The sequence below is a fragment of the Convolutriloba macropyga genome, chromosome 2 (genome assembly GCF_964194025.1).
Source record: "Convolutriloba macropyga chromosome 2, txConMacr16.3, whole genome shotgun sequence".
NCBI lineage: Eukaryota > Metazoa > Xenacoelomorpha > Acoela > Convolutidae > Convolutriloba > Convolutriloba macropyga.
The window spans coordinates 37,367,789-37,507,053 of NC_134469.1; the positions used below are offsets into that span (position 1 = coordinate 37,367,789).

Here is a 139,265-nt window from a genome sequence, read left to right on the forward strand (position 1 = left end):
GAAGATCTGAACAAAATTATCGGGTGATGAATCTCAAGCTATCCAGGTGCAGAGGCCAAGAAAATTGGATGCAACATTCAGCTCTGCTTTGGGCCGACTACAGGAATCGAACACGCAATCCACACTCCTTGTGGAGAATTCGACAAAAAGAACTGTGAAGTTGTTTTACTATTAGATGCAACCAATGCCTTCAATCTGCTAAGCGGAAAAACCGCCCTCAAAAATATTCGCAGAATTCGCCCTTTCTCCACATACCTCTTACAATCCTCTAACAGACACCAAGTCAACTTTTTCTCGACAAAAAGCCATCTTGTCTAGCGAAAGTTTTACTCAAGGAGACCCACTAGCCATGCTAATGTAGGGGATTGCAATAAAACATCTAATCTTGAAATTGCAGCCGCCAATTACCGTACAAAAATGGTACGCTAAAGACGGCAACGCAGCCGGGTAAAACCAGCAACTACACGTACTCTTTGAGAATCTTTCCAATCAGGGAACTAGCTTTGGCTATCACAAAAACGCGCAAAAAAGTCAGGTAATTGTCAAACACTCGACATTATTAAAGGCCAAAAATCCTTTTGCGAACACCAAAGTCAAAATTCTCAACGGTGCGAGAGTTATTGGATCAGTTATTGGCAGTGACGTGGGTATGTAGAATTTTTTGAAACACAAAACCGACAACTACACGAAATTAATTTAAAAACTATCTTGCCCAAAACGACACAAAAGCCCCCCTCCTGACGACAACAGACAAAGCCCAAAATTCAGGAACAACATCCCACCCTCCGCTCGTGACAAGACCTCCAATATCTATCTCGAAGATTACCACTGGAAACCGAAATTCATGAGGCTCAATAAGTGCAAAAGCAGCAAAGCCTTTCCCAAACAGCGCGATGAAATTCTGTGACCATTAGCCGGCAAAACATCTCACACCAGTTGCGTAATGACAGCAGCCAAGTTCTTGCCACACCTGACTCTGGCCTGAACAAAGAAGGGCACTGACTCTGTCACCAAAATCATTCTTCGAAGACCTCAGTTCTGGAATCAGGGCACACTAGATGAACACCTTACTGAAGCAAAAGCACTCCAAGCTCGGAAAAACAGTGGAGCAGAACGCCCGTCGCAAACCCTCAAGAGCTGTACCGAGTTCATGAAAGACGGAAAAACTAGCAGTGCCATCAGAACAACAATCGACAGTGATGCAAAGATGAAAATTCTATCACTAAAGGACAAAATTGTAGACAAAATTTTTGCAGAAACTCCACCCGAGAAACATCTCGAAGGCCAGCCGATAAACACTTTATGCCTTGTCAGCCACGAGAAAGCTCACCCCTTGCCTCTTCACAACTTAATCTTTGACAAAATTGATAATAACGCAAATCAAAGAGCAGCTCAAAAAACGAAAGGGTGAAATGGACCCTCCGGTCTGGACTCTTGTCAAATGAGAAGACTTCCGACTCAGTCGACAATGCCCCAATCAACCTCTGGAAAACAGCAGCAAAACCTGCCCACAATAAAGGGACTGAAATTTTGCCCTGTATTTCATTCGAAGCGTACCACAACAGCAGACTGATCATAGTTGACAATAGACCATGGTTACGACGATTGGGACAAGGAAGATTTGAACAAAAATATCGGGTGATGAATCTCAAGCTATCCAGGTGCAGAGGCCAAGAAAATTGGATGCAACATTCAGCTCTGCTATGGGCCGACTACAGGAATCGAACACGCAATTCACACTCCTCGTGGAGAATTCGACAAAAAGAACTGTGAAGTTGTTTTACTAATAGATGCAACCAATGCCTTCAATCTGCTAAGCGGAAAAACCGCCCTCAAAAATATTCGCAGAATGTGCCCTTTTCTCCACATACCTCTTACAATCCTCTACCAGACACCAAGTCACCTTTTTCTTGACAAAAAAGCCATCTTGTCTAGCGAAAGTTTTACTCAAGGAGACCCACTAGCCATGCTAATGCAGGGGATTGCAATAAAACCTCTAATCTTGAAATTGCAGCCGCCAATTACCGTACAAAAACGGTACGCTAAAGACGGCAACGCAGTCGGGTAAAACCAGCAACTACACGTACTCTTCGAGAATCTTTCCAACCAGGGAACTAGCTTTGGCTATCACAAAAACGCGCAAAAAAGTCAAGTAATTGTCAAACACTCGACATTACTAAAAACCAAAAATCCTTTTGCGAACATCAAAGTCAAAATTCTCAACGGTGCGAGAGTTATTGGATCAGTTATTGGCAGTGACGAGGGTATTTAGAATTTTTTGAAACACAAAACCGACAACTACACGAAATTAATTTAAAAACTTTCAAACTTTGGCAAGTCATCACCTCACGCAGCCTACCAACTGCCTTTCCCAAAACGACACAGAAACCCCCCTCCTCATGACGTTAGACAAAGCCCCAAACTCTGGAACAACATTCCACCCTCCGCTCGTGACAAGACCTCCAATATCTATCTCGAAGTTGTCCACTGGAAACCGAAGTTCATGAGACTCAATAAGTGCAAAAGCAGCAACGCCGTTCCCAAACCGCTTGAAGAAGTTCTGCGAAAGGCAAATTTCTATCATTAATGGACAAAATCAATGGCAAAACTGTTGCAGAAACTCTAACCGAGAAACACCCCGAAGGCCAGCCGATAAATACTTAATGCCTTGTCAGCCACGAGAAAGCTCACCCCTTGCCCCTTCACAACTTAATCTTTGACAAAATTGATAATGACGCAATTCAAAGAGCAGCTCAAAAAACGAAAGGGTGACATGTACCCTCCGGTCTGGACTCTTGTCAAATGAGAAGACTTCCGACTCAGTCAACAATGCCCCAATCAACCTCTGGAAAACAGCGGCAAAACCTGCCTACAGAAAAGCGACTGAAATTTTGCCCTGTATTTCATTCGAAACTTACCACAACAGCAGACTGTTCATAGTTGACAATAGACCATGATTACGACGATTGGGACAGGGAAGATCTGAACAAAATTATCGGGTGATGAATCTCAAGCTATCCAGGTGCAGAGGCCAAGAAAATTGGATGCAACATTCAGCTCTGCTTTGGGCCGACTACAGGAATCGAACACGCAATCCACACTCCTTGTGGAGAATTCGACAAAAAGAACTGTGAAGTTGTTTTACTATTAGATGCAACCAATGCCTTCAATCTGCTAAGCGGAAAAACCGCCCTCAAAAATATTCGCAGAATTCGCCCTTTCTGCACATACCTCTTACAATCTTCTACCAGACACCAAGTGATTTATTTGTTGACAAAAAGCCATCTTATCTCGCGAAGTTTGCACTCTAGGAGACCCACTAGCCATGCTATTGTACGTGATAGCAATAAAGCCTCTAATCCTAAAAGTGTAGAAGCCAATACCCTACAAAATTGGTACGCTGAAGACGGCAACGCATCCGGGTAAAACGAGCAAATACAGAAACTCTTTGAGAATGTTTCCAATCAGGGGACTAGCTTTGGCTATCACGTAAACGCGCAAAAATGCCAGCCAATTGTCAAACCATCCACAATAGTAAAGGCCGAAAAACTTTTTGCGAACACCAAAGTCCAAGTTCTCAATGGTGCGAGAGTTCTCGGATCAGTTACTGGCAGTGACGAGGGTGTGGAGATTTTTTTGAAACACAAAACCGACGACTACACGAAATTAATTAAAAAACTTTCAAACTTTGGCAAGTCATCACCGCACGCAACCTACCACTGCTACGTCAAAGGACATTAGAATGAAAAGAAGTTTCAGTCCAAAACCACATCCAAAACATCAGACTATCTTCACCACTCTAAAAAAATTATCAGCAAAACAAGCTCCTGCAATTCTTCACGAAAAGAGATGGTCCAGACGGGATAACGAGACGAGTATTCTCTCTCTATCACCCATAAGAAACGGTGAGCTGGCAATCAACCAACCTGATGACTACAGCAGTAGCTATTCAGACTTCCAGAATCGTTCAGCACAACTCAACGACCAATTGACAGACCTCATATTTCTGGAACAAGACCGAATGACGAAAGGGATCCACAAAGACCGCTTGAATACAGCAATGCAGCAGCAAAACCAAAAAAAACTACGACGAATCCCGACCTCTTAGACGCCTTGATATTTGCAAGGGAGAAAAGAGCCGTCTCCTGGCTAAACGCTTTGCCAATCGGAAAGCACGGTTGCTGGCACACAAAATCGGAATTCCGCGACGACCTCTGTATCCGACACGGATCGTATATTGAAAATGTGAGATCAATATGTGGCTGTTGATCACCTTTTTCTACTGTCCCACGCCCTACTCTGCCCCCAAAGGAGAATACCCGAATATCAGGCACAATGAAATACGTGATCTCTTCACTAATTTGATTAGGAAATTTGGCCACGACGTCGAAGTCGAACCACATCTGCCGCCTCTCGACGACCTTTTGTACAATTTCTACCGGCACCGAAGATACGGCAAGTTTCGACATCTCCGCCAATGGAATCTGGGGCAGTCATTTTGAGCGCTCCTTCTATGATGTAACAATTATGCTCCCTTATGCTCACACAAACAGAATGAAAAACACCAAAGATGCATTTTTACTACATGAAAACTTAAAACGCCTTAAATATAAAGACAGCACTGTGGATGTTGAACATGGATCCTTTTTGTCCGTTTGTTTTTAGGACCACAGGTCAGGTGTAGCCAGGCCCATCACACACAAACTCATCAGATGCATTTCTTCTCACCGTAGCCCAAAAACTAAACGAATGACACCCAGAAGCCATTAATTTCATCCGTACGCGTGTCAGTTTTAGTCTTCCAAAGAAAACTATTTTATGCATTCGTGGACGTAGAGGTCAAAATTCCAAAACGCCTGACGACATCAGCATAGAAACTTTCTACACAGAAGTCAGATCACAATTATCTCACATTTTTAATTAATTGCAACAATTTGACCTCTAATGACAGACACAATCTTCGCTTTCAATGCCAAAACGACATCTAAATAACCTCATGTTGATCTCCAAAGACGAAAGCCAAGCTGCCTTTTCTCAAACCATTTGATCTTGGCTGGTGCTGCTGCGAGCACATTAAAATTCTGTACATTTGCTTTCGCTCTTCGCTTCAACCGTCTCGCATTCATTGTCATTCAATTTGCTCTTTTTGTTTAATTTCTGTTGTTTTGAGTTTTGTTTAAGACATGTATAATTCAAGTCTTTTCTTAACAAATTCTTATATCGAAAGATGATATTACTAACACCTTCTGTTATCTAGGAGTAATTTTTTCAACCTTGTTATCCCCCAGTCATCATTTGAAGCATCTAATAAGTAAAGCTTATCAGTTAGCAGCTTCAATAAACCAAAAAATAAATCTGCAAAAAGTCAATATCAACTCAGCTCAACAAGTTTTCCATTCAATTGTTTTTCCAGCCTCAGCCTATGGACAAAAGACTTACGTCAATGAAACTTTTGGAAAGGTTGATAAAGAGTGAACAAGTACACCTCAACCACAACGCTATGAATTATATTATTGTTTCAAGATAAGCAGGGATTAAAAGGCTGACCGCCAAAACACAGTAGATTTATTGCCTAGATCCATGCCAATGGACTGCACAAAAGTTTTCTCAAATGGAAGATTGTTTCAAATCGAGGAAAACCTATGTATGTGTAGATTTTGCGAAAAAACTCTAATATCAACCCATCATATTGATTTTTGCAGTCATTTTTTTAAATTTGACAACTTTGCAAAAATTCTATAATCTCTTGAAAGGTTAAAGTTAAAAATGGTTTTTTATAACTGTAAATAATTTTCGACAATTTGTCAGAGTGATTTGATGATTAACTCAATCTTCGTCTTGGTCTTCATTTACAATAATTGCTTCAAATTTTGTTGAGAGCAATAAATGAATACAAATTTTTATATAAAATTAATTATTTCAATTAATTATTATATATCTAGTATAATAATCCAAATGAGTCTGTTTGTAAATATTTTTATACAAAATACCCATGGATAATGATTTAAATTTGGGACTAAAAACCTAAAATGTTTTAATTTCCGCTCACGTGTTTATTGTGAGTTTAATTTTCAATGCGAAATCGCAGTTAGATCTTTGTGAGAAGAGAGTTGTGTAGTGCTGAATTTTTCTTCGTGTTATATGTGTACTTCTTTGACTCAGGCAGGGCGCTTGGAACACTGCCTGTGAATTTTCCTAGACGGTTCATCTCTTCCAAAAGATCTGTCTCTGTGCTAGGTCATAGCGTTGGAAAACGCCACCGCTCACTGAACCCCCGAAATTGTTTGTGTCTTCTATTAATTCTATTGTCACCCCAAAATCCACTTTCTATTTTTATCTCTCTTTAATTATAATTCAAATTTAAAATTTTGATTTCCCATTTATTCATGATCTTAAGTTCACTATATTCATCCTGAGTTATGTTTAGTTTTTTAGCATGTAAAAACAAACATTTTGCCGTCTCATCAATACTGACTGTCCCACCTAGGCTCTTGTAGGGTTTGCGGTATTTCAAAATATACTTCAGTTTCGTTCTCTAATTTTTAGTTTAATTGCTTCGTCCAATTTCCAATCTTTACTTTTTGTTTCAACTGGCAAAAAAAAATTAAGACTCGATGTTTTAATTCTCTGTTATTGTTTTCTGATCTTCTCTCCTATTTTGAACTTTCAGTTTGTGATAGTTTAACCGCGAGTCAGTTTTCAAATTTATTTTGGTTTTGAGAAAAAAAAATTATCTTTCCATATCAAATTTAAATTGCATTTTTAACATGAAACGGAAGACAAATTTTCTCATTGAGAATCAAATTTAACTAACAAACGTCAGGAGCTGAGCTGGTCCCAGTATTCAACAACACTAGCTGAATTCCGTTATTTTTACTTTGATATTTTTGATTGTTTCTGTTTTCTGCTTGAGTGTTGCACTGTACTTCTGGTTCCGCCACAAACACAATCTAGCATCAGAGAAGTACCTTCTCAGAACGGTTTAACTGGGATGAAAATTCGCAATGAAAACTAAAGTCGCAAGGGAAATGTGGGCAAAAAGTGAGACGTTTTAGGTTTGTCATACCAAAATCCTAATCTTTATCCCAAATTTGCCGGGTTCTCGAGCATTTTGAAAAATGCTTTGTGTTATTTATCCGTTTCACTATTAACTTTTTGACCTCACGTGTTTAAACCTCACCGTCACGAGTGTAATATCCGTGGACTGTATAGTGTTAGGAATTGATTTATAAAGCGCTTTATTTCTCTAATTTTTACAGACGGAAAGTACGCAGTCAAAGACTCTATTGTGTTTTTAGAAAGATAATTTTAAAATGACTACAAACTTTTAATTCAGTCAAAACAGGAAAAAAAAATTCGGAGAAACGAAATAGGAAAGAGAATTTATTGCTCAATGAAACAGCCAGCTGAATCTGTGAGTAAAAGTTTGCTATAATGGCTGATGATTTTGGCCACATCAGTGGTTGTGTTTATCGGTGATTTTTTTATGAAAAATTTGTAATCAGTTAGGGGTTTTCTCATATCCTTTACTAATTCATAGTTCCCGTTGATTAAACTATTAGATAATAGGTTTACCGTCAAGGCCAGCATTCTTTGATGATATTCATCTCTGAAAAGAGTGTTCCTTTCTATGTTAAAGTTGAGTTTACTCTTGATAACGAACTCTTTTAATTCACACATTTAAATTAAAATTTCATTTTGTGAAATGTATTTGTTCTTTACAAGCATGCCATACTTCCTTCCTGATGATTACTAAAAATCTTGCTTCCCCTGTTGTTTAGGAACACTACCTCCTTTCTAAGGCTCTTATGAGGCCTCCCGAGAGCTTTCAGTGATACCAATAATTCAATCGAATTGGATCTTTTTGTTATCATTATTACTATTTTGTTTAAAGCTCTTCAGTATAAATTTACTGCGTTTGTACAACACACTTTAATGACATTACAGTACTCAAAAGGTTCTTGCATGAGAGGCCACTTTCTTTTCAATAGGGAATTTCCACAAAGGAAACAATGTTGGCTATTTGTTTACAAGTAAAGTTTTTTTCCACAGGTACAGCACTTAGAATCCTGGCTATGGATTTCCCTACACCAAGGTCACCTCATCCAGTAGACATGTCTCAGTAGTTCGGACGTGGCGTCGGAGAATGCCATCGCTCACTGAACCCCCGATCCTGTTGTTGTCCTCTATTACTTCTATTGTCAAACAACATTTCCCTTCCTCTTTTTTTTTTCTCGTTATTTAATATGCAAAATTAAAACCTTGATTTTCGACTTATCCGTAACAATAGTTTCGTTATACTTATTCTGAGTCATATTTTGTTTTATAGTTTGTAAAAACAAACATTTGGCAGTCTTATTATCACTGGCTGTCCCAACTAGGCTCCTGTAAGAGTTTCGGTTTTTCAAAATATCCTGCACTTGTGTTCTCCAATTTGCCAATATCAATTGCTGCTTCCAAATTTCAATGTTTAATTTTTGTTTCTAGTTAAGAAAAACTAACTGGGATAAAAATTTGCAAAGAAAACTGAATTTGCAAAGAAAACGTGGACAAATAGTGCGACGCATTAGCTTTGTATTCCCAAATCTAAATCTTTATCCCAAATTTTCCATGGAACTGAAAAGCTTTTGTGTTATATATCCGTTTCAATCTTAGTTTCTTGAGCTCTGTCGCAAATATAATATCCGTGCACTGTATATTTTTAGTATTTGATTTGGGGATTTATAAAGCACTGCAATTCTTCAGTTTTTACAAATGGAAAGTACGCAGTCAAAGACCCTTTAGTATTTATAGAAAGATATTTTTAAGGTGGCCGCAAATTTTTGATTCAGTCAAAACGGGAAGAAAATTGTTAGGAAAAACGAAATACGAAAGAGAATTTTTTGCTTCAAGAGAGGGGCAGCTGAATTTGTGAGTTTAGGTTTCATGAAGAGGCATCAGAGGGCACTTTCGTTTCAAGCATGAAGGGGCACTTTCGTTTCAAGGGTTGGGAATTTCCACAAAGAACCGATTTTATTGGTGTCCGCTATTACATCTATTGCCGCCCCACATTACCCTTTCGGTTTTTATTTCATATTATTTTTTAAGCAAATTAAAATTTTGACTTTTAACTTATCCCTAATTTAAAATTCGTTGTATTTATTGTGAGTCATGCTTAGTTTTACAGCATTTAAAAACAAACATTTTGCCGTCTTACTATTACTGACTGTCCCACATAGCCTCTTGCAGGTTTTGCGGTATTTCAAAAAATACTTAAGTTGTCTTCTCTAATTTGACAATTTTATTGCTCCCTCCAATTTCCAATCTTTGCTTTTTGTTTCAACATTAAAAGAAAATTAAGGTGTTTTATTTCTTTATTTTTTTTTTACTTTCGTTCCTGTCTAAAATTTTCAATTATTGATTTTTTCACCGTTAATCAGTTTCCAACTTAATTTTGATTTAAAAATTAGAAATTTTTTTTCCTCGACAAAATTAATCTGATTTTTTCAATATGAAACGAAAAGAAAAGGTTCTCTTTGAAATTTACAGTTATTTAACAAAAGTATGGAGCGGAGAGTGGTTTCAGTAATCATTAGCACTAGTTGAATTATGTTATTTTTACTCACTTCATAGGTTATTTTTGCCTCGACAAAAAACTAGCACCGTGCAAGTACCTTCTCAAATAAATATAACTGGGATTTCGCAATGAAAACTAATCTTCCATGGAAAACGTGGGCAAATAGGAGGACGTTTAAGGTTTCTGATCCCATATCCGGATCTTTATCCCAAATTTGATGGGTTCTCAAGCTTTTTGAAAAAAATGCTTTGAGTTACTTTTCATTTATATATGTTTAACTCATAGTTGTTGAACCTCTGTTAACTATATAATAACCGAGCAGTGTTTATTTTTAGTATTTGATTCATAAAACACTTCAATTCTCTAGTTTTTACTGATGGAAAGTAAGCAGTCAAAGACCCTATTGTGTTTATGGTAAGATAATTTAAAAACGGCTAAAAGTTTTTAATTCAGTCAAAACAGGAAAACAGTTATTAGGAGAAGCGAAAACAGAACAAGAGTTCATTGCTTAGTGGGAAAGACAGCTAAATTTGCAAGTAAAGTTAAGTATTATGGCTGATGGTTTTGGGCACATCAATGATTGTTTTGTGTTTACCCTTTTTTGTAATCAGTTGGGAAAATTCTAATGTCATTTGATAACTCATAGGTTCCATTAGCTAATCTAACTGATGTTTGGTTTATATGCTTAACGAATCCCGTTTTGAAAAAACTTTCCTCGACGCATCCTTGAAAGTCAGCTTTCCGTGAATAATGCCATCATTAATATTGATGCTTTCTGTTTTGTCAAAATTGGGTTTACTCTTGCCAACAGCTAGTTTTAGTTCACTCAATTATTTTCGAAATTGCGAAATTGATTTGTTTTTACACGCATGTCATACTTCTTTCTTACGAATTACTACACTTCTTGCTTCTTCTTGTCTCTTAGGAACGCTACGTTCTTTCTATAGCTCTTATCTGGCGTCCTGCGAGATTTTAGTGATTTTGATAATTCAAAAAAATCAATATTTGATTAATCATTTTTGTTATTTTTACTTTGTGTTTTAACATACTGTGTTTGTAGAATACACTCAAATGACATTACGATACTCAGCAAGTTGTGGCATCAAAGGCACTTTCCATTAAAATGATGGAAATTTCCACGAAGGAAATAATTTCGACATCTTGTTCACATGTGTACATTTTTTCCACTGGCACAAGAATTGAAACCATGTCTATGCCTTTTCCTAAACGGGCCATCTCTTAAAGAATATCTGTCTCTGTGACTAGGTCCCGGCGTCGGAAAAAGTCAAAAATAGCTGCACCCCCGATCTTGTTGATGTCATCTATCCCTTCCTTTGTCATTCCAAAGCCTGCTGACAAAAGTCCGGAAAACGCTAGATCTGCTTTGTTCAATAGAATGATTACAACGGTTTTCCTGCTGCTGGTCTTCCACTGAAAATTGCTTAATGAGCATCGTGACAGATTTCTTTAAATCTGTCGTTTGATCCGGTCTAATTTCTGCAGCTTTTGGTGTTTATTCCTACTCTTTTATGTTGGTAACAGCTTCCAGGTGCAACGCTCTTTCCAAAACTGCTTCATATCTTTCTGGCTATTTTGCCTTTGTCGACATTTTTGTCGCCATATCTTTGTCGCCATTTTCATATCCTTGTCGCCATTTTTTCCTCATATCTTTGTCGCCATTTTCAAATCTTTGTCGCCTTTTTGCCTCCTAGGATGTAACCTCATCTCACTATGATTGATTCATTCCAGATATCTTCTCAATACCAGATGATCTCTATTGTCTTGCGGCTCCGTTGTATCAGCTTTTAAAGCTAACTCTTTTGAGTTTTTCTTTGTAGTGTTCTCGAAGACTCTTTATTTACTCATGATTTTTTTTCTGGAAGCTTGCGGTAAAATGCGAATGGGCCGGACCCCTTTTTGTTCTTTTCCACATTTAAAACATGATCTAAATTTTTCAATTATGAATAGTTCGACCGTTAATCAGTTTCCAACTTGAGTTTGATTTAAAAAATGGAAACGTCTTTTTCTTCGACAAAATTAATCCGAACAATTCCAACACGAAACGAAAGGTTGAAATTTACAGTAATTTAACTGAATTAAGGAGCGGAGAGTGGTTTCAGTAATCAATAGCACTAGTTGAATTCTGTTGTTTTTGCTCACTTGATATGCTGCATTTTTTTCCGTTTTCTGCTCGAGTGTTGCACTGGACTTCTGTTACCGCTTCGACAAAAAAGCTAGCAACATGCAAATACCGTCTAGCCAAAATTTAACTGGGATTTTGCAATGAAAACTAATCTTCCAAGAAAAACGGGCAAATAGTCAGACTTGTTAGGTTTGTGGTCCCAAATCCGAATCCTTATCCCAAATTTGATGGATTCTCAAGTTTTTTTGAAAAAAAACTTTGTGTTGCTTATCCGTTTCACTCATAGTTTTTTGAACTTCTGTCATTATATAATATCCGAGCAGTGTTTATTTCTAGTATTTGATTTACGGAGCTTTTCAATATTCTAATTTTAGCTGATGGAAAGTACGCCGTCAAAGACCCTATCGTGTTTATGGAAAGATAATTTAAAAGCGGCTACAAGTTTTCCATTCTGTCAAAACAGGAAGAAAGTTATTAGGAGAACCGAAAACAGAAACAGAGTTCATTGCTTAGTGGGAGAGACAGCTAAATTTGCGAGTAAAGTTATGTATTGTGGCTGAAGATTTTAGGCATATCAATAATTGTTTTGTCTTTACTCTTTTCTGTAATCAGTTGGGAAAAAAAACTTTCCTCGACGCATCCTTGAAAGTCAGCATTCCGTGAATAATGCCATCATTAATATTGATGCTTTCTGTTTTGTCAAAATTGGGTTTATTCTTGCCAACAGCTAGTTTTAGTTCACTCAATTATTTTCGAAATTGCGAAATTGATTTGTTTTTACACGCATGTCATACTTCTTTCTTACGAATTACTACACTTCTTGCTTCTTCTTGTCTCTTAGGAACGCTACGTTCTTTCTATAGCTCTTATCTGGCGTCCTGTGAGATTTTAGTGATTTTGATAATTCAAAAAAATCAATATTTGATTAATCATTTTTGTTATTTTTACTTTGTGTTTTAACTTACTGTGTTTGTAGAATACACTCAAATGACATTACGATACTCAGCAAATTGTGGCATCAAAAGCACTTTCCATTAAAATGATGGAAATTTCCACAAAGGAAATAATTTCGGCATCTTGTTCACATGTGTACATTTTTTCCACTGGCACAAGAATTGAAACCATGTCTATGCCTTTTCCTAAACGGGCCATCTCTTGCAGAATATCTGTCTCTGTGACTAGGTCCGGGCGTCGGAAAAAGTCAAAAATAGCTGCAACCCCGATCTTGTTGATGTCATCTATCCCTTCCTTTGTCATTCCAAAGCCTGCTGACAAAAGTCTGGAAAACGCTAGATCTGCTTCGTTCAATAGAATGATTACAACGTTTTTCCTGCTGCTGGTCTTCCACTGAAAATTGCTTAATGAGCATCGTGACAGCTTTCTTTAAATCTCTCGTTTGATCCGGTCTAATTTCTGCAGCTTTTGGTGTATATTCCTAGTCTTTTGTTTTGGTAACAGCTTCCAGGTGCAACGCTCTTTCCAAAACTGCTTCATATCTTTCTGGCTATTTTGCCTTTGTCAACATTTTTGTCGCCATATCTTTGTCGCCATTTTCATATCCTTGTCGCCATTTTTTCCTCATATCTTTGTCGCCATTTTCAAATCTTTGTCGCCTTTTTGCCTCCTAGGATGTAACCTCATCTCACTATGATTGATTCATTCCAGATATCTTCTTAATACCAGATGATCTCTATTGTCTTGCGGCTCCATTGTATCAGCTTTTAAAGCTAACTCTTTTGAGTTTTTCTTTGTAGTGTTCTCGAAGATTTTTTATTTACTCATGATTTTTTTTCTGGTAGCTTGCGGTAAAATGCGAATGGGCCGGACCTCTTTTTGTTCTTTTCCACATTTAAAACATGATCTAAAATTTTCAATTATGAATAGTTCAACCGTTAATCAGTTTCCAACTTGAGTTTGATTTAAAAAATAGAAACGTCTTTTTCTTCGACAAAATTAATCCGAACAATTCCAACACGAAACGAAAGGTTGAAATTTACAGTTATTTATTTGAATTAAGGAGCGGAGAGTGGTTTCAGTAATCAATAGCACTAGTTGAATTCTGTTGTTTTTGCTCACTTGATATGCTGCACTTTTTTCCGTTTTCTGCTCGAGTGTTGCACTGTACTTCTGTTACCGCTCCGACAAAAAAAGCTAGCAACATGCAAATACCGTCTCGCTAAAATTTAACTGGGATTTTGCAATGAAAACTAATCTTCCAAGGAAAACGGGCAAATAGTCGGACATTTTAGGTTTGTGGTCTCAAATCCGAATCCTTATCCCAAATTTGATGGATTTTCAAGCTTTTTGAAAAAAAGCTTTGTGTTGCTTAGCCGTTTCACTCATAGTATTTGAACTACTAACAACTGTATAACATTCGAGCAGTGTATATTTTTAGTATTTGATTTATAAAACACTTCAATTCTCTAGTTTTTACTGATGGAAAGTACGCAGTCAAAGACACTTTCGTGTTTATGGAAAGATATTTTTGAAACGGCTACCAGTTTTTCATTCAGTCAAAACAGGAAAAAAGTTATTAGGAGAACCGAAAACAGAAACAGAGTTCATTGCTTAGTGGGAGAGACAGCTAAATTTGCGAGTAAAGCAATGTATTACGGCTGATGGTTTTAGGCACATCAATGATTGTTTTGTCTTTACCCTTTTTTTGGAATCAGTTGGGAAATTTCTCATGTCATTTGATAATTCATCGGTTCCCTGAGCTAATCTAACAGATGTTTGTTTTATATGCTTAACGAATCCCGTCTTGAACAAAATTTCCCCGACGCATCCTTCAAAGTCAGCGTTCCGTGAATAATGCCATCATCAATATTAATGCTTTCTGTTTTGTCAAAATTGGGTTTACTCTTGACAACAGCTTCTTTTAGTTCACTCAACTATTTTCAAATTGTGAAATTGATTTGTTTTTACACGCATGTCATACTTTTTTCTTACGACACTACAATTATTGCTTCTTCGTGTCTCTTAGGAACGCTACGTCATTTCTATAGCTCTTATGTGGCGTCCTGTGGGATTTTAGTGATTTCGATTATTCAAAAGATCAATATTTGATTAATGATTTTTGTATTTTGTTTAAAGATCTTCAATATGAGCTTACTGTGTTTGTGGAACACACTCAAATGACATTACAATACTCAGAAGGTTGTTGCATCAAGGGTACTTTCCTTTAAAATGAAGAGAACTTCCACAAAGGAATTAATTTGGTTATCTTGTTCACATATGTACTTTTTTCCACAGGCGCAAGTATTGGAACCATGCCTATGCTTTTACCTAAACGGGACTTCTGTTGCAGAATATCTGTCTCTGTGACTAGGTCCCGGCGTCGCAAAATGCCAAATATTGCTGAACCCCGATTGCTGTCCTAAACGGGTCATCTGTTGCAGATTATCTGTCTCTGTGACTAGGTCCCGGCGTCGCAAAATGCCAAATATCGCTGGACCCCGCGTTGATGTCATCTATCCCTTCTTTTGTCATCCCGCAGTCCCGAATACGACTAGATCCGCTTCGTTCACTAGATCGATTACAACAGCTTTGCCTGCTGCTGGTCTTCCACTGTAAATTGCTTAATGAGCATCGTGACAGCTTTCTTTAAATCTTTCGTTTGACCCTATCTAATTTCTGCAGCTTTTGGTGTTTATTCCTCTTCTTTTATCTTGGTTGCAGCTTCCAGGTGCAACGCTCCTTCCAAAACTGCTTCATACATTTTGTTGCCATTTTGCCTTTGTCGAAATTTTTGTCGCTATATCTTTGTCGCCATTTTCATATCTTTGTCGCCATTTTTTTGTCATGTCTTTGTCGCCATTTTCATATCTTTGTCGCTATTTTGCCTTCTAGGATGTAACTTAATCTCACTATGATTGATTAATTCTAGAAATCTTCTCATTACCAGATGATCTCTATTGTCTTGCGGCTCCGATGTATCAGCTTTTAAAGCTAACTCTTTTGAGTTTTTCTTTGTAGTGTTCTCGAAGAATTTTTGTTTAAACCTTAATTTTTTTTTGGTAATTTGCGGTAAAATGCGAATGAGCCGGACCTCCTTTTGTTTTTTTCCACCTTTAAAACACTATCTCAAATTTTTATGGATAGTTCAATCGTTAATGAGTTTCCAACTTAAGTTTGTTTAAAAAAATAGAAATTTCTTTTTCTTCGAAAAATTTAATCCGAACAATTCCAACACGAAAAGAAAAGAAAACGTTCTGGTTGAAATCTACAGTTATTTAACTGAATTAGGGAGCGGAGAGGGTTTTCAGTAACCAATAGCACTAGTTGAATTCTGTTGTTTTTACTCACTTGATATGCTGCACTATTTTCCGTTTTCTGGTCGAGTGTTGCACTGTACTTCTGTTATCGCCTCGACAAAAAACTGTAGGACCATGCAAATACCGTCTCGCTAAAGTTCAACTGAGATTTTGCAATGAAAACTAATCTTCGGGAAACGGGCAAATAGTCAGACTTTTTAGGTTTGAGGTCCCAAATCAGAATCCTTATCCCAAATTTGATGAAATCTCAAGCTTTTTGAAAAAAAAAGCTTTGTGTTGCTTAGCCGTTTCACTAATAGTATTTGAACTTCTGACAACTGTAAGATATCTGAGCAGTGTGTTTTTTTAGTATTTGATTTATAAAACACTTCAATTCTCTAGTTTTTACTGATGGAAAGTACGCAGTCAAAGACACTATCGTGTTTATGGAAAGATATTTTTGAAACGGCTACCAGTTTTTCATTCAGTCAAAACAGGAAAAAAGTTATTAGGAGAACCGAAAACAGAAACAGAGTTCATTGCTTAGTGGGAGAGACAGCTAAATTTGCGAGTAAAGTTATGTATTGTGGCTGAAGGTTTTAGGCACATCAATGATTGTTTTGTCTTTACTCTTTTCTGTAATCAGTTGGGAAAAAAAACTTTCCTCGACGCATCCTTGAAAGTCAGCATTCCGCGAATAATGCCATCATTAATATTGATGCCTTCTGTTTTGTCAGAATTGGGTTTACTCTTGCCAACAGCTAGTTTTTTCGAAAATGCGAAATTGATTTGTTTTTACACGCATGTCATTCTTTTTTCTTACGACACTACAATTATTGCTTCTTCGTGTCTCTTAGGAACGCTACATCATTTCTATAGCTCTTATGTGGCGTCCTGCGACGTTTTAGTGATTTCGATTATTCAAAAGATCAATATTTGATTAATCATTTTTGTTATTTGGTTTAAAGATCTTCAGTATGAGATTACTGTGTTTGTAGAACACAATCAAATGACATTACAATACTCAGAAAGTTGTTGCATCAAGGGCACTTTCCTTTAAAATGATAGGAATTTTCACAAAGGAATTAATTTCGGAAAGAATTAATGTAGTGTTCTCGAAGAGTTTTTGTTTATACCTTAAATTTTTTTTCTGGTAGCTTGCGATAAAATGCGAATAAGCCGGACCTCCTTCTGTTCTTCTCCACATTTAAAACATCATCTAAAATTTTCAATTATGGATAGTTCAATCGTTAATGAGTTTCCAACTTGAGTTCGACAAAATTAATCTTAACAATTCCAACACGAATCGAAAAGAAAAGGTTATCGTTGAAACTTACAGTTATTAAACAAAATTATGGAGCGGAGAGAGGTTTCAGTAATCAATAGCACCAGTTGAATTCTGTTGTTTTTGCTCAATTATTATGTTGTACTTTTTTCCCTTTTCTGCTCGAGTGTTGCTCTGTACTTCTGTTACCACCTCGACAAAAGAAAGCTAGCACCGTGCAAGTACCGTCTCACAAAAATCTAACTGGGATTTCGCAATCAAAAATAATCTTCCATGGAAAACGTGGGCAAATAGTCGGACTTTTTATGTTTGTGGTCCCAAATCCGAATCCCAAATTTGAAGGGTTCTCAAGCTTTTTGAAAAAAAGCTTTGTGTTGCTTATCCGTTTCACTCATAGTTTTTTGAACTTCTGTCAACATATAATATCCGAGCAGTGTTTATTTCTAGTATTTGATTTATGGAGCTTTTAAATATTCTAATTTTAGCTGATGGAAAGTACGCCGTCAAAGACCCTATCGTGTTTATGGAAAGATAATTTAAAAGCGGCTACAAGTTTTCCATTCTGTCAAAACAGGAAGAAAGTTATTAGGAGAACCGAAACCAGCAACAGAGTACATTGCTTAATGGGAGATACAGCTAAATTTGCGAGTAAACCTATGTATTGTGGCTGATGGTTCTAGGTACATCAATGATTGTTTTGTTTTTACTAATTTTTTTTAATCAGTTGGGAAATTTCGCAAGTCATTTGATAACTCATAGATCCCCTTAGCTAAACTAACAGATGTTTGGTTTATATGCTTAACCAATCCTGTCATGAACGAAATTTCCTCGACGCATCCTTCAAAGTCAGCATTCCGTGAATAATATTAATATTATTATTCCGTGTTGTTCATTCGCATTTTACAGCAAGCTACCAGAAAAAAATTTAAGGTATAAACAAAAACTCTTCGAGAACACTACAAAGAAAAACTCAAAAGAGCTAGCTTTAAAAGCTGATATAACGGAGTCGCAAGACAATGGAGATCATCTGGTATGGAGAAGATTTCTGGAATTAATCAATCATAGTGAGATTAGGTTACATCCTAGGAGGCAAAATGGCGACAAAGATATGAAAATGGCAACAAAGATATGAGGAAAAATGGAGACAAAGATATGAAAATGGCGATAAAGATATGAAAATGGCGACAAAGATATGGCGACAAAAATGTCGACAAAGGCAAAATGGCAACAAAAGGTATGAAGCAGTTTTGGGAAGAGCGTTGCACTTCTGGAAGTTGTTACCAAAATAAAAATTGGAGGAATAAACAACAAAAGCTGCAGAAATTAGACCGGGTCAAACGAAAGATTTAAAAAAAGTTGTCACAATGCTCATTAAGCAATTTTCAGTGGAAGACCAGCTGCAGGCAAAACCGTTGTAATCGATCTAGTGAACGAAGCAGATCTAGTGGTTTTCGGGACTGCGGATGACAAAAGAAGGGATAGATGACATCAACAAGATCGGGGGTTCAGCGATGTTTGGCATTTTGCGACGCCGGAACCTAGTTACAGAGACAGATATTCTGCAAGAGATGATACGTTTAGGAAAAAGCATAGGCATGGTTCCAATTCTTGCGCCTGTGGAAAAAATGTACACATGTGAACAAGACGCCGAAATTATTTCCTTTGTGGAAATTCCCATCACTTTAAAGGAAAGTGCCCTTGATGCAACAACCTTCTGAGTATAATAATGTCATTTGAGTGTGTTCCACAAACACAGTAAGTTCATACTGAAGATCTTTAAACAAAATAACAAAATTGATTAGTCAAATATTGATTTTTTGAATAATCGAAATCACTAAAATCTCGCAGGACGCCACATAAGAGCTATAGAAAAGACGTAGCTTTCCTAAGAGACAAAAAAAGCAAGAAGTGTAGTAATTCTTAAGAAAGAAGTATACGTAGCAACACAATCTAGCAGCAGCCTATTATTAAATAGAGGCCGCTCGACCAAATCTCATTACATTGAGGCTGCTATACCTAATTTTAACACATTGCGGTGGCTATATCTAATCTCTTCACTCTTTTCTGTAATCAGTTGGGAAAAAAAACTTTCCTCGACGCATCCTTGAAAGTCAGCATTCCGTGAATAATGCCATCATTAATATTGATGCTTTCTGTTTTGTCAGAATTGGGTTTACTCTTGCCAACAGCTAGTTTTAGTTCACTCAATTATTTTCGAAATTGCGAAATTGATTTGTTTTTACACGCATGTCATTCTTTTTTCTTACGACACTACAATTATTGCTTCTTCGTGTCTCTTAGGAACGCTACGTCATTTCTATAGCTCTTATGTGGCGTCCTGCAACGTTTTAGTGATTTCGATTATTCAAAAGATCAATATTTGATTAATCATTTTTGTTATTTGGTTTAAAGATCTTCAGTATGAGATTACTGTGTTTGTAGAACACAATCAAATGACATTACAATTTTCAGAAGGTTGTTGCATCAAGGGCACTTTCCTTTAAAATGATGGGAATTTCCACAAAGGAATTAATTTCGGAATCTTGTTAACATGTGTACATTTTTTCCACAGGCGCAAGAATTGGAACCAAGCCCATGCTTTTTCCTAAACGGGTCATCTCTGGCAGAATATTTGTCTCTGTGACTAGGTCCCGTTGTCGCAAAACGCCAAAAATCGCTGAATCCCCGATCTTGTAGATGTCATCTCTTCCTTCTTTTGTCATCCCGCAGTCCTGAAAACCACTAGATCTGCTTCGTTCACTAGATCGATTACAACGGTTTTGCCTGCTGCTGGTCTTCCACTGAAAATTGCTTAATGAAAATTGTGACATCTTTCTTTAAATCTTTCGTTTGACCTGGTCTAAATTCTGCAGCTTTTGGTGTTTATTCCTCCACTTTTATTTTGGTAACAGCTTCCAGGTGCAACGCTCTTTCCAAAACTGCTTCATAACTTTTGTTGCCATTTTGCTTTTGTCGAAACTTTTGTCGCCATATTTTTGTCGCCATTTTTATATCTTTGTCGCCATTTTTTTGTCATGTCTTTGTCGCCATTTTCATATCTTTGTCGCCATTTTCATATCTTTGTCGCCATTTTCTCGTCATGTCTTTTTCGCCATTTTCATATCTTTGTCGCCATTTTGCCTACTAGGATGCAACCTAATCTCACTATGATTGATTAATTTCAGAAATCTTCTCATTACCAGATGATCTGTTTTGTCTTGCGGCTCCATTGTATCAGCTTTTAAAGCTAACTCTTTTGAATTTTTCTTTGTAGTGTTCTCGAAGAGTTTTTGTTTATACCTTAAATTTTTTTTCTGGTAGCTTGCGATAAAATGCGAATCAGCCGGACCTCCTTCTGTTCTTCTCCACATTTAAAACATCATCTAAAATTTTCAATTATGGATAGTTCAATCGTTAATGAGTTTCCAACTTGAGTTCGACAAAATTAATCTTAACAATTCCAACACGAATCGAAAAGAAAAGGTTATCGTTGAAACTTACAGTTATTAAACAAAATTATGGAGCGGAGAGAGGTTTCAGTAATCAATAGCACCAGTTGAATTCTGTTGTTTTTGCTCAATTGTTATGTTGTACTTTTTTCCGTTTTCTGCTCGAGTGTTGCTATGTACTTCTGTTACCACCTCGACAAAAGAAAGCTAGCACCGTGCAAGTACCGTCTCACAAAAATCTAACTAGGATTTCGCAATCAAAACTAATCTTCCATGGAAAACGTGGGCAAATAGTCGGACTTTTTATGTTTGTGGTCCCAAACCCGATTCCCAAATTTGAAGGTTTCTCAAGCTTTTTGAAAAAAAGCTTTGTGTTGCTTATCCGTTTTACTCATAATTTTTTGAACTTCTGTCAACATATAATCTCCGAGCAGTGTTTATTTCTAGTATTTGATTTATGGAGTTTTTCAATATTCTAATTTTAGCTAATGGAAAGTACGCCGTCAAAGACCCTATCGTGTTTATGGAAAGATAATTTAAAAGCGGCTACAAGTTTTCCATTCTGTCAAAACAGGAAGAAAGTTATTAGGAGAACCGAAACCAGCAACAGAGTACATTGCTTAGTGGGAGATACAGCTAAATTTGCGAGTAAACCTATGTATTGTGGCTGATGGTTCTAGGTACATCAATGATTGTTTTGTTTTTACTAATTTTTTTTAATCAGTTGGGAAATTTCGCAAGTCAATTGATAACTCATAGATCCCCTTAGCTAAACTAACAGATGTTTGGTTTATATGCTTAACCAATCCTGTCATGAACAAAATTTCCTCGACGCATCCTTCAAAGTCAGCATTCCGTGAATAATATTAATATTATTATTCCGTGTTGTTCATTCGCATTTTACAGCAAGCTACCAGAAAAAAATTTAAGGTATAAACAAAAACTCTTCGAGAACACTACAAAGAAAAACTCGAAAGAGCTAGCTTTAAAAGCTGATACAACGGAGCCGCAAGACAATGGAGATCATCTGGTATGGAGAAGATTTCTGGAATTAATCAATCATAGTGAGATTAGGTTACATCCTAGGAGGCAAAATGGCGACAAAGATATGAAAATGGCAACAAAGATATGAGGAAAAATGGAGACAAAGATATGAAAATGGCGATAAAGATATGAAAATGGCGACAAGGATATGGCGACAAAAATATCGACAAAGGCAAAATGGCAACAAAAGGTATGAAGCAGTTTTGGGAAGAGCGTTGCACTTCTGGAAGCTGCTACCAAAATAAAAATTGGAGGAATAAACGCCAAAAGCTGCAGAAATTAGACCGGGTCAAACGAAAGATTTAGAAAAAGTTGTCACAATGCTCATTAAGCAATTTTCAGTGGAAGACCAGCTGCAGGCAAAACCGTTGTAATCGATCTAGTGAACGAAGCAGATCTAGTGGTTTTCGGGACTGCGGATGACAAAAGAAGGGATAGATGACATCAACAAGATCGGGGGTTCAGCGATGTTTGGCATTTTGCGACGCCGGAACCTAGTTACAGAGACAGATATTCTGCAAGAGATGATACGTTTAGGAAAAAGCATAGGCATGGTTCCAATTCTTGCGCCTGTGGAAAAAATGTACACATGTGAACAAGATGCCGAAATTATTTCCTTTGTGGAAATTCCCATCACTTTAAAGGAAAGTGCCCTTGATGCAACAACCTTCTGAGTATAATAATGTCATTTGAGTGTGTTCCACAAACACAGTAAGTTCATACTGAAGATCTTTAAACAAAATAACAAAAATAATTAGTCAAATATTGATTTTTTGAATAATCGAAATCACTAAAATCTCGCAGGACGCCACATAAGAGCTATAGAAAAGACGTAGCTTTCCTAAGAGACAAAAAAAGCAAGAAGTGTAGTAATTCTTAAGAAAGAAGTATACGTAGCAACACAATCTAGCAGCAGCCTATTATTAAATAGAGGCCGCTCGACCAAATCTCATTACATTGAGGCTGCTATACCTAATTTTAACACATTGCGGTGGCTATATCTAATTCTAATACCTTGCGGTGGCTATATCTAATCTTGCTTTCAAGTGAAACGAAAATTGGGTCACAGTCATTGGGGTAAGCTGACCGCAATTTTTCAATTGCACCATTGAGTCAAGAAAGAGGTGCAGAATATCATTCTGATACGTGTGGGCATCTCCAGGCCTCTTTTCAAAAGGATTCTTTTCAAAATGTGCTCCCTAGATATCGTTGTTCTAAACACGATGGGAAGCACAAAAAAGTGGAATAAGGTGTCTTTAAAGAATTCAGATGTCAGAAAATATTTGTCTTAGTAGGAAAACTAATTGTCGCTACGAGGAGTAGCCTGACAAATACAAGTTAAGTAAAAAAGGTCTCAACAAAAGAACAATTTTATAGAACGGAGATGGACTAACCAAGAAATATCGGCGTGTGACTGATGAAAATATCAAGCTTACTTCAACAAACAGAGGCTTCAAAACAAAAAACAATTTTGTTGCTACAAATAAGCAGACAAAAGAGGAATGTCTCATTTCTACTCTAAACCTGTTTTTTCTTCTGACGGTATCAATAGAGCAACAATCAATATTTAATTGTTATACTTATTTCACGCATTCAATTATTTCTTGAGCTTATGTCATACTGCAATTTTTCTGTAAAATTTGTGTTTCAATTTTTCCTACTAATTGAAATTTTTTTCCCGTTAATGATCGATCAAAGGAGCGGCCAGTTTAACTGAATACATTGCGATAAGCACCGCAATGTATTTTGAAATTTAACTGGTCGGTTCCTTACTCAATAATTAATTGGAAAAATGTCAATTAATAGGAAGATTGAAATACCAAAACTACAGACACAGTATAAAATAAGCTCAAGAAATAATAGAATGCGTGACATAAGTGTTATACCAACTAAATGTTGATTGTTGCTGTATTAATAAGCTCAGATTACAATTGTAACTTTTTTGTGCTCTCCCTAAAAACTATTTGAAATAATTATTTGCAAACTCAACTCTGAAACTAAAGTAACTTAGGTGCCTGGGTTTCTTTACGAAATGTGGACTCAGATGAGTACCGATACTTCTATGCCAACAATTTTGATACGCATTTCCAAAAATCTGATCTGCTCAGTTCAGAGAAAATTACGGACACAGTATAAAATAAGCTAAAAAATATAAGTTGTGTCACATAAGTGTTATACAAATTAACAAATTAATTGTTGAATGTTGCTGAATTAATACCGCCAGACCAAAAAACAGGTTTAGAGTAGAAATGAGACATTCCCATTTTGTCTGCTTATATTTAGCAACGCAATGGTATTCTGTTTTGAAGCCTCCTCTATTTGTTGATTGATAATTTCTTCCGTCACACGCCGTTAGTTCTTGATTGTTCAAAATCCGTTCCCTTGAATTGTTCTTTTGTTGAGATCTTTACTACTCAACTTGTATTTTTCGGACTGTTCCTCGTAGCAGCAAATAGTTTTTTTACTAAAACAAATAATTTTTTACTTCTGAATTCTTTAAATACACTTGATTCCAGTTAATTGTGCTTTTCAGGTTTAGAACAACACGTTCTGGGGAAAAATTTTGAATAGAATCCGCGTTAGAAGAGGGTTGGAGTTGCCTGTACATATCAGAATAATGTTCCAAACCGCTTTCTTGACTGTCAATGCTGCATTGGAAAAAGGGAAGTTAACTTGTCCCGAGTGACGTGACCCATTTTTCTTTTCATTTGAAGACAAGATTAGGTATAGCCACCACAATGTGTTAAGATTAGGCATAGCAGCCTCAATGTATTAAACTTCGGTGGAGTGGCCGCAATTTTTCAAGATTAGGCTGCTGCTAGATTGTGTTGCTAGGTATGGGCAGACAAAAAGGGAAAACCTCATTTCTACACTAGACATTTTTTTCTCTGACGGTATTAATGCAGCAACAATCATCATGTAATACTTATGTCACACATTTTTTTTTATTTCTTGATCTTATTTTATAGGGTATTTGTACTTTTGTCGGTAAAATTTGTACCTCAATTTTGCCTATTATTTGACATTTTTTCTCATTAATGATCGAGTAATGGAGCGGCCAGGTTAACTTAATCCATTTCGATAAGCACCGCAATGTATTAAGTTTGACTGGCCGCTTCTTTACTCAATAATTAATTGAAAAAAATGTCCAGTAATAGAAAAGATTGATATACAAATTTTACAAACAAAACTATAGACCCAGTATGAAATAAGCTCAAGACAAATAAGAATGCGTGACATATGTATATCAATTAAATGTTGATTGTAGCTGTATTAATACCGCCAGATGAAAAAACATGTTTAGAGTAGAAATGAGACATTCCCGTTTTGTCTGCTTATCCGTAGCAACAAAATCGTGTTCTGTTTTGAAGCCTCTATTTGTTGAAGTAAGCTTGATAATTTCATCCGTCACACGCCGATAATTCTTGACTGTTCCATATCCGTTCTCGTGAAGTGTTCATTTTTTCAGGCCTTTACTACTTAACTTGTATTAGTCAGGCTATTCCTCATAGCGACAATTAGTTTTCCTACTAAGACATAATTTCTTACATCTGAATTCTTTAAAGACAATTGATTTCACTTCATTGTGCTTCTCATCGTGATTAAAACACCGAATTCCAGGAAACAAATTTTGAAAAGAATCCTTTTTAAAAGAATTTTGCAGTTGCTTGCACATAGCAGGATGACACTCTGCACCGCTTTCTGGACAGTCAATGGTGCATTTGATAAATTGCGGTGAACTTGCCCCAAGGAATGTGACCCAATTATCTTTTCATTTGAAGACAGGATTAGGTATAGCAACAACCATGTGTTAAGATTAACCATAGCAGACTGAAGGTTTTAAGTTGTGGTAGAGCGGCCGCAACTTTTAGGATTAGGCCGCTGCTAGATTGTGTTGCTACGTATGGGCAGACAAAAAGGGATAATCTCATTTCTACCTAAAACTTTTTATTTTTTATCTGACGGTATAACAGCAACAATCAACATTTAACCCTTTTGTCACACAATTTATTTCTTGAGCTCATTTTATACTGTGTTTGTAATTTCGTCCGTAAAATTTGTATTTCAATTCTTCTCTTAATTGACATATTTGTCAAATAGTAATCAAGTAAAGGACCAATCAGTTGAAGATAAACATTGCGATAGGCACCGCAATATGATAAGTTCAACTTGCCACTCCTTTACTTGATCATTAATCGCAAAAAATGTCAATTAATAGGAAAAATTGAAGCACCAATTTTACAGACAAATTTACAGACGCAGTTTAAATAAAGCTCAAAAAAGTAAATTTCATCACATAGGTATTATATCAAACAAATGTTGATTGGTGCTGCATTAATACCGTCAGTCGAAAAAAAAAGTTTAGAGTAGGAATGAGACATTTTCGTTCTCCCTTTGGAAATTTCTGTGGATCTGCATCAGTTTCCAGGTAATTTATTATCAAATCGTTTGCCGACCAGCTTTTTTAATCTCTATAATTTCTTCTGGAAGGCATTGCTCGTCTTTGCATTTCTTCAGCAGAATTGGAAGCGATGGATCTTTTTTATCAATCAAAACTACGAAAACACACTTCCACTCTTAAAAAACCTTTTTTCTGCTAACAGTGGTTTAAAAAATCAAGTGCGGATTTGGACTAGTAACCAGTAGAGTTGTATCAGCCGATTAAATTGTATTCAAAATATTTTAAAATTCGCTCAAATTCGTCGGATCAAGCTCACCGTAGTTTTTCAAAGGCAGTCTTTACTGGCAGGAAGGCGGTACAGAGCAATACCCTGATATTTTCGTGTAATTCCAAGTCATTGTTGTTTTCAGGCGCTTTGGCGGTTGACTGCGCATTGTATCTACACCTTTTGTCCAAATGGAAAAATTAAAACGTTATTGTTAACAGTTTTGTTGTTTCCCGAACTAAAGTGAATTGTTTTTCACAGTTCTATTTTTTTTCAAAACGAAGAATGACATAAGCAAGACACAAGTTTACACTGCCATCCGGAGAACGAACTGTTTAAATCTGATTAAAAGACGTTTAGAGCTGTTGAGAGGGTCTTGACACAGAACCAATCATCTGATTTCTTGAGAAAGCAATGGCATGCAAAAACCCAAAAACAATAAAATCTCTCATCTCAAGGCCCGTAATCATAACACATAAAATTCTCATATTTATGTCATTTGTAAAATCTGTAGAACAAAAACCTCTCACTGATAAGGTCTCATTCATTTATTATCTTGTTGAGGTCTTCAGTTTAATGTCCTATCGTTTGATTTTTTCGCTGGAAAGTCTGTCGCTGTCTTTTTAAATTATTTCTTCTTCCATAACAAAAATATTGTTTGTCATCGTGTCATTGGCCGTATCTGTTATCTTTTTATATACTAAGCCACATATTCTCTCCACAATAACTTTGAAGTCTGGTTTACGGCTATCAACTGTAATAACATTGATTAATCCCTTTCGTAGTATGACTCTTCCATTGCATTTAGTAAAAAAAAAAAACAGCAGCACGAAGACTAGCCATCTGTAAGTTGGTGGCGCGCAATATATTTTTTGCCCTCAGAAAGAAGCCTGAAATGTTTTATTTTTTGTCTGAATGATTTCCGTCGTGACAATTTGAGTCAATTTTTAATGCCAATCACAAATCGTACTCTTTATAAGCTCACCCATTAAAACAGAATATGTTGTTTTTAGCTTCTGGTTTTGTACCCATTCTTGAAGTTCTGACAAATATGTTTGTTTTAATTTATTGCGAGATTTTTTCCCAATCAATGATTTATCAATATCTCTGTCAAATACTAGTCCACATCCGAATTTCGTTGGAACTCTTTGTCAGTTAACGTCTTAACCGTTTTTTGGACTGTTTTTTCTCTTAGACTGTTTTCTCTGTGAAAATTTTTCAATTCAGGAATATTTTTAGGGACTGCTTTGTCAAGATAACTCTATGGGCACATTAATTGATGGTCGCGCCTATTTATTTGCATAGATGCTATGTACGTAATGTTGTAGACATTCTCAATGTTGACATCTTATGCGTTTTGAAGTAAATGTCAATGGGATAACTATAATTGAAGCAAATTGTTCTAGAAACACAATTCAATTAATACACTATAAAAGGTATTTAGTTATCATACAAGGGGTAGAAAAAAAATTTTCATCAGTTTTTCCTGTCTAAAGTCATTTTCGTTCTACTTTTGGAAGTTTCTGTGGATCTGCATCAGTTTCCAGGTAATTTATTATCACTTTGTTTGCTGACCAGCTATTATAATCTCCATCACTTCTTCTGGAAGGCTTTGCTCGTCTTCGCGTTTCTTCAGCAGTTTTGGTAGCAACGTGTTTTTTGTAATCGAGGCTACAAAAAATGCAGATTTGGTAGTAATGGTTTTTTTATTAAAGTTTTACGAAATCACTCCTCCAGTAGTTGGCGGAACTGATGAAGTTTTTCTTAAAAACCGTTTTTTCTGTGCTAACAGCGGTTTAAACAAACCAATACAAATAATGATTTTGAACTGTGACTAGTAGAAGTGTATCAACCAAATAAATTGTCTTCAAAGTATTAGCAAATTCGCTATCAATCCTCGGGGCAAGTTGACCACTATTTTTCAAATTTAGTGTTGACTGCGCTGTATATGTACGTTTTGAGCAAATTGGAAAAGCAAACATGATTGTTAAACGTTTTGTTGTTTGCCGATTTGAAATGAATTGTTTTTGACAATTCTATTTTTTTTTAATCAAGGAAGAAATACCCAGGATTCACGCAGAGCCAACCATCTTATTGCTCAAGTGCTCAGTGGCTGGCAAAATGCCAAAAACTATAGAATTTTTCATCTTTAGTGGCGTAACCTTAATATAAAAATACCTCATCACTATGTCATTTGTAGTGTCTCTAGAATCAAATCTTTTCAGTGATGAGGGCTCAATCAGTTACGATCTTGCTGAAATGCTCTGTTTAATCTGCTTCGCTTGATGTTTTTCGCTGGAAAGGCTGCCGCTATATTTTTAATTTATTTCCCGTTCCATAAAAAAAAATATTTTTTGCCATTGTGCCAACGGCCATTTCTGTTCTCTTCTGACACCAATCCGACTTTTCTCTCTAAAAGACCTATACCATCTGGTATATGGTTATGAACTGTAATAACTTTGATTTGTCCGTTGCTTAGTAAGAGTCTGCCACTGCATTTTGTAAAATAATAGTACCAAGAAGACGTGCCATTGGTACGTTGGTGATGCTTAAATTTGTTATAGCCGTCAAAAACAAAAAATTCTGATTTTTTGTCTGAATGATTTCCGTGGTAACAATTTGGTTCAAGTTTTTTGTGATACCCGATGGTATATTTATTCATTTTATTTAATCATTGCAGTAAAATTTATTTGATGCCTTAAACTAGTTCAATTACTTTCACCTTCATTAATTTGTTCAATTTGTTTACCTTATCATTTCACTCCGTTGTCCGATAGTTTCCCGCTTCGTGATCAGACATGTCTGATCACGTATTCATGCTGTGCCCAAGTGGCTCCAATCTGTTTAATTCATTCCTCTCAATTTATGCAATTCAATTCAGTTTGCAAAACTGCTTCTTGTTCTCCCGCTCCGCAAGTAAGCGAAACAAAAGTTAAAGTAGATTTCGCTCCGCGAATCGATCATAAACATTCCGTCTGCATACTCGCAACGCGAATCACCACAGCAAAATAATAAAGTACGACATGGCGCAGTCAGCAACGAAAAGAACACCTCTTGGAATCGACCCCTTCTGGGACAAACCGACACCGGACCCACCACTTCGCTGGGAGAAGTGGAAAGTTCAATACAAATTAGCGCTCTTAGCCAAAGAGAATATCATCTTGGACACGCTACTCGGCCCGAAGCCTGAAATGGTGGAGCTACCCTTGGAACCCATCTATGAAGAGACGATTGTGGGTGCATCTGCACAATCAGAAAGAGAAAGGAACGCGCGCAACGCGCAACAAAAAATGAATTGGCAAAACAAATGCCAAAGACTCATCGAGATAGGCATAATGTGTGGCGATAAACCGTGGTCGTTGGCGGATCGAAAATCAGTATCTCTCCTCTACTTGAGTATTGGCATAGAGGGACGCCGTATCTTGAATTGTAAGAACCCACATATTATGATAGATACACTATCAACTCTTAATTTCTGGAAAATCGTAGAAGAAGCATTCATCCGCCCGCGTAACATAACATTTGATAGACACGTCTTTCTGATCACAAAACAACTCAGGGGGGAAACTGTTGAACACTTCTACGGCAAATTAAAAGAACTGGCAGAAAACTGCGACTCGAGAACAAAGAAGAAACTCTGATACGCGATGTGTTCATCACAAACCTGATCGACCCTGAGATCCAAAAAGAGCCACTAAAACAAACTGTGGAACCGCGTCAAGCATTGGATTTGGCAATCAATATGGAACTCGGGATCCGAAATCAACACCAAATTCAACAACATAATAAAATTGTTGTCCCGGCGAACGTAAATGCCGTACAGTTCAATAACAATTCACGAAGGCCGTATTGGCAGAACAACAACAACAATGCTGCAAGACAGAATAATAGATCAACACTCAACTGTTCCAATTGTGGTGGAGTTTGGCTCCCAAATCATCGCGAAAAATGCATCGCAAAAGGAAAGACGTGCAATAATTGCGGATTATTAAACCACTTTGCGAAAGTCTGCCGCAAACAACAAAAGATCATCAACTCAAAACCACAAGATCCCACGAAAAAGATGGTTCGGGTGGTGGAAGATGACCCACACCCAGAGGACTCAGTAAACTTTGTTCAACCGCCAAAACTCTATGAATCTGATTACAGCAGCGGCGAAGAAGACAACACAGTTGCCATGATTGACTCCATAGTAGAGAAAGTTGAACCCCTCAATATGCCACTCAAGATTGGAAACATTAATACAACTCTACTCGTGGACTCCGGGAGTGCTTGCAGTATATTGCATCATTCACTCGCGTCGCAAGTAGTTCAGAACAGCCCCCGCGCTTTCCGGATCCACGAATCATCACCAACACAACTACGAAACTTCTCCAACGAGCCAATACAGGTACTGGGAAAAATCCAAGCTCCGATTACAAGCAAAGGATGGGTATGCAACACAGCAATCTTCACTGTTGTTGCTGACGGCTTAAAGTCCTTAATTGGTCGTGATTTGTTCGACCAACTTGGACTTGCAGTAACGCAATCAACACTTCAAAAAGGTAATTCTGTCAATAACATTGCGTCATCGGAATTGAAAGAGCAAATAGCCACAAAATTTCCTGGGTTGGTATCACGTATCGGACGATCAAAAAGTCATGTAGCAAAATCTAAATTTCACAAGAATTTCCAAGCTAGACACCAAAAAGGTAGACGAATTCCTATCAATCTCCAAGACAAAGTTAATACAGAACTTCGAAAATTACTAGCCGAAAAACATGTCATAAAATTGTCGAGCTGCCCAGATAATTATTTCATTTCACCTATTGTGGTAACTGTTAAAAAAGACCAAACGATAAAGCTTGCATTGGATTCAAAAAGTTTGAATAAAGCTATCCACAAAAACAAATATCAAATGCCGAATATTGATACGCTCATTGAATCAATCTCTCAACAAATAAGCGCTCCCGCCTCGCAAAACACAACTTATTTCTCTAAGATCGATCTGAAATATGCTTACAGTCAATTGAATTTAGATGTTAATACAGCTAATCATTGCAACTTTAATATAATTAGTGGTAATATGACTGGCACGTATAGATTTCAAACAGGATTTTACGGACTTACAGACATGCCAGCAGAATTTCAAAAAGCTATGGATTATACTTTAATTGGATTGGAAAATACATATTGCTTTTTGGATGATATCTTAATTGTTAGCAAAGGTTCTCTGAATAATCACAAAAATTACGTCATGAAATGCTTACAACGTTTAGATGATGAAAACCTTAGGATAAATTTACCTAAATGTCACTTTGGAAAACTGGAAATTGACTGGCTTGGGTATCATATATCACAAGAGGGTATCTCGCCTCTCGAATCTAAGACTGCGGCAAATTTGGCTCTTGATGCACCGAAAACATTAAAGAAACTCCGTTCATTTCTGGGATCCGTTCATTATATTGGTAAATTCATCCCAAAATTAGCCCAAATAAGCCACCCCCTTCGTCCGCTATTCAGAAAGTCTTCCAAATTCATTTGGACGACTGAACATGAAAATTGTTTTCAAGAAATAAAAACCCGCATAGCGAACGCTACGGCTAATAGTCACTACAACCCGCAACTCGAAACACGCGTGAAATGCGACGCATCTCGGTCAGGTCTCGGTGCGGCACTCGAACAACTAACTGTAGATGGGTGGAAACCGATTGCGTTCGCGTCTAGATTTTTAAACTCATGTGAGGAGCGCTATAGCGTAAACGAACTTGAACTTTTGGGTGTAGTCTGGTCCACAGAATATTTCAAAAATTATCTGTATGGAAAACAATTTAAAGTAATCACTGATCACAGAGCACTTCTCTCAATTATGAAAGAACACCGATCTAATAAATCCTACAACAGTAGATTATCACGATGGGTAGATCGTCTTCTTCCTTTTCAATTTGATATTGAACACCTTCCGGGGGCAAAAATGGGTTTAGTAGATTATATTTCTCGCAATCCATCTCAAAAAGCTAAAAAGGTCTCCACATATGATGAGGAATTTATAGTCGCAAAGTTGAAACTAATCTCGAATTCAATTAACACATTAGAATTAAAAACTGAACACCCCACATCACGTTTACACCAGTTACTAACAAATCATTCACTCGACCCGCAAAACACACCTAAAATTGAGACACATATCTCCGCACACAAATTTACACCTAAATTTGAGTCCCTTAATAGATCAATAAATTCAATCAGCACACGCGCTATGCAAGTATGCGAACATGTATTTAGCCATTCACTCGCCCCGCGAGATCATACCTTAAATAGTAGTTACCAATTAAACAATTTAAAATATGCACCACTCGCGTCTCAAAATCCACTTAGCACTCCTCTCGCTCTGCAAAACACCAGTAATAACAAACAATTAATCCAAATTAGGAATAAAGTGGCATACGCGCAGCACAAGCATCAAATTACTCAATTACAAATCCCGCCAATCGAATCACATTCCGAAAATAACTCAAAAAGTCACCACCCAGAATTCAAATCAGTGCTTTTTGCCCCTCGTCGATCTAGAATTCAGTTGCATTCTTCTACTCTCAAAAACTCAACTAAAACATCATCAATAATTAAAGATATCAATTTAATAGCTAACAGTATGCCGTCAAAGAAAAGGATAACCAGAGTGCGATTCAATGATACATCCCGCGCAGCGGATCAACCATCAACTAGTGAAAACGTCACGCGCACCGCGAGTACGCGATCAAATTTAACAACATAACCCCAACATCCCCTACCCATTCTTCAAACGCTAGTACACCGTTAACGCCGAGCCCGCACGTCCCCACGTTTGATTATATAGTATCAAAGATATTCAGTAAAACGCTCATCGCTTCCCTCACTAGTAAAGATGCCGTCCTAAAAGAAGTCAGGGATTGTATACTGACAAATAACGAAGCCCGATTAAAAGCCATCAACCCGTACATACATTCGTACTGGAGGGACCTTCACGTGCGCTCGGGGTGCGTATGCATAGACGAGAAGGTAGCTATCCCCAACGTACTTCGCGAGGCACTTACAGATGATATTCATGCCAGTCATCCAGGTACATGGGGCATGATTTGTATGGCAACACATTGCTGGTGGCCTTACATGCATCGGGAGCTAATAGTCAAGGCCACTGAGTGCAAACCGTGCACAGCAATCGGTAAGAATCTAAAATCCGTAATTCCCGCTAAGCAATTTACTCCTCATATACCATGTGTTGAACCTAATCAAGAAATTCAAATTGATTTTGGGGGACCAATTTTTGATGAAAAGAACAATGAAGTATATTTTTTGGCAGCAATTGATCGTTTTTCTAAATATCCAACTGCATATGTGTATGAAAAAGCTAATGGACACAATGTTCTAAATTTTTTGGATATGTACATCGAAACTCACGGAATACCAAGATCTATTCGTTTAGACCAAGCTAAATGCTTAATTGGACATCAAGTAAAGACTTTTTGCAATAAAAACAACATTGAAATTATTGAAGCGCCTGTAAATGATCACCGTGCTATTGGGTCGGTGGAACGATTAATTCAAACAATTAAGAATAGACTTGCATGTATCAAAGAAGAGAAATTAGCTGCACACGCCTTTCATGTAAAGCATGCATTAAAGATAATCATTCACCAATTGCGAATATGTAAACAAAGAACAACAAAGATCTCGCCCTTCGAAGCACATTTTGGGAGAAAACCTAATACCCCGCTAAGCGTGATTGCAACTAAACCGAATTTAATGAATTTGTCGTATAAGGGTGTTATAAACCACTATTTAGACGAAGATACAGTGATGCCGGAGGAAATATTGCCCGATGACAAATGGATAAGTGGATAAAGAAGCGACATAGAAGTTGAAAAGGGCATGAAACGCGCCACAACGGAAGCAAACGCAAGAGAGAGAGCGAGTACGGATGGCGAATCCCGATTTCTGAAAACGAAAGCAATCCGCCCCATTCCCCTAAAAGAACGATCGGTAGAGCTAAACTTGGCTCGCAAAATCCACGGCAAAAGACGATCCAAGAAGAAACTTGAAGGCCTCTACGAAGTTCTCGCCCCAGGATCGCACATCTTAAAAGTAAGCCCGACTACATCGACCATCAAGGAGCCGGGCAAACAAATTGTTACCGTCCGAAATAGCGATATTGCCAAATTCGGCACCCATCAGGAGAGACAGACTCCATTAAAAGTATATGCCGACAGACGCGGGCCACGTGCTGGGGAGAAGATCGTTGAAGAGCTGATCCACAGCCACATTAAGGAGTTCACCCGAAAGCAAAAGGGTGATAAAAAGATGAAGCATAGGAAGAGAGAGCCGGGCAGCGGCGTATCTTCACAACGCTCCAACATTTCTCGCGCAATGCGGGGGCGCGTCCCAAAATTGCCAAACTTCGCTGCAATCCGAAACGCTCAACCTCCACTCGAAATCAGCGAACCAACTACAAATGCGCCCACTGATCCACCCGCAACAGCATCTTCCAAACGGTCTTCTGACCGTAATAGGCGAAGCCCGTCATATTACGGTTTTGAAACGTCACCCCCAGGATCAGACATTCTCCCACCGCCTAAACAACCCCGACGAGCGGGTGATGTCGAAAATTTTGCACCACCTGTCACCGTTATCGAATCGGTGCAACAAATTTTGGAAACACAACCCGAAGAGCGAAACGTGTCACCACAAATTGGTTCTGTCTCGCCTCCCGCGGTACGAAATGTACCTTTGCTAGAAACGGACACCCCGACAATGGCTAGATCTATGACTGCTCTTGATGCAGAAGAACAAGATCAGGAAAACGACGATTGGACCATGTAAAACTCAAAAAACTGAAAAGACACTTTATATTGTATTAATCACCGTATTTTCAGTTATGATAACCAGCAAATATATTGATATTATCTATTTAACCGGGGACCTTGTATTAATTTGTAAATATTGTTATTATTAAATATATTTGAAAAATTGTATATTACAATTTTTCTTCTTGCTGCGAAGGGTATGTGATACCTGATGGTATATTTATTCATTTTATTTAATCATTGCAGAAAAATTTATTTGATGCCTTAAACTAGTTCAATTACTTTCACCTTCATTAATTTGTTCAATTTGTTTACCTTATCATTTCATTCCGTTGTCTGATAGTTTCCCGCTTCGTGATCAGACATGTCTGATCACGTATTCATGCTGTGCCCAAGTGGCTCCAATCTGTTTAATTCATTCCTCTCAATTTATGCAATTCAATTCAGTTTGCAAAACTGCTTCTTGTTCTCCCGCTCCGCAAGTAAGCGAAACAAAAGTTAAAGTAGATTTCGCTCCGCGAATCGATCATAAACATTCCGTCTGCATACTCGCAACGCGAATCACCACAGCAAAATAATAAAGTACGACATTTTTATTGCCGAGCATCGTATGTTACTCTTTCTTAATCTTGTCGATTAAAACGAAAACTCTTGTGTTCAGCAGTAAGTATGTAAGTGTTCAGCAGTAAGTCGTGTACTCTTGAAGTTTTGTTTAATTGATTTGGTTTAACTTTATTGCAAGAATTACTTTTGGTATGCAGCTTTTGATGAGGAAATCAATGAGGAAATACCCAGGATTGACGCAGAACCAATCATCTGACTTTTTTGAGCGCTCAATGGCTGGCAAAGTCCCAAATACGATAAATTTTTAATCTCTAGGCGCGTAATCATAACACATTAATACCTAAACACTATGTCATTTGTAATGTCTCCGGAATCAAAGCTTTTCCCTGGTGACGGCTCATTCAATTACGATCTTGTCGAAATGCTCTGTTTAATCTGCTTTCGTTTGATTTTTGTCAGTGGAAAGCCTGTGGCTATATTTTTAAATTGATTTCCCTTCCATAGAAACAATAGTGTTTGCCATTGTGTCACCGGCCAGTTCTTTTCTCTTTCTTACACCAATCCGAATTTTCTCTCTAAAAGACCCGTGCGATCTGTTATATGGTTATGAACTGTAATAACTTTGATTTTTCCGTTGCGTAGTTTGAGTTTCCCACTGCATTTTGTAAAACAATAGTAGCAAGACGTGCCATCGCTAAGCTGGTGGTGCTTAATATTGTTATAGCCTTCAAAAACAGAAAATTCTTATTCTTTGTCTGAAAGATTGCAATCGTAACAGTTTGGGTCAAATATTTTTTGCCGTGCGTCGTATGCCACTCTTTTATAATCGTGTACATTAAAATATACACTCTTGTGTTCAGTATTAAGTTGTACGTGCACTTTTGAAGTTTTGGTAAGTTGATTTGGTTTAACTTTATTGCGAGAATAACTTTTGATACTTGATGCGTTGTCAAAATCTCTGCCATTATCTAATCAATATTCCAAGTTCTTGGTAACCCTTTGTCGGGGTTAATATTTTGTTTAATCTCCTTTCGTTTGATTTTTTTTGCCGGAAAAACTGCCGCTATATTATTAAATTATTTCCCGTTGCATATTAAAATACTGTTTGTCATTGTGTCATTGGTCATTTCTGTTTTCTTTTCCTATGCAAAACCAAAATTTCCCTTTACAAAAACTTTGGGATCTAGTATACGGCTGTGAACCATTGATTTGTCCTTTGCGTAGTTTGACTCTTCAATTGCATTTTGTAAAACTACAGCACCAAGAAGAGGAGCCATCGGTAAGTTGGTGGCGCGTAATAGAATTTTAGCCCTCAGAAGGAAACATAAAGTATTCTTTTTTGTCTCAATGATTTCCGTCGTAACATTGTGAGTCAAGATTTAATGTCAATCACACATTGTCTGGCACTCTTTATAAGCTCGCCCATTAAAAAAGAACCTGTTGTTTTTAGCTGCTAGTTCTGTATCGACTCTTGAAGTTTTGGCAAATTGGTTTGTTTTATTTATTTTTTCCTAATCAAAGCTTTATGAATATCTCTGTGAAAGTCTAGTCAATATCTGAATTTCGTTGGACTTCTTTGTCAGGGACCAACTTGTCCGTTCTTGGGACTGTTTTCTTTTGGACTGTTTTGTCTGTGAAAATTTTTTGTGGATTTTTTTATTAAACAGTTCTACGAAATCTTTCCTCCAGTAGTTGGCGGAACTGATGGAGTTTCTCTTGAAAACCTTTTTTCTGTGCTAACAGCGGTTTAAACAAACCAATTCAAATAATGATTTTGAACTGTGACTAGTAGAAATGTGTCAACCGAATAAATTGTCTTCAAAGTATTAGCAATTTCGCTATCAATCCTCGGGGCAAGTTGACCACCATTTTTCAAATTTAGTGTTGACTGCGCTGTATATGTACGTTTTGAGCAAATTGAAAAAGCAAACATGATTGTTAAACGTTTTGTTGTTTGCCGATTTGAAATGAATTGTTTTTGACAGTTCTATTCTTTTTAATCAAGGAAGAAATACCCAGGATTGACGCAGAGCCAACCATCTTATTGCTCAAGCGCTCAGTGGCTGGCAAAATGCCAAAAACTATAAAATTTTTCATCTTTAGTTGCGTAATCATAACACAAAAATACCTCATCACTATATCATTTGTAGTGTCTCTAGAATCAAATCTTTTCAGTGATGAGGGCTCATTCACTTAGGATCTTGTTGAAATGTTCTGTTTAATCTGTTTTCGTTTGATTTTTTTCGCTGGAAGGACTGCAGCTATACTTTTATTTTATTTCCCCTTCCATAGAAAAAATTTATGTTTTGCAATTGTGTGATCGGCCATTTCTGTTCACTTTTTTGACACCAATCCGAACTTTCTCTCCAAAAGACCTGTACCATCTGGTATATGGTTGTCAACTGTAAAAACTTTGATTTGTCCCTTGCTGAGTGTGAGTCTGCTACTGTTATTTAGTAAATGTTACAAAAACATGGATGATAATTCTATGGACACCATAATTGATTGGTGCGCCTATTGAATTTCCTGGATGATATCCATTTAGTTTTTGTAAACATGCTCGACGTGCTATGTTTCCTACTGAACACATGTTGGCATCTTTATACGTTTTGAAGTCAACATCGATGGGATAACTATAATTGAATCACATTTTTCTGGTAAAAAAAAATTCAGTTAAAAAACTTGAAATAAAAATTTAGTTTAGCAATCAAATGTGGAAAATTTTTTTTCATTAACTTTTCTTAGCCAAATTCATTTTCGTTATTTTTTTCAAATTCCTATTAAATGACATGTTTTCAGGTAATTTTTTACCTCTTTATTTGGTGACCAGCCTTTTGTTTTCTCTCTCATTATTTCTGGAAGGCTTTGCTCGCCTCTTCAATTCTCAAGCAGATTTGGTGATGATGGATGTTTTTTTAAAAAAAGTTCTGCGAAAACACTCTTCCAGTTGTTGGCGGAACTGATGGAGTTGCTCTTAAAAGCCCTTCTTTCTGTGCTAACAGCAGTTTAAACAAACAAATTGAAACAAGGATTTTGAACAGTGACTAGTAGAATTGTATCAACCAATTAAATTGCCTTAAATTGTGATTAAATTGTCTTAACTGATTAATTTTGCAAATTCGCTGATTCCTCGGGGCAACTTTACCGCAATTTTTTAAATGCAGTGTTGACTGGCAGGAAAGCAGTGCAGAGCATTATTCTAATAGGTTCTTCTATCTCAAGACTTATTCTGATAAGCCATTGTTGCATTCGGGCGTTTTGGCGGTTGACTGAGAAAGCAAACATGATTTAACCGTTTTGTTGTTTAAAGAACAGAAGTGAATTGTTTTTTGCTGTTCTATTCTGTTTGTCGAAAAAAGGACAAACGAATGACGCAAATTTACACTGCGAACCGGAGAAATAAATGTTTCAATCTAATGAAAAGACGTTTGAAGCTGTTTAGAGGGTTCCGACACAGAACCAATCATATGATTTCTCGAGCGCTCAATGGATTGCAAAGTCCCAAAACAACGAAACTTCTCATCTCGAGGTCCGTAAACGTAAAATATGATTATCTCACCAATGATTATGTCAATTGTAATATCTCTGGAATCAAATCATTGCAGTGACGAGGGGTGATTCATTTACGATCTTGTTGAAGCGTTCTGTCGTTTTCGCTTGATTGTTTTTGCGCTGGAAAGGCTGCCGCTTTTTTTCAAATTATTTCCCCTTCCATAACAAAATATTGTTTTTCATTGTGCCTTTGACCATTTCTTTTCTCCTATCCTACACCACTCCGAATTTTCTCTCTTCAATATCTGTGGGATCTGGTATATGGCTATGAACTGTAATAACCTTTATTTGACAGTAATGGCTTAGTGTGACTCTGTTGTTTATTTGTCCGTAACGGAGTAGTGTTACTCTGCCATTGTATTTTGTAAAACAACAGCACCAAGAAGACGTGCCATCGGTAAGTTGGCGGTGCCTAATATTGTTATAGCCTTCAAAAACAAGGAATTCTGATTTTTTGTCTGAATGATTTCCGCAGTAGCAACTTGAGCCTATTTTATGACAAGCGTCGTGTGGCACTCCTTTATAATCTTGCCGGTTAAAACAAAACCTGAAGTTTTTGTAAATTGATTTGGTTTAATTTTATTGCTAGAGTAACTTTTACCCAATGCGTTGTCAAAAACTAGCCAATAGCCGATTTTCCTGTGACCCTTTTGTTGGGACTGTTTCGTCTTTTTTCAGTTCAGTATTATTTGGCAAGGCTTGCTTTGCCTGGGAGTGTTTTGTCCAGAGACGAAAGATCATTTTTTTACTTTCCTATTTACTTTCCTGGATGCTATGTATGTAGTGTTGTTAAAGATACTCAACGTGCTGTTTCCTCTTGAAACCAAATTGACATCCTTACACGTTTTGAACTAATTATCGATGGTTTAACTATATTTCACGCACATTGTTCAAGTAATTCAATGCAACTGACATTCTTGAAAAGGAGTTCAGTTTTACAATCAGGCGAGGGGTTCAAGAAAATTTATTGTTAACTTTTTATACCAAAAGTCATTTTCAGAAATTTAATTTCCGTTTTCGCTGATTGAAAACACTCAGCTTATATTGATAAAATTGGTATTTTGATATATCGTGGAAATTTTTGGAATATTGACTAATTTTTCTGTCTTTAAATGGCCTCAGTTCTTCGTCAGAAGAACATTACCAACTGACGTCGTACGAGATGCGATCAAGGAGATTTGAGTTTGGGGGGGGGGGGGGGAGGGAGGGGCTGGCTTTACACCATGAATTTACACCTAAACAGCAGCTCTACTGACCCCTACTTATTATTCTCGAGCTTTAACAGTTTAACAGACTTCTTTTGATGATCAGACGATCGCTGAGAAGAAAAACATCCGAGGCGAACAATAAAATTGGTCGAACGAACAATCGCATAAAAAAGACCAAAAGCTAACTAAAGAAATGAACTTCGTTCGAGAGCAACTAATAAGCGCGTTATCAATGAATAATTGTATCGTTATTAGTCAACTTAAATGGTTACGGAAAAGGGAAATTTAGAAATTCTCGGCTCCAAGGTCCCTGATTGAAAATTTTAAACTTGACAAATTTAGAATTGAATATAGATTTTAAATTTTTTAAAAGGTTGAAAACAATTATTTGCTTTTTGCTCTTTGGCGCGAATTTAGAAAGAAGTTTTTCACAGACGAATAAGAGAGGTCCAAATCTTCCGCTAATTTGTGCATACATTCTTTGGAAGGGCAGCTATTCTCCGCGAATGCCAGCAAAAGTCTTTGCTTTTGGTATTTTGCAAAAGAAAATTTCTTCTTGGCTCTCGTTTCTGGAATATCGATAATCTGTTCATTGTTTCGGCATATATTAACGGTGGTTCCTCCTGTGCTCACTTCCTCGTTTGAGGAACCCTCCAAATTGTCCACATAAACATTTGACCAACTGATGGTTTCATTTTGAGAAGTGAATTGATTACCGTGGGAAATTCTTGTGTTCATTTTTGTAAAATTTGATGCGCCGCCACAGTCGGATTTAAACTCAGTGTTTGGCGTCGTAAAATTGTCATTAATATTTATGGTACCCTGCAATGAATTGTCCGCTCTGCGGTGGTTCAGGGACCTTTTGCACGGTTTTCTCTGTCTTATTTGAGAACCCGAAGAAAGTTGCAGTTTGATTTGGTCGGATAGATTGAGCCATTCTGCCATTTTCCAGTAAATGTCGTGACCAGACTTAAGCATGTGCCAGGGAGTGGGTTTTCGCAGTATGGCAGACAGAGTTCCTTGGGTTCTGTTCACATGGTCGGCGAACACCTGTTGTCTGATTTTGAGTCGCTTCAGCCCCGATTTGACGGATGAAACAACAGCCAAGGTATCCAGTTTGCAATCTGTCACATACCACATAATATTATGGTAATTAAATAACAGTTAGAGTTAAATGAGGAGTATTGTTAATTTGTTAGATAATTCTTTTTCAGAATTTTTTACATTAAGAATAACGCACAAAAATGAGTCGATAGAATAGATGAAAGTTTGCTCGAATCAGATTAGGAAATTCCTGACTTTATCAACCGCTCATCAAGTTACTAGCTACAAACTTATTTTTTACAATCTAGTTTTTTCCAGACTAATTTTCTTAAGAACTCTCTTGACATGATGAAAAACGACACAAATGTAAAAACCTTTAGTGTCCCTAAGAGAAGCGATGGCCGAGTTAAACCTGACTGCTAATAATCACAAATGTAGGTCAGATTTTCACAATTACGCCAGTGGTTCAAATTGGTGTCCCGTATTTTTACTCCCATAAATTTCAACAATAAAAATTCATGAGATTTGGGGAAGGGGGTGAAATGATACCATCCAGTTATCTAGTAACATTGGTCAATTATTTAGTTAACTTCATTTTTCATTTCTAATTTTAATCATGTTTGATTTGCTACCTGGATATTTGAGGCTGTAGGGCAGCGGATGATGTTGACTGACTTGTGATCCAATTATATGGGCGTTTGACTCTTGCGAAAGATGGGTGCCATTGCAAGCATACATTGTGTCAAAATGCACCGTACTATTAAAGTTAGTTGGTACGTTATTGCAAAACGAGAGAGGCACAAACGAAGAACTCTGTGTCAAAGATATGTCACAATCCGATGCTGGATGTGTATTTGGATACAAGCAATCCATTGCGAAATTTTGATCAAAAATAATGTTAAAGTCTCAAACTTTTCTCAAGGAGGAACTCTTTAAGTATTCACATTTTCAAAGGTTGAAACGGCAGTGGATATGTGAGACTCTAAGACTGCAGGTGGCATAAACCAAGACACCAAATTACGTGCTAATGGAACGGAAAACAAACAAAACTAAACAAGCTTGTTTAGAAATAGGACGCAAAAACAATATTTAATTAGGATGAAAACAAAGGCAAACAAGCAAATGGCAGAAGGCCTATTTGTAGAACTAGATTAGATATGGCGTCATGTAGATTTGAGACCTGAAAAGTGGTAAACAAGTTAGACCCGAGAGAGGGGTGAATGGAAGACATGAAACAGCACGTTCCTAATTACTATATCCAAGTTTTTCGGGTATGGAAGGAAATTTTTAACTCTTATAAGTTGGGTTTCAAATTTGGTTATGAAAAATGCAGTTGTTTTATCTTTTCCTCTGCGACACTTGAGAATGGGTCCATATTATTTTTAAGTACTTTTTCTGCGAGGATTGATTTTGGCTAATTATTTTGATAACAATGACCAAATATGATAGGATACAGTTAGAAACCATTCCCCTGCATTGATTGAGGATAGCGAAAGAAAATCAGTATGTTTTTACTTTTGAAGATACTGCAACACTCACAAATGAAAAGCTAGCGACACAAACTTTGAAACAGAATAAAAAATCATTGTACACAAGATAATGTAAAGAAAATCTGAGAATATAGTGGCAACTTTTATTGCAAAACTTTGCCAGCAAATTTCACAAGTTTTGTAAGTTTACTCTCAAGAGAGATCAGCTTCTGGATATTTCTGTAGTACAATTGAAAATTTTGGCATTACTGCGATTCTCAAAAAAGGAAAAGAGTTTAAATCTCGACCATAATTTGCAAGCAAGAATGTTTCTTTAATGTCTTTGTAAAAAGTGAAAGCTACACCTTGCAAACTAAAAATATACTCTTTATAAATGAAGTAAAAAATTGGATACATAGATCTTAATGTATAATTGTGGTGAATTTCAAACATTCAACTTTCAATTCGAAAATTCCGCGTATCACATGTTCAAATTGAGATATTATCAGTCAAAATTAAAAAAAAACATCTGGTTCTAGAGTTTCTTATAACATCTCTTATAGTTTACATAATTTTGACACCGATTATGAGAAATAAAATAGCGAGTCTTGATTATTACCTGTATTTATCCTGATTTTTTTGTTTTCATTTCGTCTCAGGAATGACAGGTCATATAACCTCAATACGTTTTCTAATAAGTAGTTTGATTGCGTTGCATGTTTCGTTATCTCGGTGCCATTACCATGATATGCGTGATAGCTAGCATTGACATTTTAAATTCATTTAGTTATAGTTGAAGAGTTGATTTGCAACGTTTTTTTTACATAGTCAGACAATTTTTTTAAACTTATCTACTTTTGAAAATTCTTCATTATTTTGCCCTCTGCTATTAACATTTATCAGCCAGTTTCACTCTTACATCAACCTACTTAATTGACATATATAATGAGAAGTTGCCACAAAACAACCTGAAATAACCGGAATCAATGCCTTTAAGTAACATCTGAAAAAGGATGAACCATTTAGCCCAATTTAAATGTTTGATACTTAACCTTTGTTTCAGATGTATATATAGTTACAATATCTAACTTCAATAACTATTCGAATTAGTTCTCTTAATTTCTCATCTTTTAAGCTATCAAGCCATTTGTTAACAAAGCCATTTTGGTAGCATTTGGAGCTATCAAGCCATTTGGTAACATTTGAGTTAATTCCAAACACATTTTTCAAGCAGCCTATTTTTTCACAGTGACACAAAAATAGCACAGGGAGGCTATTGTAATAATCCCACATTTATTACCATGTCTGGAGTTTTGCAATATAGGTGGATTGATTGTCAAACGATGGCCAGCCACCTTAATCGTACCAAAATCTGCTGCACGCCTCGCTAGAATAGAAGAAGAGCAGATTTAATTTCTATTACATGAAGTTCAACGTCAGAAGAGAATCTACACAATATGGATCGAAGATGTAACAGGATTATAGTTTTATATATATTTAACACAGTGAGTTTAATAGTTCAATTCTGAAAGTTTGCTAATTAACAAATCGAGAACGCGAATGAGATTAACAGTGACATCAAAATAAAAAGACGTAAATCTTGTTCCGGCAAGGGATAACATACAGAGCCAAACGCAAATATGAACTGAAACTTGTCGTTGAAAAATGGAATTGCAATTTTTAAAATTAAGCTGCACTAGGCTAACGTTGCTTCACAAAATTGGCGTAAAACTTGAGCATCGTAGGCACTTCTTGATTAGCTTCCTCAAGAATTGAAATCAGCTTCCCAGATTGACCCATGTTACTCTGGGTGAAAAAGGTGTACGCAACTCCCGTTGTAGCACCTCGTGCAGTTCTACCAATTCTGTGAACGTAATCTTCCGAGTTGTTGGGGTAATCATAGTTGATCACGTGTTTGATGTCTGAAATGTCTAGGCCTCTAGCAGCGACGTCGGTTGCAATGAGAATCGGAACTTTGTTCTCTGCAAATTGTTTTAAAACAAACTCACGATCTGTTTGCTTCTTATTGCCGTGAATACATTCTGCCCTATAGTTGCTATCATTCAGACTTTTGTGTAATTCATTGACTGCTTTTTTAGTGTCGCAAAATATGAGTGTGCGTAGAGTTTGATCTTGTTCAGTTAATGTCTTCAACAGCTCCAAAATTTTACCAGGTTTCTCCTCTTCCTCGCAGCATTCGATCACTTGTGTTATTTGGTGATTTGCGCTCAGCTTCTGAGAGCCAACATTCACTTTCGTGTAATTATCTAAACAAAAAACAGTGGGCAAAGATAATTACAACTCATTCTTAGTCACCATATCGATCGAGCCACTTTGGCACCAGAATTACAAAAAAATGCTGGATATAACCAGAACGTGCGGATGAAAAGTTTCTCCGCGGTAAAGGTTTATTTTGAGACATTCCAGTCCCAATAAGCACTGAAAACTACCAAGCAACCAGCGCATTGCCGATTAGATGAATCCGTTAAGTTTTCCTTTAAATTTAAAGCATAAGATTATAAAGTCTCTACATTTTTTCGCAACTTTCAACCCAGAAACAATGAGAATATAGTTTTTGCTTTACGTTCTATACCAATACATCGACCTCCAATTTTTTGGGGTAATTTCGGAACCGTATTAATGACAAGAAACTCTTGGTCACCTGCCCGTCGGGTTTAAGAAAAAAGACAATATCAAATTTTAGTGCTTTTGACAAGCGAAATTTAAAAAACTGAATTTTTGGGGCGCCATAATTTTTGAATTAGTCACAAGTGTGGTTAACTAGCTCCCTCTTTCAAAAACTGAATCTGACTAGATCAAAAGTTGAAATTTATCAAGTACAACAGAATAACAAAAAATTTGTGTTCAGTTCGAGGACCTTCACAATCTGTGCAATTATGCTACTATACGAACTTTTTGATGTATCTCCTATTATCACAGCTTTGTAAAACATACGAACAAATAATGTTCGTTCGCAAATCAGTATTCTCTTCTAAATCGAGAGAAAGATTGTTCAGAAAGCAGAGTTGTTTGACCAGTAATATAAGACATTGGAGACGATTCTTCATAAAAGTTACGGCAATTTCAATTTGTTTGTTGTTCTTCAAAAATTGTTTTTTTCTTTGCGCAAAACTCGTGATATAGTTTGGCATCCTGCCCATGTTGAAAGAAGAAGCTCAGACAAATCTTTGCCGAATTATCTTCTTGAATAAACGGAAACCGGTGATTTCAAATATTTCTCGCACAAAGGTTTGTAATCAGGTACCCATTACAGTAGTTCTTTGGAAAACTATCACAATTTAAATTCCAAAAAAGCAGCAGGCGGATTGCCAGAAAATAGCCACAACAACTTCTCAGATCTGCAGTCTCAAAAAGATAAAAACACAGACCAAAAAAACACTTCTCTTAATTGAATGATGAGATGTTATATTTTGATTAAGAATCTGTATAACTTATTACTGCTTCTATTAGCTGCCCTTAAATAACCTTCAATTAGCGACACACAAATATGACCTTATCTCTTTGAATTAAAGAAAAGAAGTCAATTTCAGTATGAAAGTCATTTTTGAGAGTGAAGTCACGCGTAACCAAAAACGTACTCACGCAAAAGAACAAAAAACCCACACCAAAAAAGTGGAAAATGACGTCACGCACCCATTTCAGTTGAAATTGCATGAAAGAATGAACAAAAAGCAGATTTAAAGTGATTGTGACGTTATATGGTCGTAACGAAAATCTTGACGAAATAAAAAAAACAGCAGGACCAGTCCTGAATTGCAATTCAAAGAATTGAAGCACCTGAAGACAACAAAATTACATGAAGACTGCAAATAACAAACAAAACAAATGTCAAGACGTTCATGAAACAAAACAAAACAAAAAACAGATCACTTCAAAAACCGACAAAACATTCATTGCATTTCCTCCAGAAGCATATTGATACTGAAGTTGCTACTCCAAAAACGTCTTTATAAGACTTATATACAATGGGAGCTAAGACAGCAGACACCAACATTGTAGTAAACCACAGAAGACAAAAATAAAAGGAACACACAATTGGCATTGAAAATAGGTGGCATCAAGTCAATGAAACAAGTAACTAAAATTTGAAATCTTGGACATATATTAGACTATCTAGAAAGAAAAAGAATATATCTAATGAAATGAAAACAATTGGGGGAACAGGCAACCGCATTAGCAGGCGCTGGCAACAATCAAAGGTTCAAAAATAGTCGAACACAAATTGTGTCGAAAGTATTTAAATTATTACCTTTAGGCCTTAACCATTACATAGATCAAATTATGCCTAAACGGAGAGCATTCAAGACACATCAATTATGGGAACTGCCAACAGGACGACAAAACTCGAACACTTTTCAGAAAAAAGACAATATCAAATTTAAGAAAAAAGAATATCAAATTTTAGTGCTTTTGACAAGCGAAATTTAAAAAACTGAATTTTTGGGGCGCCATAATCTTTGAATTAGTCACAAGTGTGGTTAACTGGCTCCCTCTTTCAAAAACTGAATCTGACTAGATCAAAAATTGAATTTTATCAAGTAGAACAGAATAACAAAAAATTTGTGTTCAGTTCGAGGACCTTCACAATCTGTGCAATTATGCTACTTTACGAACTTTTTGATGTATCTCCTATTATCACAGCTTTGTAAAAAATACGAACAAATAATGTTTCGTTCGCAAATCAGTATTCTCTTCTAAATCGAGAGAAAGATTGTTCAGAAAGCAGAGTTGTTTGACCAGTAATATAAGACATTGGAGACGATTCTTCATAAAAGTTACGGCAATTTCAATTTGTTTGTTGTTCTTCAAAAATTGTTTTTTTCTTTGCGCAAAACTCGTGATATAGTTTGGCATCCTGCCCATGTTGAAAGAAGAAGCTCAGACAAATCTTTGCCGAATTATCTTCTTGAATAAACGGAAACCGGTGATTTCAAATATTTCTCGCACAAAGGTTTGTAATCAGGTACCCATTACAGTAGTTCTATGGAAAACTATCACAATTTAAATTCCAAAAAAGCAGCAGGCGGATTGCCAGAAAATAGCCACAACAACTTCTCAGATCTGCAGTCTCAAAAAGATAGTAAAAACACAGACCAAAAAAATACTTCTCTTAATTGAATGATGAGATGTTATATTTTGATTAAGAATCTGTATAACTTATTACTGCTTCTATTAGCTGCCCTTAAATAACCTTCAATTAGCGACACACAAATATGACCTTATCTCTTTGAATTAAAGAAAAGTAGTCAATTTCAGTATGAAAGTCATTTTTGAGAGTGAAGTCACGCGTAACCAAAAAACGTACTCACGCAAAAGAACAAAAAAACTCACGCCAAAAAAGTGGAAAATGACGTCACGCACCCATTTCAGTTGAAATTGCATAAAAGAATGAACAAAAAGCAGATTTAAAGTGATTGTGACGTTATATGGTCGTAACGAAAATCTTGACGAAATAAAAAAAAACAGCAGGACCAGTCCTGAATTGCAATTAAAAGAATTGAAGCACCAGTAGTATGGTAATCCGCCATATGACTGTAGGGGGGGGGGGGGTTCGGTGGTAAAAAAAGACTTTTTACCACCGAAAAACTGATTTTCTCTTTGTGAAACCAAGTTTTTTGGTTAAGTTTCGTCAGCCTGTGAGAAGTTCTTATGTTAAGCCGGCTGGCTCAACTTAAACAAAAAACTTGGTTTCACAAAGAGAAGATCAGTTTTTCGGTGGTAAAAAGTCTTGTAGGGGGTGGGGTTCGGACCCCCGCCCCGACAGTCAAATGGCAGATTTCCGCTGTTGCAATGTTCGCTGTATATAGAATTAGGAGTTACCTAAATTTTGAACTCTCACTAAATCTTTTTGGTGAAGTTTTTCAAAGTCCTAAAATGGCCTGAAATGGATTTTGCTCTATGAAAGAGCACTCAAAAGTGATTTTTTGTTGACTTCACTTTTTTTTACCTATGCAGTGTGGGGGTCGAAACATAAAAATTTCAAATTTTTGAGAAAAATCCAAAATTTTTCGAAGTGCTAAAATGGTCTGAAATGGATTTTGCACTATGAAAGAGCACTCAAAAGTAATTTTTTGTTGACTTCAATATTTTCATCTTAGCAGTATAGGGGTCGAAACATATATAAAATTTCAAATTTTTGAGAAAAATTTTTCAAAATTTTTCAAAGTCTTAAAATGGTATTAAATGGATTTTGCGCTATGAAAGAGAACTCAAAATTGATTTTTTGTTGACTTCATTGTTTTCAGCCATGCAGTATAGGGGTCGAAACATAAAAAAATTTCAAATTCTTGGGAAAAAATTGTAAAATTTTTTGAAGTCCTATAATGGTCTGGAATGGATTTTGCGCAATAAAAGAGCACACAAAAGTGATTTTTTGTGAACTTCAATTTGTTCAACCAAGTAGGATATGAGAAACTCAGGTTCTCAAAAAGTCTGAAAAAAGTCAAAGAACTGTCAGAAGCAGTTTTTGTTGACATTACTTCTGCAAATGTGCAGTATGATGTCTAAAACAAGTCTTTAGTTTTTGTATACAATTGTAACTATGTATGTACTTCTATCTAAACAAGTACGTCTGTCTGCTTGCATGTGTTCAAAATTGAAATTTTTTATGTATGAATGAGCAATTGAAAGACATCGAAGAACGAAAATGTTGTATAAAATTATGCGTATTCATGTATATAGTCGTGAAAGTGTATATATTCGTTTATAAGTAAATATAACTGTGCTTAAGTTTAGTAATATGTTTGTATGAGTATGAGCTGGAATGTATGCTATTGTGTAGTAGTTCTAAATGTTTGTATATGTCAAGAAATTTTTGGTTTTATGTGTGTACGTTTTTCTATATGTTTACGGTGGAATGTATTTATATATGTCTGAATGTGTTTATGTATTTATGTATTTATATGCATGCAGGTCTGACAAGAGAGAGAGAGAGAGAGAGAGAGAGAGAAGTCCCTGGAGGGCAATTTAGCTGTTTAAGAAAAAGTTGTTATTTTTTTCCACGGTTCATTATTATTATATCTTGCAAACAGATTTTGACCTTCAGCGTTGTTAAACTCACGCTTTTGTCCTTTAAACATTGGCAAGCAAAATGTCACAACAGGAGAAGATTACAATTTTTTAATGTTCTAAGCATTTTTTTTTGAAAACAGACTTCTCTACACTTGTTCGGCTACCCTTTCAGGATTGAGCAAGATTATTTACAAAACAAATGTGTTGGAGATAAATTGTTGAGAGATAAACAATAAACTGAGCTGAGTAAAAAGAATATATTCTGTTAAACAAAACAGAAAAAGTTGGTGGGGAAACTATGATATGCAGGGGCAGCTGGCACTTTTTACTTAAATAAATTAGAATGATATGAATTCATCAAGAGCGTGAATCAGAGAAAAATTGTAATGATGTACAAGAAGTGTAGTTTCCACGAACTGTAAAACGCGCCAAATATTTAAAGTTAAATAGCCACTTGAATAATTAAGCAAGAGCGGACGCAACCTCTCTATCTGCGGGGGGTTGCTAGAATCAGCTCCAGTAGTGTATAGGTCTTGCTTACGTATTGGGAATAATACTAGTAGATATTGCATGCTGGTATTGAAATCATAACAAACGCTAATCGATTCTTCAGTAAATGTGGAAGTAAATTACCAGAGCACCCCAAGCCAACAGATATCAAAAGAGTTCAAAATAGTTCTTTCTTGAATCAAATATGCTCAGCATTCTGTAACCCTGTGTTAATATTTTGGATTACTTATTGTTCTGTCGACGTTTTAGAATAACACAACCGTAACGATATTTGATAGAGCATCGGAAAGAGTAACATCCAAAGGAATTTGAAATTGAAAGCAGCAGAGTCCATATAACATATTATTGGGTTATGAAGCCTGACGAACATCTCGGAATTGAACACAACACTACTGCTACCTACTACTGCTACTGCCTACTACTACTACTATCTACAACTACTATCTACAATTTGTACCTAATACTACTACTACTACTGCTACCTACCAGTACTACCTACAACTACAACTAGATACTATTACTAACTACTACAACTACTTATTGGTTCTAAGTTACACTAGAAACTACTACTACTTCCTTTTAATACCTTCAATTTTTACCTATTGTTTACTAACTATCTACAAGAATGTGTTTCTGTTTTTCCAAAAAAATGAAAACATTTCTTATCTCTAGAGACTCGTTAAGCATAAACAACGGAAGTTTTTATCTATCTCAAATTAATTTGTCCTGACTGACAGAGAGCGATAGAATATACCCGCCAATATTTTCAACAAATCATTAAGAGTTTGAAGTTTTTTCAAAGATAAAAACTTTGTCGTATACATTAACTCAGTAATTTTCAACTCAATGTTAATTCGTTAATCAACAATTAAAAATCCATGGTATGATATATCAGGTTGATATTTAACTAATTAAATCAATGTAGGGTTTTACTGTTTCGCGAAACGGTCTGATTTTTAGAGCTTCAAATAAGTTTTATCGCTAGGTTCTTTTTTTGAACTGCAAATTTTGTATACTTTTTTCCCTTATGAGGGATCAGTCACAAACTTAAGTCTTTTTGTTCAAATGCTGTTTTTTTGTTCATTCAATGTATGATATCTGATTCCATTTGCAATTAATTGATAGATATGAAACGCAAACTTTTTCAAAAATTCGAATAAGAAGGATTGTATAGCGTAAACATTGACTGGTTCACAATGGCGTTGCACTATGTTTATTTATAATATCAACTTTATAGAAACAAGCTCCCTTCAAAATTGCCTAGTGTGTAGCTTAATGGAAACAAACATTTTACAACGTAACTACATTATCCAAAAAACTTAGGTTTTACTCTATAGAGTTGTTTTCGTATGTTTATTCAGAGTCACCTGTTTTTTCAGTTGTCAGGTAATACACAACTTTTTCTGAATTTTTACGTTTCAAAATTTGTAAAGACTGAAAACTGCTGGAATAGCTTGCCAGAAGAACATGTGTTAGTTGAGTTTCATATTAACCTTAGCTTCGGCTCAGGATGTGTTCACAGCTAAGACTGTAATTGTGAACTTTTTATTCATTAAAAGTTTAGCGCTACATGATTTTTCAATTTTTGTTATATTAACTTCTTCCTAATTTTATTGAATTTCATTTGGTCATTGTTTATCTGATGAAATATAAAATTAAATTAACCTCATGAAACGTTTCTCAACAAAAATAAGTGAAACAGTCTTGTTAGATTTGAGAGCACAAACAAAAACCTTAAATTTAGGTGTTTAGGTGAACACCTTTTGTTTGTTTTCAACGTCTGCTTACACTCAAGGGGTACCAAATGGTTCCAGAGATGTACTTCTCGCGGAATTTGAAACAAAATTCTTCTTTATTAGTGTTCAAAACACAACAACCGGAGACAGTATGGCTTTGGATAAGCCAGTATAATAAAAATGTGAAACATGGTCGATCACTTTACCTAAAAGTTGAACCATTGAGTTCGAGTTCGAGTTTGTGATCTAAACAGTATTCAAGGATAATTGACTTTTAAGAAAAAGGCTTCTTTTTTAGTATTCAAAACTCGGAGGCGGCATGGATTTCGATAAGCAAGTTTATTAAAATGGTGATTTTGGTCAATCGCTCTACAAAAAAATGGAGGTCTTGAGTTTGTGTTTGAATTTTTGATCTAAAAACACTATTCAAGGATAATCGACTTTGAAAAAAGACTACTTTTAGTAATAAAAACACGAATAATCTATGACCGCTTAACTTTGAATTACCAAATATAATAAAATGTGAAAACTTGGCCTATCCCTCTATTTTAAAGTCAAAGTTTGAGTTTGAGTTTGAGTTTGTGATCTAAAAATAGTATTCAAGGGATAATTACGTCATAATAGTTGTTATGTTATATAGTTGTGAACGCAAAACATTTGAAATACGTTCTCACAATCTATTCAAACTACAGCTAAATACGTGTCAAAAAAGTGAAGGAGACCTTCTGGTTTTACTAAGCTTTTTGATATAATTTACTATATTATATAGACTATATTCACGTGGTCTATTATGCAATCTTTACTGCACGAGTTCCACAAGAATTCTAAGCTGAAGAGTACAATTTTGCATTGTTCTATTGAAAAAAAAAACAGAAAAAACACATGATTTTCCTGGTGCTAGGAAATTGGTGGACAGGGCGTTTAGCCGACAAGGAAAAAATGAGAAATTTAGACGAGCGTTTTTATCATAATTGGTAATAAAAGTCTAATTGGTTTATAAATCAGTAGTTCGGTTGTGATAGATTCATATCAAGTCCCACAGGCCGTTGAGGCATGGCCATGGCTCGCGAGGCATGGCCAGATGCGGTCAAATGCAGTCCAACCACGTAAAGCCCTCCGTTACACTAGTTGATGAAAAAACTGCGGTATACTTGTCTGCTTACAGAGTAGTGTTTTAAATTGGCCAATCACAGCTTCAGAAAAAGATTTATTGGTCATTTTACTTAAATTGTCGGTAAAAATGTTCATTTTTTTGGCGTGTTGACATATTTTACCAGTAATTTTGGAAAAGATAGGTCAGTGCAAATCTTTAAGTCATGGCCACATTAAGTAACAGTCAACACAACTAATTTGATTTTTGCTACCATAAAAAACTGACAACACAGACACTAGAAATCAGATTTGGAGCTTCGATACCATATTCAAACTGACAAGTATATTTCTACATTCATTTAGCCGATTTGGAAAAGTTTCCAGTGTTCAAAAACCCTGTAACCCATAGTGCATCAAGTTCAAAGTTAGAGTATTCAAAATTTTCGGAAATTAGTGTTTCACTTTTCTATGTGTTAATATTGTATTATAATACTAGTATTCTTAGCTTTGTGTACTTCGTTTCGATGTTATCTTTCCGGAAGGGTTTCTATGTTTTCAAACGTTTGTTTGTTATGGATCCTATGAAGAATCGATTTGAGTTCTTTCAACTGAATCAAAGACAAAAAAACAACTGTCAAAAGACAAATCCTGATTACAGAGGCAATTGAGCTAATAATTTTCTCTGAGCTTAAAAAATGAGAGAAATATGTAAAACTGTCTCTTGGAAAAAAGTTCCAGATGGAATTTTACTACTGCGTGTTTTGCTAATTGCCCACTATTGTCAATAGAGACCATTGTTATTTAACATGATTTTTATCCTAATGAAAATTTGTAGCCTCTATAACAATAAATGGTTGAATCATTAAGTACATGAAAAAGTTGCTTTTCACGAGTAATCATATAGCAAAACCTTAATTTTGAATAAAGCTTTATTGATCGGCAATTTACGCTATGAAAACGAATCAGCGGTCTCACAGGTAGTATGAAAATATTTTTTTCTTGGCGCTCGAAAAAAGGAAACCTCTAACAGAACTGCAAAATTAACAACGGTAAGAAAAAAAACGCTTTTTCATGTCAACTTTGCTTTTTATTTGAGAGACTTAATATAAGACAATGCCAAACTGAAATAAAAAAAGACTTAGATTATGCAAAGCAAAAATTTATAAGATATCCTTGTCAAACAAATAGTTATGTACAAGCTGATTTTTCATTACTCCTTTAACAAATTTGTTTTTTTATGACCTCAATAGTTTGCCTTGAGGAAACTCATAGGAGAACGGAGAAGTTCTCACTTCGTGCATCTATTGGAAATTTCGTTCTGATACGTTAAAATGCTTACTATTCATGATACCATAGCTTTATGGATTAACGAAGTTTTGCTTTCGCGTTAATGAATACTTAGGTTTTAAATTTTTATGAGTTACTTGAATAACATACTGAAATACTTCAAATTGACACATAGCTCTAAAAGCTACTGAAGGAATTCTGTGAAGACCAAATGTTCTAAGACAAACACAAATTGTTGCGAATGTATACAGAAAATAATAGTGCATATCTACGTCTATGGTTCAAATTGAGCCTTTGAGCAAAACATGTTTGTCATCTACTAACGTTAGCAGGGAACTTCTTATCGTTCCTCAAAATAAACCACGTCAATACTAAGCGAAATGGAAAGTTTTGTAGAAATAACTTGATAGTAAACGTATGACTTTGGGACCAGCTACTACATAAACTAGAAGCAATTTTAACCATGAAAGTCAAACAAGAAGGCCAATAGGTGAATATAAATGAATTTGATTTGTCCTGCTTTTTCCATTGCTTTATATAAGTTAACGTTATTTTGCTTAACTGGAGCACACTGGGGGTCGAAAGGTATTCCCTAATGAACCATTGCAAGCTTACGTACTCACTCTCTATTTATCGCAAGTTTTGCTGCAACACAGTAGAGTACATGTATATACGCCTTCTTGATCAGAGACAAGAGAATACTTAAGCAAACTAACAAAAGAGTTTTTAGCCGAAATTATTATGCAAGAACTCTTGCAGAGCAGACTGAGCTTCTCACAATATAGGTTTTTTTATTCATAAAAAAGCAATTGGTCAGGTTGAATTTCTTGTTTCAACCGGTGACTTTTAAGAGAGCCGAAGTGAAAAGAGCCGAATTCAAAAGAACCGACATTTTATTTAAATTATAAGTTAATAATTTACGATAAATTTTGCGGCAAATTAATTTGGTTCTCAAATGAGAATACTACATTCGAGTAATGGAAAAAATAATATTTATTATCTTCTAGTATAACACACTGAGGCAAATAAAAAAAAATTATCTTGAAATCATCGCGGACCATGGCCATGCCTCAGCGGCTGTTGGGACTTGATATGAAACTATCATAACCGAACATGAGGCCAATTAACCCACTCAGGTACTTTTCTAATAATCAATTATCAATTTAGGGTAATTAACGGCAACTTTTTGATTTTGGCTCTACTTAAATCAAAACAAGTTGCGGCGTATTCTAACGTCAGCTCTGTATAACGTCGACTCTTGCGCGTATCCATTTCAACATTTCAGAACAATAATCTACGGTTTGGGGATCCTACTCTACAACAAATTTTTGATTTTCTATTTCTTTAAACAGGTCGAAGCCTGTTTCCTGTTTCTCTGACGTGGATAATGCTGAACCATCATACTTTAGTTTAAAGGAGTGGTTTTGCAACTACTAAAATTTGGATAATAAGCATACACAACGGAGTTTAATAAATCACAGCATTTCAAAATAACTGGTTATAAATGGAAAATAGTGGATACCAACGTCTAGTTCACAAGCTTTAATCGACAAGAATTTTTCAGTTCTAGTTTTTATTGTTGCATGAACACCTCACATTTTCATCGAATCTCATTCTTTTTGGAAAATTTCCACTGTGAATAACACATCCTCCAACAACACGAGATTGGCTCCTCTTTCGTAGAGCATTGTTAGCCGATGGCTCAGTGCTAAGTTTCCTGAAGTTTTCTTCAATTTTCGAGTTTTCTTCAAGAAGACTAGGGAATCGTTCTAAGATGGAAGATATTACAGTCTTTCTGTTATCATCGGGTGTGGATGATGTGTTATGATCAATTTTATCGTGAATAGTGGTTAGTTTGGTTTCAATTCTGCATGATTCGAGCTTTTTCCAAATATTTTCCCAATCTTCTAAAGCAGCGAAATATTCTTCATGGCTCCTGAAGAGTGGCATACTTTCGAAAGCATAACTTTGCAAGATCCTCTTTATGTCCATAGGAAGTGACCATATGTCAGAAGTCAAAGGATTAGGTATATTCTGAGAAGTTACTCCCGTTTCTGAGGGGGTTGAGTTGTTGATAAAGTCTTCCTCTTCGGTTATATTAGGTAATGTAGTAACAAAGTCAATAAATTTTTTGGGTATGAGGCAATGATCGAAGGTAGTCCAGCTTGAACTTGAACTGTCCTTCCTTTGTTGTATAAAGGCAATATTGTTTTCATAAAGAGTTTGATAGACAATTGTGCGCTGAAATGAGCCTTCAAATTGCGTTAGGATATGATACATTATAAGTTATAAACTGGCAGTTGAGTTTGGGTTTTGGCATACACTAACTGAATGAAATACAAGTCAAGAATGAAAACGCTAAAATGTTATTTTGAGAAGCAATTCATTCAGTTAAAAGTAAATTTAGGCCGTTCGCTGGGATGTTAGCACTCGTTCTATTAGCCTAATTAGCCAAATAGTTTCCAATGAAGACCTATAACATTTCGAGGAGAACTCAGTTGTTAAATCAGTTAGAATAATTCTTATTCCTTTTCAGTTGTAAAATGAATTGAAGTTTCTCCTAAGTACCTCGGACATTAACATTTTAAGGGTTTGATCTGATTGCTACGTATAAAACTGAAGAATTGCACTGTGCGTATGAGAAGTTCAGTCTTCTCTGCAAAACTTCTTGCATAATAATTTCGGCTAAAAGCTCTTTTGTTAGTTTGCTCAAGTATTCTCTTGTCTCTGATCAAGAAGGCGTATATACATGTACTCTACTGCGTTGCAGCAAAACTTGCGATAAATAGAGAGTGAGAACGTAAGCTTGCAATGGTTCATTAGGGAATACCTTTCGAAACCCAGTGTGCTCCAGTTAAGCAAAATAACGTTAACTTATATAAAGCAATGGAAAAAGCAGGACAAATCAAATTCATTTATATTCACCTATTGGCCTTCTTGTTTGACTTTCATGGTTAAAATTGCTTCAAGTTTATGTAGTAACTGGTCCCAAAGTCATACGTTTACTATCGAGTTATTTCTACAAAACTTTCCATTTCGCTTAGTATTGACGTGGTTTATTTTGAGGAACGATAAGAAGTTACCTGCTAACCTTAGTAGATAACAAACATGTTTTGCTCAAAGAATCAATTTGAACCATAGACGTAAGTATGCACTACTATTTTCTGTATACATGCGCAACAACTTGTGTTTGTCTTAGAACATTTGGTCTTCACAGAATTCCTTCAGTAGCTTTTAGAGCTATGTGTCAATTTGAAGTATTTCAGTATGTTATTCAAGTAACTCATAAAAATTTAAAACCTTAGTATTCATTAACGCGAAAGCAAAACTTCGTTAATCCATAAGCTATGGTATCATGAATAGTAAGCATTTTAACGTATCAGAACGAAATTTCCAATAGATGCACGAAGTGAGTACTTCTCCGTTCTCCTATGAGTTTCCTCAAGGCAAACTATTGAGGTCATAAAAAAACAAATTTGTTAAAGGAGTAATGAAATATCAGCTTGTACATAAATATTTGTTTGACAAGGATATCTTTTAAATTTTTGCTTTGCATAATCTAAGTCTTTTTTTATTTCAGCTTGGCATTGTCTTATATTAAGTCTCTCAAATAAAAAGCAAAGTTGACATGAAAAAGCGTTTCTTTTCTTACCGTTGTTAATTTTGCAGTTCTGTTAGAGGTTTCCTTTTTTCGAGCGCCATGAAAAAAATATTTTCATACTACCTCTGAGACCGCTGATTCGTTTTCATAGCGTAAATTGCCGATCAATAAAGCTTTATTCAAAATTAAGGTTTTGCTATATGATTACTCGTGAAAAGCAACTTTTTCATGTACTTAATGATTCAACCATTTATTGTTATAGAGGCTACAAATTTTCATTAGGATAAAAATCATGTTAAATAACAATGGTCTCTATTGACAATAGGGGGCAATTAGCAAAACACGCAGTAGTAAAATTCCATCTGGAACTTTTTTCCAAGAGACAGTTTTACATATTTCTCATTTTTTAAGCTCAGAGAAAATTATTAGCTCAATTGCCTCTGTAATCAGGATTTGTCTTTTGACAGTTATTTTTTTGTCTTTGATTCAGTTGAAAGAACTCAAATCGATTCTTCATAGGATCCATAACAAACAAACGTTTGAAAACATAGAAACCCTTCCGGAAAGATAACATCGAAACGAAGTACACAAAGCTAAGAATACTAGTATTATAATACAATATTAACACATAGAAAAGTGAATCACTAATTTCCGAAAATTTTGAATACTCTAACTTTGAACTTGATGCACTATGGGTTACAGGGTTTTTGAACACTGGAAACTTTTCCAAATCGGCTAAATGAATGTAGAAATATACTTGTCAGTTTGAATATGGTATCGAAGCTCCAAATCTGATTTCTAGTGTCTGTGTTGTCAGTTTTTTATGGTAGCAAAAATCAAATTAGTTGTGTTAACTGTTACTTAATGTGGCCATGACTTAAAGATTTGCACTGACCTATCTTTTCCAAAATTACTGGTAAAATATGTCAACACGCCAAAAAAATGAACATTTTTACCGACAATTTAAGTAAAATGACCAATAAATCTTTTTCTGAAGCTGTGATTGGCCAATTTAAAACACTACTCTGTAAGCAGACAAGTATACCGCAGTTTTTTCATCAACTAGTGTAACGGAGGGCTTTACGTGGTTGGACTGCATTTGACCGCATCTGGCCATGCCTCGCGAGCCATGGCCATGCCTCAACGGCCTGTGGGACTTGATATGAATCTATCACAACCGAACTACTGATTTATAAACCAATTAGACTTTTATTACCAATTATGATAAAAACTCTCGTCTAAATTTCTCATTTTTTCCTTGTCGGCTAAACGCCCTGTCCACCAATTTCCTAGCACCAGGAAAATCATGTGTTTTTTCTGTTTTTTTTTTCAATAGAACAATGCAAAATTGTACTCTTCAGCTTAGAATTCTTGTGGAACTCGTGCAGTAAAGATTGCATAATAGACCACGTGAATATAGTCTATATAATATAGTAAATTATATCAAAAAGCTTAGTAAAACCAGAAGGTCTCCTTCACTTTTTTGACACATATATAGCTGTAGTTTGAATAGATTGTGAGAACGTATTTCAAATGTTTTGCGTTCACAACTATATAACATAACTATTATGACGTAATTATCCCTTGAATACTATTTTTAGATCACAAACTCAAACTCAAACTTTGACTTTAAAATAGAGGGATAGGCCAAGTTTTCACATTTTATTATATTTGGTAATTCAAAGTTAAGCGGTCATAGATTATTCGTGTTTTTATTACTAAAAGTAGTCTTTTTTCAAAGTCGATTATCCTTGAATAGTGTTTTTAGATCAAAAATTCAAACACAAACTCAAGACCTCCATTTTTCTGTAGAGCGATTGACCAAAATCACCATTTTAATAAACTTGCTTATCGAAATCCATGCCGCCTCCGAGTTTTGAATACTAAAAAAGAAGCCTTTTTCTTAAAAGTCAATTATCCTTGAATACTGTTTAGATCACAAACTCGAACTCGAACTCAATGGTTCAACTTTTAGGTAAAGTGATCGACCATGTTTCACATTTTTATTATACTGGCTTATCCAAAGCCATACTGTCTCCGGTTGTTGTGTTTTGAACACTAATAAAGAAGAATTTTGTTTCAAATTCCGCGAGAAGTACATCTCTGGAACCATTTGGTACCCCTTGAGTGTAAGCAGACGTTGAAAACAAACAAAAGGTGTTCACCTAAACACCTAAATTTAAGGTTTTTGTTTGTGCTCTCAAATCTAACAAGACTGTTTCACTTAATTTTGTTGAGAAACGTTTCATGAGGTTAATTTAATTTTATATTTCATCAGATAAACAATGACCAAATGAAATTCAATAAAATTAGGAAGAAGTTAATATAACAAAAATTGAAAAATCATGTAGCGCTAAACTTTTAATGAATAAAAAGTTCACAATTACAGTCTTAGCTGTGAACACATCCTGAGCCGAAGCTAAGGTTAATATGAAACTCAACTAACACATGTTCTTCTGGCAAGCTATTCCAGCAGTTTTCAGTCTTTACAAATTTTGAAACGTAAAAATTCAGAAAAAGTTGTGTATTACCTGACAACTTAAAAAACAGGTGACTCTGAATAAACATACGAAAACAACTCTATAGAGTAAAACCTAAGTTTTTTGGATAATGTAGTTACGTTGTAAAATGTTTGTTTCCATTAAGCTACACACTAGGCAATTTTGAAGGAAGCTTGTTTCTATAAAGTTGATACTATAAATAAACATAGTGCAACGCCATTGTGAACCAGTCAATGTTTACGCTATACAATCCTTCTTATTCGAATTTTTGAAAAAGTTTGCGCTTCATATCTATCAATTAATTGCAAATGGAATCAGAAATCATACATTGAATGAACAAAAAAACAGCATTTGAACAAAAAGACTTAAGTTTGTGACTGATCCCTCATAAGGGAAAAAAGTATACAAAATTTGCACTTCAAAAAAAGAACCTAGCAATAAAACTTATTTGAAGCTCTAAAAATCAGACCGTTTCGCGAAACAGTAAAACCCTACATTGATTTAATTAGTTAAATATCAACCTGATATATCATACCATGGATTTTTAATTGTTGATTAACGAATTAACATTGAGTTGAAAATTACTGAGTTAATGTATACGACAAAGTTTTTTATATCTTTGAAAAAACTTCAAACTCTTAATGATTTGTTGAAAATATTGGCGGGTATATTCTATCGCTCTCTGTCAGTCAGGACAAATTAATTTGAGATAGATAAAAACTTCCGTTGTTTATGCTTAACGAGTCTCTACAGATAAGAAATGTTTTCATTTTTTAGAAAAACAGAAACACATTCTTGTAGATAGTTAGTAAACAATAGGTAAAAATTGAAGGTATTAAAAGGAAGTAGTAGTAGTTTCTAGTGTAACTTAGAACCAATAAGTAGTTGTAGTAGTTAGTAATAGTATCTAGTTGTAGTTGTAGGTAGTACTGGTAGGTAGCAGTAGTAGTAGTAGTATTAGGTACAAATTGTAGATAGTAGTTGTAGATAGTAGTAGTAGGCAGTAGCAGTAGTAGGTAGCAGTAGTGTTGTGTTCAATTCCGAGATATTCGTCAGGCTTCATAACCCAATAATATGTTATATGGACTCTGCTGCTTTCAATTTCAAATTCCTTTGGATGTTACTCTTTCCGATGCTCTATCAAATATCGTTACGGTTGTGTTATTCTAAAACGTCGACAGAACAATAAGTAATCCAAAATATTAACACGGTTACAGAATGCTGAGCATATTTGATTCAAGAAAGAACTATTTTGAACTCTTTTGATATCTGTTGGCTTGGGGTGCTCTGGTAATTTACTTCCACATTTACTGAAGAATCGATTAGCGTTTGTTATGATTTCAATACCAGCATGCAATATCTACTAGTATTATTCCCAATACGTAAGCAAGACCTATACACTACTGGAGCTGTTTCTAGCAACCCCCCGCAGATAGAGAGGTTGCGTCCGCTCTTGCTTAATTATTCAAGTGGCTATTTAACTTTAAATATTTGGCGCGTTTTACAGTTCGTGGAAACTACACTTCTTGTACATCATTACAATTTTTCTCTGATTCACGCTCTTGATGAATTCATATCATTCTAATTTATTTAAGTAAAAAGTGCCAGCTGCCCCTGCATATCATAGTTTCCCCACCAACTTTTTCTGTTTTGTTTAACAGAATATATTCTTTTTACTCCGCTCAGTTTATTGTTTATCTCTCAACAATTTATCTCCAACACATTTGTTTTGTAAATAATCTTGCTCAATCCTGAAAGGGTAGCCGAACAAGTGTAGAGAAGTCTGTTTTAAAAAAAAAATGCTTAGAACATTAAAAAATTGTAATCTTCTCCTGTTGTGACATTTTGCTTGCCAATGTTTAAAGGACAAAAGCGTGAGTTTAACAACGCTGAAGGTCAAAATCTGTTTGCAAGATATAATAATAATGAACCGTGGAAAAAAATAACAACTTTTTCTTAAACAGCTAAATTGCCCTCCAGGGACTTCTCTCTCTCTCTCTCTCTCTCTCTCTCTCTTGTCAGACCTGCATGCATATAAATACATAAATACATAAACACATTCAGACATATATAAATACATTCCACCGTAAACATATAGAAAAACGTACACACATAAAACCAAAAATTTCTTGACATATACAAACATTTAGAACTACTACACAATAGCATACATTCCAGCTCATACTCATACAAACATATTACTAAACTTAAGCACAGTTATATTTACTTATAAACGAATATATACACTTTCACGACTATATACATGAATACGCATAATTTTATACAACATTTTCGTTCTTCGATGTCTTTCAATTGCTCATTCATACATAAAAAATTTCAATTTTGAACACATGCAAGCAGACAGACGTACTTGTTTAGATAGAAGTACATACATAGTTACAATTGTATACAAAAACTAAAGACTTGTTTTAGACATCATACTGCACATTTGCAGAAGTAATGTCAACAAAAACTGCTTCTGACAGTTCTTTGACTTTTTTCAGACTTTTTGAGAACCTGAGTTTCTCATATCCTACTTGGTTGAACAAATTGAAGTTCACAAAAAATCACTTTTGTGTGCTCTTTTATTGCGCAAAATCCATTCCAGACCATTATAGGACTTCAAAAAATTTTACAATTTTTTCCCAAGAATTTGAAATTTTTTTATGTTTCGACCCCTATACTGCATGGCTGAAAACAATGAAGTCAACAAAAAATCAATTTTGAGTTCTCTTTCATAGCGCAAAATCCATTTAATACCATTTTAAGACTTTGAAAAATTTTGAAAAATTTTTCTCAAAAATTTGAAATTTTATATATGTTTCGACCCCTATACTGCTAAGATGAAAATATTGAAGTCAACAAAAAATTACTTTTGAGTGCTCTTTCATAGTGCAAAATCCATTTCAGACCATTTTAGCACTTCGAAAAATTTTGGATTTTTCTCAAAAATTTGAAATTTTTATGTTTCGACCCCCACACTGCATAGGTAAAAAAAAGTGAAGTCAACAAAAAATCACTTTTGAGTGCTCTTTCATAGAGCAAAATCCATTTCAGACCATTTTAGGACTTTGAAAAACTTTGAAAAATTTTCGAAAAAAACTTTGAAATTTTTGAAAAATTTTAGGCTTCTGATGTCTTATATCAGATTTTTTATGTTTTCACCAAAAAGATTTAGTGAGAGTTCAAAATTTAGGTAACTCCTAATTCTATATACAGCGAACATTGCAACAGCGGAAATCTGCCATTTGACTGTCGGGGCGGGGGTCCGAACCCCACCCCCTACAAGACTTTTTACCACCGAAAAACTGATTTTCTCTTTGTGAAACCAAGTTTTTTGTTTAAGTTGAGCCAGCCGGCTTAACATAAGAACTTCTCACAAGCTGACGAAACTTAACCAAAAAACTTGGTTTCACAAAGAGAAAATCAGTTTTTCGGTGGTAAAAAGTCTTGTAGGGGGGGTCGGACCCCCCCCCCCCTACAGTCATATGGCGGATTACCATACTACTAGCACCTGAAGACAACAAAATTACCTGAAGACTGCAAATAACAAACAAAACAAATGTCAAGACGTTCATGAAACAAAACAAAACAAAAAACAGATCACTTCAAAAACCGACAAAACATTCATTGCATTTCCTCCAGAAGCATATTGATACTGAAGTTGCTACTCCAAAAACGTCTTTATAAGACTTATATACAATGGGAGCTAAGACAGCAGACACCAACATTGTAGTAAACCACAGAAGACAAAAATAAAAGGAACACACAATTGGCATTGAAAATAGGTGGCATCAAGTCAATGAAACAAGTAACTAAAATTTGAAATCTTGGACATATATTAGACTATCTAGAAAGAAAAAGAATATATCTAATGAAATGAAAACAATTGGGGGAACAGGCAACCGCATTAGCAGGCGCTGGCAACAATCAAAGGTTCAAAAATAGTCGAACACAAATTGTGTCGAAAGTATTTAAATTATTACCTTTAGGCCTTAACCATTACATAGATCAAATTATGCCTAAACGGAGAGCATTCAAGACACATCAATTATGGGAACTGCCAACAGGACGACAAAACTCGAACAATTTTTAAAAACAAGTCCCTAAAGTTGTTAAAACCTGCAGCTTTGAATTTAAAACACTAGATAAACACAAAGCCATAAAGAAGTATAATGCGATTAAGTGACAGAACGACAAAAAACTACAACATCAAAAGGTGTCAAAATAGTGAGAACTGTTTGATGTGGAAAAATTTTAAATTGACCAAATTGCAAAATAAAAGCCATCTAGAGCTGCTAAAAATGAGACTAAGTGATAGAAAAAAAGGAAGATAAAATCCTAAAACTTGCTAACATTTTTTTCGAAATGAGTTACATTCAATGTCGCTAAAACCAAAAACCTCAACTCAAATGAGTCATCTAATCTGAACCTGACTGATCACAGCCACAGAGATCTAATACTGATGAGACGAAATAAAACAAAAAGAACGTTATAAAAATCAAAAACATCATGAAGATAAATAGTCTCGAAGTCTTCAAAACCATTATTTGCTTCTTTAGGGGTTAAAAAGTGCGTCTATGCATTATAAATACATACCTAAGGCCTTAAACAAGTATTCGTAACCAAAACAAAACAGCGCAATCGAAAATAACCTAAACCCTAGCCGAGCACTAACTGATAGAACTGTTAACTTCATTATACCATTCAATAGAAAACAACAAACTGGGCACAGAAAGTGCCACGGAAAAAAGCAAATTAAGAAAATTTTTTCTGGGAAACAAATCATAAGTTAAGAATCCAGTCAGTCTTTAAAATATTTTGTCTGGTATGAATCAATGTGTGTTCAGCAAACGAAAATCAAGTAACGGGAAAAGAAAACCCATGACACATCTCGAAAAAAAGAGAAATACCGAGCAAGCAGAAAAGAATTACAGCACGAAAAATAAAAACATGTATTTTCATTAACACTGAAAAATTTTGAAAAGCGCAAAGCATAAATATCTGTTCTCAACGTACCTTACTAAAAAAATCTTACATTACTTATTAGCCAACCTTACGACACTCTAACGCGACACACCAAACGCACTGAAAAGTATTGAAGCATGAGCAAGAATTAAAAACCACAAAAAACTGGAAATGACTATTTTATGAAAATGTCACGCCCCTATTTCGTGCCTCATAGTTACCTGATGTTTTTCCTCGAATATTCTGATAAACTACAGTAAATTAGTTTGTATTTAGATAGTTCTCAAGCTTCCATCTAGGACTGTAACCTCTAATTTGTTTATCTTTATTGAGAACAACAGCAGATGGACAGATAACTGATAAACTGTTTACTTTCCAAAGAGCCTGTATTTATCTTTCAATTTCGGTGAAGATGAGTTTGTATAAATAGTAAACATAGTGAAGAGAAGATATGTACTTGAAGTAATTATGCTGGTAAAGTAGGCGCTAATACCGAAATTGTATATGACCTCAATCGACATTCAGCAACGTACAAAAGCCGGAAATTGCCAACCTTGGAGATCAGTAAATTTTTGCGAAGGACCAATACAGCCCGAGGTACAGCACTGGGGAATCGACGATCACCAGAACACCGGAGAACTAGCCTGACAATCAGTTGATAATTTGGTCTTGAAATATCAATAAAACCCGCAACACTTCTTATTGTTTCTCTCGAAAAATTATTTATAAATTTGAAAGATCATTTAATTTGAAATAATTAAAGATTGAACTGGAAAACCTTTAATTCACAAAATTTTGAAACGGACAGAATTTAATTATAGCAGTGAAAAGCTATTAAAACAGAAGGCACCCATTGGATATATCACGCATCTGAACAGCTTAAATAAAAACTGTTACCAGCTAATTGTATTGAAATTATATCCACTAATATCGCACTACGAAACAACCATAAAAAGTTGTAAAATGGCAATAAATCTAGTTAATTACTCCTAACATTAACCACCAAAACAACGAGATAATGACTCTAAAAGTTAGCGTGGAACAAGCCTTTAATTCTTTTGACTGAGTAAAAATAACTAGTAAAAAAGCACCAACCCTAATAAAACGTTTTCCTTAGTAAAAAAAAGCACCAACCCTAATAAGGCAAAACAATAAGACAAAATATTCTGAAAAACAAAAAAACCGTGCAAAAAACTTGAAAAAAAACAATGTAAGCAAAAAATTGGCTCAAATTTAGCCTAATTCCCTCTATTAAAAACAATTTGCGATATAACAAATTGCCTTACACATTCGTAACACAAAAAATACAAAAACCGGTAAAAAATCGTCTAAAACGTCGAAATCACAAAAATGCCTTGAAATTGTATATGAAAAAGTATATCATTAAGATGTTCAAAAATGATCTAAAACAAAACAGTTTAAGTTAATATGGTTTAGAAAAAAAAACTTTACCCAAAACTAAGAAAACTTCTTCGAAAAAGGCGCACGCGTATTTCAGAACGATTAGACCGATTAAAACATAGCCGAAAAAAATCCGGAAACATCTCGAAGATGTCTTTGCCAAAAAGCAGCCTGTTGAAAAACTAGTTTCTAATGGCAGTCAGCATCAAAGAAAAGGCCATATAAATTGAAAAAAAAATTCAACCTAAAAGTAATTTAAACAAAAAAAATTCAATTTTTCCATTTGCAGAATAACAAATAAGAAAATAATGCACTATTTTAGGTAATCGAGAGAACACTATTGCTCACACAAATTCGAAAAAGCCAAAGTAAGCCCCAAAACACCGCTAATTTCGAAATAACCCGAAAAAGAAAGATATTAAAAAAATCTGAACAATTTTTTGCACGCTCTAGTCAAAATTCAAAAACAAAAATGCTCGGTACCACAGAGATAGTACTTTGATTGTAATAGAATCTCCCCACGAGAATTAAGCTTACATTCAGTCACAATTAAAAGAAATAAAACACAATGGGCTAAAAATCGCTTAAAAAGCCTTAAAACCAGAGAATTAGTTAAAAACCCTTCAAACTAGCATAAGACTCCCTTTAATTACCAAGATCCTTTGAAGCACTATCAAAACCACCTGAGGAATATAACTATAGTCTGAAATAACATTTTAGACATAAAAATTTCAAAAAACGAAAAAACATCTAAAAAATCCGTGAACAAAAAAATTCGCTCGCTTAGCGAAAATTTTTCAACACCTATATTTCTCGCTCTGGTTCAGAAGAATGCATGAACAAAAAAACCACTCGCTCTTTTCTCCACTCTTCAAATTTGTTCACTGAAAATACTTCATCAAACTTTATTCACTCCCTAAACTTCCGGTTTTAAAAAAACAGAAAACCATAAAGCCTTTTCGAGTCTTAAAAAAAGATCAACAAAACTCTTTTTCGAGTCGTAAAAAAGACAACACACCAATACAATTCAAATTCTTTGAATTGTAAAAAAACCAAGAGAAGCCCAATAATAGCCCCAGCTATCGCTGTGCGGCTATTAATAAAAAAATAATTTGGTCGAATTCGACAATTTTCTCGTCTCATTTGCTACTTAAAAATGAAATAATCGTTTTCTTGCCTCACAATATTTCCTCCTTGGCTCAATGTTTCAAAAAAACTAGCAAATTTTGATAGGGCACATCGAGCTTCCTTCTTAATGTGATGCAGCAAAAATAAAGGAAACGGCCACCAAAAACGCTGCTGGTGTATCATTTTGGCAACCCACATCACATCTATGAAAATATTGCAATGAAATATAAATCGGTATGACACTTCTGCTTTAAAAAGCCAAATTGCTATAGACAAATACGCCCTTAAAAAACCAGCAGAAATTCTTGAAATTGGATAGAATAGCGAAGCACAAAAATTCGAACATAATCCACTTACGTCGGGCGTATTGCTCTCAATGGACCGGCAAGTGGTTGGCTTCGTCAGTAGCTAACCACGGTTTATTGAGGCTAGCTTTAGCTTGATTGAAGGGCGTGAGAAGAGGGTAAAAGATGATGACATCAGGCAACATAACAGCAGCTGAACTGCGGCATCAACAAAAAGGTTGAGAGAGAGATAGTGCGCGAGAGATGAAACGTGAACGAGAAAGAGAAGGAAAGAAACCCCAACCGACACACACACACAAACACACACACACACACACACACACACACACACACAGAGAGAGAGAGAGAGAGAGAGAGAGAGAGAGAGAGAGAGCTAGGATTACTTTCCATGGTGAGATTCGACTCTGGTTTTCTAGCCTTGTTAAATCATAAAAAACTAAAAGTGCAAAATTCCAAAGAAGGGTTTCCAAAGTTCACAGTGAGTGTCTCGGGAGTTCTGTCATGCAAACCATCTGCAAGACTTGAAAAGTTTCATTGGCCAGTAATGATCGTTAAACTCAGAACAATACCAAAAAATATTCAAAAAATTGAAAACAATAGCAAAAATTGCCAAAATTTGTGATATTATTTTCTTCAAAACCATTTCATTATCTCCAGAGACTAGCAAGTATCCATATTTCAAGCCTTAAATAGTTTTACTGGCTATTAAAATTCCATAAACATGGAACACAAATTTTTCGAAAATTTGAAAAAAATTTAAATTTATCAAAAAATTGCTAAAACTCGAGTTATTAAAAAAATGATAACCATTACATTATCTCTGGAAGCTATGCAGCAGCTTATTATAAAGCCTCGGAGGTGGTCCCTGGGCCCCTGGTGAGGGGAAAAAATCAAAAATTCAAAAAACTTGAAAAAATTGCAAATATTTTTTTTTTTAAATTGCTTAAATCCGTAATATTAAAATCTTGAAAAACATTTCATTACATCTGAAACTATGCGGTAACCTATAATGAAAACCTTGAGTAGGTTCCTTTGCTCTTGAGGATAGAAAAACCTAAAAAATGACAACAAAATTTTCAAAAAACTTGAAAAAAAATGGCAAGTTTTATCAAAAATTGCCAAAATTTGTGATGTTAAAAAGTAAAAAATTTTTTCAAGGCCAACAAAAATTTTTCAGTAACTTATTATCCAGCCCTTAAGGAGGTTTTCTGGCCCCTCGGTCTAGAAAAACTTAAATAATGACAACATCAAAAAACTGAAAAAAATTGCAAGTTTTGTCAAAAAAATGCTAAAATTTTTGATGTTAAAATCTTGAAAACCATTCCATAACGTTTGGAAAATATACACTAACCTATTATTAAACCCTAGAGGAGGCTTCTTGACAGCTAAGAAAAAGATGACAAATTTTCAAAAGGCTTGAAAAACTTGTGAAAATGAGTATAAATTTGACTTTTTGTTTGGATGACCAAAACATATAGCTCTTAAAATGGTCATAAAAAGTACTTATGTCATGCAACAGACCTTTATCAACTTTATCCAGCCTCAATTTTAGACTGGTCAAACAAAAAATTCGAAAAGCACGAAAATTCGAAACAAAAAAAGCACGAGAAATGGCAACATTTTGAAAAATGACAAAAAAAGCACGAGAAATGGCAACATTTTGGGCTCAAAAACTAAAAATGACCTTTTAAACTTAAAATAAGGCCTTCCCAGTAGCTTCATCACACTAAGCACTTGACGGACTACTAAACACGGCAAAGGAAAAATCTTATTTACATTCAACGTATTCGCTCCGGAAAATAAAAAGCCTGATGAGCGGTAAAAACTATCTTTCTTTCCTCCTTGGCTCAATGTTTCAAAAAAACTAGCAAATTTTGATAGGGCACATCGAGCTTCCTTCTTAATGTGATGCAGCAAAAATAAAGGAAACGGCCACCAAAAACGCTGCTGGTGTATCATTTTGGCAACCCACATCACATCTATGAAAATATTGCAATGAAATATAAATCGGTATGACACTTCTGCTTTAAAAAGCCAAATTGCTATAGACAAATACGCCCTTAAAAAACCAGCAGAAATTCTTGAAATTGGATAGAATAGCGAAGCACAAAAATTCGAACATAATCCACTTACGTCGGGCGTATTGCTCTCAATGGACCGGCAAGTGGTTGGCTTCGTCAGTAGCTAACCACGGTTTATTGAGGCTAGCTTTAGCTTGATTGAAGGGCGTGAGAAGAGGGTAAAAGATGATGACATCAGGCAACATAACAGCAGCTGAACTGCGGCATCAACAAAAAGGTTGAGAGATAGTGCGCGAGAGATGAAACGTGAACGAGAAAGAGAAGGAAAGAAACCCCAACCGACACACACACACAAACACACACACACACACACACACACACACACACACACACAGAGAGAGAGAGAGAGAGCTAGGATTACTTTCCATGGTGAGATTCGACTCTGGTTTTCTAGCCTTGTTAAATCATAAAAAACTAAAAGTGCAAAATTCCAAAGAAGGGTTTCCAAAGTTCACAGTGAGTGTCTCGGGAGTTCTGTCATGCAAACCATCTGCAAGACTTGAAAAGTTTCATTGGCCAGTAATGATCGTTAAACTCGCCAAAAAATATTCAAAAAATTGAAAACAATAGCAAAAATTGCCAAAATTTGTGATATTATTTTCTTCAAAACCATTTCATTATCTCCAGAGACCAGCAAGTATCCATATTTCAAGTCTTAAATAGTTTTACTGGCTATTAAAATTCCATAAACATGGAACACAAATTTTTCGAAAATTTGAAAAAAATTTAAATTTATCAAAAAATTGCTAAAACTCGAGTTATTAAAAAAATGATAACCATTACATTATCTCTGGAAGCTATGCAGCAGCTTATTATAAAGCCTCGGAGGTGGTCCCTGGGCTCCTGGTGAGGGGAAAAAATCAAAAATTCAAAAAACTTGAAAAAATTGCAAATATTTTTTTTAAAATTGCTTAAATCCGTAATATTAAAATCTTGAAAAACATTTCATTACATCTGAAACTATGCGGTAACCTATAATGAAAACCTAGAGTAGGTTCCTTTGCTCTTGAGGATAGAAAAACCTAAAAAATGACAACAAAATTTTCAAAAAACTTGAAAAAAAAATTGCAAGTTTTATCAAAAATTGCCAAAATTTGTGATGTTAAAAAGTAAAAAATTTTTTCAAGGCCAACAAAAATTTTTCAGTAACTTATTATCAAGCCCTTAAGGAGGTTTTCTGGCCCCTCGGTCTAGAAAAACTTGAATAATGACAACATCAAAAAACTGAAAAAAATTGCAAGTTTTGTCAAAAAAATGCTAAAATTTTTGATGTTAAAATCTTGAAAACCATTCCATAACGTCTGGAAAATATACACTAACCTATTATTAAACCCTAGAGGAGGCTTCTTGACAGCTAAGAAAAAGATGACAAATTTTCAAAAGGCTTGAAAAACTTGTGAAAATGAGTATAAATTTGATTTTTTGTTTGGATGACCAAAACATATAGCTCTTAAAATGGTCATAAAAAGTACTTATGTCATGCAACAGACCTTTATCAACTTTATCCAGCCTCAATTTTAGACTGGTCAAACAAAAAATTCGAAAAATGACAAAAAAAGCACGAGAAATGGCAACATTTTGAAAAATGACAAAAAAAGCACGAGAAATGGCAACATTTTGGGCTCAAAAACTAAAAATGACCTTTTAAACTTAAAATAAGGCCTTCCCAGTAGCTTCATCACACTAAGCACTTGACGGACTACTAAACACGGCAAAGGAAAAATCTTATTTACATTCAACGTATTCGCTCCGGAAAATAAAAAGCCTGATGAGCGGTAAAAACTATCTTTCTTTCCTCCTTGGCTCAATGTTTCAAAAAAACTAGCAAATTTTGATAGGGCACATCGAGCTTCCTTCTTAATGTGATGCAGCAAAAATAAAGGAAACGGCCACCAAAAACGCTGCTGGTGTATCATTTTGGCAACCCACATCACATCTATGAAAATATTGCAATGAAATATAAATCGGTATGACACTTCTGCTTTAAAAAGCCAAATTGCTATAGACGAATACGCCCTTAAAAAACCAGCAGAAATTCTTGAAATTGGATAGAATAGCGAAGCACAAAAATTCGAACATAATCCACTTACGTCGGGCGTATTGCTCTCAATGGACCGGCAAGTGGTTGGCTTCGTCAGTAGCTAACCACGGTTTATTGAGGCTAGCTTTAGCTTGATTGAAGGGCGTGAGAAGAGGGTAAAAGATGATGACATCAGGCAACATAACAGCAGCTGAACTGCGGCATCAACAAAAAGGTTGAGAGATAGTGCGCGAGAGATGAAACGTGAACGAGAAAGAGAAGGAAAGAAACCCCAACCGACACACACACACAAACACACACACACACACACACACACACACACACACACAGAGAGAGAGAGAGAGAGCTAGGATTACTTTCCATGGTGAGATTCGACTCTGGTTTTCTAGCCTTGTTAAATCATAAAAAACTAAAAGTGCAAAATTCCAAAGAAGGGTTTCCAAAGTTCACAGTGAGTGTCTCGGGAGTTCTGTCATGCAAACCATCTGCAAGACTTGAAAAGTTTCATTGGCCAGTAATGATCGTTAAACTCGCCAAAAAATATTCAAAAAATTGAAAACAATAGCAAAAATTGCCAAAATTTGTGATATTATTTTCTTCAAAACCATTTCATTATCTCCAGAGACCAGCAAGTATCCATATTTCAAGTCTTAAATAGTTTTACTGGCTATTAAAATTCCATAAACATGGAACACAAATTTTTCGAAAATTTGAAAAAAATTTAAATTTATCAAAAAATTGCTAAAACTCGAGTTATTAAAAAAATGATAACCATTACATTATCTCTGGAAGCTATGCAGCAGCTTATTATAAAGCCTCGGAGGTGGTCCCTGGGCTCCTGGTGAGGGGAAAAAATCAAAAATTCAAAAAACTTGAAAAAATTGCAAATATTTTTTTTTAAAATTGCTTAAATCCGTAATATTAAAATCTTGAAAAACATTTCATTACATCTGAAACTATGCGGTAACCTATAATGAAAACCTAGAGTAGGTTCCTTTGCTCTTGAGGATAGAAAAACCTAAAAAATGACAACAAAATTTTCAAAAAACTTGAAAAAAAAATTGCAAGTTTTATCAAAAATTGCCAAAATTTGTGATGTTAAAAAGTAAAAAATTTTTTCAAGGCCAACAAAAATTTTTCAGTAACTTATTATCAAGCCCTTAAGGAGGTTTTCTGGCCCCTCGGTCTAGAAAAACTTGAATAATGACAACATCAAAAAACTGAAAAAAATTGCAAGTTTTGTCAAAAAAATGCTAAAATTTTTGATGTTAAAATCTTGAAAACCATTCCATAACGTCTGGAAAATATACACTAACCTATTATTAAACCCTAGAGGAGGCTTCTTGACAGCTAAGAAAAAGATGACAAATTTTCAAAAGGCTTGAAAAACTTGTGAAAATGAGTATAAATTTGACTTTTTGTTTGGATGACCAAAACATATAGCTCTTAAAATGGTCATAAAAAGTACTTATGTCATGCAACAGACCTTTATCAACTTTATCCAGCCTCAATTTTAGACTGGTCAAACAAAAAATTCGAAAAGCACGAAAATTCGAAACAAAAAAAGCACGAGAAATGGCAACATTTTGAAAAATGACAAAAAAAGCACGAGAAATGGCAACATTTTGGGCTCAAAAACTAAAAATGACCTTTTAAACTTAAAATAAGGCCTTCCCAGTAGCTTCATCACACTAAGCACTTGACGGACTACTAAACACGGCAAAGGAAAAATCTTATTTACATTCAACGTATTCGCTCCGGAAAATAAAAAGCCTGATGAGCGGTAAAAACTATCTTTCTTTTACCTCAACTGGATCAACTATTAATTCAGCTCTTATTCTTTCTAATTTATACTCATTCAAAATTTACTATTTACAGGACGGTCTTTACTTCACGATTTTTGTATTAAAAGCTTCATTTAGCTATGACTTCACAGATTAAGAAACTATTTATTTTGAAAACTATAATAGCAAACCTAAGAAATCTTTGGCAAGCTGCCACACTTCATCCGGCCAGGTGGCACTGAACATGAGTGTCTGCCTCTGTGGGCGGATGTTTGTGATTATGGTTCTGATCTGTGGCTCAAATCCCATGTCCAGCATTCGGTCCGCCTCGTCCAGCACAAGGTAGGAAACCATCTTCACGTCAACCTAAACATAACAGCATAGCCAATAACACTCATTGCAACAATTCAACTTTTTAAACCAGACTAATTTAATCGAAATGTGAGGTGGTTTACTTTAACTTGGTCTAAAACTATTTCGATTTACCGTAGGTTTAAATTATGTTTTTGCAAATCGAGCGAAGCGATCGCTCTCAATCTCTTAATGATTTAATCACAAAATATCTAAACTTAGAGCAACAATTATTTGTTAGGGTTTTTCGAGGGTTCATGAAGTCTTAGAAAACAAGCTCTCGAAAGGGGAAAACCATTAATCAAATTGTACTCTAACTTTTAATGACATCTGAACAGTATTATGGCTTCCTAAAACTTTTGGTTTAAATATCTTTTAAACAATACACGCAACTTCTTACTATAAAGAGGATCTGTTTTTTTTGTTTCTCTATTTCACAGCAAAATCCATTAGAGGTAGCCTGGAGTTACAAAGGGACTTGAAATGACCTCTCTAGAGGTTATTATATACAGCTATTAACATTTAAAGTGAAAAAATTAAACCAATTTTGACGCACTTTTCATTTAACTTTTGGTAAACTGCCGCCAATTGAATTCAGCAGGTTTAAAATTTAAATTAAGAAAGAAATTTAGATCACGAAAAACGCCAAAGGCGTAAAAGTCACACAAAAAGTCAAAACAATCAAACGGAAATTTTGCAGGAAAAAACATGTTCGAGAGCAATCAATTATGTAAATTGTAAGTAAAATATTCAATGCATATCCATAAAACTCAACATTAAACATAAAACCATTAAACATTAAAACGCAACTCAATCGAACAGAAAATACACTACAGAAAAACTCATTACAAAATTTTCAATGAGAAGTAAACTTCAGACAGCATTCTCAAGACAGTCAAACGTGTGCAAGTAAAATATTAGCATTTTTAACCTGTTTTGTCTCCATGAAATCAATCAGTCGACCTGGTGTGGCCACTAAAATCTCCGGATTTTTCCGTTCCAAATCGAATGCCTGTTCGTTGCGCGGAACTCCTCCATAGACACAAACTGTATTCAATCCAACGGCAGAGGCAAATTCTTCGGTGACTTGGGCAACTTGTTGCGCCAACTCTCTTGTAGGGCACAAAGCCAGCATCAGAGGGCAGCCCGGTTCCCTTGGTATCTCTTTGTTGTTTAGTATGTGAACAAGACCAGGAATCACAAAGGCACAAGTTTTCCCAGACCCTGTCTGGGCTATTCCCACCATATTATCCCCCGAAAGGGCGATTGGCCAAGTCTGAGCTTGAATAGGTGTTGGTTTCTCATAATTTTTATTTCTGATAACATTCTGTATTTCCTCTGGGAGGTCAATGTCCTCAAATGACATACATGGACGAGGTTGATAGCGACCACTTAAAGATATGTTAAAATCATCCAGAAAGTCATCAATCTCATCCGAATCACGATCCGCTAAATGGTCGTTCTCTGAATAGAAATCTTTCTTGACATCTGGCAGCTCAAGTTTTTCAAAATCAGGTGGTGTTAAGGCAGCGTTGTTAGCTCCAGTTAACGAAGACTTTTCGGAATTGCTACTTGAGGGCGTTTGACGCCAGTTATTGCCAAATCCTCGCCCCGAGTTGCTCTGGCCACGCTTGTTGCCGTGACTGAAACCTCTATTTCCAGAAGTGTTCCTATTATAGTTTGGTGAAGACTTCTTAGCAGTATCAAATCTGGTGTTTTGAGGTGTAAAACCTGATCCAGCAGAAGGGTATGCACTGTAGGAATTGTTCATTACGATTGGTGGCGGTGGTCTAGGGTATACAGAATTGGATGCATGACCCCAAGTTGCTCGAGATTCTTGTCTAGGCGCATTGAACCATGAATCTTCATATCCATTAGCAGCAAAGCCATGGTAATTTTGAGATGGTGGTGGCACTTGACTGGTGGTCTCTTGTGACCCATAAGAAGGTCCAAGCCAGCTCTCGCTTCCTGGAAGGGGTCTATACGACAGATCTCCAGCTCGTAGATAATTAGCAGACGAATAATGGCTTAGGCTATCACGTTCTGCAAAAGAATAAGAGTGAGAGTTTGTGTCCACACGCTGAGCATACTCCAGTCTTGACTCAGGTGCATACTTGATTGCAGGCGGTGCAGGCATTATCTTCCGAATACTACCATTGGTTTGATCTTCAGAAGGATGTGAGTTATTAGTCCTCATACTACTGATAGCTGCTTCGTACGGACTGACCGAATTTGGACCTTGCAGTCCTGAAAGCGGCTTTACAAAATGTAAATTATGGTTCTGCTGGTTATATTGCAAGTACTGCTGGTCTTGTGGCCTAGCATAGCCATTGTGAGAAGCCGACCATGAGTGTTCATACGGTTGTTGTATTGTCGCCGCGTTACCAAAATTTCCATAGCCTGTATGACTTCCCCCATAAGGCGAAGGGTTAGGCTGATAGAAGCTCATTACATGCACCCCTGAAAAGGATCAAGATCAACCAGGATCCAGACAGCTTTCAGTCGCCCTAATTTATAAATTCAAATAGTCAAATGCAGACGAATCAGCGCAATTTTCTCTTAGAATGCACTAACGAAGCTTTAATAACTGAACAACTATGAATTCTGAAGCAAAATGCAATAAAATTCACCTATAGCAGTACATTATCTTACAGTTTTTATCAAATTTTGCGAATATATAATTGGTCAATAGTTTCAGTTACAAGCATAAACCGACTAACGGCAGACAAAATGCTCTTGAACAAGCGAGAGCAATTTACTTCTTTTCAATCTTAAAACCGACTAATTTACCAACAGCTTTATTTCTGAAAAAGAGCAATTTAGATCACGCAAAAATCGGGAAGTTAAGCGTGAAAAAGTCACTCGAGAAATGAAGTCGAAAGAATGTTCTAGAAAAAAACCGCAAAAATGGTCAAGCAAAAATTTAGGATAAAAAGACACACATGTTTACAATAATTGCTTCAAACTTTGTACGAGAGCAATTAACAAACCCAGAATTCACTCAAAACTTGGCGAAAACAAAAATCAATTTTGCACTGATACACACTCCAAAAATTTGGTTACTAAATCTTTCGACAGATATCTCAGAGCTCGATCATTGCACAAATTTGCTTCACTAACATCACAACAATCGAATAGAAAGCTCTTATAGGCAATCCAAATTTCTACACATTCGTCTCCAATTAGACGTGTGAACTGCTCGAAAAGCCATTTCTTCTGAGTTTTGCTGATCCAGCCACAAAATTCGACGATGTTTTGAAACAATTCGTAATTCACAGGTGGCAGTGAAAGGATATTCTGTAAGGCCCGCCACTTCTCCATTGAAGAAATTTCAGAGTTATCCACACAGACAATCTGTAGAGCAAGTCTCTTGATTTCGATCTTACATTTGCTACACGTTACTCGGCTACACGTTAAGAGTTTCATCAGTACGGAGTCATAGCTGAAACATAGCAGCTAATATAAAGTAATTTCCTCTTAATTTATTTGTGAAACCTTTTCAATAGCTAGTGTAAGTCAAATAGTTACTAGATAATTCAGGCATTAGTATTATGACATTTTAGTTGAGGCGTTACTATTTCGTACAAATCGCCCATGGCAATTGCATTGTTTAATCCTTAAAACTCCCTGCTTATTAAAAACATAGCCGGCAGATTGCCGGAATAGCTGCGAAAGAATAGACCTGCGTGCCATATAATAGAGATAGAAACAGATACAGATCTAAATTGAAAAAAAAATCGACGCCGCTCAAAAAAACTAGGTAAAAAACATTCAGCGATAAATTAATAAAGCTTGTTAAAATTCATTCCGCAGAAGCCTTTTATTAGGGTTATTAGAGTTCCTTTGACCTTAAAGTGCAAAAGTCATTTTATTGAGTGAGGTAAGTCACGTATGATGAAAATATAATCACGCAAATAACCTAAAAACTTTTGCTAAAGCGAGTGAGAAATAACGTCACTCGCGCAAATGCCGTTAGTGAGAGGAAGAAGTCATTCAGAAAATTTGCCCTTTACAGCTTTGCTGTGTGAACAAATGTAAAACGAAAAAAGAGCGTCAGACGACGAAACAAAAAAAAACATAGCAGGACAAGTCCTGACGTACAATTCAAAGAATTTTCATTGACTAAACAGAAAAACTAGACCTAGAATGGACTATGAGTGAATTGAGAAAACTATTTTTAAAAAAATCAGAAAAAAATAAAAAATAAACAGAAAATCAATGTCAAAATGCCGCATGTGAACAAAAAAACCACTAGCGAAAAATGAAAATTTAACTCAAACAAAAAACTAGTACTCCAATTTTACTTCAAAAATCATGAAAATGTTTGAACAGATCTTAAAAAAAACATAGCCGGAAGAATTCCGGAAACGACTCGAAGTGAAAATCAATTTAGACGCCATCCAACTACTCATCAAACAAAACGTGCCTTCACTAATTTATGATTATCTTGAAACAAAGTCATGAAACAAAAAAGTAAAAAAATAAAATCAAATCTGTTAAAATATGTTAAAAAAATGTGATCAAATTTTGTTATAAGTTGAGATCCCGATAAAACGATCTCTGCCAAAATAACTTCATCAAAACAACTAGTACTTACAAAAACCACTTTTGTGAATTTTGAAAATACCTCAGGCTAAATTATGAAAAAAAAGCTCTTAAAAACAACTTTCACTGAAAAACTGGAAAAAGTTACTAAATTTTTTTAACATTTCAAAAAACATATAAAACCAAAGAAAAATTCAATTCATCAAATAGGGTATCCAGATACTCGCAAAACAATAGGCAAGTCATAATAGGCAAATAAACTTAGCTAAAAACAGAAAAAAAACGAAAAACTGCAAAAAATTAAGAAAAATAATTCAATTTTCGCCATGTTTTTGTCATATTTCTCAACAGAAAAATGATTCTTACCCACAAAACTGTAACCAATTGTTATCTTAAATTTGCTCAAGTAGAAGGGGTTTCTTCAATACCCATTTCAGCCAGTAAAACAAAATAATCGTCAAAAAACGCAAAAATTAGCCCGAAAATCAGGAAAATTCATTAAAAACCTCCGAATTATCATAAAATTCATATGAATTTCCAGAAACCTTCAAACCCCTACCGAAACCAGCCTAAAATTAAAACAAAATCATAACCAAACCTCTTAACCAAAAAATGAAAAAAAACTGCTTTAAAATGCCGCACGTGAACAAAAAAAATTTCGCTCGCTTAGAGAAAATTTTTTCACACATCAATTCCTCGCTCTCTCAAAAACAGCGGTATGAACAAAACCCACTCTCTTTTCGCTCCGCTCTCCATTTTTGTTCAGCACCAAAATCACTCCAAATATTTTTACGCGTTTCATTTCCCGCTTCAAAAATCACTCCAATAAAATTGATTTAAAAAAAGACTTCTCCAATACTCCTCTTCGAGTCGTAAAAAAGACAGCGCCCCAATACAATTCAAATTCTTTGAATTCTAAAAAAACCAAGAGCACCGCAATATAGCTTCGCTCAGCTTAGAGCTTCGCAGCTATAATAAATGTTCCTTTTTAATTAATAGTTCAAATCGTTGAATCTTCTTAGAAAAACTGGAGGAAACAGAGGACATCATTGTATCTAGAAGAGAGCTTCCACTCTCATCTACGCTCCATAATGATGTTGCTCTACCTTCAGATCAGCCAACAGCACGTATATGCTGACATCATTTTGAGCATCATAGCGACTGCTGTTCAAGGCCATGCCTCTCAAGGACTGCCGGCTGTAATCAATTTCTCTTCAATTTATTTTCCATTGATGCATTTTTTTAAATAAGAGTTTGGCCTTGCTATGCGCATGCGAGAAATCTTGTGCTATTCTTCTTGGCCAATAATTCGCTACCTTACGTTTCATTCAAAAAAATAATTACACTTTGCAAATGGAGGGGGGGGGGGAGTTGAAAAGATCCCACCAATGATCAGTTTTGTAGCGATTTCGCGAAGCCATTTTAGTCACTCACAAATATTGGGCGTTCAACTGCTGCACAAACTGAGTCTGTATAGCTCCCCAAAAGACCACTGAATTCAGAAGCTTATCATTTGCCATGATCAGCTTCCAAACTTCAGGTGCCCCATTCTCACCACTGCTAGGACTGCCCATCAAACATTCAAACTGCATAACATTTAATTCAACATTGTCTGGTTTTTGAGCGAGAGCCCGCTCGACCAATTGAGAGCAGAGGACAGCATCTTGCTGCTTCAATACTTGAAGAAACGCTTCCAACATGTTGTCGTCTATTTTGCCTAGATCGAGTCCCTGTGTAAACAAGTCGAGGCAAAATTGGAAGTAGGCCATTGCTAATGTCTTAGAGGTCAGAGTCGATATTTTACAAATGATGGGTGTAATGAGTAATGCGTAGAGACGCTCAGATTCGAAGCAGTTCAGAAGCGCCTCTTGGCAGATGTCTTTCACCTCCTCCAAAGTCTCACTCTGGAGAGCTGTTTCCACTCTCTCCACCCAAAAATCTTGAACAAAAAAGATAGTGAAGTTTACATTTATTCAGTGAGACAGGGGAGTAATTAGCCAACCCTTCCTTAGCAAGAAAAAAACATACCCGGCAGATTGCCTGAAAATAGCCGCCGTTGATTCCAATAAGCATGATTGGGATTGAAAGAATAGAAGATATTGAAAAAAAAAATTTTTGTACAAAAACATTTTTTAAGTCCGATTTATTTTGATGGCATACGTACTTCTGTTTCTTAGAGAGAGGCTACAGGGGCTACTATCAATACCAATACGTACTTCTGTTTCTTATAGAGAGGCTACAGGGGCTACTATCAATACCAATAAGCATTAGAGATGGTAACTAAGACTTATAGGAACGACGTTCAAATAGCGGGCATCTAAAATTGGGCTTTATGGGTTTATCCCGTTTCTACTTCTGACTTCAATTTTTTTATACTGACTCTGTTCATTTTGAATTGCTTTGCTGAGCAACTGATGTTCAAAATCACTTTTAGCAGAATGAGAGAAGAGAGAAAATAGCCTAGAGAAGTCAAAAAAATATCACGCAAAATGTTGAAAAAGCGGCAAAATGAGGTAAAGCGAAACATTTTTTTATTCGACGAAGTAAAAAAACATAGCATGACAAGTCCTCAAATACAATTCAAAGAATTGAATAAAAAACTCAGACGTACTCTACCTCACCAGCAGATCAATTGATGAATGCCAGCCAGAACACAAAGAATATCACCTCAAAAAATTGAGAAACTAAAATAATCAAAACTAAACAAAATGTATTCATTGCTAACACTCTTGAAGCTTTTAAACCTAAGGCAAAATTTTTCCGCTTTAAAAATACCTATTTCAAGAATATGCTCAAAACCAAATTTTGTTTCTGAAATCGGCCCGGTATTATATCTGCAAGACCTGAAAAATATTCATTGGCCCTTGAAGATCGATTAACCGAAAATGAATTTAAAAATTTAGAAAAAAAAGATATCAATTGCAAATTATAAGGAAACGTTGCTGAAAATCGTGATATAAATATCCTCAGAATCATTTCGGTGTCTCTAGAAGCTATCCAGTAACCCAATTGCAAGCTTTAAAAAACTCATTGGCTCATAGATCGATAGGCAATAATTTTTAGAAAATAATTCATACAAAAAATAGAAATTCATTGAAACGTTGAAATCCGTTCAATTGCCCCTAGCAACTATTTAATAACATACCATCAAACCCTGGATGAGGTTACCTGGCTACTGAGGCAAAAATATGCGGCAAAAAATAAATAAAATACAAATGTTTTGAAAATTGCAAATTTTAAAAAACTTCAAAAAGTCGAAAGGTTAAATTGTTGAAAACAAATCCATTGAAACTAAAAACAATGCTGTAACTTTTTATCAAAACAAAAAATATGTTTTCTCGCACTTGAGAATGGACCAATATCAAAAACTGACAAAAACTTTAGGAAGCCTTAAAAACATTGCAGATTTTATCAAAAAATGCTAAAATTCGAGACATTAAAACGTTAAAACCATTCCTTTGTTACTAAAAACTATGCAGTGTCCTATTGACAAACATCAAAGGAGATTGTCTGGTCCGTCAAGCTGGAAAAATTGAAAAATCGACGAAAATTTTCAAAATCCTGAAAATGCACATTTTGTCAAAAAATGCTAAAATTTGTATTATTCAAAAGTTGAAACCTATTCCATGGCAACTAAAAAGTTTTCAGTAACTTATCATCCAACCCCTCATGAGGTTTTCTGGCCCCTGGGAATCAAACAACTTGAATAATGACAATCAATGTCAAAAAATATGAAAAAAATATATGTCACATATGCAAGTTTTGTCAAAAAAACGCTAAATTCATGATGGCAAAAACATGAAAACCATTTCACATGAATTCCATAACCACTAGAAACAATACAGTAATCTATCATTAGACCCTTTATCAAACCCTAGAGGAGATTTCTTGACACCTAGGGCTAAAAAACTCAAAAGATGACAAAAATTGTCAAAAAACCTGAAAAAAATTGCAAAAACTAGTATCATTTTGCGTGTTTGTGTTTGTATTACCAAAACATATAGCTCATAAAATGGTCATAACAAGCAACTCGCAAAAGGCATTCATCAATTTTTAAAAACTTCAAGCTGGAACAGAGCTAAAAGGCTCTAAGAGCACTTGATACCCGCTGGGCGCTACCTGTTTATCCCGTTTTTGAGGACGAAAAGTCAAAAAAGCGTCAAACGAAAAATCGGTCAAGCGAAAAATCGCATAAAAAAAGACCGACAGGACTAATATAATTACTAAAAACCTCGTTTGGGAGCAATTAAAAATAAATCAATTAAAGTTCAAACTCGGGGGTAAATTGTTAAATAGAAAGAAGTCGAAAGCCAAGTCATGAGGAAAGTAACGTTAGCTAAAAACAGATCCGGCAGGATTCCGTAACCGAATCGAAGCTCAAAAAACACTCAAAAAACTTTGAACACAATCGCAAATTTTAACAAAATCTTGCTAAAATTCAAGACATTAAAATATTCACAACCATTTTATTGACTATCCAGTATCACTTTTTCAAGCTCTAATTAGTTTCACTGGCTCAAAAACATCCATAAACTTGATAAACGCGATAATTTTTCGAAAATTTAAAATTAAATTTTATCAAAAAAGTGCTAAAGCTGGAATCATTAAAACATTGCTAACAATTCCATGAATCTAGAACCTATGCGACAACTTTTCATGAAGCCTTGGAGGAGGTCCCTAGGACCATGGTGCCGGAAAATAAAAAAAAAGTCTAAAAGATAAAAAACTTGAAAAAAATGCAAATAATTTTAAAAATTGCTCTTAAAATCTTGAAAAACCTTCCATTACATCTAGAATGTATGCAGTAACCTAAGCTCAAACTTTAGATGAGGTTATGTGGCTGTTGAAGTTGGAAACCAAGAAAATAACAAAAAAATTCAAAAAATTTGAAAAAAACTAGAAATTGCAAAAAAAACTGCTAAAATTTGTGATAAAAGTTGCAACTAATCCTTGGCCATCGAATATTTTTCATTAACTCATTATCAAACCCTAACGGAGATTTTCATTTAGGCTGAAAAATCTGAATGAAAATAATGACAAACGGACAAAAGCGATAATAAACTGACAATAAAGGATGAAAAAAATTTAAAAATTGCAAGTGTTGTAAAAAAAAATGCTGACATTCGCGGTGTTGAATTCTGAGAAAAGAATTCAATACATACAGAAATTACAAATTACCTACTTTTGAACCCTAGCGGAGATTTTCATTTAGGCTGAAAAATCTGAATGAAAATAATGACAAACGGACAAAAGCGATAATAAACTGACAATAAAGGATGAAAAAAATTTAAAAATTGCAAGTGTTGTAAAAAAAATGCTGACATTCGCGGTGTTGAATTCTGAGAAAAGAATTCAATACATATAGAAATTACAAATTACCTACTTTTGAACCCTAGCGGAGGTTTCTCGAGTCTTGAAAAACCTAAAAACGTACAAAAACTTGAAAAAATGCAAATTTTATCAAAAAAAAAATTGATAAAATTTGTCATATTAAAAAATTGAAAGCTATTCCATGGCAAATAAAATTGTTTCAGTAAATTATTATCAAACCCTTAAGGACGTTTTCTGGCCTCTGCGTCCGGAAAGAAGAGGATAATAAAAATGTCAAAAAATTGGAAAATTTGCACGTTTTGTCAAAAAGGCTAAAATTCGTGATGTTAAAATGTTGAAACCATTCCACTGCCAGTAGAAACTATGCAGTAACCTAATATAAAACCCTAGAGGAGGTTTCATGACACCTAGGGCTGAAAAAACATAAAAAATGACAAAAAGTTCAAAAAACTTGAAAGTTTGTGAAAATTAGTACAAAATGTGTTTTTAGCGATCGGTTGTTCGTCAGTAGCCACGGCAGGCGGGGGTGTACATCGGGGTTCTGATGGGGAGGGGTGAGCAACAGCGCGGTGAGGGGTGGGGGCAATGAGGGGGATCAACAGTGGGGGTGTCGTCAACCTCTAAGAACCGCCCTTCACAACATAGGTAAAAATTTCCAAAACAGTATGAGCTGAAACAGAGCTAAAAGGCTCTAAGAGCACTTAATACCCGCTGGGCGCTACCTGTTTATCCCTTTTTTAAGGACAAAAAGTCAAAAAAGCGTCAAACGAAAAATCGGTCAAGCGAAAAGTCGCATAAAAAAAGACCGACAGGACTAATATAATTACTAGAAACTTCGTTTGAGAGCAATTAAAAATAAATCAATCAAAGTTCAAACTCGGGGTTAAATTGTTAAATAGAAAGAAGTCGAAAGCCAAGTCATGAGGAAAGTAACGTTAGCTAAAAACAGATCCGGCAGGATTCCGTAACCGAATCGAAGCTCAAAAAACACTCAAAAAACTTTGAACACAATCGCAAATTTTAACAAAATCTTGCTAAAATTCAAGACATTAAAATATTCACAACCATTTTATTGACTATCCAGTATCACTTTTTCAAGCTCTAATTAGTTTCACTGGCTCAAAAACATCCATAAACTTGATAAACGCGATAATTTTTCGAAAATTTAAAATTAAATTTTATCAAAAAAGTGCTAAAGCTGGAATCATTAAAACATTGCTAACAATTCCATGAATCTAGAAACTATGCGACAACTTTTCATGAAGCCTTGGAGGAGGTCCCTAGGACCATGGTGCCGGAAAATAAAAAAAGTCTAAAAGATAAAAAACTTGAAAAAAATGCAAATAATTTTAAAAATTGCTCTTAAAATCTTGAAAAACCTTCCATTACATCTAGAATGTATGCAGTAACCTAAGCTCAAACTTTAGATGAGGTTATGTGGCTGTTGAAGTTGGAAACCAAGAAAATAACAAAAAAATTCAAAAAATTTGAAAAAAACTAGAAATTGCAAAAAAAACTGCTAAAATTTGTGATAAAAGTTGCAACTAATCCATGGCCATCGAATATTTTTCATTAACTCATTATCAAACCCTAACGGAGATTTTCATTTAGGCTGAAAAATCTGAATGAAAATAATGACAAACGGACAAAAGCGATAATAAACTGACAATAAAGGATGAAAAAAATTTAAAAATTGCAAGTGTTGTAAAAAAAATGCTGACATTCGCGGTGTTGAATTCTGAGAAAAGAATTCAATACATATAGAAATTACAAATTACCTACTTTTGAACCCTAGCGGAGGTTTCTCGAGTCTTGAAAAACCTAAAAACGTACAAAAACTTGAAAAAATGCAAATTTTATCAAAAAAAAAATTGATAAAATTTGTCATATTAAAAAATTGAAAGCTATTCCATGGCAAATAAAATTGTTTCAGTAAATTATTATCAAACCCTTAAGGACGTTTTCTGGCCTCTGCGTCCGGAAAGAAGAGGATAATAAAAATGTCAAAAAATTGGAAAATTTGCACGTTTTGTCAAAAAGGCTAAAATTCGTGATGTTAAAATGTTGAAACCATTCCACTGCCAGTAGAAACTATGCAGTAACCTAATATAAAACCCTAGAGGAGGTTTCATGACACCTAGGGCTGAAAAAACATAAAAAATGACAAAAAGTTCAAAAAACTTGAAAGTTTGTGAAAATTAGTACAAAATGTGTTTTTAGCGATCGGTTGTTCGTCAGTAGCCACGGCAGGCGGGGGTGTACATCGGGGTTCTGATGGGGAGGGGTGAGCAACAGCGCGGTGAGGGGTGGGGGCAATGAGGGGGATAAACAGTGGGGGTGTCGTCAACCTCTAAGAACCGCCCTTCACAACATAGGTATAAATTTCCAAAACAGTATGAGCTGAAACAGAGCTAAAAGGCTCTAAGAGCACTTAATACCCGCTGGGCGCTACCTGTTTATCCCTTTTTTAAGGACAAAAAGTCAAAAAAGCGTCAAACGAAAAATCGGTCAAGCGAAAAGTCGCATAAAAAAAGACCGACAGGACTAATATAATTACTAGAAACTTCGTTTGAGAGCAATTAAAAATAAATCAATCAAAGTTCAAACTCGGGGTTAAATTGTTAAATAGAAAGAAGTCGAAAGCCAAGTCATGAGGAAAGTAACGTTAGCTAAAAACAGATCCGGCAGGATTCCGGAACCGAATCGAAGCGTTGGAACCTACTTAGAATAAAAACTGATATAACAAGAACCGTACTTACAGCCTAAACCAAAACCTTACCGCTTAAAACTCACCTTTTACATCAACAGATTCGATCCAAAAAATTGTTTAAACTTACACAACTGTCGTAACAAGGTTTGGGCATTGACATCATTGCAGAAAATAAAAATAAAAACACATCAATCAGTAACAATACCAAAAAAACTGCACATTTAAAACAAGACATATTTTTGATTGAAAAACTTACTGAAACCTTGATACCGCAAAATTTCATTTTAAACATCTAGATAGATTCAAAAAAACTGATGAAAATACTGATTTAAATATTGATGAAATAAAGCAGAATACATGTCTCAAAGAAACGAACTCCACAATCAACTCTTCGTGCCAAAAGACATTGTGAAATCATGAGGCAGATAACATTCGTAGAAAATCAATTGCATTTTTGTCAATAAAACGAATACTAGATGATGGTACTCAGAATTTTTGTGTTTTGGAGTCAGAGCAATTAAGACAAAAATTAGATATTTTTTATCGTACTGGAAATATCTTAGGCAAAATGAGTTCCAACTATTGCAAAAAATAAATTAACCATGAACCAAACAAAACATACAGAATAATACAACGGTACAAAAATATTACTACTAAAACCGAGACCCCAAGGTTTTTCGTAGAAAGTAGTAATCAGCCAAACTATAGGAGAATGCTACAACGATATGAGCAAGAATGTGGAGAATATGAACACAGTGTAAAGCGATAGTTTTTTTTCGATTTTTTGAATTAAATTGGAAAAAATGAAGCACAAAGAAAAACATTTCATTATTTACCATTAGACGCTTAGAAAAATTAAATAGCCATCCTCCTGTACCAATAAAGGAAGCAAGAGTTGAAACAAAAATTTTGAAACAAAACTGACCCTTTTTAATGACACAAATTAAAATCCCCGAGGGTGCAAAAAAGACATTCTAGTAATTAAAACCCAAAAAACAAAACGGAGAAAAATTGGACAAAAACTAGCAAAATCGGATTATCATGTATAAAATTGTAGAAAAAAGATACCCCACGTTAGAAAGAGGCGTTCAATGCCAGAAATATCAAAAGGAAGTTGCCGTATGCACTGACTTTTGACAAAAACCCAAAAACAAAAAAATGAAAGCCAAAAATATACAAAAAAATGAAGAAACTTGTACCCATTTCGCACTTGAAGGGCATTGTTAGGCTCCCAATACAAATTGGCATTAATTTTGGGAGGTTTTCACATTAATCTAGCATCGAATAAAAGTTATTTCTACAAAAAAAACTAAAACATAACCGACTAACTTCAGGCGAATTGCCCCAAAACGACCGGCGGGCGTCGATAGTATCTGAAGAGGGAATAGTTTCACAATCTGGTCAGAGGGTCGTTTTTCTCGAAATCCTTTTCTACCGCGTAACACCCCGAACCTATAAGCTTCGACCAAATATCTGAAACATGATCGACTGATCTTATAGCTCACTGCTGAGATTTGAAAGGAGATGAAAGCAATCAGAAGTAAACTGCATTGAAGTAAGCTAGCGGCCTAAACTCTAAAGATGGCAAAGATCACGCAGAAATCAAGAAGTCAATGGTGAAAAATTCACCCCAAAAGTTGAAGCGTCAGGCGAAAAATCGGCCAAGCTTAAAGTCGCCTGAAAAATATCAGGACTAAGATAACTGCTACAAAATTGGTTTGAGAGCAATTAAAAACCATAGAGCCTCTGATTCGTAAAAAAATAGCCGGCAGATTGCCGGAAAATAGCCGCGATAGACGCTTGTGGTCTTCCATGAATTGAAACAACTAAAGAAATAAGATTGACAGATTGACCACCAGTCCTTTAACAGACCACTAGACGTTTTGTTTAGATTCAGACTGTTAGTTTTATGAGACACATACGCTCTATAAGGAAGAAATCCCAATGGAGCTTTTCAAAATTAATATTCGAAATCAAAAGCTCAAGACTATAATATTCAAGAATTAGGGCATATACGTTTGGTACTACTTAGATGCACACTATTGACCTTTAACTAGTAAATGTTCATAAAATTTAAAGTTGGTTAAGCGAGTTCAGAAGTCATTTTTTGAGTGAGGTAAGTCACGCAATTGACTTAAAAGCAGAAAAATTGACGTCACGCACACAAACTTTAACTGCAAAGCAGTAGAAATCACTGAAACTGAAAAAGTCAATTCCAAGAAGTCAGGTCGCAAAAATCATCAGAAAAACGTAACTGACTAACGTCGGGCAAATTGCTCTCAAACAACCGGAGAGCGGTTGGCTTTTGGTTGTACTCAGCTGCGGCTTACAGGGGGGGGGGGGGGGTGATAGCTTCGAGGGGGGGGGGGGGTGAGCGGAATGGATGGGGTGTCTGCGTTGGAGAGGGCTGAACGAGAGGGCGTTCAATTTGCCAGGAGGAGGAGGTTGGACGCAGGGTGTCTTAGGGTGGGGGGGGGGGGGGTGACTGAGGCGGTCAAACTTTTAAGATTAAGAACCGCCCTTCACGCCATAAAATTGTTTCAAAACAGTTTTGGTGAATTGCATTCGCATTCTTAGAGACTGGTAAGGCTCTAAGAGAACTTAATGCCTTCCGGGCGTTACCTGTTTATCCCATTCCTGAGAACCAAAAGTCAAATGGGCCAGACGAAAAATACGTCAATTGAGAAATCACATAAAAAGTACAGGACTAATAAAATTGCTACAAACTTCGTTTGACAGCAATTAATAAAAGCACTTAAACTCATTGCCATCAAAATTTGTGTTTTTGTCCAGCTCATTTCGACGAAAGATGGATCTTTCAGATGAAAACTTTTTTGACAGCTATTAATTACAGTGGGCAACCAACCAAAGTCTTTGAATTTAGCGCAGCGCGTATATAACCGTTAGAATAGGTGGTGATGTGGCTATTTTTAAGATGTCTACTCTCCGAAAACTTCTAAGACATCTCGCACTCACCTTCTTTGTGTTCAAATTTCTCCTTCATGTACTTTTCAATCTCAGCCTGTAGCTCTTTGGCAAAAGGGAAGCCACGGCTAATTTTCCAACAACTCGAAATGAGTTCATAGTCAAATGGTCTCGATTGCTTGATGTTCTCAAAGACCACAGCTGCCACCTTCGATGTCGTAGCGACGTCCTGATTGCTTTTACTGCTTTCATTTTCATTCAGAAGTTCTTCAACAGTCATCGATCTTTCCCGACTCACCTCAGCTGCTAATAGTTCAAATTTGAAGTACTCTTTGTTCAATAACAGACTTTCAGGGTGCTTCCGTATACCTGAAACAAAACTTTTCTTTTAGCCTTTATTAACTTTTACGATCTTAAACCTGAAAAAGTTTTCTTATAACGTTCTCAATATAAGTCAATGTCATGAACTCCAAACTGCCTCCTAACCTTGGAGGAAGAGAGCTCTTGCATTCATGATGGAATCCAGGGTTTCAAACTCTAATTTGGCTGCGTACACCCACATCTGCTCATCTTGTGCGTGGTACTTTAGCATCTGCACAAGCTGTTTACTGACATGTATTAACCTCCGGTTCCTGAAAAGAGACCAACTCCAAGATTAGCAGTGAAAAAGAATATTAACATAACCGACTAAACGTCGGAAGAATTGCTCTCGAACGACTAGTGGGAGCTCTAATCAATTGCAGCCTGCTTCAGTCGGAGGGGGAGCCTAAATGGGACTAAGAAGTTCAGTGGCCTTCAAATAACCAAATTAGAGGTTAACATATACCACTATTAAGATTTAAATTAAAAATGACACCAGTTTCGGCGCACCTTTCATTTGACTTTTAGTATTAAATTGCCGCGAATTAAGTTCAGCTGCTTGAAATTGTGATTGAGATAATTTTAGATCACGCGAAACGCAAGAAGTCAAGGGCGTGTAAGTCACTCGAAAAGTCAAAATTGTCAAGCGAAAATTTTGCATAAAAAAGACACACGTTTACAATAATTGCTATGAACTTCGTTCAAGAGCAATTAATAAACCAGATCCATTTGATCCCAACATCGGTTTTTGTATACGAATAAGCTAAGCTCAACACTAATTTCGATTAAAATTTAGACTGAAACTAAATTCATATTTCGATTTACAAAATTTTTTAGATGCCACAAATTAAAAATTTAACAAATTGGTGGTCAGAAACAGCTGTATAACTTTTTCGTTTTTATTTACTTGATTGCGAACTGGATGGCAGTTGTCCATAACTGTAGATCGTGGGGAAATCTGAAGTTGGCTGAGCTCAAAATTGCCAGTGCTCGTGTCACAATCACGCCTTCGATTTCATTGCGACGATACTTGAACTGGTGCAGATCTCTTCTCGCCTTGATAAGCTCCACTGTGATTAAAATTAGGACAAAATCAAGTTATTGATAGAAAATTTACGAAACACAAAAACCAATGAAACAAAATTTTGGAAGTTGTACCATCCTCAAAATATGTTAGTCATGTACAATTCCGGGAAAAAACTTTTGTCTTCAATGTATTGCCTCAATTCTTGTGAAAATACAAAGAAAACATGCAAAAAGATATCTAAGAATGTGAATTAGCTTCTTATATTCCGACGCCTCTGATCGTCACCTTAAGATGCAACAGGCAGAAAGTTATGTTGGAAGGAACAGCAACTTGTGCGCTTCGCAGGAAATTTTTAGGTATTCGCCACAGCCCAAAAATTTTTCCCTCTATAAAAATAATTCTTCAATCCAAACCAGCATAAAGTAGTTACTTCATAGCAAGCGGGAGATAACATAATTTAAATCTTTTATACACGAAGTTAATTCGAAAAAGATTTTAAAACTTGTAAATTGATCATTTCACAGAAATGCAATAATTATCCATTTCTGTATCTACTTTTGTACATTAAGTATCTACTGTGTTTCCCCAGCTTAGATTGGGAAATCCGTTCGATGTTGAAAAGTGGATATTCATTTTATCATCTTTCTTCCTCGACATTCAACTTAAAAATTTTAACAGATCAACACTAGATTAAGATGGGCCCTGATTTGATGAAAAGATGCATCATATAACCAACAAGAGAACTCGTGCAATTCAAAAAGAAAACACAATCGCTAAAATCGGCGCCTCAGTGATTTTATTTATAACCGGACGGCATTGCTCGTTTCCAAATGTCAAAAGAAAAGAAACATTAACCGACTAACCTCGGATGGATTGCTCTCAAACGACAGGCGGGGCAATGTAATTTAGAGAGGAGTGCAGCTCGGAACTTTTTTACGAGTAAAAAAGCTAACACCAGAGGGTTCAAACCCGTGAACTCCAGTATGACAGTCTCCGACCTTATATTTGCATAAGATACACACGTTAATAATTAATTCGAACTTCGTTAGACAGCAATTTCAAAAATTTAAAACTACAAAAGCTCTGTTCATAAAAGAAAAGTGTCGTCACAGCGAAAGAAAAACAGAACATACCGAAAAACCAAATACTCTATTAGATATTTTAAAACAAAACTCAAATAGACAAACATAACCAAATCAGGACAAATTGCTCTCAACTCAAAGGAGCGGAATCACATCTGTTGTTTTCTGTTTTATTTGTGAGAAATGCAACGGGGCTTCGTATAGCATTATCAGACCTTATTTTCCACCTCTACAATGACCATGAACGAAAGAATCAGAAACAGCCAATATTTTGACCATCACAATTTAAGTTCCGGCATTTGAGCTCAGCGGTTTGCTAAGGTCAAGGAACAAGTAATTTAAAAAAGAACAAGTAGATTGCAAAAAAAGGGAGTGCAAAAGTATTAATAATAATAGCAATGTCATTACTGAAAAAAATTTTATTTATTCAAATTGGAACCCAAGAAAAGTTAGTTTTTTTAAAACCTTACATGTTTCCAAAATAAACAATCCGACAATTGCATGCAAGGGTCTCTTAAATTCCTCAAAAATATGATTGAAGATTTTTTTTGAATTTTTTAAATAGTTTTTTCGTAAGAGACAAGGTAAGGAATTCCAGTCCTGTAAAGCTTTTCTAAAGGATGATTTTTCTAGTTTTGAGCTTTTGAATTTATAGCCCCAGAACTCGAGTCCAGTTCTTTCATTTTGTTGATTTTCCAGGCTTTAATTTCACGACCCCTTCTTCCATCAAATGCAGGCAGTTGGTTGATTTTAATCTTCCGGAAGTCATTTATTCGCTTTAACTTCAAAAAAATGCATAGGTAGAAATTTATGTTTATGAAATTTCAGATCTCTAGATGAATCGAACTGTTTTCTAAAGAAGCTAGCTTTAACTGTCCAATTAAGTTGTCTGTGAAGTATTAGAATAAGATTTTAGTTGATAGAGTGAATGATAGTTGCTGAATAAAGAATCTGACTCAAAACTAATGCGTTGAGAATGAGTTTTTTCATATTGTCTGGAATTGTTCTAATTGTATAAATAGTCTTTTAATACCGGCAGCCATTTTTTAGTGTGTTTTGTTTCTTCTTGGAAAGATAATAATCAATCAATGTAGACGCCTAAGTATTTGATTGCCTCTTTTTCATCAATGACTACATTTTCAACAACAATGTGTATTGGTAGTTCGTTTTGGTACAGACTATGAATTCTGTTTCAGAGGCATTGAGACTTAACTCATTTTATAGGAAAAAAGTAATTAATTTTTGTGTTTTGTGAGAACGATTGTGTCATCTGCATTTTGAATAGACGAGGTAATATTCAATAGACGATGTATTCAATAATAAATCGTCTTTTCAATAATACATACAAACCTCAGGAAGTCAAGGAAGAGATTTTAACCTCGAATCGATCAAGTGAAGAATAAAACAGACCCACTTGACTGAAATCATGGCTTCAATAATTTCGTTCCAGAGAAATTACGAACCCTACAAGAGAATAAGTTTGACCTTGCCCATTTTTTTTGAAGATGCGAAAAACTAGAAATTGAATATTACGTTGAGAAAAAAATGTTAAATTTGCAATTAAGAAAGAAAGTGATATCCCTATTCGCCGAAGTTAGCTATAGGGTTGGATTTTTTAGTTTGCCCCAAATATTGTTCAATTGCTCTCGAACGAAGTTTGAAACATACCCAGAAGATTGCCGGAAAATAGCCGCCGTTGATTCCAATACGCATGATTGGGATTGAAAGAATAGATATCGAAAAAAAAAGATTTTTGTACAAAAACATTTTTTAAGTCCTATTTATTTTGATGGCATTTCGTAATGGAACATCTTTCTGTTTCTTAGATAGAGGCTACAGGGACTACCATCAATACCAATAAGCATAAGAGATGGTAACTAAGACTTATAGGAACGACGTTCAAATAGCGGGCATCTAAAATTGGGCTTTATGGGTTTACCCGTTTCTGACTTCAATTTTTTATTCTGAGTCTGTTCATTTTGAATTGCTTTGCTGAGCAACTGATGTTCACTTTCACTTTTAGCAGAATGAGAGCAGAGAGAAACTAGCCTAGAGAAGTCAAAAAGATTTCACGCAAAATGCTGAAAAAGCTGCAAAATGGTAAAGCGAAAAAAGTTCGACGAAGTAAAAAACATTGCAGGACAAGTCCTGACACACAATTCAAAGAATTTTCATTGACTAAACAGAATACTAGACCAAGAACGGACTATGAATGGATTGGGAAATCGAAAACATTGTAAAAATCACAGTGAAATTGCCGCATGTGAAAAAACGACTAGCGAGAAAGCGATTTTTGTTCAAACACCATTCTCTCACTCTACTTTAAATTTAGAGCGAAAAAAATTCACGCCGCAAAACCACTCGCTTTTTCGCTCCATTTCCTGTTTCAGCGCGACCAAAATCACTACTCCAATTTGACTTCAAAAATCATGAAAATGTGTGAACAGATCTTAAAAAAAAACATAGCAGGACAAGTCCTGACGTACAATTCAAAGAATTTTCATTGACTAAACAAAAAACTAGACCTAGAAAGGACTATGAATGGATTGGGAAAACCATTTAGAAAAAAATCCGATCCAAAAAATCGAAAAAACAGAAAAAATCAAAGCGAAATTGCCGCATGTGAACAAAAAACCACTAGCGAGAAAGCGAATTTTTGTTCAAACGCCGTTTTCTCACTCTACTTTAAATTTAGAGCGAAAAAATTTCACGCCGCAAAACCACTCGCTTTTTCGCTCCACTTCCTGTTTCGGCTTGACCAAAATCACTACTCCAATTTGACTTCAAAAATCATGAAAATGTGTGAACAGATCTTAAAAAAACAAAGCCGGAAGAATTCCGGAAACGACTCGAAGTGGAAATCCACTTAAATGCCACTCAACTCCTCATCAGAAAAAACGTGCCTCCAATAATTTACGATTCTCTTGAAATAAAACCATAAAACAAAAATTTAAAAAATCAAATCTATTACAATATAATAAAAAATCTGATCAAATTCTGTCAAAAATTGATACCACAAAAAACTATCTCTGCCACAATTACATCATTAATACAACTAGTATTTACTAAAACCACTTATGAGATTTTTTAAAAATACTTAAAGCCAAATCATGAAAAAATAAGCTCTTACAAACAACTTCTTACAGAATAAAAAACTGGAAAAAGTTCATACATTTTTTAATATTACAAAAGAACATAAATCTAAACTAAAATTCTTTTCAGCCAAAAGGGTACCCAGATGCTCGCAAGTCAAAATAGGCAAGTCAAAATAGGTTAAGAAACTTGTCTAAAGAGCAGAAAAAACCGGAAAACTGCAAAAGAAAAATAAGAAAATTAGTTCCAATTTTCTACATTTTTCGTCATAATTCTCAACAAAAAAATGCTTCATATCCACAAAACTGTAACCACGTGTTAACTAAAAATTGCTCAAACAATAGGGGTATCATCAATACCCATTTGAGGCAGTAAAACAAAACAATAGTAAAAAAAAAATCGTTAAAAATTAGCCCAAAAATCAGCAAAATACATGAAAAAACATCCGAATTAGCATAAAATTCATATAAATTTTCAGAAACCTTCAAACCACTTTCAAACCCAGCCTAAAATTAAAAGCAAATCATAACCAAACTTTTTAACCAAAAAAAGTGAGAAAAAAACTGCTTTAAAATGCCGCACGTGAACAAAAAATTTCGCTCGCTTACAGAATTTTTTTTCACACCTCAAATTCTCACTCTCTAGAAAACAGCGATATGAACAAAAAACCACTCTCTTTTAGCTCCACTCTTCATTTTGTTCAGCAACAAAATCACTCTAAATCTTTTCACGTGTTTCATTTCACGCTTCAAAATTCACTCCAATAAAATTGATTAAAAAAAGGACTTCTCCAATACTCCTCTTCGAGTCGTAAAAAAAACAGCGCCCCCAATACAATTCAAATTCTTTGAATTGTAAAAATTAGGAGCGCTATAATAGCCGGCTGAGAAGATGAGGGCGGCTATTAAACAATTACTTTAGTTGTCTCTGTAAATTTGCTTCTTTGCATAATTTTTACCAGACGATTGATTTTTGCGTACTTGACCTTTCGAATTTTGCTGGATATTAACTGTTTTCTTTCAAAATTTTGCGCAGTTGAAATCGAACGGCATCAGTTTTTTTAAACGTCAAATGAAAAGTACGTCGAATTGATCATTTAAGTTTCAATCAAGTTGAGGCTCAATTTTAAGCAATAAACATTACCAACTAACGTACGGGGAATTGCTCTGAAACGTCAGGCGAGCGCGCTCGGTTAGGAGTGCAAAGATGTGCAGGTGGTGGGTGAAGTGGGGTCAAGATTGTGGTGATGGGAGGGGGTGTGAAGTGGGTGGGGTCGAACTTGAAAAACCGCCCTTCACACATGCCTCCAAAAGAATTTCAGTGGATAGCGTAATTATAGTTTAGTTAGGAGAGGCTCTAAGAAAAATTACTGTCCTCTGGGCGCTGCCTGTTTATCACGTTTTTGAAGACAAAAACGGTAAACGGTCAAACGAAAAATAGGCCAGCGAAAAATCGCATAAAAAAGGCTACAGGACTAATACAATTGCCAAACTTCGATTGAGGGCGATTAAAACATTATTTGGAGACTCTTGATTAAGTTGTTGTCTTCCGGCTAACGCAAGCCCTTACCCCTGGCTGAAGCAGCTCACACAAGAATCAAACCTCGGTCTCTTTTGGGAGCTAGTCGTCCGAGTTCAGTCGGTTTTTTTTCATACTCAATTCAATTTTAGCCATCAGGTTTCAAAATCATCTCATTCACTTTTTGTTTTCATGTTTCACTTACTTACAGACCATTCAAAATTTTTGTTCCAAATCAAAAACTTATTACTGTTTTTTTAAAAAGTTTCCTATCCGTACTTAATCTCGCGCAGTTTAAAAAAAGATGATTGAACCAATTCAGTGACACGCACACACACACACACACACACACATTGATAAACATAACCGACTAACGTCGGGCGAATTGCTCTCAAACGACCGGCGGGCGGTTGTCAGCACCTAGCCACTGTTTAGTGAGGTTAGCTTTCGCTTGATTGAAGAGGCGTGAGGCTAGGGTAATAGACGATATTATCACGCCACATAACAGCCGCTGAAGTCAACAAAAGAGTTAAGGAGAGAGAGAGAGAGAGAGAGAGTGCGAGGTAAAACGTGAGCGAGAAAGAGAAGGAAAGAAACGCCAACCAACACACACACACACAGAGAAAGAGAGAGAGCTAGAAATTTTTTCCATGAGATTTTAGCCTTGTTAGTAACTAAATCATATAAAAAACTGAAAGTGCAAAATTCAGAAGAAAACTTTCCACATTTCGCAGTGACGAAAATGTTCAAAGCACATTTTTTGCCTCTGGATTTTTGTCATGTAACCCATCTGCAAGACTTAAAAAGCTTCGTTGGCCAGTATTAATCGTTAAACTCAAAAAAGGACTCAAAAACTGCAAATAAAATGACAAAAATTTCAAAAAAAATTGAAAAAATCATAAGTTTTATTAAAAAAATCGATAAAATTTGTGATATTAAAAAGTTCAAAACTATTCTATCGCAATAAAAATTGTTCAGTAACCTATTATCAAAGCCTATACGAGGTTTCTTGGGGCTGGAAGAACTTAGATAATGACAAATTTTGAAAAATTTGAAAAAAAAACATTCAAGTTTTATCCAACAATTGCTAAAAATCGTGATGTTCAAATGTTGAAAAACATTCTATTACCACTAGAAACTATGCAGCAACGTATTATCAAACCCTTCAGGAAGTTGTCTGAACCCTGAGGCTGAAAAATCTTGAATAATGAAAATATATGTCAAAAAATTTTAAAAATAAAGAAATTTTTGTCAAAAAAATGCTAAAATTCGTGATGTTTAAATCTTGAAAATGATTCCATTACTTCTAGAAATTACATAGTAACCTATTATTAAACCCTCGAGGAAGTTCCTTGGCTCTTGAGGCTGGATAAACCTAAAAAACGACAAAAACTTTCAAAAACATTGAAAAAATTTGCAAAATTTATCAAAAAAATGCAAAAAATTCGCAGTGTTGAAATGTTGAAACCATTCTATTACCACTAGAAACTATTCAATAACCTATTATCAAATCCCAGAGTGGATTCCTTGACACCCAGGGCTGCTAGGGCTGAAAAAACTTAAAAAACTGACAAAAATTTTCAAAAATCTTGAAAAAAATTGTGAAAATTAGTATAAATTTGCGTTTTAAGCTAGCGGTTGTTCGTCAGTAGCTAGCCACGGGTGGGGGAGGGTGCACGGGGGTGCCGATGGGGTGGCGACAGTCGGGTGGGGGGGGTGGGGGGGCAACAGGGCGGTGGGGGCAATAGTGGGGGGGTCAGCAGTGGGGGGGGGGGGGTCTTCAACCTCTAAGAACCGCTGTTCATACCATAAGTTTAAGACTCCAAAACTGTTTAAGCTGAAACAGAGCTAAAAGGCTCTAAGAGCACTTAATGCCCGCTGGGCGCTACCTGTTTATCCCGTTTTTGAGGACGAAAAGTCAAAAGCGTCAGACGAAAAATTGGTCAAGCGAAAAATCGCATAAAAAAAAAGACCGACAGGACTAATATAATTGCTACAAACTTCGTTTGAGAGCAATTAATAATTACTTCAAACTTCGTTCGAGGGCAATAAATCAATGATACTTACAGAGTTGTGATATGTAGGCAATGAAGGAGATAAACTGGGAGGTGTGCTTTACAGTGCTCACAATAGAGTGTTCCAATTGTTTCACCCTCTGCAGCATTGCCTGACATTCCTCGTTCGAGATGAGGCTTGGCGGCAGTCGAAGTCTCTCCCCCACTGGCACCCACACATCCTCTAACTTTTCATGTGCCCACTCTGCCATATTTCTGGCAATGTAACACGATCTCGAATTGGATATCAACAGATGACCTGACACAGTGTTGCAGCGCGAAACCAATCAAAGAACAATATTATCTGAAGATGCGAGCAAAAGACGGTTGCTATTGCAGTTTCATGGAAGTACTGCGTAAAAGGTGCCAGTCAACATCGCAGGGTTCTAAGATTTCAAAATTTAATATATTATATAGCCTCTATCATAAATATTAAAAAAAACTTTCAATCAAATATTATTCGGCAAATTGGATGTTCAAAATTTATCCAATCCTCCTTTCTGCAAAATTTCAGTCCAAGAGCCGTCATAAAAAGGCACAGTGACTCCTATCTGACTAGCTGCAAAAGACAGCAGACACGCTGAGACACCACCTCTACATGTCGAGACAATCGGAGCGTCCACATCAACGCCATGCTTCTCAAACACTTTCTAAAAGCGCAAAATTGTACAAAATATATTTGGATAGTTTGTAAAAAAGTTGAAAAGGTATACATGCTAAAATTAAAAAATTTGGACGAAGATTACAACTTAATAATTAAAGTGATGAATCTGAAGTTACAAGCTTGCACCGTCTACCAATTCTTCTGATAGACAAAGTTTGTCATTGTATAGCATCAATCATTTGATATCACGGACCAAAAACAATGTCATTGATTTTTCAAAATTAAAAGCAAAAATAAGCTTTGTAAAAGCTGCCACTCAATGATTGTAAATAAAGATTGGATCTTATCTGAGACCAAAAAACGCTTTGAGCCGAGTTACAACTATTTATACAGAAAAAAATGAACACAAATTCAGAAACTGACCGTTTATCAGACACACGCCTACCAGCTTGGAAATCAACGATATCGAGGAACTGCATTCTATCAAGCTCATAAGTGGAAAATAGAGGCCTTGCAAAAATGATAGATGCAGATTTGTTGAAAAAGAATCATTAATAATACAAAGAAAGAAGGAAAGTTTTGCGGCGCGAAATCCCACTGATATTCGTTCAGTTTTTTTCTACAAAGAGGTTCATGCAGAAGATTAAAAGAATCAATTTTAGTAGATCTTTTGTTCTCAAAAATAAATCACTTAGGTATTTTTCTCGAGCATTTCGTAGATATGTAGTTCAAATACTGACAATATTTTGTGTCTCTGAAATATATCTTCACAATGATCACGGCTGTTACGAAACATTAAAATCTATTTCTGCAGGAGACAATCTTTCCAAACTTCAATATTTTGTGCAACCATGTAATAAAATACCATAATGTTTTATTGGATTTATGTTTTATTGCTTTATTGATTTAGGTTTTATTGCTTTTGTAGTAGCGAATTAGCAACTGCCTTGGAACGTAATGTCTTAACTTACAAAAAATGCCACACTGGTTACCGAGTCTATTTTTAACATAATCAATATGAAACTTGAACGTAAGTTTAGAATTTAAATACATCAAGGTGACCTTTGTGTAAAAGCAAATGGACAATTATTCATACTATACTGATGATTGAATGCACTAGCACTGAGATATAATTGAACTGTTTTTTTTTTATCTAAATTAAGGGACAATTTATTTGCTAATAGCCAACTGCCGATTTCATTGAGATCTGTGTCGTTATCCTCAGGTTTACATCCAAGCGATGATATATTAGTGTCATCTGCAAACAGAATTATGTTTGTGAATTTGCAGCATGCGGTAATAACATTATGAACAATGAAAAGATGTCCTAAGATTGATCCTTGTGGTACGCCACAATTTAACGCTCTCCAGTTTGATAAACATCCATTTACTTGAACTCTTTGGTATCTATTCGATAAATACGAAGCAAACCACTTATGATAGTTACCGTGAATGCCATAACGTATGCAGCAGAACATGATGGTCTATCGTATCAAACGCCTTCTTTAGATCAGAATATTTTACTATGAACTTATTTGTGCAAGTGTGAATCCTTTCAATAAATTGGACTCTGGCATCAACCGCACAGTGTTTCCGGCGGAATCCAAATTGTTTATTCGCAAACAACAAGTTATGTTCGAACAAACTATACAATTGAAAATACCTAATTCTTTCAAAACTTTACACCAACTAAAAAGCAATGATATTGGCCTATAAATATATTCATCGGTCTTCTCTACATCCTTATGCAAAGGAATAACTTTGGCTTTTGCTAAAGCTCTGGGAAACTTTCCGTTAATGAAAGATGGATTAGTAAAAATATGTTAAGTATGGAACAGTAGCCTTTGAGCTGATTTTCACCAGAATGTTGATCTTATTGTCAAGCCCCGAAGAAGACTTAATGTCTTATTCATCTATAGTTTTTTGTACTTCATTATCTTATGTTGAATCGAGGAGCATTGACTGGTCATGGGAAGTTTTAGTTTGGAGCGGAACATTAGGCAACTTACTTGAATTATTTATCCCACCATCAGCAAAAATCATTGAATGCGTTCGCAATCTCACTATCACTGGGACATTCAAACCGAAAGTTACGTAAAAAGTACATTTTTATTTTCCATGCTTTTGCCACTTAAATCGTTTTAAAGATCATAGTCTTGAGTCTCCCATGCATGGTTCGAAAAAAGCTGAGTAATACCTTTTCTTATTCATTCTCAACATGCTTTCAAATTTTTGGAGATCAAAAATATGCCTTGTTTTCTTCTATTTACAGTGAGCGAGATTTTTTACTAGTTCTTAAATTTTTAATTTCATTCAATATCCATTTGGGATTTTTTCATAATTTAGACTGGAATGATCTGAAAGGGGCAAACTGATCAGTGCTTTCCAAGAACAGACAGTTGAAGCTACTGAAAGCTTCCTCAGCATCAGCTGCTTCAACAATATAACTTCTGGAAGATCTTAGACGTTCATGTAGTGTGACCTTATACTGCAAAAACTTTGCAGGGCTTTTTTAGGAAAGATGTATCACGGTATGTATTTATTTCTTAACATGTTTGTGTGGTCCTCCATTTAATTGTCAGGCGGAATGATCGGAAAAAAAACTTTGATGTTCAAGAACAAAAACTTGCGGCGGAACACAATTCTGCTGTATGATATGAACAATGCAAGACATGGAACACATTGCTACTCGAGAAAGCGGTGTTTCAAACAGTTCAAAACAATTAGACTGCATCACATTTTTGTAATCTTTAGTCAGCTGGTTGTCTTTCAGAAAATCGATGTTAAGATCCCCGCAGACAATAAAAGGAGTTTCAACTGATTTGTTTTTCCAAGAAATTATCTAGCAGCTCGACGAAAATTTCTTTGTTACGAGGTATATTAAAGAAGAACTTCGAATCTTTTTCTTGATTTCGAAATTTCAACAAGCAGCTTCCTCAAAAGCTGTTTCAGTTTCTTTGATCATGCTCAAATCATTTTTCATTTTAATCATCACACCCCCACCGACCCTAGGTCTAAATTGTGTTAGATACTGAGAGAAATCGTGTAAAAAGAAACACTTTGGGTCATCATTTTCAGATAATCATGTTTCATTTAAACATAGAACAGACGGAGGAGAACTAAGACCTAGTATTAGTGCTTCCAAATTGTCAGGTTCGTTTTAAGGACCTCACATTTAAATGCGTCAAAAAGACATTAAACATTTCGGGAGTTCCGAAAATTACAATTTGTATCCTTCGCATTAGTGATCACCTCAGTCGAACATTTCCCAATATGTTTATTACCTTTTTTTATTGAACTAATGCAGGATTTTTCGTTACTAGATTTTTCGTTAAATTCAAACTTCACCTAAAAAAATGGTACCATTGCATTAAAATAAACTTCAATCATTGAAAATGAATCCAAGCCAATGAGACCGACCATCAACTAAAAATTTGTGCTATTACAGACATCAGAATATTCCTAGTTAGAAAATCAATGAGACCTGTCATCACTGAGACTAAGCCAAAAGACAACAAGAAGTGCTCAGAACAGGCAAATTGTTTTGACCATTAGCTACATACTAAAACCATTATAGAGAATGGACTACACATGTCTAAGTAATGAGGTTAAGTAAACAGACAGCAAACAGATAAACAGGGGCAAAACTCAAAAAGGATTGCTAATTTTGAAAAGACACGGTCGATGAAACCCGTAGACATGAATTGGAAACATTTGAACCGCATTATATAAAAGATCACAGGAGACCTGCAGAAAAAACTGCTTGATAGGAACGCAAAAATTACAAAAATGTTTAGAAAACAAAAACTCATAAAAATTCATAATGAAAACCAGCAGTACGAAATTTGTTAATTATTAAGGCGAATTTTAATCTGAAATCATTTGAAGGATTGATTTATGTCTCCATAGAGAGTCAAGCATACCTGTTACATCCCCCCATTAAAACCCACAACCCCCACTGGGATTGGAAAAAGAGCAAATACATTTTTAAAGTGCAAACAAATCCGATATTAGCAACCGATGAGACATCCCACTAGCAAGACCAACACATTTAAAAAATGAAATTGAAGTGAGATAAAGAGAAGTTCAAAAACCAGCAGAATTGGATCCTAATTCTTGTTGTACTTACTCCTGTTTCGTAAATAGAGGATACAGGGGCTAGTTACAGCACCAAGTAAGCACAAAATGGTAATTAAGAGTTACAAGAACTCAGTTCAAGTAGCGGCATCTAATAAAATTGGGCTTTAGGTGTTTATCATTTTTTTCGATTTCGTTTTTCAATACTCACTCTAGATAGTTTTGCTGAGCCACTACTGTTTAAAACTTTTTGGGCCGAAAGAGAGAGGAGTAAGCCTAGCCACACAAAAAAGTTTTCACAAAAATCCTGAAATATCTGTGACCTATGTTAAAGGTAAAGCAGGATAAAGCCTGCTTTATTATCTTGCTGAGAAGGCGGCCATTAAAAACTACAACCAGATTACAAACAATCCAAAGAAATCAAAACAAATAATGACCTAAACATCTATTTTCGAGCAACATTCAGTCAAAATAGCATCTGACTTTAAATGTGCAACAAAAAAATCTAAAACCAATTTAAAAGCACTCATTTCTCACAAAACCAATGTCTTACAAACCGACGACCAAAAGAACACCTCTTGGAAAAGTTACTGACACTGCGCATCCTTAGAATGCGTACACCATACAACCATGCCGAAATCGATTTGACAAAGTAGAAAAGGAGCAATAAAAAACTCGGCAAAAACCACAATCATTTATCAATACAGTCAGTCAAAGTCATCAAAAATACTTGCAAAAAGCTGGTAGTGATGAAAACTTCTCAGCATTAAAAATCAATAAGAAATGTTATCAATGAGACTAGGAACCAAGGTAAGAAAATCACTGAACTCAAGCACAAAGTTAATTTATTTACACCTCAGTAGCAACTCCTAAGACGTGTCATTAATGGAATCACTTGGTTAAGACAACAAAACACACAACAAATACCGGCAAAATTCAAAAATTCGCCAAAAATTATTTGAACAAAAAGCGATTGAATTATAATAGTCACCAGCCAATAATTATTTATTGTCCATTAATTAAGTTCAATTATGTTCCTCAATGAGAACCAATGTGACCTCCTTTAAAAGAGACTTATTGACAACACAAAATGAACAACGCATACCAGAAAATTTCAATTTTTTTAAAAATAATTCAGTGTTGAAGTCACATAGAAAATTAGCAATGTTACGATTAATTTCATTCACTTATGCCTCATTAGCAACTACCGAGAAGTTCCGTTAGTGAAGCTAAAACATAGAGAAAATGAAGTGAAAAAACTAAAAAAAACGGGCAAAAGTCAACATAACAGGAAGATTGCCAAAAACTTACCGCCATTGATTCACATTGATTGCACATTTCTAAAGTGCAAACAATATTGAACTTATTTCGTAGTTCAACTTACTCCTAGGCCTTAATGAGGGCCTATGTGGGCTATTATTGGCACCAATAACCAACTATGACACATAGAAAGGCAACTATGACGCATAGTTCGAATAAGGATTTATGGGTTGATTCCCGTTTCAATTTGCTCGATACTGACTCCAAACTATTTTGCTGAGCCACTGCTGAGAAGAACGCATAAAGCAATGACACTCGATTAAATTTGATACATTAGCTAGGTTCAATTAGGTTCCTCATTAGGAAACAATGAGATATCATGCAAAAAAGACACTAAACGAACAAGGCATAGAGAAAAATTTCAATAATTTTGAAAAAAAAATTAGTGTTAAAGTCAAAGAATCGATTAGCTATGATACGATTAATTTGATTCCCTGATGACTCATTAGCAACCGATGGGATTAGCGAGACCAAAACATTTGAAAAAGGGAACTCGATCTTAATTCGTAGTTGGACTTACTCCTGTTTCTTAATAAGAGGATACAGAGGCCAGTTACAGCATAAATAAGCACAAAATGGAAACTAAAAGCAACAAGAACTCAGTAAAAGGAGCGACATCTAATAAAATTAGGTTTTAGGGGTTTATCCCGTTATTTTGCTCGATTTCATTGGTTGATACTGACTCTTGTTAATTTTGCTGAGCCACTGCTGTTAAAAACACTTTGAGCCGGAAACAGTTTGAGCAGAGAGGAGTAAGAGCAGAGTAAGAAGTAAAGAAAAAAGTTTTCACAAAAATGATTAACAAGCTGTGATCTAAAGAAAAGCTATAGCAGAAAAGGCCTGCTTTATTATCTTGCTGAGAAGAGGTCGGCCATTACAAACTACGATCACATTACAATCGAAAGAAATTTTAAAACCTAATGACATGAACATCTGTTTTTGAGCAACATTATACTTTTTCGGTCAAAATAGCAGACGACGTTAAATGTGCAGAAAACAAAAAAAATCTGAAAACAATTTGAAAATATATACTTCTCCAAAAAGTAGTGTCGCACAAATCAACTACCAAAAGAACACTTGAAAAAAACTAATGACACTGCGCATCCTTAGAATGCGTACACCAAACAACCATGCCGAAATCAATAAGTAGAAAAGGAGCAAAAAACCTGACAAGAAAGCACAATCATTTATCAAAACAGATGCCCTCAAAAGATGTCAGTCGAAGTCATCAAAATTAAAAGCAAAAAACTACTGATAGTGAACAAAACTGTAGGTCAGTGAAGCACTGAAAAATCAATGAGAAATGTTATCATTGAGACTAGGCGACAAGATCAAGGAATCAAGGTAATATAAATCACTGATCTCAAGCACAAAGTGAATTCATTTACAATTCGGTGCCAACCCCTAAGATGTGTCCAAGTTATAAATACAATTTGAAGTTACAATTTGAACAAAAAGCGTCCAAGTTATAATAGACACTAGTCATTACTTATTCAAGCTCCATTACTTAAGTTCAATTATGTTAGGAACCAATGAGAACTCCTTTAAAAAAGACTTATCGACCAGACAAAATGAACAACTCATAGAGGCAAATTTTTAAATTTTCGAAATAAACCAGTGTTGAAGTCTAAGAAAAAAAAATAGCAAAGACACGATCAATTTGATTCACTTATACCTCATTAACAACCACAGAGAAGCGCCAATAGTGAGACCAAAACAAGGAAATTGAAGCGAAAAACGACAGAAAATGGTAACTACAAAACATAACGGGAAGATTGCCGAGAAATAACCGCCATTGATTGCTTATTTTCAAAGTGCAAACAATATTGATCTTATTTCATTGAGCTTCCACTAAGTCTTAATGAGAGATATGTGGGCTAGCATCGGCACCAATAAGCATTAGAGATAAGCAACTAAGATTGGTATTACTTAAATGTCCACTATTGATCTTTATCTAGAAAATGTTCATAAAAATTAAAGTTCATCAAGTGAGTTCAGAAGTCATTTTTTGAGTGAGGCAAGTCACGCAATTGACCAAAAAGCAAAACAAATGACGCCAAGCACAGAAGTTTCAACTGCAAAGCAGTAGAAGTCACTGAAATTAAGTAAATAATTGAACAAGATTCAAAAACAAACAATTCAAAAACGATGGGTACAAAAAAGTTATTAAAGATTGTAGCAAAATTGAAGCCAATAAAAGGCAAAAAACTTTTGCAACCTAGAAGGTTAAAAAGAACAAATTTTTGAGACCACGCGTCAAGACACGAAAAACAAAAAACGGGCGGAGGCCGATCCCTACATAAATGTGAATTCTGCTCATTTGTTGGTTATCATATTGATTGGTGTTACAATAGAAAGCAAATATTGGAAAACGAACATAGCTGCAATAGACGCTTGTGGTCCTCCATGGAACTGAAATTATAGCCAGCAGATTGCCGGAAAATAGCCGCGCTAGACGCTTATGGCCTTCCACGGAATTGAAATAACCAAAGACATCAGATTGACCACCATTCCTTTATTAGACCACTAGAATTTTAGGGTTAGATTAGGACTGTCATTTTTATGAGACGCCTACGCTCTATAAGAAAACATCCCTAAAAGAGCTTTTTCAAAATTAGGAATTCGAATCAAAAACTCAAGACCCTAATACTCAAGAATTAGGGCATAAACGTTTGGTACTACTTAAATGTCCACTATTGATCTTTAACTAGAAAATGTTCATAAAATTTAAAATTCATCAAGTGAGTTCAGAAGTCATTTTTTGAGTGAGGTAAGTCAAGCAATTGACCTTAAAGCAAAACAATTGACGCCAAGCACACAAGTTTTAACTGCAAAGCAGTAGAATTCACTGAAATTAAGTTAATAATCGAACCATGATTCAAAAACAAACAATTCAAAAACAATAGGTACAAAAAGTTATAAAAGATTGTTGCAAATTTCAAGCCAATAAAAGGCAAAAAACTTTTGCAACCTAGAAGTTTAAAAAGAACAAATTTTTGAGACCACGCGTCAAGACACGAAAAACACAAAACGGGCGGAGGCCGATCCCTACATAAATGTGAATTCTGCTCATTTGTTGGTTATCATATTGATTGGTGTTACAATAGAAAGCAAATATTGGAAAACGAACATAGCCGCAATAGACGCTTGTGGTCCTCCAAGGAACTGAAAACATAGCCAGCAGATTGCCGGAAAATAGCCGCGCTAGACGCTTATGGCCTTCCAAGGAATTGAAATAACTAAAGACATCAGATTGACCACCATTCCTTTAATAGACCACTAGAATTTTAGGGTTAGATTAGGACTGTCATTTTTATGAGACGCCTCCGCTCTATAAGGAAAAATCCCTAAAAGAGCTTTTTCAAAATTAAAATTTCGAATCAAAAACTCAAGACCCTAATACTGAAGAATTAGGGCATAAATGTTTGGTACTACTTAAATGTCCACTATTGATCTTTAACTAGAAAATGTTCATAAAAAATAAAGTTCATCAAGTGAGTTCAGAAGTCATTTTTTGAGTGAGTTAAGTCACGCAATTGACCTCAAAGCAAAACAATTGACGCGACGCTAAAAAGTTTTAACTGCGAAGCAGTAGAAGTCACTGAAATTAAGTAAATAATTGAACAAGATTCAAAAACAAACAATTCAAAAACGATGGGTACAAAAAAGTTATTAAAGATTGTAGCAAAATTGAAGCCAATAAAAGGCAAAAAACTTTTGCAACCTAGAAGGTTAAAAAGAACAAATTTTTGAGACCACGCGTCAAGACACGAAAAACAAAAAACGGGCGGAGGCCGATCCCTACATAAATGTGAATTCTGCTCATTTGTTGGTTATCATATTGATTGGTATTACAATAGAAAGCAAATATTGGAAAACGAACATAGCCGCAATAGACGCTTGTGGTCCTCCATGGAACTGAAATTATAGCCAGCAGATTGCCGGAAAATAGCCGCGCTAGACGCTTATGGCCTTCCACGGAATTGAAATAACCAAAGACATCAGATTGACCACCATTCCTTTATTAGACCACTAGAATTTTAGGGTTAGATTAGGACTGTCATTTTTATGAGACGCCTACGCTCTATAAGGAAACATCCCTAAAAGAGCTTTTTCAAAAATAGGAATTCGAATCAAAAACTCAAGACCCTAATACTCAAGAATTAGGGCATAAACGTTTGGTACTACTTAAATGTCCACTATTGATCTTTAACTAGAAAATGTTCATAAAATTTAAAATTCATCAAGTGAGTTCAGAAGTCATTTTTTGAGTGAGGTAAGTCAAGCAATTGACCTTAAAGCAAAACAATTGACGCCAAGCACACAAGTTTTAACTGCAAAGCAGTAGAATTCACTGAAATTAAGTTAATAATCGAACCATGATTCAAAAACAAACAATTCAAAAACAATAGGTACAAAAAGTTATAAAAGATTGTTGCAAATTTCAAGCCAATAAAAGGCAAAAAACTTTTGCAACCTAGAAGTTTAAAAAGAACAAATTTTTGAGACCACGCGTCAAGACACGAAAAACAAAAAACGGGCGGAGGCCGATCCCTACATAAATATGAATTCTGCTCATTTGTTGGTTATCATATTGATTGGTGTTACAATAGAAAGCAAATATTGGAAAACGAACATAGCCGCAATAGACGCTTGTGGTCCTCCAAGGAACTGAAAACATAGCCAGCAGATTGCCGGAAAATAGCCGCGCTAGACGCTTATGGCCTTCCACGGAATTGAAATAACTAAAGACATCAGATTGACCACCATTCCTTTAATAGACCACTAGAATTTTAGGGTTAGATTAGGACTGTCATTTTTATGAGACGCCTCCGCTCTATAAGGAAAAATCCCTAAAAGAGCTTTTTCAAAATTAAAATTTCGAATCAAAAACTCAAGACCCTAATACTCAAGAATTAGGGCATAAATGTTTGGTACTACTTAAATGTCCACTATTGATCTTTAACTAGAAAATGTTCATAAAAAATAAAGTTCATCAAGTGAGTTCAGAAGTCATTTTTTGAGTGAGGTAAGTCACGCAATTGACCTCAAAGCAAGACAATTGACGCGACGCTAAAAAGTTTTAACTGCGAAGCAGTAGAAGTCACTGAAATTAAGTCACCGATCGCAAGAAACATCGTTGGAAACGACGAATTTAAAAAAACCTAGCAGGACAAGTCCTGAAATACAATCCAAAAGTTGAATGAAAACTGAGAACTAAAGTACCTGGCCAGCAGATCAATTGAACAATCACAGCCAGAAAGACAATCTAAAGTTGAGAAAAAAACAATCAAACAAACTATAAAATAATCATTGCTAAAACTCTTGAAGCTTTTACCCTGAAGGCCAAATCTGATAAATTCAACATGCTCATTATCTCAACCAACAGACAAGTGCAAAGTTTAAAGATAGTTTGCAAACGTTGCAAATTGAAATGTTCAAAGCCTTTTTTGGTCTGTGGATTTCTGCCATGTAACCCCTAAAAGTTTCGTTGGCCGGTAAATGAAAAATCAATTCCAAATTTTAACAAAACCTTGCTAAAGTGATTTTAACAACTTCAGAACCATTTCATTTTCCCCGGAGACTATTCACTATTTCTATTGGAACCCTAAATAGATTCACTGGCCTATAAAGATCAATAATATTGGAACATGATAATTTTCAGAAAATAAAATTTTAAATTTTATCAATAAAAGCTATGCCGTAACCTATTATCAAACCCTACAAAATTGCTAAAACTGGTTTTATTAAAATACTGATAAACAACCCATTAATTGCAGCAACTATGCAGTAACTTATTATCAAATCCTAGTAGAGATTTCTGGGCCCATGGTGCCGGAAAAACTCGCTGGTGAAAAAATCGCTGGTCAAAAATTCTTTTAAAAAAATGCAAGATTTATAAAAGAACTGCTAAAATTCATATTTAAGAAAATGAAAACTAGTTCATTGCCACTAAAAGCTATGCAGTAAATTATTTTCAAACCCTAAAGGAGGTTCCTTGGCCATTGAGGTTGGAGAAACCTATAAAAAGACAAAAAATTTCAAAAAACTTAAAATTGCAAGTTTTATCAAAAAATTGCTAAAATTTGTGATATTAAAAAGTCAAAAAACTATTTCTTTGCTATTAAAAATTTGTCAGTAACCTATTATCAAACCCTAGAGGAGGCTTGCGGGCTCCTGGGGCAGGAGAAACTTAGATAATGACAACAAATATTAAGAAAATGAAAAAATTGCAAGTTTTGTAAAAAAAAAAGCTGAAATTCGTGATGTTAAAATGTTGAAGAGCATTCCATTACCACTAGAAACTATGCAGTAAACTGTTATCAAACCCTGGAGGAGGTTCCCTGACATCTAGGGCCCAAAAAAAGAGATTATCAAAAAAACTTGAAAAACTGTAAAAATAGTATGAATTTTCATGTTTATGTTTGGAGTACCAAAACATATAGCTCTTAAAATGGTCATAAAAAATAATTTTGTCTTGAAAAAGACCTTTATCAACTTTTACAAACCTCAATTTAAGACTGGTCCTACAAAAACTGACGAAAAAACGCGAAAAATTGCAACATTTTGGGCTTGAACACTTATCCCGTTTCGAAGCTCGAAGTCATGAAAAAAGGTGTGAAAACATCGTACAAAAAGGAAAAAAGACAGAGCACGAATGCAATCAAATTCTTGGATTGTAAAATACACGATATCCTCAATAATAGCCGCTATCGCTTCCCGGCTATTAAAAAAGACCCAACAAAACAAAGACAGCCAAAAATCCTCAAGGAAAACCCTCAAACTGTTACTACTGATCCCTCTATACAAAAGAACCTGCAAAACGGGTAGCAGATTGAAACAATTCCTTCTGGAAACCAACCTGTACCACAGGAAACTGACCAAAGAAAACCAAAGAAAAAATGAAGAAAAGGAAACGTATCATATCCTTGCTACTCACCTCAATTTGTTCGAAGTCTTTAAAGCTCCCATCGTCATTGTAAAAATTTGAAAATGGAAAATTTTTTGAACCGGGTACGCTTCCAGCGTTGAAACCAGAACTTCCTCTAGCATCGATGAGCTGAAACTCCGCGTTTGACTTTTCGAATTTCTAACAATATCCTCATATGACCTCGAAAGCTTCTCGTTCAAGGTTGCTTCATACTCAGACTTAATGAACTCTGGGATTTTATCGGTAACGGACTGTCCAGCTTCAATCCAGGCTGCCAATCCTCCATGAAGTATTGAGACATGTGTGTGGCCAAAAAGTTTGAAGAGAAGCCAGGTCCTGCATACTGAATAGTGAAAGGCTAACGGTGGTGTGTTATCATATATCACAACGTGGTCATCGTTTCTGATTCCTAGAACGGATAAGCACAATCACGCAGGCATAAACGCACGTAATATCAAAATCCATAATGAGTTTCATCGATTGCATCAAATGGACAGCAAAGATGGGTTCACGTAATTGTACTAAAAGTCAATACAACTAAGACCTTCAAACACTGCCATTTTGGGTATTGAACAGCCACCAATTGGGGTTTCAAAAAGTATATCTTTCAATGTAAAATGCTTAAGGTAGCACGAGTTTCCGTTTTCAAAAAAATCACTGGTTGTGAAGTGCGCCTTAGAATTTTTTCTTTACAAAGATCAGTATGTCTATCATAGATTATCAAACCTCTTTCTGATGCATAATCAGCAAATTGTTCGGCAGTAGGAATGGTCAAAGGAATCGCTGAATCAGAGTCAGCCAACTCATACAAGTTAGTGTAGGAGGAATTTGGTATGTGCGCCTGGAGATACTGAGTGGACATGAAGGAGCCAGTTGAATCGGACTTGGGCTGGTAGATGCTATGAGTCACATGCACCTTTGCCCCCGTCTGGATTTTATCCGCCAACCATTTTGCAGACACAAGAGAACTCACACGTGTTCTCATAGCTCATTCAACCTGAAATTTCTTATGATGGAAATTAAGTATTCACTACAACAATGTCGAGTTTACGGATGCCAAAAATGTGGCTTGTGGTCCTCCATGGAACTGAAATTATAGCCAGCAGATTGCCGGAAAATAGCCGCGCTAGACGCTTATGGCCTTCCACGGAATTGAAATAACCAAAGACATCAGATTGACCACCATTCCTTTAATAGACCACTAGAATTTTAGGGTTAGATTAGGACTGTCATTTTTATGAGACGCCTACGCTCTATAAGGAAACATCCCTAAAAGAACTTTTTCAAAATTAGGAATTCGAATCAAAAACTCAAGACCCTAATACTCAAGAATTAGGGCATAAACGTTTGGTACTACTTAAATGTCCACTATTGATCTTTAACTAGAAAATGTTCAATAAAATTTAAAGTTCATCAAGTGAGTTCAGAAGTCATTTTTTGAGTGAGGTAAGTCAAGCAATTGACCTTAAAGCAAAACAATTGACGCCAAGCACACAAGTTTTAACTGCAAAGCAGTAGAATTCACTGAAATTAAGTTAATAATCGAACCATGATTCAAAAACAAACAATTCAAAAACAATGGGTACAAAAAGTTGTAAAAGATTGTTGCAAATTTCAAGCCAATAAAAGGCAAAAAACTTTTGCAACCTAGAAGTTTAAAAAGAACAAATTTTTGAGACCACGCGTCAAGACACGAAAAACAAAAAACGGGCGGAGGCCGATCCCTACATAAATATGAATTCTGCTCATTTGTTGGTTATCATATTGATTGGTGTTACAATAGAAAGCAAATATTGGAAAACGAACATAGCTGCAATAGACGCTTGTGGTCCTCCATGGAACTGAAATTATAGCCAGCAGATTGCCGGAAAATAGCCGCGCTAGACGCTTATGGCCTTCCACGGAATTGAAATAACCAAAGACATCAGATTGACCACCATTCCTTTATTAGACCACTAGAATTTTAGGGTTAGATTAGGACTGTCATTTTTATGAGACGCCTACGCTCTATAAGAAAACATCCCTAAAAGAGCTTTTTCAAAATTAAAATTTCGAATCAAAAACTCAAGACCCTAATACTCAAGAATTAGGGCATAAATGTTTGGTACTACTTAAATGTCCACTATTGATCTTTAACTAGAAAATGTTCATAAAAAATAAAGTTCATCAAGTGAGTTCAGAAGTCATTTTTTGAGTGAGGTAAGTCACGCAATTGACCTCAAAGCAAAACAATTGACGCGACGCTAAAAAGTTTTAACTGCGAAGCAGTAGAAGTCACTGAAATTAAGTCACCGATCGCAAGAAACATCGTTGGAAACGACGAATTTAAAAAAACCTAGCAGGACAAGTCCTGAAATACAATCCAAAAGTTGAATGAAAACTGAGAACTAATGTACCTGGCCAGCAGATCAATTGAACAATCACAGCCAGAAAGACAATCTAAAGTTGAGAAAAAAACAATCAAACAAACTATAAAATAATCATTGCTAAAACTCTTGAAGCTTTTACCCTGAAGGCCAAATCTGATAAATTCAACATGCTCATTATCTCAACCAACAGACAAGTGCAAAGTTTAAAGATAGTTTGCAAACGTTGCAAAATGAAATGTTCAAAGCCTTTTTTGGTCTGTGGATTTCTGCCATGTAACCCCTAAAAGTTTCGTTGGCCGGTAAATGAAAAATCAATTCCAAATTTTAACAAAACCTTGCTAAAGTGATTTTAACAACTTCAGAACCATTTCATTTTCCCCGGAGACTATTCACTATTTCTATTGCAACCCTAAATAGATTCACTGGCCTATAAAGATCAATAATATTGGAACATGATAATTTTCAGAAAATGAAATTTTAAATTTTATCAATAAAAGCTATGCCGTAACCTATTATCAAACCCTACAAAATTGCTAAAACTGGTTTTATTAAAATACTGATAAACAACCCATTAATTCCAGCAACTATGCAGTAACTTATTATCAAATCCTAGTAGAGATTTCTGGGCCCATGGTGCCGGAAAAACTCGCTGGTGAAAAAATCGCTGGTGAAAAAATTGCTGGTCAAAAATTCTTAAAAAAAAATGTAAGATTTATAAAAGAACTGCTAAAATTCATATTTAATAAAATGAAAACTAGTTCATTGCCACTAAAAGCTATGCAGTAAATTATTTTCAAACCCTAAAGGAGGTTCCTTGGCCATTGAGGTTGGAGAAACCTATAAAAAGACAAAAAATTTCAAAAAACTTAAAATTGTAAGTTTTATCAGTTTTATCAAAAAATTGCTAAAATTTGTGATATTAAAAAGTCAAAAAACTATTTCTTTGCTATTAAAAATTTGTCAGTAACCTATTATCAAACCCTAGAGGAGGCTTGCGGGCTCCTGGGGCAGGAGAAACTTAGATAATGACAACAAATATTAAGAAAATGAAAAAATTGCAAGTTTTGTAAAAAAAAAATTGCTGAAATTCGTGATGTTAAAATGTTGAAGAGCATTCCATTACCACTAGAAACTATGCAGTAAACTGTTATCAAACCCTGGAGGAGGTTCCCTGACATCTAGGGCCCAAAAAAAGAAAGATTATCAAAAAACCTTGAAAAACTGTAAAAATAGTATGAATTTTCATGTTTATGTTTGGAGTACCAAAAAATATAGCTCTTAAAATGGTCATAAAAAATAATTATGTCTTGAAAAAGACCTTTATCAACTTTTACAAACCTCAATTTAAGACTGGTCCTACAAAAACTGACGAAAAAACGCGAAAAATTGCAACATTTTGGGCTTGAAAACTTATCCCGTTTCGAAGCTCGAAGTCATGAAAAAAGGTGTGAAAACATCGTACAAAAATGAAAAAAGACAGAGCACGAATGCAATCAAATTCTTGGATTGTAAAATACACGATATCCTCAATAATAGCCGCTATCGCTTCCCGGCTATTAAAAAAGACCCAACAAAACAAAGACAGCCAAAAATCCTCAAGGAAAACCCTCAAACTGTTACTACTGATCCCTCTATACAAAAGAACCTGCAAAACGGGTAGCAGATTGAAACAATTCCTTCTGGAAACCAACCTGTACCACAGGAAACTGACCAAAGAAAAAATGAAGAAAAGGAAACGTATCATATCCTTGCTACTCACCTCAATTTGTTCGAAGTCTTTAAAGCTCCCATCGTCATTGTAAAAATTTGAAAATGGAATATTTTTTGAACCGGGTACGCTTCCAGCGTTGAAACCAGAACTTCCTCTAGCATCGATGAGCTGAAACTCCGCGTTTTGACTTTTCGAATTTCTAACAATATCCTCATATGACCTCGAAAGCTTCTCGTTCAAGGTTGCTTCATACTCAGACTTAATGAACTCTGGGATTTTATCGGTAACGGACTGTCCAGCTTCAATCCAGGCTGCCAATCCTCCATGAAGTATTGAGACATGTGTGTGGCCAAAAAGTTTGAAGAGAAGCCAGGTCCTGCATACTGAATAGTGAAAGGCTAACGGTGGTGTGTTATCATATATCACAACGTGGTCATCGTTTCTGATTCCTAGAACGGATAAGCACAATCACGCAGGCATAAACGCACGTAATATCAAAATCCATAATGAGTTTCATCGATTGCATCAAATGGACAGCAAAGATGGGTTCACGTAATTGTACTAAAAATCAATACAACTAAGACCTTCAAACACTGCCATTTTGGGTGTTCAGCAGCCACCAATTGGGGCTTTAAAAAGTATATCTTTCAATGTAAAACGCTTAAGGTAGCACGAGTTTCCGTTTTCAAAAAAATCACTGGTTTTGAAGTGCGCCTTAGAATTTTTTCTTTTCAAAGATCAGTATGTCTATCATAGATTATCAAACCTCTTTCTGATGCATAATCAGCAAATTGTTCGGCAGTAGGAATGGTCAAAGGAATCGCTGAATCAGAGTCAGCCAACTCATACAAGTTAGTGTAGGAGGAATTTGGTATGTGCGCCTGGAGATACTGAGTGGACATGAAGGAGCCAGTTGAATCGGACTTGGGCTGGTAGATGCTATGAGTCACATGCACCTTTGCCCCCGTCTGGATTTTATCCGCCAACCATTTTGCAGACACAAGAGAACTCACACGTGTTCTCATAGCTCATTCAACCTGAAATTTCTTATGATGGAAATTAAGTATTCACTACACCAATGTCGAGTTTACAGATGCCAAAAATTATTATCACTACAACTGATTTTTAAAAAGAAGTCACGAGATTCAGTCTCACTCCTTCCATATTCGCAAGAACGACAAAGACGGACCATTAAGCTGCTACAGATATTTTTAGATTAACATTACAAACCATTTTCAACGCCAAACTCCGAAAATGAAGGAATAGAATGACTCAAATACTAAAAATTTGCGTTCAAGAATTCTGCTAATGAATGTGCCATTAATTTATTTCTGAAAGTGTCGTTAACAATTAACAAATTGTAGACACATGGGAACATTATCTCTGTTACAACTTAGACAGATTCGGCTTTCGGAGAAACTCTTCAACATTCAAGATTGTTTACACCAGAACACTATATATATTTATATAGCAGTTTCTATGCAATTAAACTATTGATTATTGACTAGCATTTCCTTCCCGAAAAACAAAAGCCCGCTGAGTCGAACTCAGACGCTAAAGTATTTGAAACGTTGCGAAATAACTTATCATTGGAATTTTGTTTGCTATTTGCTTGAAGCTTTCCAAATAATTTTCTTCATTTATGCAGAAGAATCCTAAGCGGAAAAACTTTTTTGTTTCACCTCTGGTACGTACTATAGATAGTTAAACGACGGGGTTAAATCACGGGTCCATGTGCCTAATTTAAGGAAACCCCCAGTTCTACGCTTGGTATATCGTCAACTGCTAAATTCAAGTATGAATAAGTTCAGATTAAAGAACATCCAATATGAACCAAGCATGAAGGAATAGAATTACTATTATAAGAGAGTCGAATAAAATTTAGATATTACAAGTTGGACATGTAAGTTACGTTGATAGAAATTAAGAGACATTAGATAGCAAGATTGGACTTACCTCAACTCCAATATCCATACTGAGGTTGTGAAAATTTGATGACATAGAAAAGTCTTAACCTAAGAACATGTCACAAAGCAAAAAAAATTGAAATTACCTCAATTAGTTGAGATTTAACCAGAAGGGTAACAACACGGGAGTATCATTTATTACTAAATTACTAAGGACCAAAAATTTTTTGTAGCGGAGCGTGTCACAAAGCAAAAAAATGGAAATTATCTCAATTAGTTGAGATTTAAGCAGAAGGGTAACAACACGGAGTATCATTTATTACTAAGGACCAAAAAGTTTTCGTAGCGGAGCTTTCAGGCTGCTTTTTTTTAGCTGAGAAAACGTGGTCTCGTAGTTTTCTATTGGACGATGTCGACAGTTGTACCGATACCAATTGTGTAATCAACGATCTAATAGCACAAAAAAACATGTTCAAGTTGCCGAGTGTAGCACACTTCAGTATATCCCATCCCGACACCTAGCTATTTTAAAGCATCAAATTTTCGAAAACAAATAATCCATTTAGTTTAAGTGTAAAAAAAATTAGGCTACAGACTTTTTTTTACAAGGAAAGCATGTCTGAGTTAACCGTAGCTTCCCAGATTTTTTCTTTCAAGAAAAATGACGAAGTCGTGAGTTGTATAGACGCGTTGTACAAAATAGATTTCAATATTTTTGGGTTGGCTGTTAAGTAGGCCATTTGTAGATTTCATGCAAAATAAAAAAGTTGGAGAAGACGATCCTGTAGATTGTGGTATTAAAAAATTTCTGTATACAATTTCGAATGAGATGCAAGTGATATTTCTGAAGAGCTATGAATACTGGATTGTAATAAAAACTTCATATCTTATCTACAATGAAAAGTAAACCATAAAGGTTAAAGTTGCAGAAAAAGTTTGAAAAAAAAAAGAATTTAGAACTGCTCTTCATCTCTATTTGAAGTAACTCCTAAATTGAGCTTCTAAAGAATCTATGTTAATGACCTTTAGAATGTTAATTAAAAAACATTATATCAATATGGCCAACAAAATCTTAAAAATTGTTATCGACTGAGAAAACAATAAGTTCCAACTGCTTAATAGAATAAAACAATTGAGGAGGCGTTGAATACACGTTAATAACACAAACTGAAGTCGATTTCTATCTATCTTAGATTTTAGTGGTTACTTTCGGTGAAGGCTCAAAGAAATCAGTTTTTAAAGAAATTTGGAGATATGTTTGGAGATATCTTTCCCACCTTAAACCATTTTCAGTAAGAAAACAATAGTTCCTAAACCGCTGAACATCAGAGCCTCCTACAAAATACGTATTCATTTTGAAAAACAAACGATTTTTTAAATATAAAAGAGGAGTTTGAGAACCATAAATTTTATATGGCGAAAGAGATTAAATCGCATGTAAGTCGTCCTGCCAAAAATAAAAAACTTCTAATATGATAAAAAAACGGAATCAATTTCATAACTATAAATTAACGAATAAAATTAAAGAATAATTTTCCTGACAGAAGGAGATGGAAGAAGGAGTGAAGTGTACTGAACATCAAGAACCAAAAAAGTTTGTTCCAGGCATGGAGTCCTCAGGGTGATGAACGGAAGATGTGGATGTGACGCTTCTGCTTTATCAGGTTTAACTGAAGTCCGGAGATTCGTTACACTGGTTGCCGAGTTTTGTCATTTGGAGAGAAAATGATGTTGTACTGTATAATTGTAAGTATCAAGCTGGGAAACAAGAATAGCAGTTATGTTCCCAAAGGGACCTGTATTTTGTCCTTGCAGGGTATGATCCTTCAATAGATAAAACTTTTTTGCGCTAAGTGACCGATGAGGTTGAACCTATCAATGTTCGGTGGAAGCTGGTAGATGAAACTGGAATAGTAGTTTAGGTGTCGTCTAAAGCCGGTGGCTCCTGCTTGTATTTCAGCTTGATGTTTATTTCATAGGGTGTCTTGCAGGGCGTACTTGTTTAGTGTTAAGATTCAGGTTTGTTTGTGATAATTGAGGTGTCATTGTTTCTGCTGATACCTTAGGTACCGTTCTGTTTGTTTTGCGTAACTTCTGCCGCTGTTGTACGGTTAAATACATCTTAGATAAATGGTTTGCACGGTTGTTTTTTGAAATGCTTTCTGCTGTTTTGGTTCATTTGAAAGATGATAGTTTTGTTGATGAGTCAGAACTGAATGCGTGAGGTCAAATTTTCGTTGATGGAATAGCAGGTGTGATAAAACTTTACGCTTGTACTGACGAAGTGAGGCAATCGAATTGTTTAAGACCACATTGGAGTTGCAAAGTTGATTTGAGCAGTGAAATCAGCTCAACCACTTAAGTTTCTTTTTGGAAGGCTGGTACCAGTTCAATAGCGATAAAAGATAGTTCCAGAAATAGGAAGTACTCTCCACATTTATTCTATTCTAAATTTAATTTTGAGGTTCCTTTGCAAGTATTCTTTCTGATTTTTAAAATTGTAATCTAATGCAGTCAGTGATAATTAATGCCAGTGATCAATTTGTTTACGCATGCATCAAATAGCCTGCTGATATCAAGATCAGTTGGGCAAGTACTTCTATACAACAGACGTAAAAACGCGGTGATCGTCTCGACTGTTTTCAACGGTGGAAAACAGGATAAGGAGCATTATTCTCATGTATTAAGCTTAAAAGCTGGTTCACAATTATCCTTATAAATTGTTTTATAAAAATCGTTTTCAATTTTACTTCACATTAGAATACTCCAAAAGAACATCACAAAAATATTCGAAATTGCTTATTTATACATTTCATTTTAAGAAGTTGAGTGAGATAGATTAGTCGAGATATTGTTTTCGATTCATAACAATTTCTTCCTGAAACACATGAAATTGATTCTCCCTTACTTGACAATGACATAGTGAAGTCTTAAAAGGTTCTTTCAAATCGAAACTAAGAGTAATCGTAATCCAGTTTTTCTGCATTTGTTTATGCGTGGGTAGAAGCATGAAAGCTTGTTATTAATAACTTTGCTATTAGTTGAACCACTTTATATTGTAGAAAAGTGCTGGTCCTCTAAATTTAGTTAATTCAATCCATGGATTATCATCTTCAACATCAATTTGAAATAAGTTGAATGTTTGTCAGAGCACAATTGTTTGTCGGCTTCAGAAAGTAAGTCAAGATATAGGATCAACGACGTGTATTTCGTTGGGCAACGAATTGGTATTTTCGTAGCACATTGAGAATTTGATAACCTGAATGAACATTGGGATAATTACCAAGCAACATAGCCGTTTGTTTTGAGAAACAGCTGTTTTTTGTTAAGTACATCCAGCCAATCGTGCATTTTCATGAGAAGTCATTAAAACACAGAGAAAGATCCTTCAAGCTAGCATTCATTTCTCAATAATTTTAAGTAGAGGTTCGAAAAATTTTTTTAAAGGTAAATAGCCTAACTTTGTTCCAGGATGTGCTTCAAATTCAACATTTTTATCAACATGAGGGTTGGTTGAATCAAACTTTTATAATCAGAGGAATCTCATTTGTCTATCAAATGAACAGCAGTCGTACTAGATTTTTAATTGGAAATAGGTTCTCGACAGTTTATATCGAGGACGTCAATAAAAAATGTATAAAGAGTCATATGCTGTAGTGTATAAATTTGTGAACGTCTACAATGCAATTGTGACTTCATACAAATTTCCAACTAGAAACTGAAACCAAAATCTGAATGAGCTGGGCTTAATGAAATATCTTTATCTATGTAGCATTTCGTTAGTTTTAGTTGTGCTTCAAAGGTGCGTACGGTAGTCAAAACAGTTATTGGGTTCATCCTAAGTGTATGCAAAAGGGTCATTAGATGTCACCTCATCCGGCTGATAAAAGACAGGATAGTGGATTGTTTTGCTTGCCAGTTATTAAGTGTGTCCTCTGTAATATTTACGTTTAGTCTAGCATTTTAGATATATTTCATAAGTATAGTCAGAGAAGAGTTAATATTTGTTTCCAGTAATTTTAAAAAATTCTTTGTCAAAATCAAAATCCACTGAACAGGGAAAACGGGGAAACTTTTCTTTCCCTTCTTTAGGTTGCAAGTTTGCATTTATGGGCATCTAACTTAACAGTAGTAGTATTAGTGTGTTGTCTGGCCCCTCTGCTGCTTGAATCAAAATAATCGCAAAACAAACGAAATTGTTGCTGTGTCTTTACACATAACTGCATCCAACTTTAATTTATCGTTTCTTTTATATAGAGTATCTCTAGCTCACTTTGTACCAATTTTGTCAGGGAAAACTTTTCAGGTTGCAAATTTTTAAGAGAATACATTTTAATTGAAATCTAGATTGAGAATTTGAAGTTCCTGAGCAGTGTTTTCATACAAAGGGATGATCCAAGTAGTATTTAAGACATATAAGGACGAAAAAGATTCGAATATTTTGTTAGGCAAGCATTTAGAACACAAAAAAGCTATTGAGTGGAATTGAGTGCACATAAACTGATTTCTAATGTTAGTTTAAATTTTCTTTTACTTTTGAGGCATGAAGTTCTTTGACAGTGTACTGTATCTTTGGCTATATCCTTACTTATAGCCTGAATTGCTTTCTCTTGATAGACACAATTATGCTCATCTTCGGGTACAGTTTGAAAATGTTCGCAAGATTTGTAATTTTCAAAAAAGATTACGTAAATTTTTGATTGCCGTGATCTGATGCCTTAACCAAAAACAGTTCACCATAGCAGGATACGCCAAAAGAATTTGTAATTTATGTTTACTACGCCTAATGCATGTGACTTCCTGATTTCTCCGTTTTCCACACAACAAAAAGGTATAAGTTGCTTCCAATAAATATAATCTATTAGCTGCGAAAGAAATTTTGAACCTCAATTTGTAAATCACGTTAACAAATTGAGGTTCCAAATTTCTTTCGCAGGGCCGAGAACATTACAGATCTGGCATCGGTGGTTCAGGTTACAAAAAAACAGTCATTTACTGTTGATTAGAAGCGATACACTCGTCCAGAGATACAATTTCGTTTCCAAACTTCAGCTTTTTCAGATATAATCTAATACAGGTACACTGATCGTAAGCTATAAAATCTACTTTTAAAGAAGCTCCAATTTTTTCTCACATGTGTTATTCAGTTGAAAACGGAAGAATTTAAATGTGGTCAGGTTTATTGTGGTCAACGAAATCGGATTTCTCAGTTGCCACATTTGTCTTTCGGGAAAAGAATAATAATATTTCCCTTATATGAACTGTAACATCGATCAATGGAAGTCGATTGATTATCAAAATTCGAAATCTTGTGGGGAATATTAAAGAAGGTATAAGAACAAGTGAATGTGAATCTTGAAATTATAATCCAATAAACCTTTAGTGGGATATTATTTAAATGCATGGTGGTCATATAACAAAGCAAGGTATATTGAGAAGACCCAACTCTTCTAAGTGTGAGAAAGGAATCTGATTTAGTTAATTACTATGTTGTTCAGGGTTATACTTTTCCAAGAAGACAGCATTAGGGTCTTCGTTAGAGGAAGTAGAAAAGAAAACTACAATTATTACTTCTTTAGAAACCAAACAACTCGTTACCGTTTAAATGACTGTTGAACTTCAAGCGCTGGTTTGCTTTATTACTGACCTTCGCAACTGAGCCGGTATTGATTGAAAGCACAATAAGAAAGCGTGTTTGTCCGAAACAACTCTTCTCACAAGTTATAATTAATTGGTTTGATGAGTTTGATGTGCTCTGGTCTGTTAACTTATGACGGAGGTGACCAATATGAGTTGACTAGGTTGGGATCCAATTGAATATAAACTTTCTGAAGTCTTTTGTTTAACAAAGGAGAGAAAACTGTGTTCAGTGTCAGAACACAATTATAAACTCGGGTCTATAGTTGCCGATTGAGCTGATAATTTTTAAAATTTGTTGTCAAAAATGATACCAAATTGCTTAAAATCACAATTAGCAATGTTCACTATGGTTTCCGAGTTTTTGGTTGATAGCCGCGAACATGACAGTTAGAAAAGGGAGAGAAAGATTAGTTGGTCAAGTTACAGTCGATCCGAGAGAGTATGAGGTAGTTGAATTCAGAAGGCCGCTAAGAAAATTGATTTTTAAAATTCTGGTAAGACTCTTATATAGTGATTATCAGTGTTAAACAAAACCTGTGTGATCAAACCTGATCAGCTAAAAACGAAAATCACAAAACTAAAAACGACAAATTTTGGAAGACTATATAGATGTTCAATGTGCTAAATTTCAGCTCTCTAAGTATTCTACTTCAGTAACGGGATAAATTAGCAATTTACAAGGCAAAATTTTGGTAATATCTCCTATTTCCTGGCACTATAACTTTCTAATTAAACCGTTGTGAATGAACTTGAGTGAAATGTTAGTCCACGCATGCAATTTATGTAAATATTTAATATGGGTTGAAGTTGCAAATGTAACAACTCAGTACTTGCTCTGACAGAGGAGTAAAATTTGCACTTAGGTGCCATAAACCTGGTGTAAAGTTATAATGGCGGTTCTTGTCTAATGCGCAGTTAATTAGTCTGCGAGGGAAAAATTTCGAAAAATTTCTGTACCTTAGGTAATTAACTTATATACGTTATTTGCTCATGGGTCATTAAATACAGTTCAGTTTTGCTTTTCGTGACATTTGTTGTGTTGAAATCAACAGTTTGTAAAGAAAACTCTGCGCGAGTTATTGAAACTGTATAAATATTGAGATAAATAGACGTTATCTCTAGGTGACAGATTGCGGAGCTGACTCCACACGTACTTTATCTCAGTTCTGAATTGAGTGTCATATTTGCTTTTAGCCCTTCCGTTGTTATGAATCAGTTGCTCTCTCAATTCTAAAATTTGAATCCTTAACAATATTCTAGATCATTCAAAATTCTTAATTTCTTGAATTGTTTTAATAAATACAATAAATTACATCTTCAAACTTGTTTTCTCTTTAATTTTCAAAATTTCCGTAAATCTTTCAAAATTGAATCTTTAACTTTAGTTGTCTGTCATTTTTCGCGAGCTTTAGTGCGGCGTTGGAAAGAGTGGATGAAGGGAAATTGCAAAAGAATTGAAGAATTGTTGAAAAAAACTAGGAGCAAAATGTATTAGTGTTTTGTCTGGCCTCTATGCTGCTTGGATCAAAATAATCGCAAAACAAACGAAATTATTGCTGTGTCTTTACACATAACTGCATCCAACTTCAATTTATCGTTTCTTTTATATAGAGTATCTCTAGCTCACTTTGTACCAATTTTGTTGAATCAAACTTTTATAATCAGAGGAATCTCATTTGTCTATCAAATGAACAGCAGCCGTACTAGACTTTTAATTGGAAATAGGTTCTCGACAGTTTATATCGAGGACGACAATAAAACTAAAGTATAAAGAGTCATATGCTGTAGTGTATACAATTTGTGAATGTCTACAATGCAATTGTGACTTTATACAAATTTCCAACTAGAAACTGAAACCAAAATCTGAATGAGCTGGGTTTAATGATATATCTTTATCTATGTAGTATTTGGTTAGTTTTAGTTGTGCTTCAAAGGTGCGTACGGTAGTCAAAACAGTTATTGGGTTCATCCTAAGTGTATGCAAAAGGGTCATTAGATGTCACCGCATCCGGCTGATAAAAGACAGGATAGTGGATTGTTTTGCTTGCCAGTTATTAAGTGTGTCATCTGTAATATTTACGTTCAGTCTAGCATTTTAGATACGTTTCATAAGTATAGTCCGAGGAGAGTTAATATTTGTTTCCAGTTGCAACATCGCCTGAGTTCAAAATTTTAAATAATTTTTTGTCAAAATCAAAATCCACTGATCAGGGAAAACGGGGGAAACTTTTCTTTCCCTTCTTTAGGTTGCAAGTTTGCAATTATGGGCATCTAACTTAACAGTAGTAGTATTAGTGTCTTGTCTGGCCTCTATGCTGCTTGAATCAAAATAATCGCAAAACAAACGAAATTGTTGCTGTGTCTTTACACATAACTGCATCCAACTTTAAATTATTGCTTCTTTTATATAGAGTATCTCTAGCTCACTTTGTACCAATTTTGTCAGGGCAAACTTTTCAGGTTGCAAATTTTTAAGAGAATACATTTTAATTGAAATCAAGATAGAGAATTTGAAGTTCCTGAGCAGTGTTTTAATACAAAGGGATGATCCAAGTAGTATTTAAGACATAAGGACAAAAAAGATTTAAATATTTTGTTAGGCAAGCATTTAGAACAAAGCTATTGAGTGGAATTGAGTGCACATAAACGGATTTCTGATGTTAGTTAAATTTTCTTTTACTTTTGAGGCATGAAGTTCATTGACAGTGTACTATATCTTTGGCTATATCCTTACTTATAGCCTAAATTGCTTTCTCTTGATAGACACAATTATGCTCATCTTCGGGTACAGTTTGAAAATGTTCGCAAGATTTGTAATTTTCAAAAAAGATTTTTACGTAATTTTTGATTGCCGTGATCTGATGCAACAACCAAAAACAGTTCACCATAGCAGGATACGCCAAAAGAATTTGTAATTTACGTTTACTACGCCTAATGTATGTGACTTCCTGATTTCTTCGTTTTCCACACAACAAAAAGGTATAAGTTGCGTCCAATAAATATAATTTATTAGCTGAGAAAGAAAATTGAAACCTAAATTTGTAAATCACGTTTACAAATTGAGGTTCCAAATTTCTTTAGCAGGGCCAAGAACATTACAGATTTGGCATCGGTGGTTCAGGTTCCAAAAAACACTCATTTACTGTTGATTAGAAGCGATACACTCGTCGAGAGATACAATTTCGTTTCCAAACTTCAGCCTTTTCAGTAGATATAATCTAATACAGGTACACTGATCGTAAGCTATAAAATCTACTTTGAAAGAAGCTCCAATTTTTTCTCACCTCTGTCATTCAGTTGAAAACGGAAGAATTTAAATGTGGTCAGGTTTATTGTGTGGTCAACGACATCGGATTTCTCAGTTGACACATTTGTCTTTCGGGAAAAGAATAATAATATTTCCCTTATATGAACTATAATATCGATCAATGGAAGTCGATTGATTATCAAAATTCGAAATCTTGTGGGGTATATAATAGAAGGTATAAGAACAAGTGAATATGAATCTTGAAATTATAATCCAATAAACCATTAGTGGGATATTATTTAAATGCGTGGTCATATAACAAAGCAAGGTATATTGAGAAGACCCAACTCTTCTAAGTGTGAGAAAGGAATCTGATTTAGTTAACTACTAAGTTGTTCGGGGTTATACTTTTCCAAGAAGACAACATTAGGGTCTTCGTTAGAGAAAGTAGCAAAGAAAACTACAATTATTACTTCTTTAGAAACCAAACAACTCGTTACCGTTTAAATGACTGTTGAATTTCAAGCGCTGGTTTGCTTTATTACTGACCTTCCAAACTGAGCCGGGATTGATTGAAAGCACAATAAGAAAGCGTGTTTGTCCGAAGCAACTTTTCTCAGAAGTTATAAATAATTGGTTTGATGAGTTTGATGTGCTCTGGTCTGTTAACTCATGACGGAGGTGTCCAATATGAGTTGACTAGCTTGGGATCCTATTGAACATAAACTTTCTGAAGTCTTTTGTTTAACAAAGGAGAGAAAACTGTGTTCAGTGTCAGGAGAGAATTATAAACTCGGTCTATAGTTGCCGATTGAATTGATAATTTTAAAATTTGTTGTCAAAAATGATAACAAATTGCTTAAAATTAGCAATGTTCACTATGGTTTCAAACTCCAAGTTTCCGTCCGAGTTTTTGTGTAATGACAGCGAACATGACAGTTAGAAAAGGGAGAGAAAGAGATTAGTTGGTCAAGTTACAGTAGATTCGAGAGAGTATGAGGTAGTTGAATTCAGAAGGCCGCTAAGAAAATCGATTTTTTAAATTCTGGTAAGACTCTTATATAGTGATTATCAGCTAAAAACGAAATAAATCACAAAACTAAAAACGACAAATTTTGGAAGACTATATAGATGTTCAATGTGCTAAATTTCAGCTCTCTAAGTATTCTACTTCAGTAACGGGATAAATTAGCAATTTACAAGGCGAAATTTTGGTAATATCTCCTATTTCCTGGCACTATAACTTTCTAATTAAACCATTGTGAATGAACTTGAGTGAAATGTTAGTCCACGCATGCAATTTATGTAAATATTTAATATGGGTTGAAGTTTCAAATCTAACACTCAGAACTTGCTCTGAGAGAGGAGTAAAATTTGCACTTAGGTGCCATAAACCTGGTGTAAAGTTATAATGGCAGTTCTTGTCTAATGCGCAGTTAAATAGTTTGCGAGGGAAAAATTTCTGTACCTTAGGTAATTAACTTATATACGTTATTTGCTCATGGGTCATTAATTACAGTTCAGTTTTGCTTTCCGTAACATTTGTTGTGTTGAAATCGACAGTTTGTAAAAAAAAACTCTGCGCGAGTTATTGAAACTGTATGAATATTAAGATATATAGACGTTATCTCTAGGTGACAGACTGCGGAGCTGATTCCACACGTACTTTATTTCAGTTTTGCATTGAATGTCATATTTGCTTTCAGCCCTTCCGTTGTTATGAATCAGTTGCACTCTCAAGTCTAAAATTTGAATTCTTAACAATATTCTAGATCATTCAAAATTCTTAATTTCTTGAATTGTCTTAATAAATACAATAAATTACATCTTCAAACTTGTTTTTTCTCTTTAATTTTCAAGATTTCCGTAAATCTTTTAAAATTGAATTTTTAACTTTAGTTGTCTGTCATTTTTCGTGAGCTTTAGTGCGGCGTATGAAAGAGTGGATGAGGGGAATATGCAAAAGAATTGAAGAATTGTTGAAAAAACTAGGAGCAAAATGTATTAGTGTTTTGTCTGGTTTCGATGCTGCTTGGATCAAAGGAATCGCAAAACAAACGAAATTGTTGCTGTGCCTTTACACATATCTGCATCCAACATTACTTTACTGTTTCTTTTATAGAGAGTATCTCTAGCTAGCTCATTTTGTATCAATTTTGTCAGGGCAAACTTTGCAGATTGCAATTTTTTAAGAGAACATTTTAATTGAAATCATTTTTGAGAATTTGATGTTCCTGAGCTGTGTTTTCATACAAATCTATCGTTCTAATAGGTCTTCATCCGAAAGGGATGATTCAAGTAGTATTGTAAGACATATAAGGACAAAAAGATTTGAATACTTTTTAGGCAAGCAATTAAAACCCAAAAAAGCTATTGTTTTTTAGAAATAGGCTTGAGGAATTGACAAGGACATAACCTGATTTCTGATGTTAGATAAAAAAATTTTTCTACTTTTGAAGCATGAAGTTATTTGACAGTGTACTGTATCATGGGCCATATCCTTTCTTATAGCCTAAATTGCTTTCTCTTGATAGACACAATTATGCTCATCTTCGGGTACAGTTTGAAAATGTTCGCAAGATTTGTAATTTTCAAAAAAGTTTACGTAAATTTTTGATTGCCGTGATCTGATGCCTTAACCAAAAACAGTTAACCATAGCAGGATACGCCAAAAGAATTTGTAATTTAAATTTACTACGTCTAATGCATGTGACTTCCTGATTTCTTCGTTTTCCACACAACAATAATCTATTAGCTGCGAAAGAAATTTTAAACCTCAATTTGTAAATCACGTTTACAAATTGAGGTTCCAAATTTCTTTCGCAGGGCCAAGAACATTACAGATCTGGCATCGGTGGTTCAGGTTACAAAAACAGTCATTTACTGTTGATTACAAGCGATACACTCGTCCAGAGATACAATTTCAATTCCAAACTTCAGCTTTTTCAGTAGATATAATCTAATACATGAACACTGATCTTAAGCTACAAAATCTACTTTTAAAGAAGCTCCAATTTTTTCTCACCTCTGTTATTCAGTTAAAAACGGAAGAATTTAAATGTGGTCAGGTTTGTTGAGTCAGGTTAATCGGATTTCTCAGTTGACACATTTGTCTTTCGGGAAAAGAATAATATTTCCCTTATATAAACTGTAACATCGATCAATGAAAGTCGATTGATTATCAAAAAGTGAAATCTTGTGGGGAATATTATAGAAGGTATCAGAACAAGTGAATGTGAATCTTGAAATTATAATCCAATAATCCTTTAGTGGGATATTATTTAAATGCGTGGTGGTCATATAACAAAGCAAGGTATATTGAGAAGACCCAACTCTTCTAAGTGCGAGAAAGGAATCTGATTTAGTTAACTACTAAGTTGTTCGGGGTTATACTTTTCCAAGAAGATAGCAATAGGGTTTTCGTTAGAGAAAAAAGCAAAGAAAACTACAATTATTATTTCTTTAGAAAACAAAAAACTCGTTACCGCTTAAATGACTGTTGAATTTCAAGCGCTGGTTTGCTTTATTACTGACCTTCCCAACTGAGCCGGGATTGATTGAAAGCACAATAAGAAAGCGTGTTTGTCCGAAGCAACTTTTCTCACAAGTTAGAACTAATTGGTCAGCTTTATAGCTCCAATTGTTTGAGTTTGATGTGCTCTGGTCTGTTAACTTATGATGTACAAAATTTGTTGTGAAAAATAATACCAAATTGCAATTTTCACTATGGTTTCAAACTCTAAGTTTCCGAGTTTTTGGTTAATGACCGCGAACATGACAGTTAGGAAAGGGAGAGAAAGAGATTAGTTGTTCAAGTTACAGTCAGCTCGAGAGAGTATGAGGTAGTTGAATTTAGAAGGCCCCTAAGAAAATTGATTTTTTAAATTCTGGTAAGACTCTTATATAGTGATTATCAGTGTTAAACAAAACCTGTGTGATCAAACCTGATCAGCTGAAAACTAAATAAATCACAAAACTAAAAACGACAAATTTTGGAAGACTATATAGATGTTCAATGTGCTAAATTTCAGCTCTCTAAGTATTCTACTTCAGTAACGGGATAAATTAGCAATTTACAAGGCGAAATTTTGGTAATGTCTCCTATTTCCTGGCACTATAACTTTCTAATTAAACCGTTGTGAATGAACTTTGAGTGAAATGTTAGTCCACGCATGCAATTTATGTAAATATTCAATATGGGTTGAAGTTGCAAATCTAAAAACTCAGTACTTGCTTTGACAGAGGAGTAAAATTTGCACTTAGGTGACATAAACTTGGTGTAAAGTTATAATGGCGGTTCGTTATTTGTTCGTAATTAACAAAATATTTGGTTTAAACATTTCGTGGGTCTTCCGACTATAGTAAATTGATTAATTACGCGTTTCTTGTCTAATGCGTAGTAAATTAGTTTGCGAGGGAAAATTTCTGTACCTTGGGTAATTAACTTATATACGTTATTTGCTCATGGGTCATTAAGTTCAATTCAGTTTTGCTTTTCGTAACATTTGTTGCGTGTTGAGAGCAACAGTTTGTAAAAAAAACTCTGCGCGAGTTATTGAAACTGTATGAATATTAAGATATATAGACGTTATCTCTAGGTGACAGACTGCGGAGCTGATTCCACAAGTACTTTATTTCAGTTTTGCATTGAATGTCATATTTGCTTTTAGCCCTTCCGTTGTTATGAATCAGTTGCTCTCTCAATTCTAAAATTTAAATCCTTAACAATATTCTAGAATAATCTAAATTCTTAATTTCTTGAATTGCCTTAATAAATACAATAAATTACATCTTCAATCTTGTTTTTTCTCTAATTTTCAAAATTTTCGTAAATTTTTTAAAATTATATTTTTAACTTTAGTTGTCTGTCATTTTTCGTGAGCTTTAGTGCGGAGTTGGAAAGAGTGGATGAGAGGGATATGAAAAAGAATTGAATTGCTGAAAAAAACTAGAAGCAAAATGTGTACCAGTTCTTCAATCATTTGTTCGCCAAAAGTGACGTGACAACGGAAGAGTGCAATCTTCAAGAACAGGAAAATAGCTATGAGCTCTACGTGAAGCGTGGTGATATGTGAAAAACAGGCCCAAAGTTGAAAAAATGTACATCCAGCTGCAAGAATGGAGCCACAAAGTAGTGTTTGGTCTTTGAGTAAAGTCTAAAAGGCTGCGTAAGTACAAAACCTAGGGCTCCCGTATATACAGGAATAGAGATAGGTAACTTACTCAAACTTTTAATGAAATTGGCTCCATGTGTTGCTCTCAATGTCTAGTCTGAATCTAAACTGATCTCTACAGTTGGGACATCTCTCAACCCTATGGCGTGAGATATATCTATTTGAAACCATTCTATCGTTGTATCAGTCGAATGAGCCGGATAACGATTATTGTCTTTTGTCATGGCTAGGTTGTTCGGCGGCAACTGTAGGCCTAATTTCTAAGAAGAGTGTTTTCTCTACAGCGTGCCAGAAATAAGCGGCATCCTGATCAGAATCGTTGCATGGGGAACATTGTGTAAGATTAGGGTTGTTATGGAGGTTTCAGGTATGAGGATGAGTAGAAGGTGGAGCATTACCAACCGGACTAGACAGGTAATGTGAGTTAAAAGCGAATTCAGTTAAATACATTTGATGACAGACATTGTGCTGAAATAAATCAATTAATTAAACATACCCGGCAGATTGCCGGAAGATAGCCGCCGCTGATTCCAATAAGCATGATTGGGATTGAAAGAAGATATTGAAAAAAAAAAGATTTTTGTACAAAAACATTTTTAAGTCCGATTTATTTTGATGGCATTTCGTAGTTGAACATAACGTACTTCTGTTTCTTAGAGAGAGGCTACAGGGGCTACAAAAATACCAATAAGCATTAGAGATGGTAACTAAGACTTATAGGAACGACGTTCAAATAGCGGGCATCTAAAATTGGGCTTTATGGGTTTATCCCGTTTCTACTTCTGACTTCAATTTTTTATACTGACTCTGTTCATTTTGAATTGCTTTGCTGAGCAACTGATGTTCAAAATCACTCTTAGCAGAATGAGAGAAGAGAGAAACTAGCCTAAAGAAGTCAAAAAGATATCACGCAAAATGTTAAAAAAGCGGCAAAATGAGGTAAAGCGAAACATTTTTTTATTCGACGAAATAAAAAAACATAGCAGGACAAGTCCTGAAATACAATTCACAGAATTGAATGAAAAACTTAGAAGTACTCTACCTGACCAGCAGATCACGAGAACAAGGCCAGCCGTAAAAGAAACAAAATCATCTCCAAAAAACAGAAATTAAAACAACAAAAAAAACTGAATAAAAATATACTCATTGCTAAAACTCTAGAAGCCTTTACCCCTAAGGCAAAATTTGATCTCTTTAAGTATACCTATTTCAAAAATATGTTCAAAACCAATTTTTGTTTCTGAAATCGGTCCAGTATTATATCTGCAATAACTGAAAGAAATTCATTGGCCCTTGAAGATCGATTAACTCGAAAATGACCGAAAAGTTAAAAAAAAAGAAATCAATTGCAAATTTTAATGAAATATTACGGAAAATCGTGATATTAAAATCTTCCGAATCGTTTCTGTGTATCTAGAGGCTATTAGACGCCATCCCGTAACCCAATTCCAAGCCTTCAAAAATTCATGGGCTCAAAGACCGATTGGCAATAATTTTTAGAAAAAATTTCAAATTTCAATAAATAGAAATTTTTTCAAATAAAATATAGAAAACCATTCACTTGCCCCTAGCAACTTTAATAACAAACTATCAAACCTTGGATGAGGTTAGTTGGCTACTGAGGTGAGAAAAACTGACTAAAAGACAAAAGCTTAAAAAAATTGCAAATTTTATCAAGAAATGTCTAACACTCGAAAGGTTAAATTGTTGAAAACAAATCTATTGAAAATGACAACCATGCAGTAACTCTTTATCAGACCGTTGAACAGGTTTTCTGGCACTTGCGATAGGACAAAGATCAAAAATTGACAAAAACTTTTGGAAACCTTAAAAAAATTGCAGATTTTTTTAAAAAAATGCTAAAATTCGAGACATTAAAACGTTGAAAACCAATTTATTATTACTATAAACGATGCAGTACCCTATTATCAAACCTTAAAGGAGAATCCCTGTCCCCTGAAGCTGGAAAAACTCAAAAAATGACAAAAAATTTCACCAATAACTTGAAAAAAAATTGCAAAAATTAGTATTATTTTGCGTGTTTGTGTTTGTAGTACCAAAACTTATAGCTCATAAAATGGTCATAACAAGCAAATTTGGGTCGCAAACGACCTTAATCAACTTTTAAAAACTTCAACCTAAGACTAATCAAACAAAAAAACAAAAACATGAAAAATTGCACCATTTTGAGCCCAAAATTCCTAAAAATGACCTTTTAACCTTAAATTAAGACCATCCCAGTAGCTGCACCACTATCATTTCTACCGTAGCTACCAAGTCTCAGTTCCAAAGTAATACTATAATCCTATTGATTGAGAGGCAAAAGCACAAAACGAAATCATTTTTTTCTCCCAGCAAACGATTATGCTCAAAAAGAAAATCTCATCTTTTTCCCCCACTGAAGCACCAATTCATTTTTATGATAACCTCACAAAGAGATCTAGAAGAACCAGGAAGGCACTCGATTCCAACAACGATACCTCCCCCAGCAGAGCGAACGAAACAAAATTCAGGAACGAAAAAGCATTTTAAGCAAAATCTTTGTAAATTGATTGAACAATGATTACTCACCGATAACGCGTTCATTAAGGCACATTTAGCTCAAAGCTTCTGTTATCAAACAGGTCACAGTTCAATTCTCCCTTCCGCCAATTTACAGAGCCACAGTATCAAGCTTCCGGCTTGTGATTGATAAGAGAAAATGACAAATGCAGTTCAAATCACTTATTAGTACCACTGGAATACGACAGTTGCATCACTTTAACTTTAACTTTTTCGTAATGTAACCCGCACAAGGAAAAATTGAAGAAACATTTGAACTATAAAAGAAATAAATATATTACGTTAGTTAGCCGAGAGAAAGATAACAAAAGCTGGCAGCAAGTAACTACCACTAAGAGATGTCATGCCCTCCCATCAAAAAGAACAATGTCATCTCAGAAATCTAACAAGAACAAAACGCTGAGGATACCATTTCACAGGATCAACGGTCAGAATTGCACTTGGACAAACTTACATGATAGTCATCTCTTCTCAGACAGGACATAGCTTGAAAATATTCTGTTTAATGACAAAGAAATAAATGTTATCCAAGATTGTTAAAACAGAATACTCTAATGCCCATTTGAATTCTATATTTTGGCAGTAAAAATACACGAAGAAGCCAACAAAAGTCATTATTGCTTCATTGGTAAAATGTATTATTTACCCAATCTTATCAGCAAATCAAAAATTAACATAGCCGGCAGATTGCCGGAATAGCTGCGAAAGAATAGACCTGCGTGCCATATAATAGAGATAGAAACAGATACAGATCTAAATTGAAAAAAAAAATCGACGCCGCTCAAAAAGCTAGGTAAAAAAACATTCAGCGATAAATTGGTAAAGCTTGTTAAAATTCATTCCACAGAAGCCTCTTATTAGGGACCTTTACTGGACATATGAGTTCCTTTGACCTTAAACAAATTCAAATTAAACTTAAGTTTTAAAGTGGAAAAGTCATTTTATTGAGTGAGGTAAGTCACATATGATCAAAATCTAATCACGCAAATAACCTAAAAACTTTCGGTAAAGCGAGTGAGAAATGACGTCACGCGCGCAAATGCCGTTAGTGAGAGGAAGAAGTCATTCAGAAAATTTGACTTTTTCAGCTTTGCTGTGTGAACAAATGTAAAACGAAAAAAGAGCGTCAGACGACGAAACAAAAAAACATAGCAGGACAAGTCCTGACGTACAATTCAAAGAATTTTCATTGACTCAACAAACAACTAGACCTAGAACGGACAATGGGTGAATTGGGAAAACCATTTCTAAAAAAATTCAGATGAAAAAAACAAAAAAAAAACAGAAAATCAATGTCAAAATGCTGCTAGGGAGAACAAAAAACCACTAGTGAGATATGTAATTTTGATTCTAACAAAAATCTAGGTCCAGAATGAGCTGTGAATTGATTGGGAAAGCTATTTAGAAAAAAAATCCGATCCAAAAAATCGAAAAAACAGTAAAAATCAGAGTGAAATTGCCGCATGTGAACAAAAAACCACTAGCGAGAAAGCGAATTTTTGTTCAAACACCGTTTTCTCACTCTACTTTAAAATTAGAGCGAAAAAAATTCACGCCGCAAAACCACTCGCTTTTTCGATCCATTTCCTGTTTCGGCGTGACCAAAATCACCACTCCAATTTGACTTCAAAAATCATGAAAATGTGTGAACAGATCTTAAAAAAAAAAGACAGCGCCCCAATACAATTCAAATTCTTTGAATTGTAAAAACCAAGAGCACCGCAATATAGCTACGCTCAGCTTACAGCTTCGCAGCTATAAAAACACAATTTAATCACTCAGAATACATATAGCCAAATTATTTACTCCACCACCTTAAACCTGAAAAAGTTGGTTAGATAATGCAGCATCAACTGCTGGAGTGCCTCCTCTTTAGTAACGAACAAAGCCGACCTCAACACCTGGTCATCCAACTCCAGTAAACATCGCCATCTGTTCAACCTTGGCTTGAAGTCGATATTCAAAGAGTCCACAGTTAGACCTGTTCTCGCCTCAAACAAAGATGCCAACAAGCACAAATCATCAGAACTCCTTTCAGGAATACACAGCTCACTCGCTTCACTCTTGACATGAAGCATGCAGTTCTTTGCTTTTCTCAAACTCTCGTTCACAGCCATAGTCAGGGAACAAACGGACTTAGACTTTCTTCCGTAAAAAAAGTACCGATCATTGCACAGACAGGTGACAATAAATTGACTTTTTCTCGAGTTCCAATCCAAATTTAACTGTAATGAATCCACAAAACTATTTCCTTTTAGCAGCTGAAGGTTCTCAAACTTCAAGTCAACTAAGGCAGGAGTTCGAACAGATTCAGGAAAATTAGTAGTCTGAAGAATTTTTTTCAGGGCCGTTAGGTCCTGCTTTAGATTTTCAAGATATATTGAAAGTTTTCGATTCTCGTTCTCTAGACTGTCACTACAATTATTATCGCTGTCGCTGAGGTATATAACTTCACCAGATCTGGAGTCATTATCATTTCGTGTGTTTGATTCATCGCAATTGTCAGGACCCAATTCCATTTGATCTGTTTGAGATAGCTGATCAGCTGGCAAAATTCGGGTTCCATGGGGTGTCCACACCTGTTGTTGACCACTGAAATTAAGGTCTGTAATTTTTTCAAGTTGAGCACTTTTTCCTCTGGTCTCCAATGAGAAGTTAAGCAGCAGTTCAAGTTCCTTCAGCTTTTGAACACTTCTCTTAGCCAACTGGCAATAATCAGGCTTTGCATACAAATGTCTCTTCCTACGTGGCTTAACTTTCTGAATATCTGATAGCAGTTTATGAGCTTTAACCCTCTCGCCAGAGCACATATACAGCATTTTTGCGCAACACGCTTCGTACACAAATGCTTCCTTGCTTCCTAAAACAAAAGCTACTTTAAATGGATCACATTAATAAAAACAATCTGTTGAATGGATCACATTAATAAAAACAATCTGTTGAATAAAGAGCAATTTGGATTCCAAAACAAAAAATCTTCAACAGATGCAGCATTGTTTTTCACTAAGACAGTAATAGAAAACCATGAAAATGGGAAAAACACAATGCAGCAATTTTCTTAGACCTTGCAAAAGCATTCAATTCAATTTCGCACAAAATACTTTTTTAAAAAAGCAGAGTGCTTCAACTTCTCTGAGCCTGCAGTTAAATTATTGAAATCTTATCTCGAAGAAAGATCACAATGAGTCAAAATAGGCATCGGGGTCTCAGAACCCATTTTCGTTAATCATGGAGTACCGCAAGGTACAGTATAGGACCTTTAATTTTTCTTTTATACGTTAACGATTTTTCAGAAAAAATCAAAGGTGACTTTGAGCTTGCTCAATTTACAGACGATACTAGTATTCTATGTTGATATGAACCAGGAGAAACAATTGCAACAAAAATTAAAAATATTTTATTGAAGACTGACAGTTACTTGAAGGAAAACCAACTCACTTTGAATGCTGATAAAACAGAACTACTTCATTTTTCTACCAGGGACGAATTAAAACCAAAAGTTACTTTTAACGGAAATTTAATAAAATCTGCTGAGAGTTGTCGTTATCTAGGAATACACCTTGACTCAAAATTGACTTTTGAAGCCTATCTAAATGTAGTTTTAAAAAAATGGCGGCCGACATTCGCTCACTATATCTGGTAAGAAACCATATACCTTTGGAAGTAAGGCTGCAAGTTTTCAAATCTTTAGTCCTGTCTCATTTGTCATTCAGTGGAGTTTATTTACAAACATTGTCAGCAAAAAACATACAGCGTATAAATCGACAGATTAATTGGGGCATAAGAGTGTTGCATGCGTCGTAAATTCGATCATTGTCGTGCTATCCTCCTCCAATCGCATGTCCTACCAGCTGAATTAATTATTTCAAAGTTTAGTATATTGAAACTCCACACAGACTTGAATTAGAGGATAGTATCAGAAACATTTAAAAAATGTGCAGACCGGCTGCAGTTAAAACAGAACAAACGGACAAAACAGCTGATAATAAAAACGGAAAAGTATACGCACCAGAGTAAAAGATCTTTGATTTAGAAGAGCGTACAAAAATGGAACAAGTTACCCCTTAACGTAAGAGCGACGGAGAACAAAACTCTTTTCAAAAAAACCTTAACAGAGTTTTTACAACGTCAGCATGAAAACTTTCCAATAGATAGACAGTTAGGACATTCGTGTCTTATTTTTATATACAATAGAACGAACAGATGG

At 35.3% G+C, this 139,265-nt stretch overlaps 5 protein-coding genes and 1 pseudogene across 6 annotated transcripts in view; all 6 read right to left on the minus strand.

Annotated features, from left to right (window-relative positions):
* Positions 1–40,924: 40,924 nt before the first annotated feature.
* LOC142334892 (homeobox protein onecut-like) lies at positions 40,925–42,457 on the minus strand. Its single transcript, XM_075383219.1, has 2 exons — positions 42,217–42,457; positions 40,925–41,664 (listed from the first exon to the last, which is right to left on the minus strand). The coding sequence occupies exons 1-2, from the start codon at positions 42,455–42,457 to the stop codon at positions 40,925–40,927; spliced, it is 981 nt and encodes a 326-aa protein (XP_075239334.1).
* Positions 42,458–44,456: 1,999 nt separating this feature from the next.
* On the minus strand, positions 44,457–77,327 carry LOC142358635 (uncharacterized). The gene is made up of 3 exons (XM_075410094.1): positions 75,803–77,327; positions 74,712–74,886; positions 44,457–45,320 (listed from the first exon to the last, which is right to left on the minus strand). The coding sequence occupies exons 1-3, from the start codon at positions 77,318–77,320 to the stop codon at positions 44,755–44,757; spliced, it is 2,259 nt and encodes a 752-aa protein (XP_075266209.1). The 5' UTR covers positions 77,321–77,327; the 3' UTR covers positions 44,457–44,754.
* A 552-nt stretch (positions 77,328–77,879) lies between these two features.
* LOC142358642 (uncharacterized) lies at positions 77,880–99,816 on the minus strand. Its single transcript, XM_075410106.1, has 5 exons — positions 99,530–99,816; positions 90,869–91,014; positions 90,434–90,751; positions 80,851–81,355; positions 77,880–78,313 (listed from the first exon to the last, which is right to left on the minus strand). Exons 1-5 carry the CDS (start codon positions 99,634–99,636, stop codon positions 77,896–77,898), a joined length of 1,494 nt encoding a protein of 497 aa, XP_075266221.1. The 5' UTR covers positions 99,637–99,816; the 3' UTR covers positions 77,880–77,895.
* A 79-nt stretch (positions 99,817–99,895) lies between these two features.
* Positions 99,896–113,441, minus strand: LOC142358646 (thiosulfate sulfurtransferase-like; annotated as a pseudogene).
* A 2,720-nt stretch (positions 113,442–116,161) lies between these two features.
* On the minus strand, positions 116,162–117,553 carry LOC142334893 (thiosulfate sulfurtransferase-like). Its single transcript, XM_075383220.1, has 3 exons — positions 117,295–117,553; positions 116,577–116,977; positions 116,162–116,173 (listed from the first exon to the last, which is right to left on the minus strand). Exons 1-3 carry the CDS (start codon positions 117,551–117,553, stop codon positions 116,162–116,164), a joined length of 672 nt encoding a protein of 223 aa, XP_075239335.1.
* Positions 117,554–136,761: 19,208 nt separating this feature from the next.
* The window catches only part of LOC142358640 (uncharacterized), a 478,284-nt gene continuing 475,780 nt past the window's right edge, over positions 136,762–139,265 (minus strand). For both annotated transcript variants that reach the window (XM_075410104.1, XM_075410103.1), the window contains exon 5: positions 136,762–137,918. In XM_075410104.1, coding sequence (XP_075266219.1) covers positions 136,861–137,918 — 1,058 coding nt within the window. In that variant the 3' untranslated portion in view covers positions 136,762–136,860. The remainder of the gene's footprint in view (positions 137,919–139,265) is intronic.

Excerpts from the sequence above, each read along its gene's own strand:
- LOC142334892 (XM_075383219.1), bottom strand. The coding sequence starts at position 42,457 with ATGGATTGCTTGTATCCAAATACACATCCAGCATCGGATTGTGACATA. Across the intron at positions 41,665-42,216 it reads CTACAGCCTCAAATATCCAG|ATTGCAAACTGGATACCTTG; the intron begins GTAGCAAATCAA and ends GGTATGTGACAG.
- LOC142358635 (XM_075410094.1), bottom strand. The coding sequence starts at position 77,320 with ATGAGCTTCTATCAGCCTAACCCTTCGCCTTATGGGGGAAGTCATACA. Across the intron at positions 74,887-75,802 it reads ATTTCATGGAGACAAAACAG|GTTGACGTGAAGATGGTTTC; the intron begins GTTAAAAATGCT and ends TGTTATGTTTAG. Across the intron at positions 45,321-74,711 it reads GCTTGCCAAAGATTTCTTAG|ATAATTACACGAAAGTGAAT; the intron begins GTTTGCTATTAT and ends TTTTTTGTTTAG.
- LOC142358642 (XM_075410106.1), bottom strand. The coding sequence starts at position 99,636 with ATGTCAGGCAATGCTGCAGAGGGTGAAACAATTGGAACACTCTATTGT. Across the intron at positions 91,015-99,529 it reads TGCCTACATATCACAACTCT|GAACCGGAGGTTAATACATG; the intron begins GTAAGTATCATT and ends GTCTCTTTTCAG. Across the intron at positions 90,752-90,868 it reads AAGAGCTCTCTTCCTCCAAG|GTATACGGAAGCACCCTGAA; the intron begins GTTAGGAGGCAG and ends GTTTTGTTTCAG.
- LOC142334893 (XM_075383220.1), bottom strand. The coding sequence starts at position 117,553 with ATGAGAACACGTGTGAGTTCTCTTGTGTCTGCAAAATGGTTGGCGGAT. Across the intron at positions 116,978-117,294 it reads TGATTATGCATCAGAAAGAG|GAATCAGAAACGATGACCAC; the intron begins GTTTGATAATCT and ends TATCCGTTCTAG.